Raw genomic sequence first — 122598 nt, 5'->3', positions numbered from 1 at the left:
CCCTATCGGTGATTTGTTGAAGTTACAAGGGCTATTTCATTACAGGTTACGCTAGTGTATACTTCGCAGATTTCAGGCTAGTACCTGTGCAACACGTCCACGTTATAATTCATATTCAAACCTATTTTTTCGTTAGAATGTTTTATATTGTAGATACCTACCAGTAATTGTAGTCTGCAAACATATGCAGAATATTGGGGACCCAAAGATGTCACGTTTATTAATCCTTGGGAGGTACTTTCGAAATTTTGTATGTTGGGTAAATAAATTTCGCACAATTTATAAATTTGGGTAATTAGTGATGGTAAGGCATTTAGCGATTCCGAGTGCTGATGGTACAGTCCTAAGCTGCCGCAGAACTAGAAAGCGTTGAGATGGACTCCGATTTACCTTTTGAGGCTGTCATCCTGGCTTGCTGTGAGAAGACATCGATGATGCACTGACGGTGTGGCGTGAAGACTGCTTGCTCAGTGTGCTTAGTGCGAGTTTTGTAACGCTCTCACTAGCGAGCCAGTTTGCTCAAATTTGTATGCAATTGGAACAGCGCCCCTAGCGGCAAACGTACCCGGTGTTATTTTGTGAGTGCGAGTTCATATTAACGTTGTGATCTCGTAACCGAGTAATTTTACCGAAAGGAGTACCACGAATGACATTTGTGCGAGTGCGTGTTACAAATTAGTGGGTTTTAACGTTTCGATCGAGTATTTCTTTAGTAGTTCTATTTTTCCAACTAGAGAGGCAAAAGTATCATGCCATAAAGCCTAATCTTTTTTTATGAAAAATGATAATATGGAGTGAAATGGATTTGATTAATTTGAAGCATTAATTAATTGGCATGGAATGAAATGAAATGAGATCAGATATATGGGATAAAATATAATCTCTGCAAAATGCTGATTATATACTGAGATTTTTTTCAGTGGACCTTTTCGAAGACTTCGAGAAGCTACGTCCAGCGGTTTTGTTTAATTTTTTTAAATTTTCGCACTTTCACAGATACTAAACAGTTAATAAACCCACGTTACTTTGTTATTGCATAGATGGGTGCACGAGCTCCCGGCCCACCTAATCTTAAGTGGTTACCGGAGCCCATAGACATCTACAACGCAAATGCCGCCTCCCACCTTGAGATATTAGTTCTAAGGTCTCAGTATAGTTACAACGGTTGTCCCACCCTTCAAACCGAAACGCATTACTGCTTCACGGCAAAAATAGGCAGGGTGGTGATATCTACCCGTGCGGACTCACAAGACGTCCTACCACCAGTAATTACGCAAATTAATTTTGCGGGTTTGATTTTTATGACATGATGCTATTCCTTTACAGTGAAAGTCAATCGTAAACATTTAATAAGTACGTATTTCATTAGAAAAATTGATTGAAATTAGAACACCGGTGCATTGCAAGATACGAATACACCGGACGCCTTAACCTTTAGGCCAGGACGGTCTCAAAATTACACTTATACACGAAGAAATATTAAATACGCATTAACTAAGAAACATTAAATAGACAAAATAAAACAATTCACACAATTTAGCTCCTCGCGGTCCCTCCAAAATGTCTTTTCATCTTTTTTTCCTAGTTGTTCAATTGTAAATGAATAAATCAAAATCAAATCGAGTTTACGTTCTATACGGTGAAAAATGAAGAATTGTGAGTGTGAGTTGAGATATGCTACTCGCTTCGCAGGGCGTTTATTCACCGAGAGCAGCAATAATATTATTTCTCGTATATTGGTAGCACGTGATGTTTTGGCATTAGACCGTCTAAATGAAATACAACGCATTTTAACAGCATTTTAATGGGAACCTACTACTTTCAAAATTATTCGGGTAATGTCACGTGTTCAATACTATTTTGTACCTTTAGAATTAAAGTGGCTCAACCCAAAATTCTTAGTTTCTGGCAAACTTCAATATTTTAATACAATAATTGTATTTTTTTAGTTTTTCGGTTTAAACACTTTAAGGCATGCCATTTTATTTGAAAAAGACAGAAAGAGTACTTTGTCCTTTTCTAGACTAAAAGAGACTGTTTAATTTTATAAGCTGATAGAATAATATAGAAAAGAATAATAGGATACCCTCTAATCGTCACATTGGAAAAAGGTATGGCTTTATCATTTTATCATTTAAATTATTTTTTATTGCACTTATAAAACTATTTTAATTTACAATATGTAACTACATATATCTATAACTAATCCGTACTTGTCAAATTCCTCATAAATTGTCAATATTCTTAATAAAATTCCTATTAATAATATACAAGTGCAAATGTTGAGCTGCTTGCCAGAAATGATATAATAGTGCTTTGTTTTTTTGTTGTTTCCGTGTAGGCTGCCTGTAATAATCTAAATCTGTGTGAAAGGCAATAAATGATTTTATTATTATCTACTAATGGTAGTCCAGTGGTCGAAATTTGACCATAATTTATTTAAATTTTAAGTTTGAACATTATTATAGTTCTATTGTCACCTTTCTATTATCATCATTTCTATAATAATAATTGCTCCATGTCGCCAAGGCTACATTATAGAAAAATAATATTAAAGACAAAAAATATTAATCTATTCTCAATTTGACCACAGATTGATAAATCAATAAACAAAAAAATGCATGTGTGTGTGTGTGTGTGTCAAATACATGGTAATGTGTGTAAGGTTTTTTTATTCATTTAGTTTATTTTTTTATTGTTTATGCACAATTTAAAAAAAAATATTAGCAATCTGCACTACTTCTCTATATTCTCTATAAGTGTGGGAAATTTCATACTTCTCCGTTAGCGCAATTTTCGTAAAAAGGAGAACAACATTTTTGCTTCACGTATTACCTACTTAAAATGTAGGTTCTTAATAATAATACATAAGTGTTTTGAAATATAAAACTAATCTTAAATTTTTTAGTTATACCACTTCCATTCTAAGGGTGCAATTTCGTAAACAAACTTTGCCGTAATGGCGTAACCTTTAAAATACACGAAAACTGCCCAGCATAAACATATTTTTTTAGTAACTTTAATAGAAGTATTAGAATTAGAAGTTTATTATAGAATTTATTTAATTGTAATTACATATTTAGACATACTTAACATAATTAATCTTGGAATAGGTAATTATTTCAGCTTTTTTTAATTAAAGAAATTATGTTTTACATAGGTTTAATCATTTACCCGTTGAACGTTTATAAAATGATTGTATTTACGGTAATAGTGTTGATGATCTTCAGTAGGTGGCCCAAATATACTAAAATTATTACGAGCATCCATCCTTATTTATAAATGTGTAAAGAAGCAAAATTATTATTACATTGTTCAAATTTCTATATAATTTATAAATATAAATCTGTACGTATGTACCTGTAAATATGTATATTGCGCGCGCGTGTGTGTGTGTTAATGTGCGCGTGTGTATATATTTCTATAATAGATAGGTACACAGTGTGCAATTCATTTCGAAATTATTCTTGCCCATCTAATGATTGTCTGGAAGAGATCACTCTTAGCGATAAGACCAAGAAAGAATGTTTCACAATATTTATTCATTTTGTGTACAATAAAGAATACTCTTTCACTGGTGGTAGGACCTCTTGGGAGTCCACACGGGTAGGTACCACCACCCCGCCTATTTCCGCCGTGAAGCAGTAATGCGTTTCGGTTCGAAGGGTGGGGTAGCCGTTGTAACTATACTAAGACCTTAGAACTTATATCTCGAGGTGGCGCATTTACGTTGTAGATGTCTATGGGCTCCAGTAACCACTTAACATCAGGTGGGCTGTGAGCTCGTCCATCCATCTAAGCAATAAAAAAAAAAACAACTCTATCTCACTCTCTCTCTCTCATCAAACAACTCTTTAAAAAAAAGCAATGATTTAATAAGAATTAAATGAAAAAGCAAAGAATTAATATGTATTTGCAACTAGCTAGAAGTTTATAAAATTTTCTAACCGAAAAAATATATGTGTATAAACCATTAGAATAGATAAAACCTTAAAAAACAACGTTATTATTAAAAACGAAAGAAAAAATCTTGATATTGTATTGGTTTCACGGCAAAATTTTTAGTGACTACTTAACTTGCTTGAAAGTGAAGAAATACTCTCAAAATCCATTAATTTGCAACTCGCACTCGCACATACAATAATCGAGAGGCTCACTTCGGTAAAGCTATTCGATACATGAGACAGCAACATAAACAAACCTTCTCTCTCCCACAAAATGAGATTCATAAGCTTACCACTAGGTGGCACTGATACAACCTCACACAAATTAAACATATCATTAACATCGACTGAGTAAATAAAAAAACTCGCACTAAGCACAGGTACATTACCCATTACTCGAATAATTATAAATATCGTTAGAAAGCTTGGCATTTCAATTAAACGCCTTAAAAAAACCCTTGCGTGCTACCAACATAAAAGAAAAAAAATATCGCTTCTCAAGATGAATAAACGTCCTGCAAATCCAGTAACTCGCACTCAGAGCTCCGCACGTTTCACCGTGAAGAGCGTACACTCGATGCGAGTCAATCGATTCCATTTTTGAAACTCGCACTAAGCCTACAGAGGTTTATAGAAAGCGTGACTGATTATTTCGTATTAGGTACTATTTACCATCGGGCCTGTTCGGTAGACTGACAGTTCGAATATTGTCTTAAAATATGTACTCGGGTTTTAAAAAGATTATTTTTATTAGACGTTATATATTTTTTTTTCCTACCTATGCTGATAGCCTTGAGAGGCTATTTCACCTTCTCCTTGGCGTGTAGGTGAGCTCACGGGGCTCAAACCGGAGGTGTTGCTAACACTGGCCCTAGCAAGAGCAATGCTTCGCAGAATCTACCACCGGATCGGAAACGCGACCCACTGAGAAGATCCGGCAAGAAACTCAATGGGCAATTCGCGCTCAAAACAGCTCAAAGTATAGTGATGTCTCTACCGGGATTCATTTGAACTCGAATTCCCTGAGTCTACAGATGTCGCCACAGACAAAAACTGCTATCAAACCAGTTTTCCCTACAAGCTCCTAGTGCTCTTTAGGAAACCATTTACACAAAATATCGGACTAGACATAAATAAAGATCATAATTTTACGTCTGTGTGCTTAGTGCGAGCTCTTTAACGTTCTCGATAGCGTAAAAGTTAGCCCTATTTTGTATGCAGTTGGAACAGCGCCCCTAGCGGCCAACATAGGCAAGCGTTCCCAATCCATACAAATATGAGCTAACTTTTACGCTATCGAGAACGTTAAAAAACTCGCAATAAGCACACTGACATCAATCTTGATTTATTTACAATATACTTATTACTCAAATACAAAGGACGTCAATTTCATTGCTTTAACTTTCAAACTGTTAAAACCTCAAAAGAAGGTATTAAAAGTTTGGATGCTGTGCATGATTTTGTATTTTAATTTTTTATTTTGGATGGTAGGATTACTTGGTGCCTTAAGGCCTTTCTAATTTCATCTCATCATAATCTGCAGATTAATGGATTCCTATGACAGCCTATATCCGCTTTCGTGTAATTTTCGAAGTCTTCAGTTCTGACATTAAATACGTGTTCTCAGTACAGAAGGGCTAGTTGCTAAACAGTAAATACTAAATTATGGCCAAACTTTATATCGGTTGATGAAGTATTTTTCCAACCAATTAAAATGCAAAAAATGACAACTTTTTCGGCGAAGAAACAAATACGTAAGCAATAAAATTATCGGGTTCCTAAATTTAGGGAGTTTTTAAGAATTTAGTTATTTATTAACCTAGTTTTTTTGACAGGGGCTTCTTAAAGGGGGGTAAAGGGATAACAATCATTAATACATTATTGATTAAAGTTAATGTAAGTCTCTTGAAAAGTTATGGCTTGTTATGTTTATTAAAATTACACTATGTACTATTATACATATGGTGCACTGGAACTGCCTCCGAAAACGCAGAATTTAAAAATAATATCAGTTTAAAACTGATGTATTGTATGGTATCTGTGGGACAAGTAAAATTTATTCATTGGTATGAATCAAATGATACTAAAGTAATGCTGCAAGTTATATATGTTTATTAACATATCTCTATGTACAATCATTAAATTTGAAAATAGAAACATTTCATAGAAACTCACGTAAATCTAATAAAAATGTGATAAACAATAAAAATTATGCATTAGGCTTGGTGTTACGTAATTGTTAGTTGTTGCAACAGACAGACCCAAACATTCCTTTGACTCTATGGCAAGTGACCCCTGCCACGAAACAATCAATTCAGCAAAGAATATATCCACATTTTTTTATTCAAAGATTTCTCTAATATATTATCACAATCAATCCACTTATTCATAAATAAATTATAAAATTGTCAACTGAGTGTCTCATTTTAATATCTTATGTATAAAACAATGTCAAAAACAATTCACTATTCAATGTGATCACATGGTCCACTGTTGTGCATTAATAGTAAACTATATACTTTTACTTAGTCTCATATCCACGTTTGACACAATCATCACCAATTCATTGTCAATAGAAAATGACACATTTGTTTATGTTATGTCTTCTAACGAAAGTACATAAGTTTATTTTGAAGTGTACACTTTACGTGCTAATACCTAAGCATTCACGTTTTTTATTATGAGTGATTGACACTGTATCTGCGATTCACCTTTAATACATAATGATATTCACTCACTCAATGATTTTAATTAATTAATTTTGAGTCTACGAAACGAGCCATAACAGGCTAAACATATATCATAGTGGTTCACAAGTTTCACTAGTTTGTTTTAATAGAACGTGTTGAAATATCGAACACTAGAATCCTGGGCTACTCCGCGTCGCCATTTGCGACCGTAAGGGGTTCTTCTTCTTCGTTATATTCTAGGGACAGCACCGATCCTCGTCTCCTTTTACCGACGGGAGTGTCGCTACACTCACTGCCTGAATAAGTCCTTTTGTCAGCGGGAGACGGTCGGTTACCGTTCACGGTCGCATGGGACGCGCGTAATTCTTGTTGTAGAAAAAAAACTGTACTCTGCATGCCTTCCACATCCTCATCTAACTCTTGTAGAAACTCATCCAATTCTGTAAATTTTACAATTGTTGTTAAGCTAAATATGTTTGCAATGTTTTTTTTTTCTCTCTCTAATATCATAATAATGTTATGAAATTCTAGGATGAAATATTTGAAATGCAAAATTTTAATAATTCTAGATAATTCAAATATAATTCTAACTGTTAGTAATACCTGATTGTGATTTCTTGACTTCTTCACTAAAGCTCTTTTGCAGTGCTAGATCACCTTCCAACTTTGCTATCCGGCCACTAGATGTCATTCGTCCTAAGTCTTCATTCTCTTGGTGTAACAGTCTGCACTTTGCCATTAATTTCTTCCCTGTATTTGAATCAGGAGTAAACTTCCATGCGGAAAGTTCATTTTGCGTTTCTTCCAACCGAGCTTTTGTTGAAGTTAGTTCTTGTTTGAGTCTTAAAATAAGTACATTGACAGCTGGATCAAGAAGAGTTGATCGACCATTTAGACTTGCATGCGAAGATTTCAATTCCGTTATTTGACTCTAAAACAGTTTTTATTTTATTTTTACAGACATAATCTCATTTTGTGTTAAATTTAAATAATATTACAGATTATGGTTACAAGACTGGGTAAATATAGGGCAACAAGTCGACTTTATCAGATGTTTTTCCCAAATAGTTATATTCTACTCTTCATTTCTAAAGTCCACTTAAATGTGTTTTGTTAACTGTTTGGTATAAGAGCCTATGGACATCTTAAACAGATATCATTGACACTCGCAAAAGTCAATGCAAGTTGCGTCATAAGCTATTCTCATTCTGCATGCTAACAAACTATATGGTGGGCACATTGACTATTTGTAGAATTATTATCTTTTGACACAGACACAAGGTTATATGATATTGTTATTAAAGGTAATAGAAAAGCGGTTCATTGGTAGTCCCAGACTGAAATTAAAGTGATCTGTAAATTCATTTTGATAGTATTAGATAACATGGAATCAAAGTTCCAACAAAACGAAATAGTAAACAATTTACAGTTACAAAAAGTGCACTTTTCAGATAATATGCAAGACAAAAATTTAGATAAATGTTCGCAAACTTGTAAAATGTTTAATAGCAATCATGCAGTTGCTTTCATCTAAATGAAAGCAGTTAAATCCTTAAATCATATTAGCTGGAACAGCCAAAGCACAATCTGGTAAGTTCTAACTGGACCTATAGATAGCAGTAGAATAATGAGATTTGATGTTTTTTTTGCTTACAATTTGATAGCAGTTTCGAGGGGCTATTCTGGTTGCATGTTAAAAGATAGGTAAGCTCATGGGAACCATCCCGAGAGAATATTCAAATATATTTTTTGTTGTTCTCAGGTAAATATACCATTGGAATTGGAATCACGATCACCCAATGAGAAGATCCGGAGAGAAACTCAGTGGGTTGGGTGTCATTGGTCTATACCTTCTTTAAGTAATCATATCCAATTTCTCATGAGCTAAGGTAGAACTTACAACATAATCCTGAATTTCTTGCTCCTTGGCAGCGAGCCTCCGAACAAGTACTTTCTCTCTGTGTTGTGACTCTGCATATTGCTGTTTTATTTTATCCTCTATCTCTTTCGCCTTTTCCAAGCCTCCTGCACATAATGGAACATTACTGAAGTCTGATATGGATATTCAGTATTACTACAAATATACATTGTGTTCATTCATTGGTATTACAAAATACTGAAATCTACAATACTATACATTTAGTTACTTTATTTTGTTATTTAACAATAAAACCGTAACAGTAAAAACATTTCAATATTAAATGATGATAAATAATTATTTTAACAATTTGTAAAATCGACAACACCTTAACTAAATTATAAAAATTGTGGATTTTGTTTTTATTATATATTAGAAAAACATTGTGAGATGAATGTGCAACAATGAATTATGATAAATTATAAATGTATGGGAACACTTCTGATCTAACTTTAAGGAGTAAAACGTGGCAATCATACATTCATAAAGCATTGGTTTTTAATTAAGTATGTGTATTTTATTAGTGACAATTATAATTAAAAACAAAGGCTTTTAAAATATTGGTGTTAAGCATGTGCATGTGCTATATCGTAAATGCATTTTTTTTATAAATCTAATATTTAATGTTTAAGATTATGTAAATCAAATGGCTTCTTGTAGATTTTTCTTAAAGTTACTAGTAAAAAATTGTGTATATTATTAGTGTTAATTTCATGTTATTTGTATGTATTCATTTTGTAACAGTTCTAGGCCTTTAAATGTATTTTTCAAATAAAAAATGTCACATTCTAATTTTTTATTTTTTTGTATGCCAAACTTTAAAAATTATATGTATTATGTGCAATGTTGCTTATTTATTTTCTTGTGAAATAGACGAAAATAAAAATTTTACTTTTCACCTTTTCAGTTAGTATTTTATGATTTTGTGAGTACAAAAAATATTGATGAACATGTGTAGACAGTAAATATGCTTTTCAGTATTCATTTACTTGGTTTTTTAATTTGCTTTTCTTAAACAGCATAGCATATTATACAATTACATTAAATATTTCCTTTATTTAATTTCTGGTTGTTTATTTTAAAGTGCATAACGCACAGTAAAAAAAACCATACATAACCAAAATACAAGCAAATTTACATTCTGAACTCATTACTACCAGTGATTAGGTTGTGAGCACTATAGATGAAACTTTGTTCACCCATTAGTTTAAAAAAGTATAAATGCCTTAATTTCAGTTACATTCAATAATGATGCCCAAACATAATTCATATTTATTTATACACTTGAAAATATAATTAACTGTAAATAATACATAAATACTTAATGAAGCAAAACAATTACTTATTTAGGAAGTAAAATCAAATTGGTATATTTTTTATCGGTATGTAGGTTGATTATGTGATTTTTGTTATTATTAACCTAAGTCCATTCCAATAAGGTTAATAGTAAGGCTTGATTTCTAAATATCAAGTCTACAAATACCTTACTTTATATTTTTACATTTTACGTTATTTGATTTCACTTTCAATAACCTATACTTATGCAGAATTTATAGTAATGATGTATGTACCTAAATGTACAAAAAAAGGGTAGATAAATATAGATTAAGATGATAGATAACAAAGCTGCACAAACAAACCTTATCTAATATGGCAAAACAATTGAAAATATATTTACTTTTTCATTTGCAAAAAACTGGACTGCGTTGCTTTCTGGATTTACCGAAGTTGTGTATGTAACAACACTGAACATCACTCCAGGACAAACTGGAGATAACACTTCCACTAAACACTCCACTGGCTCACCACCAAACACCATATCTTGATCTTCACCTTTACCAAACACCTAAATACACCTTCTACACGTTTACGAACTAAACAATTTCAACATCACAGAACATTTTCATTAGATCACTAATTTTAGTTAAAGTATTGTCGATATACAGATACATGAGAACTCGCGGTATGACCGAGCGCCGACCGATGCGGCTTAGCTCGTTATTCTCTTATATACCTTCCAACTGTTTATTCAACTTTTCGAGGTGATCAATGTACGAGTCCTGGGATTTCCACGCGGAGCGGAGCGCATCGGCAGAAGCAGCGTCTAGCTGCTGCGGGGTCAATAACACTCGGATGGAGTTCGTGTCACCACCACCGGTGCTGCCTTCACACGCTGCCTCACCATGGCGCTCTGTCTCCTCGGACATTGCACTCATACACGTTTAGAGATATTTCGACTGTAAGCAAAGGAGCAATGTTAACATCCTAGCACGGGTTATTTGCATTTTTCAACCGTTACGGGAGACCTATTGCAGGATATGGATTGACAAGTGAATTAGTTTGTAACTTACATTTGTTTAATAAGAATTTTACTTATTCGTTAATGATATATCAATAAATACTTTTACTGATTTTGTTTACTATTCGTTATAAATAAATGCTACGTAACGCTAATGTAACGAGCACGAAAAATAATCTACGAGGTCATCAAACGATACACGAACGACGCCATTTTATAGCGTATTTTAGATAGTGCCACACGAATACGAACCTTTAAGCCTAAGATTTTTAAATTAGCTGGAAACAAGACCATTGGCCGCTTAATGATATTTATATTTTTTAGTTTCATCAGGTTAAATTTTTTTACATGCAGTACGCTCCTGGAAATAAGAATTAAAAAACAACTCAAAATATAATGTCGAAGAATATAGTGTCGAATAATTAACTTATTATGTAGGTAGCCAATAGGCATGATGACAGTAGTCAAGTATCGCCAAAATATTAACTGATCTAATGAAACAGGATTCACGGATTTTGAAAATTGTATTTATTCTCATATTAATGACGAGATTGATGATTTATTTGTTAAAATAAATCTACAAAATACAACAATCAGCCATGATAGCTTAAACACCAATCAGAGTGAATTACGTCACAACTTAATAAACGTCATCTTGTTTCGTTTGAGCTTGCTCGCGATCACTGCAATCTTAACAAAAAAACTATTGTTTTCGCATTACCTGTCGCTAAAATACATTTTATAATCGTTGTTTATCATTTTCACAAAATACATCAGCCATGGAACAAGGATTTAACAAGGCAAATTCCGCTAATTTGCCTAGAGTTGATTCATTGATGGTCGGAGAGTTCCTAGCTTCAAATAAAGACTTCTGTTCAGCAGAATTTAGAAGCATCAAAACTTCTATGTAAGTACATTAAATCTTCATAACTTAATCACTATTTTTAGCGTTTAAAATGTCTACCTACATAGGTATATGTGCCGTTTGGGTATTAGGTTTAGGTTATGTTATAAAATGTATTGTTTTTATTATGTTATAAAAAAATAGTTTTAAACAACTATACCATATTATATGATATTGCTTACATATAAATTTCTTTGTTTTAGATCCTCAAGGCCATCTTATGGCGATGACGCTGTAAGTTATGTGCAGCTGAAACGCGAAGGAAGTCTGTGCACCGTCAAGGCAAAACTTTGCCCTGAGCATAAGGTCCACGCAAAATTGTACTTAGTAACACTTATAGTCGACGAAGAGGATGAAGTAGTGAAATCTGTGCAATGCCATGGCTGTGTTGCTTCGCAAGGAGGCTGCAAACATGCTGTAGCTTTTCTCATGTGGGTCCATCGCCGAAGTGAGGAGCCTTCCTGTACATCTGTGGAGTGCTACTGGAGAAAATCAAAGCTATCAGGTGTTGGTACCACAATAAAATATATAACTTCTAAACAATTATATAATGGCAAACCAAGCTTACCATCAAATAGTGGTGTGTTTACAAAATTTATAGAAGAAGGGAAGAAACGTAAGCTTAGTGACTGTGAGGTACTTAAGTATCAAGCAGACTATTTTCCTGATACATTAGAAAGATTATCAATGCATAAACTGGTACAGAAATACAAAGAAAAATCCTGTGACACCTTTTTTGAAAAAGTTGTGTTAACTAATGAAGATATTATAAAAGTTGAGGAAGCAACTAGAGAACAACATAAAAGCTCGCTTTGGTATGAATTGAGGTATGGCAGAGTGACAGCTTCACGAGCTTTTGAATTCAGTAGGTGCAAAACCACTGATGGCACCTTGATTTCATTGATAATGGGAGGGAAAATTCCAGATACATGGGCCATGAAACGCGGTAGAATGTTGGAGAATGAAGTGAGGCAAACAGTAAGCAGCATACTGGGAAAAAAAATAAAAAAATGTGGGCTAATGCTTTGTAAAAAATATCCAATTATAGCAGCATCACCTGATGGGATCTGTGATGACAATATAATTGAAATTAAGTGCCCAACGAGTGAAAAGACATATAAAAATTATGTTATTAATGGGAAACCCACAAAAAAATACTATGTGCAGATGCAGCTACAAATGCTTTTGACAGGCTGTAAAAATGGTTATTATTGTGTAGCTGATTACAAATATAATGAAAATAAAAATGTTGATATAATAGAGGTGAAATTTAATGAACAATATGTATCTGATTTTGTCAAAGTGTTAATTTCTTTATGGAAAGATAACATGTATCCTATCTTATGTCAAAGTGCAATTTAATTATTGGTACTTTAAAATAAAACAGCTTTAAATTAATCTATAGTTTTATTTAATCAAAGAATCTTGTAAATTAATTAAACCACAGGCAATGGTAATAACATCATCAAGTACTTTGATAAGATTGTGATTTAGACATGCATGTGGCTTTAACATGTTAAATTCTCTCAATCGCCGAATCACTCGCTCTACATGGATCCGCAAACTAGCAATTTGTTTGGTTTCCCTTGCTTCAGCTCTAGAAAGTTTTTCCCCTGTTGTAACACTTGGAGGTCTTACTAGTTGCACTCTCTCTCTGTGTAAATATTGCTCCACATGCTTAAAACCTCTGTCAGCCATCACACGCATGCCTGATTGCAAGCACTTTACAAAGTCACAAGATTCCACTAAACATGTGTCTGTGATTCGACCTCCAAAACCATGTGAAATATAATTAACTAAACCATTGGGAGTGCAGGATACAAGATACTTAATAGTATTGGCCTTTTTATATTCTGACCATGTCAGCGACTGATGCAAGGCCTTTGAAGGCTTTTGTACCTCTATTTCTAAGCAGTCTATGATACAACTGACATTATGATATTTATGCCTAAAAGCCATAGGTAAATTACTTTTTATGGAATGTTTATTTAAATTAACAAGGAAAGGACGCATGACACTTGCTAATAAAGGTATATTTTTAAAAAATATTTTGCTAGCATGACTTGGAGTCATTGTAAAGTCATCAGCAAGCTCTCTAAATGGGTTATTTAATCTAATTTTCTTTAGACACATGAGTATATTGTTAGCAGGAATCTTTGTATGTTTTTCTATTAAGTCAATTAAGTAGTAACAGCTTTTAGGAACCCCAATGTAAGAACGCGGGCTCTTTGTAATTTTAAACAAGGTACATTGCAGAATTTTAGATTCCTCCTGTTTTTTATCATCTTGTATCATCTCACTGCAGTCTGATATAGATTTCATTTGGAGAGATACTGTTGATGTTGATGATTCTCTGTGCATTACAGATGATGTAAAAGAAGTATCACTATCAGATTGATCTTCGGGGGGATATATTTGCCTTGAAGGTTTATGTAATTTGGATGTCCATGGCGATGTGAAATTTCCTCTTATAACTTTAAATGGTGACGTAGAAACAGAATGGGTATGAGGTTTCAAGGGTGATGTCATCTGATTTTTTAATTTATTTTCTGTTTGAACGGCTTTACTTCTAAACTTGTGAGTAATAAATACTTGAATAGACTTATCAGCAGTTCTCGAGGCAATGTTTTCTGTTAAATTTTCTTCTTTGTTGTCATGCAAAACTAAAAAGTAAAAATAGCAAATTATTAGACACAAATAAAATGCAGGACTTAAGAACATACCTAGGTAAATACAATCTGCACTTTTTTACAAACAATGAATCAAACAATGTTGACAAAGTATTTAGTAGTTATTTTATAATTTACTTTTTCCTTAAATGAATGTTTTAGTGGGTTAAAATATTAGATATATATATGACAACAGACAATTATTTTAATGGTTATTGTCTGTATTGATAAATTATGGTAAATAGTAAATAAAATTAATCTTTAATATATTGAAATCTAAACACATAAGTAGGTACCTGAACTGCTGGATGAAGCTTCTCCAAGCTCTAAATGTTTATTAGTAATGCTTTTTTTCTCCAAACTTTTTTCAAATTCTTCAATTAGTGCCAGTCTTTGTTTCTTGACAATGTACGGTCGTTCTTTCGTATTAGCTGTTCGTTTTCTTCTATCTATCTGGCATTCAAATTTTGTGGGAATACAGTCTGGTTTCATGCGAATTTGCGACACCGAACCCATTACATGATATTCCATATAATTGTCCATATCATGTGGTAACTGGAAAATGAATAAAGCATTCATTGAAACAAAGATTACTCGTTATTCAAGAAATATATTGTACTCACAGAAAATATTGATCTTATGAAATTTTAGACCTCAATTAAGGTCACGCAGCATTGTAAAATTTACGAAATATGTACAAACTTACATCAAAATGATCTTCACAGAAATAAATTGAAGAATTTACACTTAAACCTTTTGGATCTCGCCGTGCAAGAGTCAACCATTTATATCTCATTGTTTTGTTATTTGGGACGTAAACAAATAACTTTTTCGGGGTTTTTATAGATGTATTAGTGCACCGAGGGACCACACAACACTTATACACTTTTGAATTCATATTTATTACGCAAAATAACTTGATTTAATAAACAAGCATCTAATGTTTACTATTGACGTACTGAAGTTTATCGAGCTGTGACGTAATGACAGACGCCATGACACTGAACAGCGTTTTTGCGCGAAATAGAAACTTTAAATTTAAATTTCATTTTATTGCATGAAAACCTTTATTTTCTGCAGAAATATGATATATTTTTGATTTAATAGATACTTCTGAATATCATAGAATAGATTTTGAAAATTAGTCATCATGCCTATTTATATTCACATATATATGATACTACTTATATTGATAGTTCCAGTTTTTGACATTGAAATCGGAACGTAGATTACTACGCGCAAGGCAACTTCTAAATAATCAAGACACTCGTATCTACAAGTGCGGGTATGCAAATTATGCAATACGCCTTGCCAATACTACTTTAATACTCAAGAATACTCTGGTGAATTACTTAGTTGCCATTTTTGACCCTAACCGGAAGAGACGGATGGTAGTTCTATGCTAGAACTACTAGACATCCCACAACTAATTCATGTTAAGTATTTGTTTGTTTTAAAATTTTGTCTTTTTTGGCACAGTAGCGCCATTTTAATGTTTAGTTTTTGAAAATATTTTTTGACCCACATACTTCTGTTGGTCCATTTTTCCCTTTGATATCATTATCAATGATTACATTCATATTCTTTTGATTATCGTGAATTTGCACTGATGCTAGTAACAGCATTTGACTAAAACTTGAGTTCTGGCGTTGACTAATATTAATATGATGTTATCGATTGAGAGGAAGTGGCCACAAATTCGTATGGAAATAATGATTTGCAGAAAAGAATAGTTTGTCACGTTAAAAATACATAAACTCAAAACATATGTGATGTTATCTAAATCGCGTTTCGTTTAAGAGAATCGAAGGGAAATTCCCCTTCCTGCCCTTCTGACCATCAATGAACATTCTTAATTTTAATAGACGTTTTACATAATAGTTTTAAAGCGAGAAGACCGTTTGTGGGAAATACGAAGTACAAGGGAGTAGTAAAATTCGGATACCTTGGCTGCTCTGTAATAGACACTAATAACAGGAAAGACGAGATTGAAATACGTGCATCAATTACACTGCGATGCAGTGCGGCCCTATATTCGGTTCTTTTTGCGAAGTTGTTAAGCAGACGTACCAAGATTCGGATAAACAAACCCATAGGCAGACCAATCTTTATGGTTGCGAAGCACGCACGCTTCCACAGAAAAAACCATTTAGTTCCACAGTAAATTTAATTTAATATGAAAACAATTAGTTTTCCCACCATTATTATATAATTTCGTTTGAAAAAATAGCTTTAGGCATTAAAAAAGTGACTGTATGGGTTATGTTCCATTTGACAGATTGAATAAAAACAATTTTTTTGGCGGGAATACAAACAAACAATACGAACTTGAGGATTTATAACGGGAACGCAGGAACGAAGTTGTCTGAATTGTTTTACAATGTTAATTTAATGTTTCTTCAATTTTAATATCACTATAATAATAGTGGTTTATTAATTACTCAGTATCTGTGAAAGTGCAAAAATGTGGGACAAAGAACAAAGCCGCTGGACATAGCTTCTTCGGATCTTCCAAAGTCTCAGTAAAAACCATCATTTTACTGAGACTATATTTTATCCCATATCATCTCGTTTTCTTTTAATTTCATCCCAATTGATTTTTACTTTATTTCATTTCGCTCCATAACAGTCTTCATAAAACAGCTTAGACAAAGGATTAGGCTGTTATTTTTTTACAAAGTATATTATTTAATTAGATGTATCACTCGTAATTTTAAAACATTAAATAATAAATGTTGGTTTCAAAGAATAGGCAACGTTATCAATTTAAAAATAAAGAAAGGATTATTGTTTATTTTGTCGATTGTAGTCAGGATTTTGGATTATAGGATTAAAATTATTTTATTGTCATCGATCCTTCATACTTCTGAACTTTTAAACTAAACCGGATGCCTTGAAGTTTGTGAAAATTAAGTTCAAAGATTTTGTTCCAAAGATAGGATAAGCTAATAAAATCGTGTTAAATAGAAGTTAGTAGACAGAGGTGAATAGAGGACACCACCCTGCCTTTTTCTGTCGTGAACCGGTAATGCGTTTCGGCTTGAAGGGTAGGTCAGTCGTTGCACTGTAAAAACTGAGACCTTAGAACTCATATCTCAAGAGAGGTGGCGGCATTTACGTTGTAGATGTCTATGGGATCCGGTAACCATTTAATATCAGATGGACCGTGAGCTCCTGCACCAATTTAAGGAATACATAAATAAAACAATTGCCGCTGGATGTAGAAAAATTCAAACAACTTTAAATATTTATTTTTGACATTTTTAATATCATTTCTGTTTCTACAAAATCTATGGATGCATTTTGAACCCTGGCACGTACCTATAGCATATTCTTCAGTTTTCGCAAGTATTAGAAATCATTAAAATTATCTTTATGGTTTAATTTTGCGTTAATTTTTTTAATTTTTTGATCTTCCACATTTACAGTTAATGTGCTCCACATTGCGGATGTCAAGATTAACTGAATACACATGTTTGTTGTAAAAAAAATTGTCGTGCCTCAAATCAAATTTCTATAGGTACCTATACCTACTCAGTTACGGACCTTGTGAACGACTATTTAAAATGCTTAATATAGCGGACTATGATTCCGTGGGCTGGCTAGTCTGGATCTGGAAACCAACTTCTTGCGATTCGAAATAGTCGTGGGTTTTATTTTCCTTTTTTGATGTTTTGGCCTTGAGAGGCTATTTTAGCTTCTCCTTAACGTGTAGGTGAGCTCACGGGGCTCAAATCGAAAGTGTTGCTAACACTGTCTTTAGTAAGAGCAGTGCTTCGCAGAATCTACCACCGGATCGGAAACCCGACCCACTGAGAAGATCTGGCGAGAAATTCAGTGGTTTTTGTCTATGGGTGGATATACTCGGCGAGCCCTTCGTCGCAAGCGACGGGTTCGGTGAAGACAGTGACCGGTGCTTGATGTACCTAAAAGCCCCGTTAATGGATCGGTAGGATCCGTAATGGCGTGGTCGCGGCTATTGATTAACTAAAAACTAAGAAAGCACCAGGACAAGAACATATCACAGCTGAAATACTCAAGGACCTGGGGAAACACTAGGTAGACGCATTGCACCACAAATAGCGAAATGGCGAGTTATCCACAGCAAACTCTTGTTCCGAGGAAGTGGTCACGACCCTCAGTATTGAGGAAACCGAAGCGAGGAGAAGGAGAAGATCAGTTACGGTAACGACCCTAGCAGCATTAAAACCTGGAATTCTCGTTAATTTCCAGTAACAATTCACATAGCACCTGATAAATAGGAAGTCAAAACAAAAAAATTATCTAACATCTAAATTTAAACGCAAATGCAAAGTTTGCGAAAATTCAAATGCGAAACATTTGCATTAATAATGAATGCAAAATTATGTAAAAATTATTGAGATTCGAAGAAATATTTCATAACCCTTTTGACTTATTTTCTTATGTTTATGGCCAGTACGCATGATAATAACAATAGAAAAATGTTTTTTTTTACTTACTTTAAGTTTGACTATGAGTATAAGGGCTTCCTATACGATTGTAGGTTTCCCCGTTTTAGTACCCACTCTTTATTTTTATAAAAAATAATATATAATTTTTGGTACAAAGAGAACACTCAGAAAGAGAAGTAGAAAGTTATTTTCTCATTTAATTTATTTCTTAAATTGTTAACAATTAAAATCTAATTAATGTTTAACATTAATTTAAAACATCTTTACATTAATAACCTACAACATGGAAATTTACATTTTACCTATATCACAATATGTACAACGGAATGTTTTTGTTGAGGATTAACGAACCGTCAATATGGTCTCCAAACTTCTTGACTTCCTGCGCCGTACATTCCGTGTTTCACTTCATCGTTGGCTTCGCAAGTTTGGACTATACCACTCGGCTCCCCTGTACCCTGAAGCTCTGTCGTTATAGATATACCCCCGTCTATATCACTTATTTTAATCTCACTTGGGATACACTGCTCTAAGTTATATTTATCTGAGGAACTGTGTAAGTGTACGTGAATTTGATTTTGGTTGACAGTTGAATAAAGATTCGGTAGTATCATTTGCGGATTGGGATTGATGTATGGCGCGTGAGATTGTATGCACGCGGGATTGTTATTGATGTTATTGTATTGGTAATTGTTGTAATTGTACGAATTTGCTGGCCATGAGTTGTAGTAGTTGGAGTCGTAGCGCTGCGTAGTAACAGGCGTTGTTGGGTTTAGTTCGGTTAGTGATGAACTCGTTCCACTGGGGCTGCCTTTGTAGCTAGTTGTACTTGACTGGAACCCACTATAGTCAGCGTGCCCAAGAGGTAATTCGGGTAATACTGGAAACGAAACGATATTAACTTTTAATTACAAAAACAAATTATGTATTAGTCGCGAATTAGAATATGTTTTTTTTCCCGACCTATTCGCTGGTAGCCTCAGAGGCTATTCCAGCTACGCTCGGACTGGTAGATGAGCTGACGGGCTCAACGTGAGATAATTTGCTAACACTAGCCCCGGCAAGAGCAGTGCTTCGCAGAATCTACCACCGGATCGGAATCGCGACCCATTGAGAAGATCCGGCGAGAAACTCAGTGGGCTGTGTCTATGGGTTAGTCGCTCTTCGTCCGGATCGACGAGTTCGAAAAGATTATAGCCGGATTAGAACATGAAAGTTAGTTTCACCAATACCATGTAAAAAGGGCGTAAACGATACGCCTTATTCTTCTGCAGTCGAATTTTTTTCACAACTGAAATAGCCTCTTTTAATTAGTAGTTTATATCACGAAAATTGATTATATGTATTTTCTAAATTTTATTATTATAATGTCGCTTCAAGTAAAATGGCTGATGTATATGAATAAACAGAAAGTAGAATGATCGGGACGGGAATCGGGTATTAATAAGTACTAAAACATCATTATGTTATATAAAAAAGCGTGATGGTAAAATTTCAAACATTAGTAGTTTAGTCAAATATTAACGTAGGCGTAATTGAAGACTCATAAAACCTTTTTAGTCTAATCTGCCTTACGGTAAGCTTGAACGGAAAATCTAAATATTGTTTATCTCAATTTTTTATTCAATATTTAGGTGTAATTTATTCAATTAAATTAGAAATTGACCTTAGTCGTAATTTTCTCTATCACTAGTACTGTAAGATGAATGGTCAATTCATTGTTTCGAAGTAGTAGTTTAGTTATGATGTGGTAAACCGCTTCATTTCCGTGGTTATGCTCGTTATGATTTAAGGAAATATGCCTCAACAATTAAATAGGTGCATATTTAGGATGACGTCGATTCTCGGTACGTAGCTACCAATTATATCAATTATAACAAAGCACAATTTAATTACGTCGCGTTCGTTATTACTTTATAATTTCCTCGTACACTGATGTGCGTGTGTTATTTTATTAGGAAAAATTACTAAAATAATGTTATGGAAATAAAAAAGAAGAATGCATTTAGTTGACTTTTAAATTATCAGCAAAAATCATAAATAAAAATCAGACAAGACACTAATCGTATACACGTGAGGATGTTAAATTTTTTGTTCTAGTTCTTGAATCTCAGTATAGTCTGTAAACATTTGATGAACTGCAAAAATAATGAATTGAATTCAATAACGTTGTTTATAGAAATTACTTCAAATTAGAGATTTGCTAGTTTCCGGAAGATTCCCGGATAATCGCTAGACATTTTACGGTGAATATACGTATGTAAATTGAAAGGAAACAAGTGTTGAAATGACCTGGAGCAAAAAATATATTACATTTAACTTATGTGACCTCCGTCACGAAGAGTGCTAATAAAAACACGGTTTAAAAAATATGATATTTTGTTTACTTTTCGTGTTAGCGATGTCCCCTTCTTGGTCTAATTAGGACGGTTTAATTGAACAGACTTTAAAATTACCGATCCTTGAAAATTATCGACAACCATGTTTTCTTAATTACTGTTACTTTGGTTCTAAAAAGTTGTTTTACTAATTACGGGCCTCGCTTTTCTTTTTTCTTTTACCATACGGTTTAATTTTCTACAAAAAAAAAGGGATTGCAAATATTAAACAGCACTAAGACTTCCTATTTCTAGAATAGAGTCGCTATAATTATAATTATTTAAGTCGGGAGTTCGGCTGTTTCTCGGTGAGTGGCAGGTCATCTGGTAAACGCTTAATGTTCTCTATTATGTCCCTGCCATTGCCGTTAGTCCGATTATAAAAAAATGCCATTTTAGCAGAAGGCAAAGACAAAGTAAACGGTGGGTGCATGGCAATTTTTTTTTTTTTTTTTTTTATTGCTTAGATGTGTGGACGAGCTCACAGCCCACCTGGTGTTAAGTGGTTACTGGAGCCCATAGACACCTACAACGTAAATGCGCCACACACCTTGAGATATAGTTCTAAGGTCTCAGTATAGTCACAACGGCTGCCCCACCCTTCAAACCGAAACGCATTACTGCTTCACGGCAGAAATAGGCGGGGCGGTGGTACCTACCCGTGCGGACTCACAAGAGGTCCTACCACCAGTAATTACGCAAATTATAATTTTGCGGGTTTGATTTTTATTGCACGATGTTATTCCTTCACCGTGGAAGTCAATCGTGAACATTTGCTGAGTACGTATTTCATTAGAAAAATTGGTACCCGCCAGCGGGATTCGAACACCGGTGCATCGCTCGATACGAATGCACCGGACGTCTTATCCTTTAGGCCACGACGACTTCAATGGTGGACTTCAATGGCAATGGTTTCTATTAAAAATATGCTTAAAAACTTACTCGCAGGTATGTGTATAGCTGGTTCAGGCTTGTAATATGCAGGCTGAAGGGTGCTATACGAAGGGTACATGGACGTAGTAGAAGAATAGCCGGTATTCCATTCACTCGCTCCTAGTATGCTGCCGCTGCTTTCTGAAAGTTATTGTAAATTATTTTTGGATTGTACTAGTTGGTTTAAATATTTTAAAATATGTTATTTTGCTTCAATACGCTTAAAGTTGTAAATTCACAAACATTATAAATAATGTATAGCTTTAAGATTAGTCAAAAAATAATTTGAATAAGTTAATAAACGTGCTAAGCGTTCATATTGGTACAGTAATATTGTCTTAAAAGTATATAACCTAAATACTGGAAGGTCGCTTCTTGAGAATTCATGATAAAAGATCAGAAATGCAACAGTGTAGATTAAATTCAAAGAAAAGAGTGACATGCGTCATTAAATTTGCAATCGTTTTCCTTTAGGAGATGGAAATAAATTTAACATATTGTGGCAACCCAACTGTCAATTTTTAGAAAATTCAACCAAGTTCATTGTTATTATTCAATAAATAATAACGTGCAATGAAAGTTTCATTAAAAACACTTAACTAGTATAGTGAAAATAGCGGAATCTAATTGAAACTATTTTTGTCGTTATAATCTTTTGTAAATATTTAGATCTGGGTCTAAAGAAAAGTTTTTAAACCATACAAGAAACCGAGCCAGCACTTAAGATCTCTTAGTGTAACTAGGACTGTGAGTGTGGGCTCTTATAGATAAGACCCAGACGAAGGAACACCTTTTGGTAATAGTTAAGAAGCACATTTCAGATGTCAAGAATAATCGAGTACCCAAGTCTGAAGTTTGCAAACATGCTGTGAATGTTGGTGCCAACAATAATGTACGATTTAACAGAATCCAAATACTTGTTAATGAAACAAATTAACTCCTCATAGCCGAGGAGACGGTTGGCGTTTCAATTCGGACGCTTTTAAAGATGAAAACGTGAAATAAAATGTCAGACGTCAAAATATTATTAGTTCTTTCTATGTGCAAAAAAAGTAAATGTCAATAAATCATTTCATGTTAAATTTGCCTATAGTCAGCACAATATTCAAATGTCGACAACGCTTAGCTTAACGCTGATCACGAAAACATTGAAATATTCGAAATTTCGGAAATAAAATCATTATAATAAACGAGAGATTAAACAGCAAAAATATGTATGTAAGTATTTACGTGTGTATGTACGTATTACTTATATTCACACAGAGAAAAACTTTTAGATTTTAGACAAATATTAAAAAAGAGTGTCTAATCAGATAAATAACTACTCAACAAACGGGAAATCTCCCATTTCTAGGGAAACTGTAAAAAGTGGCATGACCAAATTGCAAAACTCAAGGTCGACGAAGCAGCCTGATTTTTTTGATACTTTAGAAAATAAATAAAAAATAATTTTATCTTTAAATCTAAGTTTGTATATGATAGGTAACTGTTTGAGGAGTTCAATTCAGAGAAAATAATAATTTTATACAGAGTAAAACCTTAAGTATCTGGCTGACTATCGTAGTTCAAAAACATTTTTATCGGAATAATCGACTTAAATGAGTTTTTAAATTATTTTTAATTGATAGTCATGTAATTACGAAAAATTGAACTAAAGTATAGGCCGTGTGATTTAATGGACATTGTAGACCATCGGTACTTAGTATGTATGTCGCACGTACGGAAGTTGAGGTGTATGGCGGGATTGCCAGCTGATTCACACAATTGTAGTTATGTTTTGACGAAAGTAAGGTCAGTGTCCAAAACAATGACTTGAATAACTTCTAATGTTTGGTATTAGACATTTGTTTTTTTTTTAATTCAATCAGCCTATGATTAGTTTGTTAAGAGCCAAAGCAGAGCTTTTTTTATTGCTTAGATGGGTGTACGAGCTCACAGCCCACCTGGTGTTAAGTGATCCTACCACCACTAATTACGCAAATTATAATTTTGCGGGTTTGATTTTTATTATACGATGTTATTCCTTCACCGTGGAAGTCAATCATGAACATTTGTTGAGTACGTATTTCATTAAAAAAATTGGTACCCGCCTGAGATTCGAACACTGGTGCATCGCTCAACTCAAATGCACCGGACGTCTTATCCTTTAGGCCACGACGACCTTAATTGGAAGCGTGTAGTAATTTTTTTTTTATTGTCCTTGTAGGCTGACGAGCACCCGGCCTACCTGATGGTGAGTGGTTACCGTCGCCCGTGGACTTCAGCAATGCCAGGGACAGAGCCAAACCGCTGCCTACCACTTAATACTCTACACAAGCCTCGTTTGAAGAAGGACACGTCATAGCGCTCAGGGAAACACCGTAGAGGGGAGCTCATTCCATAGCCGGATGGTACGTGGCAAAAAAGACCTCTGGAAACGCACTGTGGATGACCGCAGTGGCTCCAGGTAGTATGGATGAACTCTACTCCGGTGGCGGGAGGTGCGATGGTAAAAACGAGATGTCGGCATCATCTCGAACAATTCCTCAGAGCACTCCCCATGGAACATACGGTACAAAATACAGAGGGAACCGAAGTTCCTCCGCAGACCCAGAGGTTCCAAACGATCCGTGAGAATGGGATTATCGATAATTCGAACGGCCCTCTTCTGTATGGAGTCAAATGGAAGGGAAATATAGGGAGATTACCCATTTCTTTGGTAATTGTTTTATTTGTTTGGTCAAGTTGTTGTTTTTATCAAGATGTTAAATATTTTCTCACATTTATATAGTAGAATTGAAAGAATTTTCATAAACATGACCCACGTTTAAAATATTCGATGTTAACGTATCACTTACGGTTGAATTTAAATCATTTATATCTTTTAAGAAACAAGAATTTAATTTTTTTATAAAATTTCCCTGTACTTAGCGCCTGCCTCGAAATCCGTTAGGAAAAAAACTTTATTATTCGTGATTGTTAGTAAATACGTTGTGGTGTCTTTACACTATGTATATATATGATCATATTGGATTAAGTATTGTGCCGCTTTTTTGCAAGTACAAAGTGTTAATCATGGTCCCTATTACTATCAAAATAATGTCTGTATATACTACATCTGTGTGTAATCTAGTAAAGTCTAGTCTAACGAGAAAAATGCCAACAAAAGTATTATTTATCATCCCTCACAAGTAGTTACAAGTTAGGAAGTCGATGACCCCGTTGCGTTACAATAAAAATCCGATGAAAATTAAGAAATGAACATCGCCACATCGTTGGCATAATCCCAAACGTATTGCAAGTCAGATATTATGGCGTGAGTAATCTCGAAAGAAAGTTTATACGTTTTCGCAATTTAACCTTGTTCGTTATTCATGTGTTATAAATTAGGTATAACAAACAAGGATATAGGTATGCAGTAGAACCCACTGCTTTTTTTGGGATTCAAAATAGAGAAAATGATAAATTAATGAAATCCGACCTAACAACAGTGACCATCGCAAAATAATGTGAAAAACTCCTATTTAAATTAGTTGGGTAATTTGTATTTCGAGGGTGTGCTTAATTTTCCTGAAATCCCTAACAACTGGACAATGACGAGCATACCAAAACAATTTATTATTATTAAAGAGAATCGTCGTAACATTAATTTAATTTGTTTTTTTAGTTAAATTTCCAGTTACGATGACTAATCCGGGTTTGTATTATTTGCTAATTCACATGAACTATTGGTAATTTTATACCTTCTACATCGAATTATGATGCGTCAAACAAGTTACAATATTTTTACACAGTAACAGTTTCAAAAATTAATTGTATTTTATGTAAATACATAGTATCATATGTTTCTAACTAAATAATATTTGATACTAACTTTTTTATTTCTTTCATATGACAGCATTATTTCATTGGTTTTAAATATTTTTTAATATTACCATAATATGAGAAGTCAGTGGCACTATGAGTTGTTTACGGAAACGGTTCAGTTACGGTCTAATGGTTTCGGAAACCATTGCACACCAGCTGAGGCTTGAGATTTTCGAGTAAAAAAAAAATAATTACTTAAAGGTCTATTTTCCCTCTCCCTGTAAACAATTCTGTGTAGTCATAGTGAGATTAGTTACTATGTACAATGCACACTCGTACAGTCATAAAGAGGGTGTTTCCGAAACGTGAGTCGTTTACGTATTAAGTCGTCCTCGCAATAAAACTTAACCATTTCCAACGATACTTGTCACGGCACAGTGTTTTAGTGCTTAGGGTTCTTTTTACGTTGGCATTTTGAATTTACTACTGAGTCAATGTGTTGCCAGTGAAATAAATCATTATAATGCTAATTCGTTCGTCAGTAAATCTTTGTGTGCATATTATCGGTACACGCGACTTGTGGCACGTATACCAAGGTACAATATTCGCAAATCGAACGTTTTTCTGTCTTGTAGAATTTTATATTTTTTTTTTATAATTTTCCTCTGGTTTGTAGTTGTATGGACATACTGTTTACCTATTTTTTATTCGCTATTAATTATTCGAAACGAAAATTCTGTGAGAGCAAATTTGATGCAGTATCAAACTAAAATTGTATCATTTGCAAATTGTGTTTATTGAACCTGGTCGCTATGATTAGATTGCAACAAGTTAATTAATTATTACCTGCACTCTTGTAACGGCCACAAACCACAAGTACTTACGTCCAAAGCAGTAATGCTGCATAGTATGAGCATTTTTATTAATTTTATTATATTAACAAAAATACATTATAAAATTTTGACAAGTATTGCAATATTGACATTTACTATTTTTTAATAATATCCATCCCTGTTATTTATATTGAATTTTAATGGATTAGATGGGTGGATCCAGTTTTCAGTGGTAACCGGAATTCATATACATCAGTAGGCTTAGTGCGAGTTTCAAAAATCGAATCGAATGACTCGCATCGAGTGTACGCTCTTTACGGTGAAACGTGCGGAGCTCTGAGTGTGAGTTACTCGATTTGCAGGACGTTTATTCATCTTGAGAAGCGATAATTTTTTCTCTTATATTGGTAGCACGCAAGGTTGTTTTTTAAGGCGTTTAATTGAAATGCCAAGCTTTCTAACGATATTTATAGTTAGTCGGGTAATGGGTAATGTACCTGTGTTTAGTGCGAGGTTTTTTAATTACTCAGTCGATGTTAATGTTATGTTTAATTTGTGTGAGGTTGTATTAGTGCCACCTAGTGGTAAACTTATGAATCCCATTTTGTGGGAGAGAGAAGGTTTGTTTATGTTGCTGTCTCATGTATCGAATAGCTTTACCGAAGTGAGCCTCTCGATTATTGTATGTGCGAGTGCGAGTTACAAATTAATGGATTTTGAGAGTATTTCTTCACTTTCAAGCAAGTTACGTAGTCACTAAAATTTTTGCCGTGAAACCAATACAATTTCAAGATTTTTTCTTTCGTTTTTAATAATAATATTGTTTTTTAAGGTTTTATCTATTCTAATGGTTTATACACATATATTTTTTCGTTTAGAAAATTTTATAGACGTCTAGCTAGTTGTAAATACATATGAATTCTTTGCATTTTCATTTAATTCTTATTAAATCATTGCTTTTTTTTAAAGAATTGTTTGATGAGAGAAAGAGAGAGTGAGATAGAGTATTCTTTATTGTACACAAAATGAATAAATATTGCGAAACAACATTAACAAAAAAAAAGAGTACAATTCTTGGTCTTATCACTAAGAGTGATCTCTTCCAGACAACCATTAGATGGGCAAGAATAATTTCGAAATGAATTGCACACTGTGTACCTATCTATTGAAATATATATACACACAAACACACACACACACACGCGCGCGCACACACGCATATATACATATTTACACATACATATATACAGATATAAATTTATAAATTATGTAGAAATTTGAATAATGTAATAATAATTTTGTTTCTTTACACATTTATAAGTAAGGATGGATGCTCGTAATAATTTTAGTATATTTGGGCCACCTAATGAAGATCATTAACACTATTACCGTAAATACAATCATTTTATAAACGTTCAACGGGTAAATGATTAAACCTATATAAAACATAATTTCTTTAATTAAAAAAAGCTGAAATAATTACCTATTCCAGGATTAATTATGTTAAGTATGTCTAAATATGTAATTACAATTAAATAAATTCTATAATAAACTTCTAATTCTAATACTTCTATTAAAGTTACTAAAAAATTATGTTTATGCTGGGCAGTTTCCGTGTATTTTAAAGGTTACGCCATTACGGCAAAGTTTGTTTACGAAATAGCACCCTTAGAATGGAAGTGGTATAACTAAAAAATTTAAGATTAGTTTTATATTTCAAAACACTTATGTATTATTATTAAGAACCTACATTTTAAATAATACGTGAAGCAAAAATGTTGTACCCCTTTTTACGAAAATTGCGCGGACGGAGAAGTATGAAATTTCCCACACTTATAGAGAATATAGAGAAGTAGCGCAGATTGCTAATATCTTTTTTTTAATAGTGCATAAACAATAAAAAAATTAACTAAATCAATAAAAAAACCTTACACACGATACCATATATTTGACACACACACACACACACACATGCATTTATACTTTTTTTGTTTATTGATTTATCAATCTGTGGTCAAATTGAGAATAGATTAATATTTTTTGTCTTTAATATTATTTTTCTATAATGTAGCTTTAGTGACATAGATAGCAATTATTATTATAGTAATGATGATAATAGAAAGGTGACAATAGAACTATAATAATGTTCAAACTTAAAATTTAAATAAATTATGGTCTAATTTCGACCACTGGACTACCATTAGTAGATAATAATAAAATCATTTATTGCCTTTCACACAGATTTAGATAATTACAGGCAGCCTACAAGGAAACAACAAAAAAACAAAGCACTATTATATCATTTCTGGCAAGCAGCTCAACATTTGCACTTGTATATTATTAAATTAGTATAGATATAGTTACATATTATTATTGTAAATTAAATTAGTTTTATAAGTGCAATAAAAAATAATTTAAATGATAAAATGATAAAGCCATACCTTTTTCCAATGTGACGATTAGATGGTATCCTATTATTCTTTTCTATATTATTCTATCAGCTTATAAAATTAAACAGTCTCTTTTAGTCTAGAAAAGGACAAAGTACTCTTGCTGCCTTTTTCAAATAAAATGGCATGTCTTAAAGTGTTTAAACCGAAAAACTAAAAAAATACAATTATTGTATTACAATATTGAAGTTTACCAGAAAATAAGAATTTTGGGTTGAGCCACTTTAATTCTAAAGGTACAAAATAGTATTGAACACGTGACATTACCCGAATAATTTGAAAGTAGTTGGTTCCCATTAAAATACTGTTACAATTCGTTGTATTTGATTTAGACGGTCTAATGCCAAAACACCACGTGCTACCAATATACGAGAAATAATATTATTGCTGCTCTCGGTGAATAAACGCCCTGCGCATCGAGTAGCATATCTCAACTCGCACTCACAATTCTTCATTTTTCACCGTATAGAACGTAAACTCGATTTGATTTTGATTTATTTATTTACAATTGAACAACTAGGAAAAAAAGATGAAAAGACAACTTGGAGGGACCGTGAGGAACTAAATTGTGTGAATTGTTTTATTTTGTCTATTTAATGTTTCTTAGTTAATGCGTATTTAATATTTCTTCGTGTATAAGTGTAATTTTGAGATCGTCCTGGCCTAAAGGTTAAGGCGTCCGGTGTATTCGTATCTTGCGATGCACCGGTGTTCTAATCCCGCCGGCGGGTATCAATTTTTCTAATGAAATACGTACTTATCAAATGTTTACGATTGACTTTCACTGTAAAGGAATAGCATCATGTAATAAAAATCAAACCCGCAAAATTAATTTGCGTAATTACTGGTGGTAGGACGTCTTGTGAGTCCGCACGGGTAGGTATCACCACCCTGCCTATTTTTGCCGTGAAGCAGTAATGCGTTTCGGTTTGAAGGGTGGGACAACCGTTGTAACTATACTGAGACCTTAGAACTAATATCTCAAGGCGGGAGGCGGCATTTGCGTTGTAGATGTCTATGGGCTCCGGTAACCACTTAAGATTAGGTGGGCCGGGAGCTCGTCCACCCATCTATGCAATAACAAAATAAAGTTGGTTTATTAACTGTTTAGTATCTGTGAAAGTGCGAAAATGTAAAAAAATTTAACAAAACCGCTGGACGTAGCTTCCCGAAGTCTTCGAAAAACTCCACTGAAAAAAATCTCAGTAAATAATCAGCATTTTACTGATATTATATTTTATCCCATATTATCTAATCTCATTTCATTTCATTCCATGCCAATTGATTAATGTTTCAAATTAATCAAATCCATTTCACTCCATATTATCATTTTTCATAAAAAAAGATTAGGCTCTATGGCATGATACTTTTGCCTCTCTAGCTGGAAAAATAAAACTACTAAAGAAATACTCGATCGAAACGTTAAAATCCACTAATTTGTAACACGCACTCGCACAAATGTCATTCGTAGTACTCATTTCGGTAAAATTACTCGGTTACGAGATCACAACGTTAATATGAACTCGCACTCACAAAATAACACCGAGTACGTTTGCCGCTAGGGGCGCTGTTCCAATTGCATACAAATTTGAGCAAACTGGCTCGCTAGTGAGAACGTTACAAAACTCGCACTAAGCACACAGAACATGAATGCCGGCACCGATCTTGCGACATGAGGTCGTAGTCTCAATTGTTTGGTATAACGACTGTCTTTCAGAGCCCATGGCATAAAATATTAAAGTTTACAAAACTTCACTAAACAGCGTACCAACCATAGATCATACAGTAAAACGATTAGCCACATATAACATCCCCTATTGTGATGTGTGACTTAAAATATTTTCTTTATTATTTCACTAAATAGTGACTGATCATCATCTGGAACGGTTTCGAATGCAATATCGCATCAATCAAAAGAAAAAGAAAAACTATTCTATAACCGTGTCACTTCAAGACAATAGATTTCTTATTAGTCTACCTAAGCTTAAAAATCCATGTTACTATAAGTGCCTTAACAGGTGTATCATCGTCATCATCAGCCCACACTGCTGGACATAGGCTCAATTTACACTAGGAGCCCGATCTCCGACTCTCATCCGATTCTTGCCGCCCAGCCTTCGCCAATCATCGCTTGACCTGACCAGAGTGGTCCCTGCGTTACGTTCGCCAGTGGGTTGTCACCTCAAGAACCCTTCTACTTTAGCGTTCGTCGGTTCTACGATGTATACACAGAATCATATAATATTTTTTTGGATTATGTTTTTAAGTATGGAAAATGAGTGTGTTTCAACACAACAAAGTGTTTTAATTTTCATTGGACTTCACTTTTCCTGTTTGTGATTAATTCTGTTATAATTCATAATTCTAATGTGATTAATCAATTTTAATTACGTCCGAAATTAAAATATAGGAACCACATGAATATCAAAGTTTTTGGGTACAGTAAAGTGCTTTGGTCATTGGTCATTTGGTCATTTGGTGTTTGGGTCAGTGAATGTATAAAATGTTGTGTGAGACTCAACCTGTATTTTTGTGTTTAATTACGAATATTGTAAAGAGTCAATGCCTTTTAATTTCTCAAGAAATTCCTAATTGCAACGCAGGCTTACTATTCTACTATTCTGGAGCAAAGCAACAGTGCCGTCTGAAGTACTGCCGTTTATCTCTTTTTTAAGCCTTATCGTGGCTACCGCTAACTACAGACCGACCCAGGTGACGGGGCAAAGCAAAGCCACCGTCGCCCAAAACATGTCTTGTCGGATCCCCCGGATCTACTCTCGGTGCTTTTAGGCTCTACAAGAACCGGTCACCGTCCTCGTCGAACTCGTCGAACCCGACAAAGAGTTTCACGTGCGAACTAGCCCATAGACACAGCCCACTGAGTTTCTCGCCGGATCTTCTCAGTGGGTCACGGTTCCGATCCCATAGTAGATCCAGCGAAGCACTGCTCTTGCTAGTGCTAGTTTTAGCAATTCTTTCAGGTTGAGCCCGTGGGCTCACCGACCGGTCCGCGCGAAGTTGGAATAGCCCCTTAGGGTACTAACGAAGAAAATCTCTTTTTATAGGTCCATCCATATCAGTGGTGATCCTGGTCAAGTTTTCAAATAGTAGTATATATGAAGAAAAGCAAATTTAAAACAAGGGGTTTGATTAAAAAGCAACAGTATGTCTTCATAGAAGACAATGGTACGCTTGCTTGTAAGTAAAAATTACTTTGAAGAAAAAAAACTGCATGGTTACAAGCTTAGAAAAATAGCGTGAATTAGGCTCACACCGGACGTCTTACTCTTTAACGATTACAATATAATTGTGTTCCTTTTTTATTGTGAAATTATCTGAGTAAAATTGGCAAATAATGTCGGCAAGCATATCATAACGTTTGCTAATTGGAGATTGGAGACTAATCTATCGGGATTTTTCACTCTTCGTTTGTAATTTCCTTTTTGTTATGGCAAATGGACAGGCACTATTACTATACTTGAGACCTTAGAACTTGTATCTCAAGGTGGGTGGCGCATTTTAAGTTGTGTATGTCTATGGGCTCCAGTAACCACTTAACATCAGGTGGGCTGTGAGCTCGTCCACCCATCTAAGCAATAAAAAAAAAAAAAAAAGGCACCCATCAGATGTGGGGAGATTGCGAAAGTCTATATAAATAACCCTGATTTACAACCGAGTCTTATTGTATTATGATTAACTGAACTTCAAGCCGAAATGCTGCCAGAATATTATTGTGTTGCCAGTATATTTAAAATACACCGCTATCACGCCTATTATAAAAAAAGTATGTTAATACGATTGTTTGTATAACAATGGGATCTGTTTACTGAAAGTGTATTCGATAATGATTTTCCGTACCGCCGGACCCTGCATATGAGTATATGAAGCCGGCCGCGTCCAATGAATCCACTTCATTTTGCGGTCCGATCGTTCACTGTTCCTAATTTTGCTCGCTCGTACATGAAATTAAAATCGGTTTAACGTATAAATGAGATATGCACTTAATAAATAATTAATTAGGTGCCTAAATAAAAGCTTGTTGCGGTGCTCCATATAGTGACGTGTAAAATATTATATCATAGGGAACCATCGCAGGGAGCGTCGCAGTTTATGTCTCATATAATTAAGTAAATAGAAGTATAATATTAATCCAACATTCCTTTAAAAAAAAAAACTAAAAACAAAAAAATAAGGCAATTCTTCCTTGTGAATCGTATTTGTCTATATCGTATTGCCGTTTTTTCTATACTTAAATATGTACAGGCTAATAATCGTGCTAAAATATGATAGGTAGACCTTATTGAAATTATATGATGGAATATTTAGTCTGCTAACAATTAGGGTAAACTATGAGTTAAAATGACCGAAACGACCCATTTCTCAAATCAAACTACTTAATCGATTGAAAATTGCTTTGTGGTTTTTCGTATTTCATCTAACGAACACGTGTTCATCATCAAGTTTAACGGGGTTTTTAATTAAAAATAATAATATTTAATGTTATCGTAATATCAGTTTGGCTTATAAAGTTATGCTAGAACAGATTTAAGAAAAAGGCGAGACGAGAGGCGATTGAGTAAGTGTATGAATAGTTGCGAAAATTAAGACCTATTAAATGAAAAAAAAGAGCTGGTTATTAGGACTTTTTAAGAATTTTTGTATTGAGCTCGTTTATTAAGATGTTTTAATTAGCTTGTTATATAACTGCTTGTGTGTTGCTTTATAAGATACTAGGTGACCCGGCGAACTTTGTTCCGCCTTAGAGGCAATAGGTATCTAAATGAGCAGACTTTAGATTCTATCATGGTCAATTTTTTTTTCAGTTAACCACAGACAACATTACGTTTAGGTGTCAGTTGCATTTTGTTATTCCATATCAGTTGCGTTTTGTTATACCACGTTTTATGTCAGGTCCCACGGGAACGTGATAAAAAGTATCCTATGTCCTTCTCCTGGTTCTAAGCTACCTCCTCACCAATTTTCTGCCAAATCAGTTCAGCCGTTCTTGGGTTATAAATAGTGTAACTAACACGACGATCTTTTATATATATAGATTTTCTAGTGTGTTTACTTTTACCAATGTCGGTAAATAAAGTATTTAAAATAATAGAGATTTAGCAGCCCACACATCTGTTAAGGTTTTTTTGTATCGATTAGATAGGTGGACGAGCTCACAGTCCACCTGGTGTTAAGTGGTTACTGGAGCCCATAGACATCTACAACGCAAATGCCGCCACCCACCCTGAGGCATGGCTTCTAAGGTCTCAGTATAGCTACATGGTAAGGTTTTTTTTTCAATCACATTATCATTATGTTTAAGTTATAAATAAATAAATAAATAATGATATCTGGAAAGGAATCACGCACAGTCATCAGACCTCAAATTAGGACTCGTCGTGCTATGGGTACCAGAAAAACATAGATCTTTGTTGACTTTTACTACAACATTTGTTTTATATTTTTTGTTTTTTGTTTTATTGCCCTTGAAGGCAGACGAGCATACGGCTCACCTGATGGTGAGTGGGTACCGTCGCCCATGGACTTCAGCAATGCCAGGGGCATAGCCAAGCCGCTGCCTACCGATTTCAGTTGAATTTTCTATAAAAGCGTGTTTTTAGTTATTAAACTCTTATTTGTATTACATATTAACGGGATAACAAGATTTATATGATAAATAAATTGCAGTTTTTGTTTTCATATAAATAATAAAAGTGACCCGTAAAACCGTCTAAATGCTCATTCATACTTTAGTATTTTTTCCACTTTTCCCACTTTGCAATTTAAACTACAGTTGTATCTGTATTGTTATGAAGGCTGCTTGTTAACATCGCATCGTAGGCACGGACAGGGCGCCTAGGCCTGCTGGTGACGTGGGATAATTACCGGCGCCTCTCACTACCTTCCCGTCCCCTCCGCCCCCGATGGTAATGTCACATTAACACCCTTACCTCGGTTCGCGCGGCAAACTGTCAAAACATCGCGCCGAAACTGTTTAACGAATATGAAGCGAATCAAAATATGGCCGCGGAAATTCAAGTGACATTTGTTTTTTTTTTTAAAGGACTGGTTGGTTATTTTTTTTATGAAAATTAATGTTTTAAATCATTCACTAAAAATTCGTTGCATAAATGAGTTTAACTGAATATAAAATGTACATACTTATGTTCATATTTTTAGAAATAATAAGTAAAATGTTGTTGTCTTTAATCCAAGTATACATTTTTGTTATTTTACCCGATAACTCACAGCTAAATCTCAAATATGATCTACTAATAAATATGAAAATACTATGCATTAAAAACATTGAAATCTTTTCAATCTTTTCTGATTGTGCACATTAAAAACTTTTTCTCATAGTCTTCAAGTGACAATCAAGCCTGTCGTGTACATTGAACCAATCAACGTAGATTGGAGAGGGGGTATAATTAGGCTCCTTTGATCAAGCTCCTGTCCTTGTTACACACACGTTTCACGTGTGTTAAGCTCGTAATTAGCATTATAATTAACAGGCTTTATACTATTATGGCCTAGAATTATGTCAGTAAGTTATTTTGTTGAGATGCCCTTGTTTTAATTTGGCAATGTGTTGCTATTGAATTATGTCAAATATTCGAATACATTACTTATTCATAGGTTTTAGTTCTTAATTCACTGCGTTTAGACTTTCGTAAATGGAAAATACGTTTTCTGAGTCACATTCATAGTAGATGATTTCTCAATAGCATTAATAAAATGCATGACTAATCTATCTACGTCTGTATTAGTGATTAAAAAGCTAAGAGAAGGTATAGCGTTAGTGGTATAATATAATGTGAGATTTTAATGATGAATTAGGCCTAGGTTATTAAGCTAATAGAATTTGTCCGGAAATTGAGTCAGAGGTATTTATATATCCTCCAAAATATTACAAAGCCTATTACAAAATCTTTCGTGACAACCATTATATTAGTAACCAACGCGCGTTCATGCTGTTTTTCGTGTTTTCACAATACCTTACTGTGAAATGGATTTTATATAGGTACATATGTGGTTGAAATTGAATCAGTCAGTTCGTCTGATACTTTAAACTGCATTCTGAAGTCGTCGTGGCCTAAAGGATAAGACGTGTGCATTCGTGTTGAGCGATGCACCAGTGTTCGAATCCCAGGAGGGTACCAATTTTTCTAATGAAATACGCACTCAACAAATGTTCTCGATTGACTTCCACGGTAAAGGAACAGCATCGTGTAATAAAAATCAAATCTGCAAATTTTAATTTACTGGTGGTAGGACCTCTTGTGAGTCCACGCGGGTAGGTACCACCACCCCGCCTATTTCTGCCGTGAAGCAGTAATGCGTTTCGGTTTGAAGGGTGGGGCAGCCGTTGTAACTATACTGAGACCTTAGAACTTATATCTCAAGGTGGGTTGCGCATTTACGTTGAGGATGTCTATGGGCTCCAGTAACCACTTAACACCAGGTGGGCTGTGAGCTCGTCCACCCACATAAGCAAAAAAAAAAACTACAGCTCGTTTCACTTTGAACTCGTTTTGTTTACGCGCCTCAAGCATATTTATCTGAAGCTTTATAAATCCCGTGGACTTGCCTCAGAATATTCTCACCCCTCGGCCGGCGCGTTGTTTTGTTTTTATTTCGGTGATCACTTACATTATGAGTAGAAGTAATTCGATACATCCTGTGCAGCGAAGCCTACGGTGAGAAAGGATCTCGTCATCTTTTACTAAAGAGTATAGTTTTTTTTTTGTAATGTTATTTGTCAAAATATTTTATAGTTAGTTATAAGGGCGCCTTGAAGTTTATTAGATGTATTGTAATCGCGTAGTGGGATCGCTCTGTTAATTCATAGGGTGAAATTAAAACTTGTTCGTGTCAGCGAAGAGCAGTGCTTTCCGTGGCTGTTTTTCATCATGATACAAGAAAGAATTGACCAATGTTCACGAGTCAATAAGTTTGTAGAATTGATTACCTTCTAATCTTGGTAGTTATTAGGAGAGATTTATTATTATATTTGTAGGGTAAGGTATGTTGCAAAACCGTACTTGTAGGTACCATCATCACCCTAGTCATTTTTGTCACGAACCTGCCGTGGGTTCCAGTTTGAAGGGTTATGTAGTCTTTATTGCAATTAAAAACTTTGCGTCACAAAGAAGGTCTATGCATTAAAAAAGTGCTCATACAACCACTTGGTGAATAATTTATTACGGATTAATTTCGTAGATATGAATAAAATAACGACTGAAAAGTTTTCTTCACACCATGTTCGTCGTGATTCTCACTAACAACAATCAAATTTAAAACAATGCGCCCGGAACCTATTAGCTTGATATAGAATAGCTTGAAGGTACCCTATTAATGGTTGACGTTGAATATATTATCGTGGCATAATATCACTGTCGCAGTTTTGTGAGATATTCGTTAAAGTTTAAAGTGAGGAACTGTATTACTGGTTGTAGAACGTCTTGGGAGTCCTCACAGGTAGGTACCGCTCAGCCTAGTTCTGCCGTGAAGCAGTAATGGGTTTGAAACCGTTGTACTATTAAAAAACGGAGACTTTAGAAACTCATGTATCAAGGTGGATGGTACTATTAACTTGGTTAACGTGGTTACTGAAGCCCATAGACAGACATCTACGACATAAATGCACCACCCATCGTGAGATATAAATTCTAAGACCTCAAGTATTGTTACAACGGCTGCCCCACCCTTCAAACCGAAACGCATTACAGCTTTAGGGCAGAAATAGGCGGGGTGGTAGTACCTACCCGCGCGGACTCACAAGAGGTCCTACCACTAGTAACAACGTCCACCCATCAAAGAATAAATAAATAAAGGAACGAGGTGATTCGACAAAGAACCAAGCTTATCGATATACCGCCGCGGATTAGTAAGCTGAAGTGGCAATGAGCTGACCACATTACCGTTTTAAGCGGAAAACCGATAACCGTTGGGCTAAACGTGCTTTTGAGTGGAGACCGCGTATTGGTAAACGTATCTGAAGGACAGCTCTTGCTAAGGCTAGTAGCCCCGTGAGCTCACTTACTTGCTCGGTTACTCTGGCATAATCCTCTAAAGTTACCAGCTTAGGTAGGAAAAAAAGAAGAAAAGGTAAAGTTAGTGCAAGACGCCTTCAGGCTCAGTGGAGTGACGATCGACGCAGAGTGGCTGGCCAAGGGCTGGATGAGAGAAGCCGAGCATCGTGTTCAGTGCGTGCAATTGGAGAGGTCTATGCTCAGCAGTGAATTCTATAGGCTGATGACGATGATGAAGTGCTATTGGTTTTGTTGCTGCATTTTTGAATATTATTTCATTTATGTATAAGTATTAAAATTTGAATCGCTACAGACATACCGAACAGGTTGTCGGTAGGCAGCGGCTTGGATCTGCCCCTGGCATTGCTGAAGTCCATGAGCGACGGTAACCACTCATGTTCGCGCGAAAAGCCTTAGACCCCAATAAATAACTTTATATTTTTTATCCATGACTAATGTCATTGTGTCACTGTCTTGAAAAATTGTCTTTACTTATTACACTTTCTAAGGAAAACGCAAGCGTATTTTAATTTACTCGATCCATTCAAGAAAATCAATAAGGAATAAGGAAATGGAACCCATTTGCCGATCAGGTGGCCCGTATGCTCTCGTCTGCCTACAAGGGCAATAAAAAAAAGTTCAAAATTAACTTAAGACTCAGTTTTTTTGTTGCATACTCCAAAAAAAAAAGAATTTACCTTAAAAAGTAACAATGGAATATATATTTTTTTGTATTTCAAACGCAGCTGGTTGCAAATTTCCTGAAATTTCATGTTTCTAATCTAGCAAATTATTATCCGTGAAAAATATTTATTCTGCTCAATTTATAATTGAAAGTGGCTAAATCAAAAAATACAAAAGGGATTACAATTATCAATATACATATATTTAACTTAGATAACTCTATTCACGCATCATTTATTAATCAATGTATGGAAAATATGTTTGTAAAATAACTATTAAAATATGATATGACGAATTACAAACGGTAACATTGTCCAGTTCAGTGCGTTCTTAAGACACGTTCACCGTGTGTAATGTAAGTTACTAAGATTAGAGGTTCGGCCAGTAGAATAGCGGGTTATTAATATTTAGTTATTTTCTGTTTTTTATTTTCTTCAAAAGCAGATGACCTGAGGGTGGGTGATCACGGTCAATTGTGAATCTGAGCAATTCCAGGCGATACAAGCCGCAGCTCGGTAGCTGAGGGATATTTTCAGACCATTATAATAAAGTTTTTATTATACATGTACTAGTTAACCCGGTAGACTTCGTAGAGCCTCAATCTATAAATAAAAGCCCTATACTTTTGTATGAAATAATCTTAAAACTAACAAAAGGAATCCGTCCTACGGGGGACACATCAAAGAAAAAACAAAATTGTTGTTTTTATTTAATTCTAATTTATCTACCTTTTAAACCTTCTCTGGACTTCCACAAATAATTCAAGACCAAAATTAGCCAAATCGTCGTCCAGCCGTTCTCAAGTTTTAGCGAGACTAACAAACAACGATTCATTTTTATATATATAGATTTTAATCTTAGTGGCAGTGCCCACAGTGTTGCTGACGTCAATGAGAGACGGTCACCACTCGGCTTCAGATGAGCCGTCTGCTTGTCTATAAAGGTAATAAAAAACACAGGAGGATAACTAGTCATACAGGCGGTCATCATAGTAAGTCAAATCTAATTGAATATGCAATTTCGAAAAGGGCACATGTCGCATATTTTGTCAAATACGTTTTTTCATATACATGTAGTTTTGAGGCTTACCTACACCCATTTTATAATAGTTCCATTAATTTTCAAATGCTAAATAACACTAAAATATATTTCAAATGTTAATATTTTAAATTTTACACTGCTTTAGAAAATAATCAGTTTTTTTCATTTCCTGAACATTTTACATTTTCAGAGATGTGCCCTTTTCGAAATTGCATATTCAATTATATAACGTCTTACCGGATAAGGACAACACACAATAAAAAAAACGTTAAATAAAAACAAAATATCGCTTTGTATTAAACATAGTAACTTGTAACTTAACTATTAAGCTTTAGGAAAGCAAACGCGTCATTATCACAGCTCAATGTAATTCCGCTATCGCTTCAGCTCAGCAACACGCTGCCGTAGTGGCTCCACCGAAGGTATTGTTACACGGAATGAATCCGGCCGATTGACGATCGTTGATACAGCCGGCTGATCGCGTAACATTATCTGGCGTACACGCGATACCAGAGCTAGCGTTACCTATCACATCTCGACACATACCTACCGATACACCGCGTACTAGAGCGACACTTTGTTTATGCTCTGTATTAAGAATTACATATTAATTGAATTAATGTTGAAAATCATTTTGTTCATAAACAACCTTAATTGAATTTACCAAAAAAATTTACCTTTTTATTCATTGTGCACGATGTGTTTGTTTACCACGACCTACATAATAATATATGTATTATTATGTACATAAAACAAAAGATTTGTATAATACGCTAGAACTTGATTGTGTATATATGTATGTAATACTTTTTTTTGTGTATGTATTTGTAACTTAATATAAATTTCATTGCACCTACCACTATTCACTCTGCACTACCTTTGGTTGACTGGTAGAGAATGCCTTAGGCATTAAGTCCGCCAATGTAAATTTTACATGAAGTGTAATATATAAATAAATAAAACTTGGTTTTTGAACATCAATAATCATCACATTCTAATCTTTAAGGAATTATTTCTGTTCTTATTATAAAGCGGATAAATTTAGTCGAATTAAAACGATAAGAAGTTAGTGTAGTAATTAATGCAGAGTCAAGCTTTGTGCAATGTCCATGCTCTTTCAGTAGAATAATCAAATCAGATTCGCATGAGGGAGCACCACTTCACTTAGTTCTAAATTTCAATAAAGTAAAGTGTCCTTCAAATAGTCTACGTTCATGCTGTATGTATGTAGCTATCGACTAAACTAGTGTTTTTTTTAAATACTATTTATTATAACTAAAATTTCACCATATTTATTTTACACGTACCTATATATCATTGATTTGCTTAATCGTCAGATTTCATTTTACGATATGAAACTTTATGATTAAAAATAAAAAACAAAACTTTAACTTACAAACGTACAATAATAATTTTGGCTTAATAATACTACATACTACTAAAACTTCACCGACAAAAGCCGTGCAACACGTAGAATTATAATTGATTGTATTCGAAACAGACAAGACTTCAAAATATCAAATATGCATCCCTTACTATCGTATGAGCAAAGAGTGAGAGGTCAATGTGGTGCTATACGATACGCTTTTTCCTCTGAAGGATATTGGTACGTGATTCAGTTTTTTTCGTGGGTTAAAATTATTTGTAGGGCTTCTTTATGTGTTGCTCATTACAGTACAAGCTCGTATCCTGCCTGCAGCGACCGCAAATGCGAGACATTACGTTGGTACCACCTGATCTTCGATACGGAGCCTGACTGCCTTTAATTTTTCATTCGTGGTACGTGCTAGCGATTCCCACAACGTATGCTCTTGCGTTTCGTGTGTACGATGATTATTACTTTAAAAAAACAAAAATTATTTAATATTCTACTTTAAATTCCCGGGTCGCTTGAAAAACTAAGCAAAGAAAGGACGTGTAAATGCGTTTTAGTTCATCGAATTTTAAAAAGCATTACCTGGTTTCAGCATTATTTTGTCTAGCGTTGATATCTTGCGGTCAGCGTGTTTTACCGTGCACTCTACGCTCATTGCGAATGCTAGAAATTAGTGGCATCGGAAAATACGAACTAGCCGATTGTAATCAGTTAGGGGATGAGAATGATAGACGAAATTAGTTGAATAATTTACAGGTTAGCGTGGTTAGAAAACGATTTGCAGTTTTCGTTTTTGAACGGACACTGTCCAGCTATTGTCAAAGTTTAATAGTTCGTTATGTTTGTTGTGTTTCATTGATATTATCCAGACATTTCATTACATTAAAAATTCTATACTAATATATAAATCTACAGTGGTTTTTACGGATGTTCCGTTATAACTACTGAACCGTGCATCCGATTGACTTGAAAGTTGGTATCCATGTAGAAAATAAATGTACTTAATGGATAGGCTAATATTGGACTCCCTACACCGGTTGCGGGGGCGTTAATGATGAGAATCTTTGTAGGGGTGAGAAATAATAATGTTAATTCTAAATGCCCAGCGAAGCGGACGGGTACAACTAGTACTCTTATAATAATAGTATATGGATAGTATAATAAACTTCACTTAACGTACATAATAAGATTGCTTAAAATTCCGAAACGATATATGTAAATAGCATATAAAATACGATCAGAATATAACAATGATCAATCTAGTAAAATTTAGATTGTTCGATGCGGCATAAAGAAGTTCAATGTAATTATAATATTGATGGTTCGCTAATAGTGGCCACGTACGAGGCTAACAGTCCCAATCGTCCAGGAGCTGTGGTTTGCGGCCACTGAGCTCCATTCCAGCCACAGCTCCGCCCACCATGCGTTTTAATAGTTTTAATGCCCCGTGAATGCCATCTTCAGTAGTTTGATTGTTTCCTCTCGATTCTATGAGTTTCCAATAGATAGTGACGTTTTTTGTTGAGCTTTTTTTTTCTAGTTTCTTTGTTTCATTTTCAAAATGATTGTATGGATAGAGTTATTTTATTTCAAACTAGCTGACCCGGCAGACTTCGTAGTGCCTCAATCGATAAATAAAAGACACATCAAGGGGACACATCAAAGGAAAAACAAAATTATTTGTTTTTATATAATTCCGAGCTTTTTTTTATATTTTCTCACCTTTTAAGCCTTCCCTGGACTTCCACGAATAATTCAAGACCAATTTTAGCCAAATCGGTCCAGCCATTCTCGAGTTTTAGCGAGACTAACGAACAGCAATTCATTTTTATATATAGAGATTAGATTATTTTACATTCTTATGATCAGGTATATCCACATTTACTGTGTCATAGTTATAGTTTTAAGAAGAAATTTACTTTATTCATCACCGCCTCAAGATTTATTGTAGTTGTCGCATGTACCACTATCATTATAGATCATGATAAAAAATGTATTAGGTATTTCAAGTAGAAATTGCCTAGCATCTAACAGCAAATAGTTACTCTTTAAATTTTCGTACAGACACAAAAACATTTTACTGAGTTAACGGCGAGTGATAAAGAGTTTGATGAACTTATAAGAGCATCACCGTCCGCTGTTATATTTTCAAATAAATGTTGCTCACTCAGTCAAAGTGACGACGTGTACAGTTGTTTTTAGTGAAGTGAGCGGCCGTAAAGTATTCTTTAACAGACTAATCTCAAGCGCCTATTAACATCCCACAGTAGCACAGTGACCGAAACCACAGATATAGGCGCGTGATTTCTGCAGTCCCATCGATTCATAGTTACGTTATCAAATTTTCACACGGACCCTCCCGCGCCAAGATTGACTTTATTTGTGTAAGTTTAACCGCAGGCCTACGCGCAGCTTCGGTTGATCTTGAAATTGCTGAATTCTACTCCACTTATCGGTTCAAAGCCTCGATGTTTCTACATCTCGACAGCTCCCGTAGTGAATTAAGGTCAGCGTAATGTAAAATAGTGAAAAATAAAATCGATATAATGCGATAGGTAGCCAGTCGGTAGCCAATCGCGGCGCCCGAGAATATTGATCATCGAAATTGATCAATCAAATCGAAAACGCTGTACCGGAAATAAGAATCGATATAATGTTACGTTGTCCGTTGAATTGAATGTTTTTGAAAATGGGTTTTTTGTTCTTGTAGGTAATTTAGTAAAGCTGTCAATGAGTTCATTGCCTATAGAGTTGTTCTTCAATTCGATCATTAGGTCTAATTCTCTTTTTTATTCTGTTTTTTTTAAAATGCAAAAATAGCCTTAAATTCATAACGTTATTGACGCCAGCCTTCGACCAATAACCTCGTCTTAACACAAATATATAAGTAGTTTTTCGAGTGCAGAAAAAAAATACAGCCATATTAGATTATTACGAACAACGTGGCTTTACCATTACGGCGCCGTTATTTTTATAACAAACTTTTTACTGTAATTTTATAGCATCTCATTGTAGATAATCATTTGAATTTCACCTACTACCACCAAATACTACTACTGTAGTTCCTTATAGCTTATTTCAATGATTTCGATAGAACAATTTCTAAAAAATTTTAACGGCCGTCTGGTGTAGTGGTAAGTGACATGGGCACTACACAAGGGGGTCGCGGGTTCGAATCCCGCCAAGGGAAGATATTTGTATGATAAATATAAATGTCTTTTCCAGGGTTATAAATGTATATTAAATATATGTATGTGTATAATAAAAATCTTACATTTATATCCGTTATCTGGTACCTGTAACACAAGTTCTTTACGAACTTATCACGGGACCAGTTAACGTGGCGTGATTGTTAGTAAATATTTATTTATTATTTTATTTGTAAATTACGAATATCCCTGCATTGTGAAACTCCTAATGTCGATGGTGGAGTGATGTAAATTCGTCTATGCAGTAATTAGGATAGTAAATGTAAATGCATGCACACACATTATAGAATGTTAGTGACGGGTCGAGTCGGCCGACGCTCTGATTACCTCGGATTCAAATGGTGATAGACAAACGCTGTACGCGCATCTAATGATCGAACAGAAGCGTCTGAACTAAATTAATTGACGGCAAATTCACCGCGACTTCATAGAGTATTGATTACAAAGGACATCATGTTCGATATTTAATTACATAGTTTACAAGACTTATACACCTTATTTGCTTATTAACTTCTTTTATACAAAACCTACGTTTGATAAAGATCTATCAGATTATCCGTGACTTTAGTGAAACAGCGAGAACGACCCTAGATTTGTGTATTTTGATTTCTTGTATTTTGATGACAGTGTGGTGAGGTAGGCGTTAGAATTTCAAGAGGGATAAGACATGTTTGCGCCCATAGTGCTGCGCATTTATACGAACTTCGATACCGGTCCGCGTGTAGTTGTAATTAGCCCCTTAGGTTACCATCGCTTAGTTAGGAAAAAAGCGGTAGTAATCTCTTTTCATTACTTTGGCAATAAAAAAAATATTTGTTTTGTTCAAGGCGTACATATTACGTAATACATTACCAAGCTTTTTACGAGTATATTTTAAGGTTTCCGAGTGTCGTTACCACACGTACGTACACTTTTTACAATTAAATTTATTTCAACTCTATTTTCAATATCTATACATAATACTGTGGATGACCAACTATTACAAAGATTTATAAACAAGTTCGGTCCCTTGCGTTTTTTTTAAATTGGTAGCTTAAGATATTATTGTAAAAACCTTATTAGTGAATATCTTTGACTTTGTATAGTCTGTGGCGCACGATGTTACGCGCCGTGCCGTAATGACATTGTGCCAGCACGGGTTTTTTCTCAGATCGCGTTTGATGTTATTGTTATTATTTTTCTCTCATAGTCTATGCAGAGGTTAACAAACTCGCAGCATCTTTGCATTTTCATTGAATATTTGTACAAAGATTTCGTCTTACGTATGGATTTTCATGAAAAATCGTAGCTAATAGTATCAATTTTTTATCGTAATTTTTAATTAGATTAATTTAAAGCTATAATTAAATTATTTTTATTTTATAACTAGCTGACCCGGCAGACTTCGTAGTGGCTCAATCGATAAATAAAAGACCTAAACTTTTGTATAAAATAAGCTTAAAACAACCAAAAGGAATCCGTCCGACGGGGGACACATCAAAGGAAAAACAAAATTGTTATTATTATTTAATTTCGAGCATTATTATATTTATCTACACTTTTAAACCTTTTCTGGACTTCCACAAATAATTCAAGACCAAAATTAGCCAAATCGGTCCAGCCATTCTCGAGTTTTAGCGCGACTAACGAACAGCAATTCATTTTTAAATTAATCTTTCAATAGGGATTTTTCAGTACGAAATAGTTAGGTAGGTGCACTTGAGTAGGCTATGTTTCTACACGTAAAGTTTCTAAGCGGTGAATGCCTTGGGACATGACGTCACAAATTAGTTTTCAATACCCGGCTTGTGTGTAGGAGGCGCGCGTGCCGAGCTCGCAAGGTGTTCCATCAGGCCACATAATTGGACCCTTCCGATTGTGCAAGCCCTCGCCATATTGGCGTATTCATTGTTCATACACTGTCCGTTTCTATTTGTTCTTAGCTCTATTTATATGTTATATACCTAAGATATCAGAGAATGTGATGGCGGAGAATTATTTGCTGTAATTTTCTAAGTACTTGAACTTTTCGAAATAATTATCGGCTTATTATGTAGTGTATGTAGTTAAGTTACACATAAAAGCGGCTATAGAACTTACTCAATTGTAAAATCGTTTGGAGAATACAGTAAAAGCTCCTTTTTAGCGCTTCCCTCATTCGCGTTTTCTCTATTGGTTGGGATAAAAAAACAACTCAATTCATATATTAGCGGCAAAAAAATCATTACACGCACACATTGATAAAAGGCATTCCAAAATTTTGGTATCAAACCGAATATCCTTTGTAAACGCGTCGTCAAATCGATTAATAAAAAGTAAAAAGCCTCTTATTACAACTTTGCCTAAGGTATGTTATTAATTTGCGGAACATATACGTGGCGAATAAAGAGCATTTACTGTTTAAAAAAAAAAGGTATGTTTCACTTTTATTTTATCTAACAAAATTTCCTAATTGGCGGTTATGTTAGCGAACAATAATCATAGTAACGTTACGGCAGATGAATTCCGTGTGAAGTTAGCTCGGTGCGTTATATTATTTATTAATTTCTGAGCTCATTACCGCCGGGGTAGGCAGGATTGCCGTTTACAATCACGAAGAACCTCTAACTGACTGCCGCCTTATTTACGGAGTTTGCAAACGCGGCGGCTAAGAATCTCATAGACAAGGCAATCGAGAAAAATAAGCATATCGACTGTGCTTGATATATAATTAGAGCTTCCGTTTTTGACATTATAATTAATTTTAATATTTAATCCAAATAAAGATACGAATTGAATAATTTAAATAAAACAAATTCGAAAGTATAATACCATGTTCGTTTTTCAATTTAGGCAAACGTATTTTTTTTAATTTCTTAGGCTGTGTTTCGATTTACAAAGCAATTTAGATAAAGTTTTCTTAAAACCTGTTTGGCTGACTTTGAAATTTCCATTTTAATCTTGATATTGAGTTTCGTACTTAAATTCACATTAGAGAAACAAATACTGGCTGTATTTCTATATTGTCATTAACGAATCTTTTTTATTTACGTCTTAAACAGGCAAACGGCCTCACTGTTTTCTTGGTGTTTAGTTATAGCCCAAAGACATCAACAAGGTAGAGGCCGTGACCGACCTTGTAGTTCTAAGTCTCTATAGCACAACGGCTGCCCTACCGTTCAAACCAGAACACATTGCTGCTTCGTGGTCCAAAAATAGGCAAGAAATATTTTTATATAAGTCATGTCTATGTTTTTCTAAAGTAGTCGGTATAAACTCAGGGGCGTTTACAAGGCAATCCCAGCAGCGACTTTCATCAGCGCGACCGGCAATCTGCGCGCGCGCCGCCTAATGACGACTCAACCATTACGCACGTTATTAACCTCTGCACGGCTCCTGTCAACGCGTGTTGCCAGCTCTTTTTACTGAAAGTGCTTCACAAACATTCCCACGACAACGAATATAAATCAATTTTTGTTACGAATTCTATCTGATTAATTCAGTATTCTGTGGAAAGGATTCCACGTTCAAAACCTTAACTCTTTCTGAATTAATTACCCTTCTTTTTTTTTCAAATTATTTTAAATTTACAGTTCACATTTATTGTATCGTAAAGCGACGCATCAATTACATCTCAGTAATGTTGGTACGTAAATAGGACCTAAATCCTTTCTATTTTAAATTTATAGGATAATTTCGTGATTTTATTAATTGAAGAGACTAGAATTGAAATTTTCTGAAAATAATTGTGATATTGTTTTTCTTAAGTGCGTAAGGTAATCGCTTCTAGCGACAAGACGGCTCGTTGTATTTTAGTATCGTGTTGTGTTTCTAATATTTAAAGCTAACTACTACTTTTTTGGTCTGAAATAAAGTGTACCTGCTCTAGGTAGGTACACTTTTGTGGCAAAAAAATCAATTTGTAGCGATTAAATAACTCGAAAAAAAACTTACCACCAGTAGGCAGGTTTGCGTTTGTCTTATAATCACGTTCTTCGTGCGATAGTGATCTGAATGTTCTAGAAGTAGACGTCTTATATTCCATATCTCGAAGGGCGATGGAAGCACTATCACAGGTAATGAGTGGCCGCTGGAATCCGAACGTTCTAATCGGATGTGTTGTGGTATTTGTACCTGGAGATTAATTTGATAGTCAGAATATCTCGAATCGATAATTCATCGATCATTGTGCTATCGATTACTCAAATCGATCACTCGATCTTAATGTCGCCGTATTTTTTTCGTTACCGCTCCGACTTCGCAGTAATGAATTACTTTTTAACATAACCCGAAAGTAATATTCGTTTACTCTTCATTTTAGGTGATAAATATTTTACGAATAGACAATAAATGTTAACAACATGACACTTAAAAATCAGAGAGAAGCACATAATAAATTGTATTAATAAATAACATATCAAATAAAATAAATATTTTATAATTCGAATTTTTGTAGATATTTTAAGAAAAAAATAGATATTTCCGGCATAGGGTCTTCAATTAAATTGCAATATGTCAATCACCTCATTAGCCAGGTAGAAACTGATCCTTGTGTATATTATACCGGCCTATGTCGGCTTTAAAACGAACCCCGCAATTATTCGTGTCGGAAAAATTATAAAACATAATTGGTTTATGAGTTTACACAATGCAACATAATATATCGATGCGGCAATTATGTCGTGAAATCGACGCAAACAAAATGCAGGCGGTTAATTATTTTCGGAATAGGGAACACGGAATAGTGCGGGGCGGCTAGTTTCGATTATTCGTTTATATCGCGAAAATCGATAGTTAATTATTTTTTTAAGTTTCCTATTTATATTTTTGGCTTGAGTGTGGTAGGCTACTTGTCTAAATAAGTGTTTTTTTTTCTGAACAAAAAATTAAATTAATTTAATTGATTTCCAATCCCATCATGTAGGGCCACTAGTTTATCATTCAGTATGGTATTTTAAATAAGAAAGAGAGAAACTTAAATAAATAAGAAAGAAAGAACTAAGTGAAGGAGCATTTGAAACAGGAACTTCATAATTCACTTATTACTTGCTATATACAAGCAAAAATATACAAATTGAAGGTTTTTAATCAATTATTAAATATCGATATCCGATATTACATTCTCGGGCACAACACAATTAGCGAGGGTCACTGCGAAGCGGCTTACGGCGGGCCACCTACAAATTAAGTCTATTAACTCAAACTTTTAAGTCCCCGCTCACGCGAGATCTTCCTTTCTTGTCCCCCGGAGTTTGGGGGCTTATTCGTTAAGTACTTGTCTTTTGTATTCCCTTTCCACTCTTTGTTACGTGCTTCTGTGTACCGGGATTTGTGAACTGTGCGCAACTTATGCTAGTTTTATTGTCACGATTTTCTAAATATTAATCAAAGATGTTATTAACATAGCACATTTAAGTTTATTTATAGAGACTACTGGTTCCCGAGTAATCGAAAAACGACTATAATAAATTGAAATTATAAGTTTGAACACTATTATGATTCTATTCTCAAATACTATTATACTTCCATAATCATAGATTTTGCCAAGACTACACTATAGAAAAATAATATTAAAGACAAACAATATAATTCTATTCTTAATTTGACCACAGACTTTTTTTTAATTTTATGTATTTTTTATGCATAATATAAAAAAAAAGATAAAGACATTCTGCGCTCCTTCTCTATATTCTCTATAAGTGTGAGAAATTTCATATTCCTCCGTCCGCACGTCATAATAAATTGAAATTATAAGTTTGAACACTATTATGATTCTATTCTCAAATACTATTATACTTCCATAATCATAGATTTTGCCAAGACTACACTATAGAAAAATAATATTAAAGACAAATAATATAATTCTATTCTTAATTTGACCACAGACTTTTTTTTAATTTTATGTATTTTTTATGCATAATATAAAAAAAAAGATAAATACATTCTGCGCTCCTTCTCTATATTCTCTATAAGTGTGAGAAATTTCATATTCCTCCGTCCGCACAATTTTCGTAAAAATGGGTATATGGCGTTTTTGCTTGATGTATTAATAAAATATAGATAGAACATACGAGCCATTGCTGTCGATAATGATAATTATATATTTGCGAATTAGTTAAAGACAATGTATCCTTCTATGAACTATAAGTACGTCTGTTTACCCCTGAAATGTTATAACGTGAGGTTATCGGTGTTCATTAAAACAGACATAAGTTTATTTTTTATTACTAAGAATGCGTAGTTTTTATTTTTAATGAATATTGTCAGTTTTTTTAATATTATACAACGAAAATACAAAGAGAAGTATTTTTCAATTTATGTTATATGTACAATAAATTTTCCAGACCGATTAAGGTTCTATCTAAGTTATAGCTGAAAGGAACTTATCAATGGAGCTTCTCAATACAATGCTTAATTAATAACTGTTTCTTGACTTCTGTAATCAATTAAATTTTACTGAACATTATTACGCTTCAGTAACTTTAACCAACTGTAATTGTATTACAAATATTATATTATTAAGGTGCAAATTAGACGTATAGGTAATAAATAAGACGCACTAGCCAAACCCGGCCTCTTTTTCTAACCTACTATTAATTTCAATTTAATCGGATCGCTATATCAAACTTCTGCTTGTGTTAACAATAAAAACACTTTTCCAAAACAAATTTTAAGCGAGTCAAACCTCGTCGGCATTAAAAACTCACATTGGATATGGAGCTAATAAAAGTCTATACGAAGGTATCTCTTTGAAAATCCCAATAAGATGAATTGCGCTTAATATTTCAATAGTGGTTGTTTACAATATTATTGTTCTTAAAAGTCTCTTTCACAATTCTGGAACGTACAAGGATACGTCGAGCGCAGTTGTGAGCCGTGCGTGAGTGCAACTTATTACTGATATAATTTCACTATTGTTTGCCGCCGGCATCACTCCATATGGCGTAACGTGTGTTCCTTAGTGTTCCGTATTAAAAGGATCTCGCTTGTTATTTTTTTTAAACGGTAAAAGGACAGCGGGCGTACAGCCAAATGTATACAGCCAACAATTTACGAATCTTTGGAGGTAACGGCAAAAGGAAGATCTTCCACTGAGCGGGTGAAATTGCTCGGTGGATCGACAGTCCGAATGTTGATGTTCGGTACCTACCTGTACATATGTAAGCTTATCTTGAAAATGTCGCTAGCGAGATTAAGGCGTCTGTTAAATATCATGTGTTCTATTATAGATCTTAAAAAATATTTTAAATGGACACAAATCTTTAAAATTAATTATTGTAATTTTAACAACGATTAATTTCCAAAAAATATATAAAATTCATGGATCAAAGACTATTATCTATATTTGAAATGATTTATGAATCAGGCATTTACTACTTAATAAAAATCAAACTTAAAAATGTTATTATGAGAAGGAATATAACATACGGAACATCGCATATCGCTCTTATATTCCTTTTTGTTTTTGCCCTACATTGAATTTCGTCAATAGAATGAGTTTCTTTTGAACAAGGCTTTAGTTTCGCGTGACTTCCTGAACGCAGTGGCGGAAGACGATATTTTATGATATTAATTAGCTATCCGTAATTTACGTGGGGTCTCGAATTTTATTATTTTGAAGATATGTATTTTTCAACGTGAAAGTTTATTGATGCTTACATTATACAAATTTATATGGTGAAATTTGTTTAGTGAGATTCTTTTAGACTAAATAAATAGCTTGTAAAAGATTTGCCACAACTAATTCAGACTTTGAGACTGTAGATTCAAGAAGAAGAATGAACATTATAATCGAATAACAGGCGTCTTAATTTTTGAAGCCGAGACTTATTTGCTATTTTCCAATACGCGCAGTTTTAGGAGTAATAGTTTTTGCGAGTTCACAATAACAAACCACGAATGAACTCGAGATAGGAAGATTTATTTTAATGCATAAAACCAGCTTTCTCACTTAGTATTAAGTGTTTGTCGGAGCTTATAGACATCAAAAAGTGAATACCCATAGAAGACATGACCTGAAGTCACTTAAGCATTGTAAGAATCTTTCTATTTTTTTTTAATCGCACGAATGCTTAGTAGTAGGAACGTGCAGAATATTGATTGTAGGTTTATTTGATTGTCACGTCAGTTGGACATCAGCAATGTCTGGGCAACAGTTAAGTCATTGCTTATCGCTGAGGATCCCAAACCGTGTGAAAAAGAATACCGTTGTGAAAAAGAAAGAAAGATGGATGATACGTGAAGATATATCTGGAAATGCGCTAAAAGTTTGGTGGGTTATAGTCACGTATTACCACTAGTAGCCCTGAATTAGGGGTGGAAAGAATTTGGTAAGGAAAAGAAATTTTAAGACAGGATAGTTCAGTAGGTATCTATCGGTCCGGTCAGAAGGGAAGCGTCTCGGTTATGCCATTGGAAATACCACCTCATTTGTCAAGGTGAAGGGCGGAATTCATTATGTGTGTGGACTCCGGCGGCCACTTAACACAAGAATCATGAGCAATGCTTGCATTGCTTGCATGCATGTATGAGCTAGTGCAATTTAAAAGACCAAGTATGTACTGAAACCTACTATCCACGCCCCCTTAAGGGAACGCGGGGACCCAATTGCATTGTCGTATCTAGTGATGTTAATGAATTTCCGACTGACTACTATCAGTGTAGGATCCTCTGAGTTTTGGCCGCAAAAGTACGTATTGTACCTGTAGTTGTGACTGACGGACGAAGGGAAAGTGGCTCCATAGTAGTAGCTCAAAGAGGCCGAGGTCGCAGATTCATGCCTTTTGATTAACATTTAACCAACTGATGACGAGTTTTATAATTAAACACCTCTGCGAGCATCGTCTTCATTTTAGCTAAGCTTACGAAAAATATTTTATTATAGAATAAAAAATCTGTATAATTTAGGTGTATTTTAGTAATTGTTGTATTTTAATAATTTAAATTATTTTTTGTTAATTTCTTAGACCGGATACCTATAGACATTGTTATAACCATCGCCCATACACATGGATGCCATACTGCTTCACGAGAGAAATACCAGCAGTGATTACGACTATTTTTATTACACGATGTTATTCTTTCATCATGGAAGTCGTTGTTTGGTACCTGCCTGCGGGATTCTAGCATTGGCACAGTCAAGTCACTCGATACGAATGCACCGGGCGCCTTAATCTTTAGGCCACGGCTTCTTCCAATAAATACCATTACATTAATATTATTATATAGCGACCCGCCCTCGCTTCGCTTCGGAAACATTATAACACACATGAAACCAAAAAAAAACAGGGACAATGTCGGCTTCTAATGGAAAAAGAATTTTTCAAATCGGTCCAGTAGTTTCGGAGCCTATTCGAAACAAACAAACAAATCTTTCCTCTTTATAATATTAGTATAGATTAATATCATATTTCTTAAAATTACTCATTGTATTTTTACTTTTCTAACTTCATGATGTTGTCAACTATTGCACTGTCCATTGCAACTATAATTGAGGTGACATCTGCCATGTACTTATTGTCAATTTGTCAATGTTTTTTGTATTGATGATCACTTGTTGATGCACGTAAAACAAAAATAAATAAATATAAACATCTATATTGTACGTATTAAGTTTTATTTTATTATGTACTAGCGACCCACCCTCGCTTCGCTTCGGAAACATTAAATTTTATTATTGATAGTTGAATCCCGCGATCTTACCCGCGGTTATTGTTCTACCGCGGGTGACGTCGCGAGGCGAAGCTAGTCTAAAAAAAGTTAAAAGTAGCCTAAGTTACTCCTTATATCATCAGCTACCTATCAGTGAAAGTCTCGTCAAAATCGGTCCAGCCGTTCCAGAGATTAGCCGGAACAAACAGACAGACAGACAAAAATTGTAAAAAATGTCATTTTGGTGTATGTACCGTATATATATTCATATGCATGTAGTAAAAAGCGGTTATTTCAATATTACAAACAGACACTCCAATTTTATTTATATGTATGTATAGATGTATAGATTATAACATAAACATCTCTTTATATACAGCATTGCTTAGTGCAAGCACCATAGTTGTTAGACACATTCAAATTTAATATTGGTAATAAATTATTACCATATTGTTCTAATTACTGGGGGTAGGACCTCTTGTGAGTCCGTGCGGGTAGGTACCACTACCCCCGCCTATTTCTGCCGAGAAGCAGTAATGCGTTTCGGTTTGTAGGTTGGGGCAGCCGTTGTAACTACTTATATACTTGAGACCTTAGAACTTATATCTCAAGGTGGATGGCGCATTTACTTTGTAGATGTCTATCGGCTTCAGTAACCATTTAACACATGGTGGGCTGTGAGGTCTTCCACGCATAGAAGCATTTAAAAAAAAATTACATTTTCAACGTAATCATTAAAACATTTACAAAACCGACACACACTTCGTTGGCTCACAGTAACATTGCCATATCGCACGTAGTCCCGTGGGAAGAAAATATTTATCAGGCGTCGATACGACCGCGGTCGCTACACCGTATCGCACATTATTAAAAATTCTATATTATGATAATGATAAAACGTAACAATAAATAATTTCGTAGTCCATACTATGTAGTGCGGTCAGCGCGGCCCGCTATCCCATAATAACGAATTGGCTTTGTTTGTGCGGGCCTCGTTGAAATTATCTCTTAAATTAGAGACGGTTAATTAATTTATCAGTTTTATGATATTATTTTGCAGTCGTGCATCATTGGTTGCTCATTATCGTCTCTGATGGAAAGCCCGATATTAAATTAATGAAATTTTGTTTAATAGATTTTGAACGTTTTAGATTTTCGATTCGAGTTTGTTTATCGATTTTTGCTCGTGCATTCACGAGCCTCATTAGACAAAGTCCGTTTGATAGTTAATTAAAATTTTAGGTTAAAAATTTGCTGCTAATTGTAACAGCTAAACATGAGTTCCTTCGCTTTTTTTCTATGTTAATATGTATGAATAGTTTGAATAAATCCAAAACGTGTTGTGTAGTGTTGAATCTAGATATATCCAGCGATTAAAGCAAGCACCACAATTAAAATTACCATCAAGCGTATTTAAAAAAAAAGATGCTATACGATACCTATTTTGGTGTTGAAAATGTATACTGTCAAGCTTATTTCTTTTGATGTTCGATTTTCAAGTAAGTAGACTAGATGATGATTCACTTTTTTATTAACGGAGCCACTTGTCAACATAAAGTCCACATCGCTACCCAATTTTCAAAATGAGGTCGAAATTTCAATATAATCAGTGCCAAAAAATCTAATAATAGACTCTTGTACAGTACACTCTTGTACAGACTCTTGTACAGTACCTTCTTCTATGTGAAACTTATCAATCTCTTTTTATTTTACTCAAACAGGCGATGATATATATGCATACTTAATATTATGTATTATTGTAAATGAGAAAGTTTTGTATGTTTGTTAATCGATCTCACCAAAATGGATTTGAAATTGGATGAAATTTTGTACAAAGATATGGATGTATACACAAGACACTTTTGATCATGGTACATGACATGACCCGGCAACGCCCGCTATTTCGGTTGTAATAAATACAAGGGTGTCTAATTTGGTTCGTGATTTTTCGTACCAATGGCTTACAAGCTGGCTGGTTTGGTTTATGGATCGGCGTGATACAAGGAACTCTTTATCCCCGGTAAATGCAACGTCTTTCTGTATTTCAAAATTAAAGCGGTCAAAACCGCCGGACATGTTCAGTGTTATCATACATTAACGCTATTAATTATATCCATAAATTAAAAATTAAAACTAGAATACGTACTGGTTTTAGATCTAGGTTCCCGAGGTCCGTCGACAGTGACTTTTATGGCTTTTTGATATGTTGCCACTTGAGGCGGGTTCGTCGATATCGTGATGGTCAACGAGAAGCTCTTCCCTGGAACAAAATACTTAAATTATAAGTAGATGAAATTGCTTTACCCTGGTACGGGACTTTAATAAATTTGAACAATTTTATTAATGAAATAAAATTGTACTTATGTAGGTACTCTAACTAAAGCTATATTGATGATACAAAGAAATTATTTAGTTTTAAGTAACACATATTTTTCAAGAATAAAGATATATGCCGTAGAATTGACGATCGCTGGAGCAGACGGGTTCTCGAGTGGAGACGGCGCAACGGAAAATGTAATGTGGGACGCCCCCTAGGTGGTGCGATTATTTTTTTCCTACCTATGCTGATAGCCTTGAGAGGCTATTTCAGTTTCGCCCTAACGTGTAGGTGAGCTTACGGGACTCAAACCAGAGTGTTGCTAACACTGGCCCTAGCAAGAGCAGTGCTTCGTAGAATCCGGATCGGAAACGCGACCCACTGAGAAGATCCGGCGAGAAACTCAGTGGGCTGTGTCTATGGGTTAATACGGTCGTCGAGCCCTTCGTCGTAAGAGACGGGTTCGATGAGGAGGGTGACCGGCGTGGTGCGATGACCTCCGAACAGTGGCCGGCAGGATGAGGAGAGCCCAAGACCAGGCTCAGTGGTTTGGATTGGGAGAGGCATATGTCCAGCCGTGGACGACTGTGGGCTGATGATGTGATATAAAGCTTTTCAAATAAAATTGTAAAAGGTACGCATACCTATTATGTATATGTGTACTTTGTATACATTTAAAATGTATAAGAACTAATTTGAGATCAATACATAAACATTTTTGTTTATCTCATAATGGTGTGAGTATCGTTTAAATATTGAATATTCAAATTAATAACCAAACCATACGCAGTTAATCATGTTGTAAATCAATTGAAATTTTAATGTAGATGATCATTATCGTAGATGCGTGGCATGTGTTGAATAAAACTATCCCTAACAACCCGACTGGTGTAACGTGACCTATAAATCGTGTTAAACATTTCCGCATGCGAGATCTTCGAAAATTTGTTTTGTACTGTAGACCGTATGGTCGGAAAATAGCGAGCTTTTTGGGTGCCCGATTTGCGGTGACCAGTAATGAATGCACCGATAAATACCGAATAAAATTACTGTTAAAATGAGTGGATTAACATGTCTAATGCAGATAATTCGTGTGCGGTGCACTCGATTCGGGATAAATGACTGATTTCGAGTTCGCTTTGCGAATGCTCGTGCGGTATGCTCGAGTATTCCTTTTGCATTCTGAATTTACCTCTATTATCTCACGTACGTACGACATTGAACCTACACAGCAAATAAAAGTAAAGAACTACCAAAATGCTTAGATCCAGAAAAAATATTTATTGTTTCAAAGTATTTTTTGTAATAAGAACCAGATAAAGCCGTTAATGTTATTTCAGCCTGTTTAAAACGTAAAAAAATGAAGTTTATTTTTTTTGTTGCTTAGACGGGTGAATGAACTCACGGCTCACCTTGTATTAAGTAGTAGTTGTCGGTTCCCATAGATATCAACAAAGATAAATAACGAAACCCACCTTGAAAGTCTTGAAACATGGATTCTAAGGCTTGGTTCAAAGGCATATTGTAATTGGTAGGTTAGTTACCTGTGCGGGCTCACAAGACGCGCTAAACGTTAAAATGTTAGAAGATTCTATAGCCTTCAGAAGAACTAACTAAGCCGCACATTACAATGTATATGAGATCTTAATATCCGACTTGTTTTATGAAACCATTTTTAAAAGCGCATTTCAATAAGGAAACAAATCATCATAAAACATTGGTCGCTAAACATTAAAGGGGTGTCCAAAACGATGTGAAATATTGCTTTTAAACTTGCTATTAAACTTAATAATGTATTTCTCATGATCAGTCATCTACAGTTTAGGGCCTAAACACAATGAGAGCGAAGTAATAAAATATAACATTGTATCCGATGGTCATCTCGTGAGGTGTTGAGAGGGGCGCGTGAAATATTCAATTATTGTGCGCAGACGCAGGTTGTGAGGATCGAGGGTGAGGGGAGAACGCCGCCATTTTGATTTACGATCGAACGTAAATCCTCAGCGACATTTGCAGTCACTTGAGCTGACGCCATTTTATGTACAATATTTTCCGGGAAACGTCGGGCGGTCGCATTGAGAATGCTCGTCGAGTACAGTCACACATTGGTCGGCTTAGTCGCGAATGAGTAATGAATAGTATACGGAGAGTACATGTCGTTTCAGAGCTACGGTCGGTACATGGGTACTAAATACAATGTTGGTACTTTGGTACGCCCATTGCGCATAAATTTAAAATGTTATGTGAGCGTTGAGTCTTCTTACTTATCTCAAATTGTTGTGTAGCAATTTTAGTCATGATAGCATTTATTTATTTACGGTATGTTTTCTGATTGTAATGAGAAAACGAATTTCGAAAGGTATTTTTTCTGAAAAGTCCGATCGCGCCGCCATCTTAACCGACATTGTTGTTGATATGGTGGTAGGACCTCTTGTGAGTCCGCGCGGGTAGGTACCACCACCTGAGATACTTCAGATATTTCAGAACAATATACTTCAGATATACGTATAACATAAGAAAAGTTTTTCCTGCCACCAGTAAAAAATTACGTACGTACCTATATAAGTAATTGAGACTACTTGTACGGTTAATAACATGTTTCTTTAGTGTCGTTATATCGAGAGGTGAAAGGCTATTAAGCGACATTTTTGCAACTTTAAAAAAAGGATAAAATTCGGAAAAAATATTATCAATAAAAAAAAACTTCTTTAGCTATTTGAATGGGGTAAGCTCAATTAAAGTTCAATTATAAACTTCGTATTATTGATGCTAATATGAAATAAAACGGACATTTCATTACAAAAACAAATGTCGCTTAAGCCGAATAGCCTTTAACCGTTCAATATTATTATGGAGGTTTGGAAAACTTTAGCGTTTTCGTTGTAGTAGACGACACGGATGGTAATGGATACAAGAGCTGATTGCCCAACTGGTGTTAAGCTTTTCATGGAGTCAAAAGAGCCAATGCCCAGCATGGGACTATGTGTGGCAGAACTGGCAGGGCGTATTGCAAGCCCGATCGATATCACCATCCTGCCTATTTCAGTTACGTTAAGACTTTTGAACTCATTTCTATCTGGGCTCGAACCTACCAGCATTTTGATGGTATAATTTTTATTACACGGTGTTAATTCATCATTGAATAGGTATGCAACGGCTTGGTTTTGCCCCTAGCATTGCTGAAGTCCATGGGCGACGGTAACCACTCACCATCAAGTGGGCCGTACGCTTCGTCTGCCTACAAGGGCAATAAAAAACAAAATGTGTGCAATTCACACGTGGTAGAAGTGAAACCTTCCAAAATTAAAATACAATTATCCTAAACGTCTTAAGTGTATATGTAAAATTTTGTCATTAGTAAATAATTGTAAGGTAGCGCCCTCTGTGAATTGATATTTTAATTTCACGTATAATCCTAAATTAAAATTCACTACAAGAGCTTTCATACACACGTTAGTATTAAAAAATCTCACAGATGGCGCTGTATTAAATAGTATGTATATTTCTGTCTCACTCTTTGCTGGCTTCATCCTACACATTTTTGTATTTGTGTCTCTTACCTGTCGTTTTTTCCGTTGCATCCGGTTTGAAATCACAACGATTCTAAAGAAGTTTTCACTTCAAAAATTGTAATCGTTCATTAGTGAACCCGTGCTAAGTACCTACGTATTTGTAAAATATTTAATCCTGACGAGTTTTGACTCTGGCACAGTTGTATCTCTAAAACGAATACGCCAGGCATCCTATCCTTTAGGCGAACGTTTTGAACTTAGATATTATAAATGTACATACATATGTACATATATGCAATGTGCACGTAACGATCTCAAAGATTTTACTACTTCTTAGATATTGTTCATGTGGGCCGGAATCAGGAGTTATCAAACCATAAAAATATCTGGATTTGACTGTTTAAATATATAAAAAATCACTATTTTGTTACTTTCATAGTTTAGCAAGCTTTAAATGTAAGCTGTCAACCGTAAATTACAAATATATTGGAATAAATTTTTTTCCTACCTATGCTGATAGCCTTGAAAGGCTATATCACCGTTACCCTATTATGTAGGTGAGCTCTCGAGGCTCAAACAGGAGTGTTGCTAACACTGGCCCTAGCAAGAGCTGTGCTTCGCAGAATCTACCACCGGAATTGGTATCAGTGCGTCAATCTTGAATAGCAAATTTTATTGCACATTTGCAATGCTCCAACCTTCAAGCCTTCTGTTGATGAGCTCATAATATGTCCTACTACTACTACTACTACCTGTAAATGAAATCACGTGATACCACTGTTTCTCGATCGTGATTATCATACACCAAGCTCAACTGCGTTTACTATGAACACAAAGAAGTCTTGATCAATTTTAAATAAATTTAATGCGCTGTGTTTTACATTTCTATTTACACTTTTATAAAACATTATATTAACCATTTACAAATTTACATGACATCTTAGTTGCTTTCATTTACATATAAAGTTATATATTCTATTTATATACTGTCTCCTCAAAACCCCCTTATCATATATTATTTTACCTCTAATTATAATAATTATATTACAATGGACCGGTCGCACTGGAAATCTATTGGAGAGGCCTATGTTCAGCAGTGGACGGCGATAGGCTGAAATAATGATGATGATGATTTAAATACCTATGCATCTTGTTAAATTTCGAAGTAGTCAATAGCGTCGAAATTTAATAAAAGTATCTATAAAAAAAAAAAACGTATACGCAAAAATTTTTTTCTGACTACGTGCCAGTGTCCAGTAGATGTGGGTCCATAATGCCGAGAGCAACGGAACACAATGGAACTGTAAAGTGCGAACGACGTTCACAGCCGACTGCGGTTTGGAAATTAAAATCTGACTTGTTCTGATATGAGGTCGAGACGCTTAAGGTTTTTCATGATCGTCTTTCGACTAGTCGAAATTAGTGAGCGTGTGTGTCTTTCAGTCAAAATGTAATTTTTTGCAGACGTATGCATTTAAGTAGAAAATGAAATGTGTCGTAAATTTATTGTCAAGGATAAAGTTGAAAGTTTTCAAGAAATGCAATTTTTCCTTAGACTTAGTTAACACAATAATTTTGAATAACAAGTCGTTACAGTAATAACTCGTTATGCACGTATCGTATTCATTCGCGTTTTCATAATTCGCGAATTAAAAAAATGCGATCCAATTCCTATATTTGCGGCTAAAGATGTCTATATTCGCGAATCTTATTGGCACATCGGTACATACATATTGATAAAAAGGTTTCCAATATGTAGGTATCCAGCCGAATATTTGGGCATTTTCGGTGTGTCATTTATGCTAATTATGATTTCGTTGAAAATGATCAATTTGTGACGGTCTTATGACGCAATATAGAAATAAGATTAAACGTAAATGAATGACTTTTATTGGTGGCAGGACCTCTTGTGAGTCCGCACAGGTAGGTACCACCACCCTGCATATTTCTGCCGTGAAGTAGTAATGCGTTTCGGTTTGAAGGATGGGGCAGCCGTTATAACTATACTGAGACCTTAGAACTCGGATCTCAAGGTGGGTGGCGGCATTTACGTTGTGGATGTCTATGGGCTCCAGTAACCACTTAACACCAAGTGGGCTGTGAGATCGTCCACCCATATAAGCAATAAAAAAAAACGAACTATATTATTATAGTAATAGTTTCCCTAAACGAGTAAACTGGAAATTAGTCTTCATTTAAATTTAATACAGACAAATCTAAAACAGATTTTTGCTTTTCTGTTTGCGCATTTAGGCATGTAGACATTCATGATAACTTATTTAATGTTAATTTAGTTTTTATTACATTAAAATATGTCATTGAAAATGTTAACAATTGGGTTAAATTAATATGAAATTAAGTGTACCACGTTTCGGAAATTCTTAATTTACGTATAAATTTAAGAAACATAAATAGGCACTGCTACTTAAAAAAAAGAGAAATATTAAAGAGCAGACCAAAATTTGAAATTTTGACGGGCAGACATAGGAAAAAAATACTACTGTTACTCGTACGTACATAACCCACACAATAATTTTATTTTCTTTATAAGATTTTTCATGATATCTCTTAGACCATTTAATTAATAGATATACCTTATATTATATTGTAATATGTCCCCGCTCTTTAAAAGTACTAACTGCTTCTATATAATGCTATACAGAAAAGAGTACTTGGCTTATCAACAATCCCGTTAGACTTGTGCTGTAACGCTGTTTATTTTCTATACTAATCTATACTAATATTATAAAGAGGAAAGATTTGTTTGTTTGTATTGAATAGGCTCCAAAACTACTGAACCGATTTGAAAAATTCTTTCACTTTTTGGAAACTACACTATTCCCGAGAGGCTATAATCTTTTAAAAAAAAAATTAGGGATCCTTACTAAAACTCCAGTAATGTAACCCAAGGTGTAAAAGAATTACCTAAAATATTCTTTACATAGCGTGCCATGCGAAAACTATTGATGATATAATAAAACAATGTACTACGACTTTGTAGAACACATTATTATTTACAAAAAGTGTCGGGACAGAATATGTCACACTATTATAGCTATGCCGTAATAAGTGTTCTTTTATTTAAAAAATTCAACAACGTTAAATATCATTGAAATTTTTGTTGACCCGAGCGGAGCCGGAGCGGGCCGCTAGTAAAATAATAAAACTGCGGCGGATAGCTATCATACTTTACTGGTGTTAGGACCTCTTGTGAGTACGCATGGGCAGGTACCACCACGCTGCATATTTCTGCCGTGAAGCAGTAATGCGTTTCGGTTTGAAGAGTGGGGCAGCCGTTGTAACTAGGTATACTGAGACCTTAGAACTTGTATCCCAAGAGGGGTGGCGGCATTTACGTTGTGGATGTCTATGGGCTCCATTAACCACTTAACAGCAGGTGGGCTGTTAGCTCGTCCGCCCATCTATGCAATAATCTATCTATCTTAATATATATAAATCTCGTGTCACAATGTTTGTCCTCAATGGACTCCTAAACCACTTAACCGATTATAATAAAATTCGCACACCATGTGCAGTTTGATCCAACTTAAAAGATAGGATGCTTTTTATTTCGATTAATGGTCGTAATATTTATTAATTATCAATAAAATGATTTCTTATGTTGATTTTTGTTATTAATTGTAAGTTTCCTAAGTCTAAAACAGATGGCGCCTTAAATCAGTTTTTACAGACAATTGTAATCCTGTCTGACATTAATATCTCATAGATGGCGCTGTGTTAAAAATACCAACGTTTCACATAAGCTACAATTTAAGGGCATAAACACCACGTTTTGCTGAGGCTAAAGTATAAGTGAAATTTATTTCGTAGTAAACGCAATACAGTGAATCCAATTGTTCTTACTTTGTCAATTTTTGGTATTAGCATAGCCGGCCGCGTGTTATTTAGAAACAAAAACCTTAGCCACAGCAACGTGTGGCCGGGTCTGCTAGTATAATTATATAAAAATGAATTGCTGTTCGTTAGTCTCGCTAAAACTCGAGAACGGCTGGACCGATTTGGCTAATTTTGATCTTGAATTATTTGTGGAAGTCCAGAGAAGGTTTAAAAGGTAGATAAATATGAAAATGCTCGGAATTAAATAAAAATAGCAATTTTGTTTTTCCTTTGATATGTCCCCCGTCGGACGGATTTCTTTTATTTGTTTTAAGTTTATTTTATACAAAAGTTTAGGTCTTTTATTTATGGATTGAGGCACTACGAAGTCTGCCGGGTCAGCTAGTAATAATAATAAAAACATAGTACCATGTGTTGATTCGGTACTACTAAAGAGCTGTAAGGCCGTATCGAAAATTGCATTTCGATATTGCTTTAGTGAGTGTTGTAAAATTCGTCATTGACTAGAGTAGACTGCTTTAAGTTTTCCTAGAGACTAGTTCATTAGTACCGCATTTGCCATAGACGGTGCTCTTGGTGTACTAATTGAAATAATCACGGGGATTGGAAACACTAAGCTTATCAGCATTGCGTTTCAGGAGATTTTCGGCCCCATGTACCATATGGCTCAGGAATACATTCTCGGTCGTGATGCGATATACGCGCCTTTCTATGAGACTTTGTTGGATGACGCAGTGGTTTGTTTGTACCTCAGATTGTCGACGAGCGATCCCGATGATGGAATTATCATCTCCTGGGTCGGATGCCCGACTTTTTTTAAATTTTTACTATCTATATACAGATAGAAAAGCGTACAGCCAAACCGATGGTGAATGCTCATCGTCATTCATGGACATTAGCAATGCCAATAGCATTACCTATCTGTTATTGAAGGTAAAAACGGTATCTACATTTCTAAATGGTAACGGAAAACGGTAGTCTTAATTTTAGAGATATGAATGTGTGTTCTTTTTTTGTTGTTTCTTTGGTAAATTAACATTGCAATTACCACGATAATTGATAGTTTTTTTTTTCACGAGGGAAGTGGTGAATATAGGTTACTATTGTTTTTCCTTATTATTTTTGTCAGCACTTTCGTATCACTATGTGTGGTTTCCGCTCGGTTAAATGTATATCAATTTATTTTTGAACAAAAAAAAATGTATACTTTATTTATATGTACATATATCGTAATTTTTTATTAATATCATTTTATAGTTATTTTATTTGGTGTTTAACGTATTTTTCGCGTTTAATTAACTCATTGAACCGATAAATTTGTTTGCGTCAAAACATATTTATCTAACGTAACATGTATTTTGCGAATTACACAAATATGTACATTGCTTGAGTTTGTTTTTTGTGGGAGACGTAACATACAAAGCCGCTTACCGTTAAACGGCTGTTATGTCAGTAATGGAATCCAATAGACAGACGACGTGAACGTTGTATAACCTTGAAGTGAGAGTGAAATTTTTGAATGCCAGCATCGCGGTGCAATCAGATAGAACGCTTATCTCATCTGCTCATTCAAATGCTTCCAAGATCTCATCCGTAAGTGTCATCACCAGTACACGCTCGTACGTGTATTTAACCTTTTAAGGGCCGGGTAGGTCACCGGTGTCCTACGTGGCGCACTGGAGTAACTAGATCGATTTCTGTCACTAAACGCCCGGGTTGCCTAGCTTTGCCTTCTTTTGTTTTACGTATTAATCTTTTAGGTCTTTTAGAAATAGATTTCTGGAATGCTTAACGACGAAGGGAAGATCGTCCACCGAGTGGGTGATATTGCTCAGTAGACCGACGCCGACGGTCCAAATTATGTTGTTCGGTACTTGTATATATGTAAGCTTATCTTGAAAATGTCGTAAGCGAGATTCACAAGATATTGGACTCATTCTTGGTGACGGATTCAGTCTTAGGATTCGTCTTTTCCAGGGCCTACTAGATGTTCCGACGCCTTAGTAAGAATATCGGGAAGAGAAATCAACATAACTACTTTAGTGCGCCACGTAGGGTACCGGTGACTTACATGGCAGTCAAAGGGTTGAACGGTCTGTCAAAATAGCCCGTAGCAAAATTTCATCTTGATCTCATGTACTCTGTTGATTTCTGTTGAGTTTACTGGTGGTAGGGCCTCTTGTGAGTACGCGCGGGTAGGTACCGCCACCCTGCCTATTTGTGCCGTGAAGCAGTAATGCGTTTCGGTTTGAAGGGTGGAGCAGCCGTCGTAACTATACTGAGACCTTAGAACTGATGTCTCAAGGTGGGTGGCGCATTTACGTCATAGATGTCTATGGGCTCCAGTAACCACTTAACTCCAGGTGGGCTGCGAGCTCGTCCACCCATCTAAGCAATACAAAAAAAAAGTTCAAAGAAAGTTTTTCGTCGCGCACCCGATGGTGGATGGTCGCATCGGAGATAGAGTCAAGCCACGTATTAAATAACACAGTAATTTACAATAAATAAGTCGTGAATTAACACGTAATAATGCGACGGCACGGTCGCGTAGCTGTTAACGGTGTCGCAAATGGAAGTTTTCACATTCGTGATTTAGTAACTCTCCCTCACCGCAAACGATCGTTTCCTTCATGAAGGGGAATCTCGCTAATGGCTGCAACATTTAGTTTTCTTTTATTTCATAAACGCGATGCTTATTTTGCCGTTAAATTAAATTCTAAGGCGATTAGCGTTTGATTGGTTCGTGTTTTTTTTTTCAACGTTTTTAACATCTTTTTTTCATTATTGTATGGTAAAATGGTTAGCGTAACCAAGATTCATCACAACACAAAGTCGGTATGTGTATTCGAAGTTTTTTTTATGATTGCTGATGTACCGCTGACTTCCGAATTCGACGAGTATGGTTACTGGGGCCCTAAGCCTGCTCCTAGTGTTAGAACTGAAGGCGTCTAATTCAAGCCTTATTGGATCTGATGGATTCGTAAGGACGTGTCTAACGCATAATTAAAGTCTCTACATATACAAACCCTTCGAAAAAGAACGAATGACTACTTCGCAGTCGATATAAGCAGCATAGTGATGACCACCCGTGAGGCGTCTACAATACTTTTAGTAACCCTAACATATTTGTTTTTGGGCCGGTGGCCGAACCTCTTACGATATCCCCGCACTTAGGGGGCACCCGGGGTATGTGGGACTTGACGATCTGCAGGAGTTGGGAACAGACCCCGGGCCTAAAGAACTTTAGGGCCTTACCGCACTAAACGACTCCCCTGCGCTCTTACACCCGACGTCAAGAAAATGTAACAATTCTCATTTCTAACGTATTGTCTGCCAAGACGTTTAGAATATTTATTATTATTAATTTTTAAATCTTCCAAATTATCACCTCTCTTTCTGCCGATGTGCCCAAAGAACTCGAAACTTCTCCACGCGCTTATAGTACTGAGGCGGATCGGAAATAGTATTATTATCATTTAATCATCCGCTTTGGTAAGCCACGTTGAAAAACTGCCTGAAAAGCTTGAGTGTTAGTACATTTTCATTCCACGATCAATCAATATCTTCTATAATCGAACAGTAAAAACAAGAGTGGTTCCAAAATAAAAACTAATATTAGCTTACTTTTTTTCGTTATTTCTGGGTTATGGGTAATTCCCTATCAAATAATGATCGGATAAACCTGTCTATAATAATAAATTGAATATAAGAAACGACGACGTAAAATACGTTTAATACATCACTAAATACGCAATCGATTTCATAATCAAGTCGTAATGACGTCACAACGCGGACATAGTGAATAAACATGACAGTACTGCGACATCGTTAGTAATGCGACTTCAAAATCTAAATTTTTTTTGCATATTTTTAAAGTTATTAGACCATTATGTTCAATGCATTTATATGTTGATAAGAACTATTGTTGCAATAAAGAGAAATACTGAAATATTTCATAGAAATATGATAATAAGAAAAATATTTTGTTGAAATTTGTTACTTCATTCCATTTTGCGTTGTTCTCAATGCCCTTTGATTATTAGACAGGTTTACTTTTTTATGAATCATTTAAATTTGTACCAGTTGTCGCACTGTTATATTTCCAACTATGTAGCCTTAATTCTGTTTGTAATGATTGTGAATGAAAACCGGTTTGTGCTGAATGGCGACGGACCAAGCTACGTCATCATCATAACGTCTTCGCCTTTATAAAAGTCAGCTATGACGTGTGCGGGTTTTCGCATTGCTTTGTATTTCTCATATCTATGTTTTTTAAAAAAACACTGTTATTTGAATGTCTCGAAGATCTGTGACTAAAATAACAGGTGCCTGTTTTGTCTCCAGTAGCGGTTGCGTGGGATCTTTCAATGATAATACTGTTAGTATAATCTTTTCTTGTTTCTAATTTTTTACACATCTACATTTGATGGAATTTTCTTGTTGTTACTTTAATAGCTTTTATGAACTCATGCCATTTGTATATCGCATCCGTTTATACATATGCATATGAGTTGTTTTGAATTGAATGAATCTAAAGCATGCCTTGGATAGGATACCCTCTATGGCGCAGAGGAGTCAACGCAGCATCAATAGGGCTTTAGTGGCAACCGCGTGGCAGGAGAAGACCTGATTGATATGTATGGGGATCTGAATCCACCTTGTAGGTAGCGAACTGCATCTACACATCTAGCATAATGAATAATTACCTACGCATTTACACAGTTAAAAAATCTTATATTCAGTCTTTAGATTCGTCAAGACCAACCTAACAGCTTTCTCTGACAAGCGAACGAACAAACAAACAAGCAAACAGGCGGTTACGGTACGAAACATATAATGTTGTTTCACAACGTGTCACCAACACTAATAGAAAGAGGAGTTTATTTTACAATTACTGAATAGCGCTGGTGGAACTAAGTTTTAGTTTGAAAAAGAAATCTATATATAAAAATGAATTGCTGTTCGTTAGTCTCGCTAAAACTCGAGAACGGCTGGACCGATTTAGCTAATTTTGGTCTTGAATTATTTGTGGAAGTCCATAGAAAGTTTAAAAGGTAGATAAATATGAAAATGCTCGGAATTAAATAAAAATAACAATTCTGTTTTTCCTTTGATGTGTCCCCCGTCGGACGGATTGCTTTTGTTTGTTTTAAGTTTATTTTATGCAAACATTTAGTTCTTTTATTTATCGATTGAGGCACTACGAAGTCTAGTGTCCGGTCAGCTAGTATTCAATAAAAATTCGTCATAATTTTGATCATAACGTATGTATCTTAAAACACCAATGAGGACTGATCGTTGCTAAACTATTTGTTTTAAACATACACGGTTCATTACCGGGTAGTTGTTTACCAAAAAAAAAATTGATTTTCATTCATCAATAATTTATCTTTTGATGGTATCGGAAATATATACAGTACAGAATCTGTCGTTATTACTGCCCGATTACCCGGTTATAGGCAATTGGTTCCCGGACAACATACGGTTAATACCGCACGATCCAGTCGATCGTGATTTGTATTCGGTTTTGTATGTCGACGAGATTGCTCTAATGACTGCCTAATTCAAACAGTCGAGGTCTTTGAGGTTGAAAAAATCGTGGCTCAAGTCGTAATAAATTTCGTTTAAATAATATTGACAAAATTAAATGATTCAACATTGACTTTTATTTAGATGTTCTTTGAAGTCATAGTTTCGTAGACGGCCGTGTAATAAGCACTCGAAATACGGAAATTCTCGGTCAATATTAGCTGAGGGGAAGTACAATCAATGGCTAATACGGTGCGCTAGAGATGTCCGTGATAATACGTGCCGTATTTCCCATTACAACACGACGGAGGTGCAAATTTTTAGATTCCCATTAAATATTTACTGAGCGGAGACATTCACATCGTGATATATACGCTTACTGTAATAATCTATATATATATTTCTTCTGTACGTGTGTTTGTCACTGAACTCCTCCTTAACGGCTGGACCGATTTTAATTAAATTGTGTACCTCCAGGTGGATTCGAGAATGGTTTAGATTTACAAATCAGCCCGGCAGATGGCGCTGCAGTTGGTGTCTAGGCTATTTGTCGTTCCTAGAAATAATTTATATGGCAAAACAATATCAGATGGGACGTTATCTTTTTTTTTTGGTAAGTTAAAATCCCTACCATGAGATCTGTAGTTTGCTTTAAGCAGGCTTTAAAATAGTTGGCAATAATTCCGAGCTTACATTTCTTCGTGAGCGACGATACACTTATTCTGGATCAGTGATCAGGATCAAATGATCATTTATAGAATGGCTGTGAGTAAAGTACCTAATTATAATTTTAAAAATATCTTCCAACGACATCCTGTATTTTTTACAAATTGTACAAGTAGATAGACCTTAACCGTAATGTTATTACAAAATTAAATTAAATAAATTAATAATACGCTTCTCACCTCTACCGCTTCTGCCGACGAACCTCAGGTCATTGAACTTGGCAACCCTATTTTTCATAACGGCAGAGTTGTTCCTCAATTCCGCGGAACAGTTTTCATCGTTGCCAGCTCTGACCGTCACCAGGGTTCCGTCCAGAACGTCTCCAAGGGCGACCACTTTGAAACCACCGGGCAGAGTTTTATTTGAACGCCAGTGCTGTGGTAATATAGAGCACATGTAGTCAGGACTGCCAGTTTTAACTGCAAACAAGAAATGTACTGTTCAAAGAATGAAATCCTTGGTGTTCCCAGCGATGCAACAATGCTGGAGCTCAATTTTGTAAGTCGTCGTGGCCTAAAGGATAACACGTCCGGTGCATTCGTATCGAGCGATGCAACGGTGTTCGAATCCCGCAGGCGGGCACCAATTATTCTAATGAAATACGTACTTAACAAATGTTCACGATTGACTTCCACGGTGAAGGAATAACATCGTGTAATAAAAATCAAAACCCGCAAAATTATAATTTGCGTAATTACTGGTGGTAGGACCTCTTGTGAGTCCGCACGGGTAGGTGCCACCGCCCCGCCTATTTCTGCCGTGAAGCAGTAATGCGTTTCGGTTTGAAGGGGAAGCCGTTGTAACTATACTGAGACCTTAGAACTTATATCTCAAGGTGTGTGGCGTACTTACGTTGTAGATGTCTATGGGTTCCAGTAACCACTTAACACCAGGTGGGCTGTGAGCTCGTCCACACATCTAGGCAGTAAAAAAAAAAGCTCAAAACACATCGATTACTATTAAAGTAAACACGTAAGCACTAACAGAGGTTCACAGACGACTTCCACAATGAAAGTTATCAAATACAGTCGCAAAAGCTTTTACATTTGCGTAATCAGAGCTGGTATTGTGATCCAGTGCGGCTTGGTACAAGCAATTCGACTATTTTCAGCCTATTCCAGTTTGAAGATTAGTACAGCGGTTAGGCAATGAAAATGAGACTACGACCTTCAAAATAGGTGAAATTTTCGTTGTAATATATAAGGACTATAGATTTTCGGTAACACTTAAACACCAGATAGGCCGAGAATTTGTCTATCCAATTGTAGAAATAAAAAATAGACAATCAACTTCAAATAAAATAAAGTTAAAATTCCCTTGTACTATGTGGTTACGCCAATTTTTGTCAAGTGGAGTGCAAATAACAAATTTTAAACTATTGACTAAATAAAACTATTGACTTAGTTCAATTCTGGCAGCTGTTCAACCGGGATTCACCGTTTCTGTTACCAAACAAATATTAGGTGGATACTTTACTATAACACTTACAATATCTACTACATTTAGGTACTACCAGAGCCTTGAAACTGCGATACTTGAAAACATTTTTTTTTTTTGTATGGAAACTATCGACATCTTTTAGCGAATGCCCATGAACTTATATGTTATTAAATTAAAGGCATTTAATTATTGTATATGTCGGCGCAAATATGACTATTTACCTACTGATCATCAACTAATTACTCTGTGATAAGAAATTGATGTTAAACAGTTCCTTTTATTGTAATTTCAATACTTTAAAACGTGTTTGAAAAACGTGTAAACCCGCTCACGTGTTTGAAAAACGTGTAAACACGCTCACGTGTTTAAAACGTGTCAACACGCTCACGGGTACGAAGCCCCATAAATACGGCCGTGCTGTCTAGCACTGACTGATTCGTGTCCAAGCCGTTGTACTGTACGGATATCTCTGTAACGTTGTTATGCTTCTCGTGCAATATACGAAGTTTTCGTGAAGTTTTGTTTCGGAAACCCAAACATGAGTCATTCGTCAAGAAAGTGATGACCGCGACGTCAGCGGTGCTGACGTCACACTTTTTACAAACAATACGGACGTCCCTACTCCGTCATCAGAAGCGGGATCACACGCCGCCTCCGCTCAGCAACAACCTGGTGACCAGATAACCGTATCGGCGGATAATGACTACCCTCCAGCATCAGCCGATAAGCCTGTACCGTCTGCTTCACAAATCAGCATGGTCGAGCGACGGAATCAACAATCAACTGATCAATGAATACAAAAGATAAGTTTTTATTTTTGATTACTAAAATTTCACCACAAAATTCATCTGAAGACCATGATATCCTTACACAACGAACAACACCTTACACATTCTTATCCCACCTTCAATAAATCTACGAGAACCTCCGAGAAATCTACGAGAACCTCCGAGAAATCTACGAAAACCTCCGAGAACCCTACAATAAAATCGCATTAATAGTCTCAAACTTACATAGTTACAAGTAACGCAAGTATAACAGATGCGCTACTCAGAGAAACTTTTTATTCCTGCAGATCAATGGGAATCAAAGAAAACCTACGAGAATCAACGAGGCTGGTGCAGAGCGCGCACCGCCCAAGTGGGATCACATGCCGCCTCCGCTGAGCAACAACCTGGAGACCAGATAACCGTATCGGCGGAAGAAGACTACCCACCAGCATCAGCCGATGAACCTCTACCATCTACTTCACAAACCAGGATGGTCGAACAACAAAATCAACAATCGGCATAAGGATAAGTTTTTATTTTTGATTAATAAAATTACGCCACCACATGAGTACCACAGTGTACGCCACCACATGAGTACCACAGTGTACGCCACCACATGAGTACCACAGTATACGCCACCACATGAGTACCACAGTGTACGCCCACTACATAAGTACCACAGTGTACGCCCACTGCATAAGTACCACAGTGTACGTCCACTACATAAGTACCACAGTGTACGCCCACTGCATAAGTACCACAGTGTACGTCCACTACATAAGTACCACAGTGTACGTCCACTACATACAGTCGTGGTCAACTAATTAGGGACATTTAAGATAGTGAAGGGCTATAACCGGTTATGTACATTTAAATATAAAGCCCTATTGATTTCTCAGCACCTATTATTTGCATAATGTGGTCCGATTATTATGCTATAAATGGCTGTAAATAAAAGATTTAATAAATAGAGAAAGCATTTAATATCAAAGATTAAACATGTATTAAATATTAAGGTACAATTATGTAGTGGACATTTAATTAAGGACAGTAAAGTATAATGAAAAATACAGTAAAGTTACACAAAACTTATAATCTTCAGTGTTATAATATCTTTAACAGCTCTATTTTATTAGGTACGTGTAAAATCAGTACCCAGTAGCAAAACCTTTGTTAGTAATTACCGCTTGACACCGATGTGGCATAGACATTATCAGTTTCTGACATGTTTCGACAGGAATGTTTGCCCATGCCTCACAAAAAGCTTCATGAAGTTCATCCAAATTTGTATTACGATAAGTGGCAACTTTTTTCTTGATTTCGTGCCAAAGGTGCTCAATTGGGTTGAGGTCCGGGCTATTTTCTGGCTAATCTAGCACCGATACAAACTGACTGGTAAGAAACGACTTGACTGAATGGGCAGTATGTTTCGGGTCATTATCCTGCTGAAACGTCCATATAATAGGGAGATGCTCCTCAGCATAGGGAAGCATAGTTTCTTCCAATATTAACTTTCCTCACAGGTCCCACTCCACGTCCAGAAAATGAACCCCATATTTTAATGTTTCCACCGCCATGTTTCACCTGTTTTTTTGTGAAACTTGGATTCATTTCCGCTTTTACAGGACGTCATACATATTGCCTTCCATCTGAAGAAATCAAATTAACCTTGGTCTCGTCAGAGAAAAGTACATGTTGCCATTGGGCGTAGGTCCAATGTCCATATTTACGTGCAAATGCCAAACGAGCATTTCTATGTTCTTTCTTCAACAACGGTACTTTGCGAGCCACTCTTCCGAACAACCCTGCTTCTACCAAACGTCGTCGAACGGTCCTCGCAGATACACCGGCTCTTTCGTTGGCCCCAAACACTTCGTGTTTAATTAAAAAAGGGTCTAGAAACGGATCTTTCTTAACTAGCCTGGTTATCATTCTATCTTCTTGCGGAGTCGTTTTTCTCGATCTTTTTGTTCTAGACACATTTAAAGCTGGGTTATAGCGCTTGAAATGCTGCACTGCATTGCATACCATAGTTTTTGAACAATTTAAATGTTGTGCTATCCTTCGGTATGACCAACCACGCTCGACAAACTTCATGATAATTTTTCGTAGTGTTGGATTGCAACTTTTATTTTTGCCCATTTTTCTTCAAAATAATTCTCAAAACTTAAAATAAAAAATCTGGATGCCGCCAAAACGACAACTAAACAATAAGAAAAGAAACAAAAAAGTATTAAAATTCCAATTTTGAAATTAGAACGCAATACCTCAGTGTCCCTAATTAAATGGCCAGCCAGCATTCTTTGAACCAATAGCACTATGATATTGTATCAGCTATACTGTAAAGAGGTTTAATGTTTAAGAAGTTGTTATTGTTTGTATAATCGCGCACATAAATGACTAATTACACTTACATGTAAAAGATATGGCATATTGCTAAGACTCGTTGGAAAATAAAAAAAAAATCACAATTTAGCTTAACTAGAGATTGTCCCTAATTAGTTGGCCACGACTGTAAGTACCACAGTGTACGTCCACTACATAAGTACCACAGTGTACGTCCACTACATAAGTACCACAGTGTACGTCCACTACATAAGTACCACAGTGTACGTCCACTACATAAGTACCACAGTGTACGTCCACTACATAAGTACTACAGTGTACGTCCACTACATAAGTACCACAGTGTACGTCCACTATATAAGTACCACAGTGTGCGTCCACTACATAAGTACCACAGTGTGCGTCCACTACATAAGTACCACAGTGTGCGTCCACTACATAAGTACCACAGTGTACGTCCACTACATAGTACCACAGTGTACGTCCACTACATAGTACCACAGTGTACGTTCACTACATAAGTACCACAGTGTGCGTCCACTACATAAGTACCACAGTGTACGTCACAATATAAAACTACACAAAATAAGTTACTTTCAAAGTAACATAAACAGGTACACAGATACCAATCTCAGAAACAGACATTCCATTGTTTCAGATGGACTCCAAGAACTCTCTGGTGATACACCATACATGGGCGGCTGGTGCAGAGCGCGCACCGCCTGTCAGTATGGCCGTGTCGGCGCAAATATGACTATTTACCTACTGATCATCAACTAATTACTCTGTGATAATAAATTGATGTTAAACAGTTCCTTTTATTGTAATTTCAATACTTTAAAACGTGTTTGAAAAACGTGTAAACCCGCTCACGTGTTTGAAAAACGTGTAAACACGCTCACGTGTTTAAAACGTGTCAACACGCTCACGGGTACGAAGCCCCATAAATACGGCCGTGCTGTCTAGCACTGACTGATTCGTGTCCAAGCCGTTGTACTGTACGGATATCTCTGTAACGTTGTTATGCTTCTCGTGCAATATACGAAGTTTTCGTGAAGTTTTGTTTCGGAAACCCAAACATGAGTCATTCGTCAAGAAAGTGATGACCGCGACGTCAGCGGTGCTGACGTCACACTTTTTACAAACAATACGGATGTCCCTACTCCGTCATATAACAAAACACAGAAAAAAATAATAATAAACCATACAAGTCTTTATTTGTTATAGACAAAATGATTAAATTTTATCAATTAGTGGTTTCGATAATTTACTAAATCTTTCATTAAAAATAAAATATAGGATAGGTAATTTGTTACTGCTATCAACTGGAGCAATGAGAAACTAATCGAAGCGAAGCCATCTAGTGGCCGAGGCCCGTAAACATTTTTGTTGAGTGCTAGAGTTGCTTATCTATAACTAATTTATGTGTGTTATCTATGGTTACTACTGCTTTAAATGATATCAAACAGGGCCGAAACCAAATGTTTTATTGACAAATTGAGTAAAGTAGAGTAAAGAATCAATCACGATCTAGCTTCAGTTGATTGGTGAAAAAAAAAACATTTGGACTTTTTAGAAACAGAACATTAAACGTTGGACTACAATAAAGTGCCAAAGAAAACGATTAAAAACATGGATTAGATAACTTCCATAACTGATTATGAATGTTGACATTCATGTCACTAACCGGAAAAGACCCGTAAAAACATCACGCTACTAGTAGAGGTGCTAATTGTAAAGCAACACATAAATTGTAATTTGGTCACACGCTTCAGATTGCCTTACGATGCTGGAAAAACGCTGTTAGCAAACAACCGCCTACTAATGCGATCACTGGTATTTTAAACAGCTGATATTTTAGGCATCGTGGCGCGAAGGCCCACCCACCTTGAGACATTAGCTCGAAGTCCCTTTTGTATGGTCTAACTGCTATCACACCTAACAAATCGAAACATATAATTGATTTGCGGCAAAAAAAGGTAAGATGGCAGTATATATACTTTTATATCCGCGTTAGATCGTGACATACTCAATAATAATATAGATTCATTCATTTTACGGGTTGTGATTTTTATTATCTATATATTAAATAGGTGAAGCAAAATCTTTGTATGCCTTTTTACGAAAATTGCGGAATATGGCAGAGGAGTATGAACTTTCTCATACTTATAGAAAATATAGAGAAGGAGTGCACAATGCTAATATGTTTTAAAATAATGCATAAAAAATACATTAAACCAATAAAGAAAACATTACACACACTAACATGTATTTGACACACACACGCATACCTACTATTTTGTTTATTGTTAAAGTCTGAGGTCAAGTTGAGAATAGATTAAAATTGTTTTTCTTTAATATTATTTGTCTATAGTGTAGGTAGCCTTAGCGAAATCTGTGATTATAGAAGTAAAGTATTTGACAATAGAACCATACTAATGTTCAAACTTATAATTTAAATTAATAAATAGCCGTAGCATTTGAACCTTACAATATATACCTATATCTAAGTGAATATGCCGTCAATACTATGCTTATGATATCTATGTGTGTATGTATGTGTATATGTATCTGTACATATATGTATATGTATTTCACTGAAATGGTACACCGCGCGTAGTTTCGTTTCCAAATGATTCTTGTCCACCTGATAGTTGTCTGGAAGAGATCGCTCTTAGCGATAAGACCGCCAATTGTACTTTTTTGTGTTTAATGTATCGCACCGTTTATTTGTTTTTTGGTGTACTATAAAGAAGACTCTCTCTCTCTCTCTCTCTCTCTCTTATGTATGTTATGTGGATTTTTCGAGCAGTAAGACTTGCACCAGTCAATTGCATCAAATATTCTGATGTACGTTGTCACGCGTTATAATATTGACTTTGGATGCTGTTGTAGCCCTTATTTCAATATACCTAAAATTTTGAAGGCTTGATTCAAGGTGACAATTATTTTAGATTCAAGGTGACAATTTTTTTAATTATTTCTAGAACAGTGCAATCAATCTAAGTGACTGAGACTGTTTCAATATTGTTAAATACCGCGACGCCTATTCGAAATAGAGTTGAAACAGAATTCACATCAAGGACACAATAAATTTATTAAAAGGAACAAAAAGATCATCAGTTACTTGTGTAGGTGTTTAGATATATTTAAAAAAACTATGCAGTAACAAATGAAATACTGGTGAAATACTGGTGGTAGGACCTCTTGTGAGTCCGCACGGGTAGGTATCACCACCCTACCTATTTCTGCCGTGAAGCAGTAATGCGTTTCGGTTTGAAGGGTTTAGCAGCCGTTGTAACTATACTTGAGACCTTAGAACTTATATCTCAAGGGTGGTGCATTTACATTGTAGATGTCTATGGGCTCCAGTAACCGTTTAACACCAGGTGGGCTGTGAGCTCGTCCACCCGTGTAAGCAATAAAAAAAACGTACTTAACAAATAATCACGAATAACTTCCATGGTGAAGGAATAACATCGTGCAATATAGTCCGCAAAAATTTTAATTTTATGTAATTACTGATTGTAGAGCTTCTTGTGAACCCGCATGGGTAGGTACCACCACCCTGCCTATTTCTGCGGTGAAGTAGTAATTCGGCTTGAAGTGTGATGCAGCCTTTAATTTGTATAAAAAAATAAGACTTAAAACTCATGTCTCAAGATAGGCGAAGACATTGTGTTAATTGATGTCTGGACTCCGCTGACCACTAAATACCAAGTAGGGTCGTCCTCCCATATTAGGAATAAAAAAAAACAAATAAGAAAACATAATATAGGTAGCTACGTAAATAACTCATAAAAATTCGTGTATGCTGATTACATAATGTAGTGTAAATGATTATTCTTGAGGCAAGTTATTAGCTTCCGAGCATTAAGATTATATTTATTGTTGGTTGAAGAGTACTTCATTGTATTTTTAAGGCAATTTATGTTTGTCGGAATTATCTTCATTATTTTTAGTAATTAGTCACTTTTTTGCAATATTATGGTTGCTCATCTGCGACTTAGAAATTAGTGTAACAAAAACTAATGTTATAATTACCGGTTGTAGCGTATATCGCTAGCACGCGACTACTATACTACCTATAAGTATTAGAATGCTACTATTTTAGTTGCCGCTCTTCGCAGGCGAGCATATGATGGTGAGTGATTACCGTCGCCTATGAATGTTGATTATACCAAGGCCAAAGCCAAGTCGTTGGCTACGGCAGCGTGCTTTCCGCAAAGCTTATTTGCAGATCTGTGGATACCGTCTCCTTCGAGGCAGGGTTTGTTCTCGCCGGGACGCCTTCCTGGGACTTGAAGGCGGAGGCGCTCGCCACTGATTATACTACCTCCACAGGAGCCACGTCCCGATGAAGAAGCGATTAGAGCGTGGAGGCTCCAGTCTCGGCGGTCCATCATGAAGGTATGGTCGAGGCGGTGCGCACGGTCCTCACAAACTGGTTTAATTGCGACTGAGGGCATTTCACGTTCCGGTTGATGCAAGTGCTCACCGGCCATGGTTTTTTGAGCCAGTACCTTTTTTTTTTAATGCTGGGAAATCCATTTACGGATACCCGGTCGAGGTGGTACCTGCCTGTGCCGGTACTTACATTGCGTCGCCCGAAGGGAACCGACGTTGGAGTCACGATGGTGCCATCAGTGTGCTTTTAACGAGGACACGGCCGAGCTCATACTTAATGTCCGTCCGTCGCTGTGATGAAAGGCGATGCTCGACTTTTGCTCGACCTCGACTTTTGCTCGTCTCTCTCCGCACTTATCCGTCTTCGCCGAGCCGGGGACTGAAGGCCACGCTTTTTTTTATATAATAAATTTATTTTCTATTTTTTATACAGATTTTCTATAAAAGCGTGTTTTTTAGTTGTTTTTTTTAAACTATTCTTTATTTCATGTATAGAGAGCCCTAACCGACTGATTGCAATTTCGCATAGTGGTTGAAATTTCACAAAAATCATGGACGCCTTAGAATTTTGATTGGTATGTATCGCTTTTTTTTTTTGACTTTGTGGAGTCAGTGCAGCGTGTCCTATCTTTCCATTCAAGCCTGTCATTCGTAATCTCTGTAGTCACACTCTACCCTCACATATTCTCTACCACACAGTTAATCCAAGTATTTTTAGGACGTTTTTCCTCACGGATCTCACTCATTATCGTTAATGAATGAATGATGTTGACTAATATAGAAAATTAAAATATGTTCAACAAAACAAGGAGAAAAGTAAACCGTTTTTGTTTGTACATATTTATATACATACTAGCGACCCGCCCTCGCTTCGCTTCGGAAACATTAAAACAAACATGAAACCAAAAAAAAAAAAAAAATTAAAAAAAGTAGCCTATGTTCATCAGGGACAATGTCGGCTTCTAATGGAAAAATAATTTTTCAAATCGGTCCAGTAGTTTTGGAGCCTATTCGAAACAAACAAACAAACAAATCTTTCCTCTTTATAATATTAGTATAGAAGTATAGATTTCTATGATGGCGAGCGATGTAAAACACATTTTTCAAACAGATTGCGCGCAATTTCGTCACAAGCGCTACTGCGATGTGTTTTCATGAACGGTTACATTTTGTATTTTAAGACAGCGTTTTTTTTCTTTCAAGAAGAAACGCCCCGTTGAAGTCTTTTCCTCCGTTCATATTCCGTTAAAAAGAAACACAAGTAGTGTTAATTGAGTGTTACAAAGATGCAGTGATTTTTAAAATAAGTAGAAATTGGCGTTTGGCATGATAGGTCTCCATAGGTCTCCAACTAAATGACCTTGTCGCTCTGGCGTAAGAACGTAATATTCAATTAACGACTGTCATTTTGTTCGATTTAAGGAGGACAGAAATAGAATTGTCTGTCATTAAAAATCTTTTAACATACTCGGAAAATATTTTCCAGAGTATGTTTCTCGTTTAGATATAAAAGTTGATCTTTTATATATTAGTGTCATAGCTTTAGGGCTTGGCAGCAGATTACCCATTTCTCAAACAAAGCTTTTTTCATTGCACACAGAGAATTAATGTTTTTATTTATTTATTGCTTACATGAGCTCACAGCCCATCTGGTGTTAAGTGGTTACTGGAGCCCATAGACATCTATAACGTAAATACGCCACCCACCTTGAGCTATAAGTTCTAGTATAGTTACAACGGCTGCCCCACCCTTCAAACCGAAACGCATTACTGTTTCACGGCAGAAAAAGACAGAGTAGTGGTGTACCTACCCGTGCGGGCTCACAAGAGGTCTACCACTAGTAAAGAGAGTAACAGATATTTAGACATACATACATGTCTAAATATGAAATTCAAAAAACCTCTTTATATTTACTTTGATGGACATATAACTGTCTTATGTTTAGCGTTAACCGAAGTGCGCTATCCTTCTCAATTATATTGCCTCAATAGTGATTTGTATCACGTCACAACTCGGCAGGCTGTAGCCAGTGCAATCTCAACCAGCACTCCTAATGTTTCGAAGTTTTTAGTCTAAGCGATAAAATGACCCGTGTATTATACGTATCGAGTGAAGCGACAGTCCACTGAGTTTCTCGCCGGATCTTCTCAGTGGGTCGCGTTTCCGATCCGGTGGTAGATTCTACGAAGCACTGCTCTTGCTAGGGCTAGTGTTGACAACGTCATCAGGTTAGAGCCCCGTGAGCTCACCTATTTGTTCGGTTATACTAGTATCGCCTCTAAAGGCTACCTACCAGCTTAGGTAGAAAAAAAAAAGTGAAGCGACGGTGCCGGTGTTCAAATCCCGAAGGAAACATTTCTTCGAACTGACGAAGGACTAAAATCGTGGAATAAAAATTAAACCCGAAAATTTTATAATTATTCGCGACGGGACGCACAGGGGACTAAGAACTTTAAAAAAATACAGCAATTGGAGAATGGTGAAAAAATAAATTAAAAATTTCTAATAAATTAAACATTATTGTATGTATAAAATTATTGTATAAAAATGAGTTCATTTACTTATACTATAGTGTATACTTTTATATACAACATGCTAATAAATGAAAAAATTCATTCAATAGTCCACAGCTCGGAATTTGGTTTCTTTTATGAGCAGAAATAATATATTTTTATTCCCTGTTCTTTTTTTTTATAATTCCATTGAGCTAGTTTGGATTCATGATCACCTCAAAAGTGGGTAATGAAAGCCCTGATTAATAAAATGATCGAATCTGGTCCTATTACCTTTATCTTAACAAGTCCCTATTCTTTACGTAGGTTTTTGAAGGATAGGTATTCGGACATCGATTCAAAACAAACTAAAAATCCGTTATAATGGATCTCAATTATGTTAGAACTCAATCACTATTTTTGTGAATTAAAAATAATTGTTATTTAATTCATTAAATAGCATCTAACAACGTTTTTTCTCAACCAATCACAATCTATGATATTATTTTTGACTGATCGTTGTGTATTAATATGATCTGTGGTTAGCCTGTCGTACGTTTTGGCCCCAAATGACGTCACACGAGATAAACGTTCGGCCGTGCCTTAAAATTTTACGCTGCTCTGTTTCATATCAATAATTTTTAATGTAAGCGTTTAATAATCCCGTTAGTGTTTATTTGTTTACTAAATGTCAAATCACGTAACGTCGCACTTTAGTTTACTTTCACGGTAGCCCGTCTGCAGATTCTCGTCGCATTTTCCTTAAACTTTCACCGTTTTTTTTAGTTGCATCGATTAGATTTAACTTCATAGGTGTGTTGTATTGGTTACGCGAGTGTTACAGTCATTCGTATATTCCGATGATACTCCGGCACGACCTTGTTTTGACGTAGGAATGAAATTGAATGTTTTTTACGTACATTCTTTCAAGTTATACGGATGCAAATAAGATTTCGGTTCTTCTTATACGAGTTAGGATGCTTTGCTCTGTTTTCGTTGTTGATGCTACCGATGTACCGGGTATCATAGAAATCGTATCGTAAAAACGCAACTGGCTGTCCTCATATAGCATCTTCAAGTCTCAATTGTATTGATGAAAACTGACGAAGATTTTTTTCAGTAGTTATCCAGATTAGAATTTTTACTTGTTTTTGTTTTAATTTAATTCTTCTTCTTTTCTCCACCTTATCCTACTAGGTGCAGTCGGCACAAAAAAAAATTCTCTTCCGTTTTTTTCTGTCAGTCGTCATCTCAACACTCACTCCTCTCTCTCTCATATCGTTATTCACACACTTCATCCATGTCTTCTTCGGTCAAACTCTCTTCCACCTCTAATTTGCACTTTATTATATTCATTGTTTTAATATACTATATGTTGTAATACGCGATAATTGAAAACATAATTCACACGCTTTATCGATTACTGTATTACAAAAAATTTAGCAACGAAAATACTTTAAAATGTATTAACATTGCACAATTAACGTAATTTTTTATTGCTATTTAATTGCAATTGTAATTTAGAAGTAACAAAAACCGTTTAGTTTGGAAATAAATGGGATTGAAAATATGGAAAAAAAATAGTTTGAGGTTAGCTTAGGAAAAAGTTAGTAAATGCTATGTAATAAGAATGTAATGAAAGCCCATACCTAGATCGGGGTATTCAGAGAGAGTCTCTTCGATGATAGACTGCAGCCACCAGGGCTCTAGGTCTGCCATCTCACGGCGGCGTCGGCCCCGCGACTCATACGGCAAATGCATCCTTTAGCGGCTCATCACACGATCACACGCTGGGCCTTTACAAGCGTCTCTACACACTAAACCCACAAAACAGGCGATGTATACGTCACTTATGGAATTGTCGCCCGTGTCAAGGTCACCATTTATTATTCCAATTTCGTTACGTTACGATTTAATCGTAAATTCAAGTGTCCTAAGTTTAAGGTGCTGGCGCTGTTCCAATTTTAGTCTCTGCAAGTTCACGATAACGCAGACCTTTTGATGCCTTTAGTTGTCTAGGCGAAAGTTTACTACACTGAGTGTTCACTTAGCACGGGCAAGTTGATTCCTTTAAATTCTGTCCTTCTTTGGATTCTTAAACTGTATCAGTCTCTTCTTTTCTAATTGGTTTAATTTAAATGTATTCTTTCTTAAATAACAACTCGTGTGTGCGGTCACTTTGGCGTCCTGGTTTATATCGCACACGAATATTTATGTCGTTATTTCCTCAATGGGTCGATGAGGCAGGCAATATGCTCCAGTTTACGTTAGAACGAACCTTGGTGATTTCTTAAACTTTACTTTCGACATTTTAGATGAGTCACGATCCTCCCGGGTTATTGCGAGAGCCCAAATCACGGCGATCATTAAGTTCCGGTCGGATATTCTCAGAAGAATTTTCAAGTTACCGGCGTCTCAAGGTGTTCAAAGTTGTCAACGTAAAAAGTCAGTGATTTTTGAATATTTTTTCCCGCGCTTCGTGGTCGATTGATAAGAGCATTTCTAATTTGTCTTGTTATTGGAATTGTTTACGTGTTGTCGGCTGACAGGTGTCTATCGCGCGCGTCGCGTAGTGAGTTCGGTCGGATGAGTCAGCGTGCGCGCTCGACGGAGTCTGGACGCGTGCTCGCTGCCCGCGCGACTCTCCACTACTGAACCGCCGCCATTCTGTCACTCGCTGCCTCCATTCTCTGCGGTCAATCTGCGGTTTGGCCACGCTTCATTTGTCGGGAAAACGCGCGTCGTTGGCTTCCCGCTCGCGCTTGTGACTCGACGATGTTGTCCGAGCGAGACGGAATCAAGTTTTGTATCATTAAATATTTTTGTTTAGTTCCATTGTCGAAAGGGAAATATTATGAGCTTTTTCATTTCGAGGCGCGGTTGCGTATCTCCCTCTTTCCGTTCGCTGGCTGCGGTTAATGTGGAAAGAGAAGTCGATAACCATTCACGAAATTCGAAGCTACTTCGAAGTTACGTGAAACAGCTCAAAGCTTAGCTTTACGTTTTGATAGAACGTTTAGATAGGTTTATAAAAAATAGATTAGTTATGATGACATAAGTGTGAATTTTTCCATTTAATTCGCGTAAAAGCTTACAGCAATCAAAGCATCTGTTCTCAGGTCAATGAACTGATAACGGAGTTAGGTTTTCAGTGGGTTCTTAAGATAGAGAGGGGGCGTGCGCGCGTCTGGGCGTGGCGACCCCGCCTTCTGTCGCGAAGATGAGCTGCTCGCGGGCGGAAAAACGCAACTACACAACCGAGCGACCGCAAAGATTGCCGCAGGATTCGAACGCCCGCGAACTCACTTCACACGAGCACTTGTTGCTTATTCCACGTGACGATCTACGAGTATTACGTGATTCCCGATTGCAAACTAATTGCATTCGTCAATATTGAGTCCAGTTATGATGAGACGTTATAAGCATATGCATTCACGAAGATTTTAGCAATGTAACCCTGGTCTATTTTTTGCTTTAATAGTTAAATTTTTTTATTGCATATATGGGTGGAGTAGCTCACAGCTCACCTGGCGTTAAGTGGTTACCAAAGCCGATAGACATCTACAACGTAAATGCCGCCAACCACCTTGCGATATGCGTTCTAAGGTCTCAGTATAGTTACAACGGCTGCCCCACCCCTTAAGCCGACGACTTCCTACAACCAGTTTGTTGAATCTGTCTGAGTTTTAAGGATTTTACTGTTTTCTTTTGTTGGTTTGTTTTGTTTCCAGGTTCACCATTATATGTGAACGCACTCCGGCTCAGCTAGGAGGAGTAAAGTTTTGTAACAGCTGCCCGGGTGTCTTAAGGGCGATTACTTCGCGAGAACAATGCTATACATATTTGTTTTCTATAATATAAGAACTTAATTATGAAACTGGATAACGATTAACTATCGTAATCTATATATTAATACCTGAAGCAAAAACTTTGTAGCCCTATTTATGTAAATTGCGCGGAAGGAGGAGTATGAAATTTCCCACATTTATAGAAAATTAGTCGAATTTCGTCTACTAGGGGACCACTAATAAATTGTGAATAGATAAACTGTATTATAATTGTGTACCCTATTCGGAATGATAATAAGAAATTAGTTGATGTTAAAGGTGAATTTCATTTCTTTCGAATCTTAATTATCTTCAAAAAATTTCATTATCTATAGGTATATTAATACGTGAAGCAAAAACTTTGTATCCCTTTTTAAGAAAATTGCGCGGACGAAGGAGTATGAAATTTTCCACACTTATAGAGAATATAGAGAAGAAGTGCACAATGCTAATTTTTTTTTTAAATAATGCGTAAATGATACATTAAATCAACAAAAAAAATATTACACACACTACATACCATGTATTTGACGCACACACGCATGCATACTATTTATTGTCAAACTTTTGTTCTTGACGTCTGTGGTCAAATTGAGAATAGATTAAATATTGTTTGTCTTTATTAATATTTTTTTATAGTGTAGCCTTGGCGAAATTTGTGATCATAGAAGTATAAGTCTTTGAAAATAGAATCTTAATAGTGTACAAACATAAAATTTCAATTAATTTATAGTCGAATTTCGACTACCGGACGACCACTAGTATTATTTAGTTGCCCCAACAAATTATTTAATTAAAGGACTACTTGGTAACAATTACCGTTATGCAATAAACAAGTTATTTGTTGTTGAAATGTCGTTAAACAACACCTCATAACGATAACGATCAGGTATTAATGATAGCTCGTCATTGCCTTCATTAATAACGCTGTGTCAAATGATAATCGAACTTTAGTCAATCTATTGCTAAGAGATAAATTCATTTTATATTTAGTCAACAAAAAAGCACTGAGCATGCCTTTACAATAAAAAAATTTAATGGAAATAAAACGGTATTGTATTTTTATATTAGTTCTTTACTTATAAAGCTGTTACCCATAAAGTTTTACAATACTGGCTGGTTGAAAAGTAATTTCTAAATATCTGACAATAAATTTCAAATATTCTTTTATTTTAAAAATTTCAAAATGTGGAACTCTATTTTAAAATTCACTCATTTATTAATTAATTAATGTTTGGTTTTCACAACGTTTGCATCTTCTTTATCAATATGGACACGATAAAAGTACCTGTAAAGAAAAACCTTCATAGTCTAAAACTCTTTAGTTTTTTAATAACTATTTTTCTTATAGGCATTTCATTCAGTGAAGTTTGACATTCAGTAAAAAGTAAGTTCAGTTTGTTTAAAAATATTAATTTTATTAGATTAATGGCTTTAAATGTTGTTTTGTGATTATGAATACAACAGAAAACGCAATTAAGTATTTTATTGTTTATTTATTCTGGAGTACCCAATATAATTCGTTATATACCATTAGATATGGAGTACGATTTCCGTGGCAGTAATGCCGCATAATCGGCTCCCAACATTAAGCGGAGTGCACATTACAAACGAACGCACGACTCGGTAATAGGTTTGAACGTTTTTGACGTAAAAATTTTGATCTTAAATTGAACCCACGTGGTTGCCCGAAAACTTAAACCTGCAAAATTATAATTTGCGTAATTACTGGTGGTAGGACCTCTTGTGAGTCCGCACGAGTAGATACCGCCACCCTGCCTATTTATACCGTGAAGCAGTAATGCGTTTCGGTTTGAAGGGTGGGGCAGTCGTTCTAACTGTACTTGAGACCTTAGAACTTATATCTCAAGGTGCGTGGCGCATTTACGTTGTAGATGTCTATGAGCTCCAGTAACCACGTAACACCAGGTGGGCTGTGGTGAGCTCGTCCACCCATCTAATCAATAAATAAAATAAAAACTAAAGTCAACAACGACGAATTAAAGCCGTTAGTAGAAGCTGACGATACTAAATCTACCGCTCAGTTAGCAGCAACTATCAACGTTAGCATCAAAACAATATTGGTCTATTTGCGTTAAATTGGCATAGTACAAAACACCATACAACTTGTTAAGTGTGCCGCTTCAACTGAACGATTTTTTTTTTCCTACCTAAGCTGATGATAGCCTTGAGAGGCTATTTCAGCGTAACCTTAACTAGCAGGTGAGCTCACGGGGCTCAAACCGGAGTGATGCTAACACTGGCCCTAGCAAGAGCAGTGCTTCGCAGAATCTACCACCGGATCGGAAACGCGACCCACTGAGAAGATCCGGCGAGAAACTCAGTGGGCTAAGCGCAACTAAGAAACGTGCAATGTTTACAAAAAGGTGTTATCGTTCGGTCGTGCTCCCTGTCTGCGGGGAAACCTCAATGTGGGTTTGAGGTTTTAATTGGTAGACTCCCGGCAGACGGCGTACAAAGGAGTGAATGTAATTATAAAACGGCTGTCCCATCCGCGGCTGATAACCGCAATGCTGTCAATTTTTGTGGCAAGAAACGCTTACACTCAGATCTCGGTGAAGCGTCGAAATTGTGGCGAGATAACCATTTAATTATTTATGTAAGTAGGTAGTTCTAAGTGCTCGCCGGTCAAATCAATATAAAGCCGCAACTGGCGTTTCTGTGTATTATACAAATTAATTAATGATCTTCTGAACGGATTTGATGCGGTTTTCCGATCAATTATCTGATGTATAATATTGAAATATATTATTGTTAACCTATCTACACGCCACAAGACGCCCTATCAGTAGTAGTACTCAGTCAGCGATTGCACCATTCTCCAGGTATTGTTGATGTCCATGAGCTTATTTATTTTTTGTACAGAGGAGTGAAAGGGTGAACCCACCTGATGGCCAGTGGTCAAAAGCCAATAGAGATGAAGGTCATTTTCAGTCATGAGTTAGAGGCCTGCTTTGGATTGTTAGCACCGTAACAGTATAGTGTAACACCAGTATGTTCTGTGTTTAATGATTATTAATAAAAAAGTATTGGTTGTTTGTAGAGTCGGTTTTCGGACTATTCGAGCTCTGACGTCACGCGAGAAGAGATGCGTCACAAGCCAGCGCTTGGGCCGATCGTGCGTCTCTATCACTTGTTCCGCGCTCTCGCTTGCACGCTCAGGTTCATGCGGAACGTGACACTTTTTCGTGCTGGCAGCCGGTGTTCATCTATTTATAACACGTTACCACGTCAAAAAAACAATGCGTTCAAATTAAAAATAGATATGTAAGACAATTTCAGTAATAAAATTGTTATTGAATTGTAAATAAAATTCAACGCAGAAAAGGATCGAAAGAATGATGAACTATTTTCAAAACTAAAATATTCTAGGGTATTACTTGTTTCCTTCAATACTCATTCATGACGAATACAAAATAAGGATAATTGTAACAAAATACAATGTTTTTGCGGATTGTTCAAATCCCACAAAAACAAGTGTAACACATAATATACATGACTGATAGCTCATTTAACTGTTTCATTTTTCCATTGTAAAACCAAATCTATTCAACAATACGTTAGTTGTTAAGAGTAGACAAGCTTGATTAATTTGAAATTGGGCATCTCATGATATCATAAAGAATCGTGCCACATACATGACGGAAAGCAATGGAGAAAAACAAACGGTTGCAAACGTCCAGAGACGGCGAGATACATTGATTTCGAATTTTAAATGACTGCACAAATCGACCAACAAAAAAAGGAGAAAACCGACTTCAACCAGCTAAAAACAGCTAAGCACAAATACTTGAAATTTATAACATACTCGAAAAATATTTTCCGGAGTATGTTTCTCGTTTGGATTTTTTTTTATTGCTTAGATGGGTGGACGAGCTCACAGCCACCCTGGTGTTAAGTGGTTACTGGAGCCCACAAACATCTACAACGTAAATGCGCCACCCACCTTGAGATATAAGTTCTAAGGTCTCAAGTATAGTAACAAGTTAAAGTCCAATGGTCCAGTCTTTGATGTTATTTTATGTGCTTATAATCGATTAAAATCGATTGATTAATAATTAATACTTAAAATGATTTATTTATATGTTTTTTTTTATATAATTAAAAAGTTTACTTAATACGTAAAAGGTTTTGATGCTGGCAATATTTTTCCCGCAAAAATAAAAATCTTTTTTTTTTCAACAGAGTTACTTTTTTTAAACTACTTATTGTAAACTGTAGTGGCGCTTATTTGGAAGAAAGTAAATGCATATTTATTTATGACAAAATTCATGCACTAAGTATTTTTTCTCTAATCTATTGTCCGCTTTGGGCCTGAAATGGGCATTCTCCTTTAACTAAGTTGAAATTGAACTAAGTTCATATTTTGTGCAACTGCAATGTTGTTTTGAAATCCGAACTTATTCGCTGGTAGCCTAAGGGGCTATTCCAATTAGGCCCGAACGAGTAGGTGAGCTAATGGACTTAACCTGAGAGAATTTGTAATACTAGCCCTACTAGCAACAGCAGTGCTTCGCAGAATCTACTACCGGATCGAAATCGCGACCCGTTGAGAAGATCCGGCGAGAAACTCAGTGCGCTGTGTCTATAGCGAAAAACTTATAATGGTCTGTATTTGTTCCATCGCGTTTTTATTAAATAACAGCGTAGCAGTAGTAGTTCTAGCACCCTCATTTTCAAATACATCCGTACATTCGTCAGACTGTGACTTTATGAATACTGCTCTCAGCATTCATGTTAGAAGAATAGAATAATAATTGACATTCTTATTGTCGATACTTGTTCAATTACGAGAGAAATGATGTCATTTTAATTGTTTGCGTAACCACAATAACAAAATTAGGTTACGATTAAACACAATCGAATGTGTTAATTTGTTTTATGCAGCTTTTGTTTTTTTGTTTAGAAATTTTCTCAATTATCTTTTATGTATTATTAAATTAATTACAAATAAAAAAATTTTTTTTCTCCAATTGTTTGTCTCTATTTATTGAATCGGTTCCTGTGGACAATAAATGTAGGACGATAATAAATCAGCTATGTGACTAATACAGATTTTTGGAATTTTTGTAAATTGTTATAATTGTATTTACTCAAATTTCAAATTTTTAAGACCCACTTGAAAATTCAATTGATTTTATCCCCCGGAATACTCCGCTGGGTCAGGACCAGGAGGCGTAGGTTGAGGATAGCCCGCCTTTCATCACCCGGACGTTCTTGCGTAAAACGCGTGCAGAGCAGCTTGCACGTCGTCTTCTTAGGCCCCCTTCGATGGTCTCCAGACTGACATGTGAGGGGGACTCGAAACACTTAGAGGGCCAGAAAGTGTGTGAGCCAGAAAGAGAGGCGTCCTCTGACCCGCCACGCCCCGGGCACAAAGGTCAGCCCGCTACTGATAGTTAGCGGCGAGCGCCTCGGCCTCCAGGACCCAATGCGGCGTCTTAGCCAGTACCCACACCGCCTCGAAGGAGATAGTGCGATTATCACAGATGACCCTGACCCGTTGCAGCAGCAGAGTCAAGTAGAAGTAGCTAGTATTTGGGAGCCTCGGCCCAGAGAATGCAGTAGTATTCCACGCGAGGCCGAACTTGTGCTTTGTAAGACACCAATAACGCAAAATTGGAGAGATGACTGCTTATGTTGCTCGAGGGTTTTCAAGGAAAGCTGTTCTTTTCGTCGCGTTCTCTGGAATTTAATATAAACAAAGACATACGCGTATTTTCGTGTGAGTCATAGATTTAACTTAAATGAATAGCTTTAACGCCTTCTTTGTATTGTTTCATGGTTTGAATAAATTATTGTGAATCACTTTTCGTGTGTACTCGCAAGTATCTTTGTTGACTTTCTGTATAGTCATTGCGAGGGATTACCAGTTGAATTGAATAAACCCATCTGACTATATTACAAACGTTTAAAATTGCCGACAATCTCTATATTATATAAAAATGAATTGCTGTTCGTTAGTCTCGCTAAAACTCCAGAACGGCTGAACCGATTTGGCTAATTTTGGTCTTGACTTATTCGTGGAAGTCCAGGGAAGGTTTAAAAGGTGAGAAAATATAAAAAAGCTCGGAATTATATAAAAACAAACAATTTTGTTTTTCCTTTTATGTGTCTTTTATTTATCGATTGAGGCACTACGAAGTCTGCCGGGTCAGCTAGTACTAAATAAAATACGCTAACTCGTTTTCGTAAACGTCACTTTTAACCTCTAGAAGTTTTAACGCTTAACACTTCGCCTAATTTAAAGAAAACATCTTTCGTCACATTAAATTCACCATTAAAATGAGTCATAAAACATACATTATTTAAAATTACTTTTAAGGTTTGTGATAAAACCGTAAATATTGTAATTTTTAAGTAGATCTTTTTTATAAACTTAGTTTAAATTATATCTGGGACACGCGAAAACCAAAGAAATTATAGAAAATACACAATAACATATTGATTCCCGTCTCACTCATTAAAACTAGGAAACGGCACATTGTACTATTATACTAAAATTCATTAAGCATACTAAATGATCCTCCTTTTTCTTATCATCAAAGAGCAGAAGACAGAAACTGTTCATGTTTTACTTGACTTCAACTACACCCAGACGTGTTATTGAAGTAATTAAAAAATTATCTAGTACCTAGTAAAATATCAGAAAATGATTTTAGGTTCTGATGTTGATGTTGATGAGTGAATGAGTTTTGCAAGCGATAACAAAAGACAACAAATACCTGAGTTGAATCTACTCGTGCGCCACCTGTCGTGCTTTTATGGTACTACACCCGAAACTTTCTCCCTAATGTAAAAAACGCGTGTGGCACTCGGGGACTGCAGCGGTAAAGCTATTGCATAGCATTTTTTTTATCAACATATGCAATTATAATTAGACAATAATAATTTAATATTAAAACAATAAAAAATACGACCACGCTATATTTATAAACATTAACAAAAGCAAAACATTAACTGTCCCCTTCACACTCATAAGCTAGACCGCGCGAGAGAGAGATAGACAGACCTTTCATGAAGCGCATGCAGTGCGACGTCACGCCGCGCGCTTATTAACAAACACTACACAAGTGCAACGTGTGAATATGTTGAACGCGAGCTACATGGCAGGCGGAGTGGGGGGTGTTAGGTTTTATTTTCGTTACGGAATTTCTTGATTCGGTTGCTGCGCTCAAAGCGCAGATAAAAGCTATGCAATACCTTAAAAACAATTGAATAAAAACTTATCCATTTAAACTGACAACACACTACTGCGTAGATATACTGCAAAATAAACCGTTTTATAATAATAAAGCACACACATTAGGTACGGGTAAGTGTTTTTTTATATTTTACTTATAGATTTTATGTTGCATTGTTGTTTTCTGGATTCATTAATTCAAATGAATGTAAAAGTCTAAATTGAAATTACTTGAATTCCTATGATTATTTGAGTGACGTTTTAAGCTTAGCTACCTACCTCCTTACTCAGCTACCTATATCAAAAGTACAATAGCCACGTATGCCCGTGACACATACTCGTAATTCAGTATTAATTGTTTGACTGAACTTAATATATAAGTGACGTATACGTAGAAGTTATAGTTAAATAAGTACTTTATATTTTGAAAAAAAAAAAAAAAAGTAGGTAACTATTAACCAAAAAATAACAAGACAACAAATATGTTTCACAGCCCTTATTCCGCTTAATCATTTTACAAAAGGGCTCTTACGTACGTAGCTACTTAATGGCACGTGTCGTTGTCTAATAGATTTAAATGCAGCGTTAATTAAGTAAAAAGAGGGACTAAATATACTGTGCCGGGCACAAAACTTTTGTTTAGGCTAATTCTGTATCAAAAGGATATTTAATACCATTTTGACAGAAACTGAATCCTATTGATGTTGATCAAAACTTAATTGGGCTTTATAGCGCTGAACCGCATCAGTAGTCGTCGTGGCCTAAAGGATATGACGTCCGGTGCATTCGTGTTAAGCGATGCACCGGTGTTCGAATCCCAGGCTGGTACCAATTTTTCTAATGAAATACGTACTCAACAAATGTTCCCGATTGACTTCCACGGTGAAGGAATAACATCGTGTAATAAAAATCAAACCCGCAAAATTATAATTTGCGTAATTACTGGTGGTAGGACCTCTTGTGAGTACGCACGGGTAAGTACCACCACCCTGGATATTTCTGCCGTGAAGCAGTAATGCATTTCAGTTTAGATATACTCAAGGTGGGTGGCGCATTTACATTGTAGATTTTTATGGGCTCCAGTAACCACTTAACACCAGGTGGGCTATGAGCTCGTCCACCCATATAAGCAATAAAAAAAGAACCATGAAAAGTATCTCTTCGTTCAGCAAATTAAGCCGCTCATTAGCTTAGTTAGGCGTTATGGCTCTAAGACTAGGCGATTACCAAAGTTCAAAGACATCACGACCTGGAATCCGTCACACGCCTTGAGTAACGTTAGAGAGATTGTTATTATTTTAATTGAAAGGTAGGTAATCATTTATTTTTTCACATTATCACATTTGAGTCGACTATTATCAAAGCCGGCAATGTGACTTTTGGATAATTATTGATAAATCAGAAAAACGAATTATTGACTTTATATTCCATTGGCAGTCACAAAACACTTCTGAACGACATCTTAGATAAATAACAGGTTAAGTATTAATCTTTATTTAATGCAGGTTTTGAACCGTATTCTTTGAAGGAGACGATTATATTCAAATCAATCTGTATTGAAATATCAATAATTTTTTTTTGTCCAAATGCACTTGATAATAGACGACTCATTTATCACATTATTTTTGTTAAGGAAAAACATAGGGCTATGTCATCCTTTTAGTTATTTAAAATAGTGCCGACTATAGTGTTCTTGAACAATATGGGTAACTGCTATTGACAAGTATGTAACCTATACACATTACACGGAAAAAATATTACTATTTTTCATCATAATTTTTGTAAGTAATTGTATGTTAAGTTAAAAAATTTATTTGCTATTTTTAAAACAGCGCCATCTATACATAACATAAAGTTAAATTGAAATACCTCGGTGCGCCATCTATCAATTATTAGGAAAAACAATCACGTATTTTCATATTACCTTTAACGCTTACCACTAGATGTCGTACTTTTAATTTTATGTATAGTTAATAGATGGCGTACACAAGTCAATTTTAAAATGGATATCTTTAGGTATTTACCTATAAAGGCTTTCACAAGTTGCGAAAAGGAGAGAAACTCATAACTAATTTCTGAACAATATGAGGATTTGAATTGAATTTTTTTCTTATAGTGGACTAGCGACCCGCCCTCGCTTCGCTTCGGAAACATTAAAACAAACATGAAACCAAAAAAATAAAATAAAAAAAATAAAAAAAAAGTAGCCTATGTTCATCAGGGACAATGTCGGCTTCTAATGGAAAAATAATTTTTCAAATCGGTCCAGTAGTTTCGGAGCCTATTCGAAACAAACAAACAAACAAATCTTTCCTCTTTATAATATTAGTATAGATGTTAAAATATTGAAAAATTCCATTGTGTGGTTAGTAATTGGTTTCGATTAATTTAGGTAATTAAAATTTAGGTAGACGCTCTAAAGGCTTAAAAACGGTGTGTTCAAAAGCTTTTTTGCCGAAACTCTAATGGACAGACAAGCTTTTCACCCACCCAGTGTTCAGGGACTAAATCCCACTGCTCACATTGAGAAACAAGATCCAAATCCCAAATGGTGGAGTCCTACTATTCGAAAAAAGTTGCCTACACACCGTGCTGGCTCGAAATAAACTCTACGGCGATCTGCTTAAGAACGATAATGCTGTTATAGAGGTCAGTCAAAAGTATTAATGGTACAGTATCTCGAGAAGGCAATGCTGTATGAGCTGTATCTTTTGATTAAAGCATTTATGTTACAAAATTAGATAAATAAATAATAAATAATAAATAAATAAATATTTACTAACAATCACGCCACGTTAACTGGTCCCGTGATAAGTTCGTAAAGAACTTGTGTTACAGGTACCAGATAACGGAAATAAATGTAAGATTTTTATTATACACATACATATATTTAATATACATTCATAACCCTGGAAAAACATTTATATTTATCATACAAATATCTTCCCTTGGCGGGATTCGAACCCGCGACCCCCTTGTGTAGTGACCATGTCACTTACCACTACACCAGACGGCCGATATATACAGCATATATATATAGCAGAACGGTGCACAGGAGGTACATATGGTCCCATCACGTGTGAAGTGACAGAGTCATACAGAGAGGAAAGGATTCGTTTGTCCTCTTCTGGACTGAAAAATACTGTTTAAGTCTAATGAACTGATAGAGTACATGTTCATAGGTAGTACGAAGTATAAAACCTCATTTTCGTAAAAAAATTAGTTAAGCCACGTCAATTTTAAAGTTGCGATATCATTTACATTATTATTTCAATAATCAGGCTTCTAAGGTTGAAATACGATCTCATAGATGAGCGTGAACTATTGGTAAGGCATATAACCAGAATTATATTCAGAGTGTAAAGCAATAAATCACATGATAACAGAAGACAACAATCCCGTTCAGAGAAGATCCAATATTTTTTATAAATAATGATATATTGTAAGAGTAAATATTTGGATGCCGAGTTTCATAGCAAGCTTATAAATTTATCTAGGGACGAGATGCGGTCACGCCCTCTGATGGACAACAAAGAAAAGGTTGCAACTTCACCAAACTGCAAATTGTTATTTCCACGCCATAAAATTCTAAAAAGTACACATTTGATAGTCCAAAGAATGTGTGTTGTTTGTTTAGGTAACTATTAATCTTTGCCTTATGAATGAATTTTATCGACATCAAAAGTTACATCTAACTTGTGACATTTTTTTTTGCAATAAGAAAAAATCTTCGTAAAGGAAAAAAATAATTTTTTACACCAATGAAGGAAGACCTTTCCACCTAATGCCTAAAATATTGCTAGGGGATTATTCGCTGATTTTTCTAAAATACTTCTTGTTTTTCTTCTCAATCGTGTCGCTCTTGACAGAGTGGTTGTGATCGTCATGTAGTGCTGATGGAGGCAGACTTGATGCGTCTCACGATGTCCTGCTAGCTCTTCCTGCTCGAGGCCTTCTTACTGCAGTTATTTAGGAGACCTCTTACTGTAGTTTTAATTTGGTCGGTCTACCAGATTGGCGAACTCCCTGTTTAATACTATCTATGCTTAACATCAAGTAAGTAAAAACTTTGGCCATTTCAAAAATGTATATGAAATATTAAATTTACTTTATCGTAGGGTAGGGTAGGTATGGTAGAGTACTTAATAGTAGACAGCGGCATGCCTCTACCCCTGGCATTGCTGACGTCCATGTGCGACGGTGACCACTTACCATCAGGTGGGCCGTATGTTCGTCTACCTACAAAGGCAATAAAAAAATTTGCTTGTGTGGTGTCTAGGCCTATCCCATTCTCTTCTTTCCCCATCGGTTTCCTAAAAAACGAGCCAGTAATTCACTGGAAATTGGCCAGTGTTATTTGGGGGTTTTGCTAGCATGCTGCAATGGCTAACCCGCATGATGTTAAGGCGTATTGTAAGCCCACACGAGTCATGTGTTTCGTAGACAGCCGTTCTTCAATAGAAACTTCGACTGCAACTCTTCAAAGTCGGCGATGGCATCGACGTTGTCGTATGTGCACTAAGAACTGCTTTACGAGACAGTTCCGGTCTGTGTGGGCTCATTTCTCGATCTAATTAATAAAATTGGCATAATAATACAAAACATTTATATTTAATATTGACATGGATCATTATATTTACAATCAAATTTTACAAAAAATTGTCCACTGACCCTGATTGTTTTTGGTAATTTTAATATTTTATTTTATTTACCTTACGGTTAGCGTAGCATGGACATGTGATGCGTAGAGCGAAGATGCATGTGACTAAAAGATGTATAGAAATGGTAGTGCAAGGTAGAGGGGAAGAGATCGACCGAAGAAGACATGGATAGATTGCGTGAATGACGATATGAGAGAGAGAGGAGTGAGTGTTGAGATGACGGCGGAAAGAAGAGAATGGAAGATAAAAATTAGCTGTGCCGACCCTACCTAGTGTGATAAGGTTTACCTTACATTTACAGATCACATTTATATTTATTATCACATTAATTCATGATTGAATTGGCTAGAGATCTATTCTCAAAATTTCTCGCCAAAAAGGAAACTAAAATCAGTTTATCATACGTCATTGTCCCAGCGAGGCGTTCTATTATCAGTACTCGCCATTTAATCATAATAATATCAGAATGGCTTGTCGCGTCGCGCCCAAACAATACTTTCTGAGGTAGCACACAACCAAACTAAGCTGAGCCTTGCGAAAAATTATATCCTGTCGTGTTTACGAGCGCGAGATAGTTCAGCTTAAATCTGTTGCGATATTATAATGCATTTAATGGCCTGTAATGAATGGAGTTACATCCATAAAGCTTCAATAAGGCCACTCGAACGTAGCCTTTTATATTAATACTTGATTTATAGATGTACACCGCGGAAAGAACTTTGTTTTGCACGTGTTGGGAACGAAACGCCTCCGGCAGACAAGTCGACGACAATGTGCCTGGATCATAAGTCAAACTGTGAAAGAAAATAGATATGACCGACGAAATATTTCGCAGTCGTGAAAATAAAAATTGAAGAATGATTCGTTTGAGGCGTGCTGGTGAGAGAATAAAATAAGCTGGTTAAAAATAGATGATAGAATTTAAAACTGAACATTTGTATCTTTGTTTGTTTGCTCGTATGTGTTCGGGGGTCTCTAGCAGTTCGAGTTGAAATTTGCTACAGTCTTAATCGACAATTTAGGGTAGGTATAGCAGTATCATTGTTGTTGTATTTCATATTAGCTGGTCATTGTGAGTCTACATGGGTAGATACCACCGCCCAGCCTGTTTCTGCTAGGAAACTAATGTTTTCTGCTTTGAACTTTGCTATCGAATTTACTTTATAAAATTAAGACTTAATTTTTTTTCCCGGCCAGTGGCCTAGCCTCCTACGAGGTCCCCGCGCCTAAGGGGGCGCGCGGGGTATGTGGCACTTGACGATCTGCTGATGTTGGGAGCAAACCGCGGGACCAAGGAGTTTTAGGGCCCTACCGCACTAAACGACTACCCTGCACTCTTACACCCGACGTCCGATCTCCATCCGGGGTCAGAACCCGGTCAGAGTAGGGGGGTTCCCGCGGTCAACACTACAACCAGACACGCGGCGCTACTCCGAGGACGCCCGACCGACGGGTCGTCGGGCGATAGTGGACGACCAACGACGCCGGTCTCCGCGCTACCAGCCCTACCAGGCAGCCCGGGCGATTAAGATTTAGACCTCATGTCTCAACGTTGGCGACATTCTTATAGTAACATCTTAGTAATATCGAGTGGGCCGTGACTTCAATTACATCACAGTGGTTTCACATTGTGTTCGAAAGAAAAACAGCTTTGAAAAACAATGTATCATAAATAAACGTATTAAGCAATGTGTAATTGGCCGATGTATAAGTAATATGAACACAAGATTTACCTCTATCAATAAGAGTTATAATACTTAAATCCTAGGTTTCAGCAATGAGCACACAAAGTGAATCTGATGTAAATTAGATATTGAAGCCCTTGCGCATTAAATAATGCACGGAGAATGTCAACATGGTGGCTGGAAAACCTACGCCAATAGCCTAACAAAAGCAATCGTTCTTTGTTTAGAATTATTCTTATTTCGATTTAACCTCCGACCTAAAGACAAATCAATTATTTTCCAAATTGTTGTTCAACTAGGCTGAAGACAAATCACTTTTGCAACACGCTAATCGCTATAAACAAAACTTTATTTTTTATTTTATTTTATTTTATTTTATTTTATTTTATTAGGCTCACAATACACATCACAAGCTAAAGATACATAAAAAACACAAATAAAAAGAAACAAAATCTGGCTTGCAACATAAGTTATGTGCGCACGACAAAACAAGACATACCTATAGTGCTGAATTTGTATAACAATGTTCCTTACAATTATGACAAAACAACACAATAACAAAAACTAATCTAACGAATAATGTAAGGAAAAAAAAAATATTCACAATATAATACATTAAACAATTACATTAACCTACCTATTAATAAATTGGAGGATGCCCTTGAACATTTTTCTAAACGAAACTAACCTGCAAGTAAAAATATCTAACTCAGGTGACGACCTTGCCAGTTCGTTATAGGTACGACACATTCGGGTAATGGGATTATACATAGTAAGATATATTGTTTTTGTAAATTAGCAATGCAAACAAATTGTTTTGGTTGACCCTCCGAGCACTAAATTTAATGTTTAGTGAAATCTGAGATAACAGTTCAGGCGAATCCAACAGAGAGTGAATTATCTTATATAAGTATATGAGATCAGTGCATGTACGTCGATCTTCTAGTGACTGCATGTTATAGTTTAATAGTCTTTGCTCGTATTTAAGTTCAGAGCACTTTAGATTTACTTTCCTCTTAAAACCGATTAAAAGCTACCGTGACATCTGTATTAAGATTAAACTATAAAGGTTGCCGTTTTTTACATCTCAAGAGACAACAATCCCTTTTGGCCGCGCGGAATCCACAAAGCAAACAGACAGATGTCGAAATTTTTATCGCACTTTTTAAACCTCCTTCAAGGGTACGAGATAAAAACTAAGGTATTCGTTGCATTCATAGAACACCTATGTAACGAGCTGCTATTGTGTCATAGACAAAAACGGGATAAATGTTACGTGAAATCTCTTTTCTTGTTGTAGGCGTAATCCACTTAGAGGCATGTCGTTGCTTTTTGACAGAATACAAAGACACGGCTCATTGATTTGAAAAAAAATATTCGCCGCGGGACACCTTGTGTGCAAACACAGGCTAGTTATTGAGGGTGAAGTACTGATTGCTGAATGCACTGTGAACGCGGCGTAGCTGTTAGTGTGTTTTACGAAAAACAGATGGCGCTACTACTGCAATGTGTAGACTTTTAAGGAAAGCTTGAATATAATTATTGTAAAAAAAGCGTGGGGTGCATGGTATCAGTAGTTATAAATATTTTATGAACAGATATGAGTAGAAGGGTTATTTTGATAATATCCTGAAAAGCACCCCACGCTTTTTTACAACAAAATCATTTTTTCTTATACTATTTTTAATTCAAATTTATTATAATTAATTTTCTATTTTTTAGTTGGATATTCTATAAAAGCGTTTTTTTTTTGTTTTTTTAAACTATTATTAAATTTTTTAATTATATTTAAAAAAATCAATTTTTTTTTTAATTTCGAGTTAATCCGACGTTTTGAAGGGGTCAAAATCATGTTCAAAGATTCCGTTACAAACATACATACGTCTGAAGCTAATAAAAGCGTATTAAAATAGGAGTAACCATCCAAAATTACTAAACAAACAATTAGTTTGCCATTTTCAGATATAGAACGAACATGTAATGGAGTTCTTAATTGTATAGAGCGCTTCACCGCCTTTCTGCTGTGGTCATTTGTATCCTACATAGTCATTGGTAGCCTGTGGGGCTATTTCTACTACACGCGGACGAATAAGTGAGCTCACGGAGCTGAATCTAGCAGAACTTGCTAACACTAGCGTTAGCAAGAGCAGTGTTTCGCTGTATCTACCATAGGATCGGAATCGCGACTTTCTTAGTAGATCCCACGAGAAACTCAGTGGGTTGTGTATATTGGCTAGCAGGTAGAACGGTGATCAGTGCTTGGAGTGAATAAAAGCACCGCGAGTGGATCAGGAGGATTCGATAAGACATATTGAGGGCACTGACTCTACATTCTAAGCTATTGTAGGGTACCAATTTTTTAGCTGTAAATATGTATGGACATATTTACGACATGTAAATTTACGACATGTAAATATGTCAGTAGGCAGCGACTTGATTTTGTCCCTGTTATTGCTGAAGTCCATGGGCGACGGTAGCCACTCACCATCAGGTGGGCTGTATGTTCGTTTACCTACAAGGGCAATTAAAAAAAACATATCGATTTTACTTTTCAGCTCAAACTACAGCTTTCATATTTTTGCTCTGTTTTATGAAAAACAGTTTAAGGTTTATTAGTGGTGCTTTAATCTTTATTATAAATTTCTCGAACTACCAAAGTCGCTTTCTGAGGCAGTTGACTCGGGCCAGCTGGAACAGTTGGGACATTTTCCCCTACTTATCCGCTGGTAGCCTACAGGTCTGTTCCAGTTTCTCATGGACGGTTAGATATGCTCACGGGCTCAATCTGAGAGAGTGCTAGCACTAGCTTCGGCAAGAGCCGTGCTTCGCAGAATCTACCACCGGGTCGGAATCGCGATACGCTGAGAAGATCCGGCGAGAAACTCAGTGTATCTATGGGTCAGTTCGCTCGTCAAACTTACACATAGAAAGTACAGTTGGTATAGTAAGATACCTCGCACCCACACACACAATAAATAGGAACAGCAATTTAGTGACATAGATTTACGAAGAAATGTTCGTTTATTGCATTATATCTTTGTTAGTACGAGTACTTCTATAAATATACTAGCCGTACTCGCCCGCTTCGCAGGGCCTTTAAAATTAACATTATTATTTATTGTCATTGTTATTAGGGAGTCCAACACTCGTATAAATATTAGCTTATCCATTAAGTACATGTATTTTTTACATGGATACCAAGTTTCAAGTCAATCGGATGCACGGTTCAGTAGTTATAACGGAACATCCGTAAAAACCACTGTAGATTTATATATTAGTATATACTAGTGGTCCCGCAGTAGTCGAAATTTGACTATAATGAATTGAAATTATAAATTTCAACATTATTATGGTCCTATTGTTACGGATTTTGCCAAGAGTACACTATAGACAAATACTCGTAATACTAAAGATAAACAATACTAACTTATTCTCAATTTGACTACAGACTTTATGCAATAACAAAAATTTGACAATAAACAAAGAGTATATGTGTGTGTGTAAACCAAATACTTGCTAGCGTGTGTAATATTTTCTTTATTGATTTAATGTACATTTTATGCATTATTTAAAAAAAAAATTTGCATTGTGCACTTCTTCTCTGTATTCTCTATAAGTGTGGAAAATTTCATACTCCTCCGTCCGCGCAATTTTCGTAAAAAGGGATACAAAGTTTTTGCTTCACGTATTAATATATAGATTATCTAACAAAATATACCTTATAAACTTTTCATTAATTTACGGTACAGGGACCAAGCTAATCCACACGTCGCGGCGTTGGTTACGATGCGAACTAAATGTCAGTAGTGACACGAATTAGTCTGCGTGGTTAGTAAAGGCCTAGCTTATGGTAACATATTGTATATTTGAATTTAGAAAAAAAAAGAAACCTACTTTTTCACGACTAAAGTATATTCTATGACTTTTTTTAAAAATTACGATTAACACTAGGACGTACTATTAAATATTCTTTTAATCTGTGGTACGTGAGCCAGTGAAAGTGCAATTATGCATTTCGGTTTTAATGGCTATATATCTCATGTTAGCAATGACTCGCATTGCTGCTGACTGTTTCAAATTTAACGTCTAAATTGTTATGCATAATCTTTTATAAGGATTAAAAGAACCAATGAACTTAGAATAAAAGCTCTCTATACCCAGGGTATAATATGTTCGGTATGTATTCTGCGAATACAGAAACCTTGAACATTCGATGCTTAGTTACAAATAAGGGATATAGGTAATATAGGGATTATAGGGATTATAGGGATTATAGGGATTATACGTTTCTATGTGTAACAAATAAATAAATAAACAAGTATATAAAAATATTTAATTGAAGTTTTTGACCATATTGATTAATTATTAAAGGGTATTATTCATTTAAATACCTACATATTTGAATATTTTTTTTTTAATGCGTATGTACCGGTGTCCCGATTATATCCGCGAATAAAGAAACCTTTACCCGCAAATAACGGAATTGGGTAGCATTTTTTAAATCCGCGAATAGTGAAAACGCGAACGAAGGAAGCAGGAATAAGGAGCTTTTGCTGTATTGATAAGATGGTCGATTTACACTCTGCCCCGGTCAAGCGAGGGTACAGTGAAAAAAAGTGAAAATAAATAATTATTTTAAATCATTTTGCTTCTGAATATTACGGTTTACTATTGATCAGAACGTGTCTGTATAATACGATTGTTATTTCTGCCGTGAAGCATTGACGTGTGCCGGTTTGAACCATTAAGCTTTGGTATGATTACGAATCAGATTGATGATTTTAAAAGAAGTGCCAATGCCTTTTTTTATTGCTTAGATGGGTGGACGAGCTCACAGCCCACCTGGTGTTAAGTGGTTACTGGAGCCCATAGACATCTACAGCGTAAATGAGCCACCCACCTTGAGATATAAGTTCTAAAGTCTCAGTATAGTTACAACAGCTGCCCCACCCTTCAAACCGAAATTACTGCTTAACGTAGAAATAGGCAGGGTGGTAGTACCTACCCGTGAAGACTCACAAGAGGCCCTACCAGCAGTAATACGCCTATTTACATACGTCGATTCCGAATAACGCATTTCACTTCAATTATCATTGAATATGTCTCTAGTAATTTTACGTAAATGTAGTTTGTAAGTAGCCTTTTATTTCGTTAAAGTATTTTTTATAGGCCTTCACTTTTTAGGTGAACTGTAGTCTGATTTCCAGTGCCAGCCCGCAAAGGACGGACAACCACAAACTCAGTGGCCAACGCCATTCAAACCAACTACAATAGTTTTTGTCACCTCGACCATTTACGAGCTTAACTATACCTACTAGTACAGTTACATACAAAAACTTTGTGAATTTTAATATTCAAATTTGCTGCTTCAAATTTTTACGTGTGCATTTGTTTTCTAAACCACTTATTAAGTTGTTTGCGTGAAACAAGTACTTGAAAATAAATTCTAAACTAGCAAACCATAGTCGATGTTAGCCGATTATAAAGTTTTTTTTACGCGCTGGGAAAACCAGTTTCTTGTTTTTCGGCTTTAAGTAGTAACCAGAGTCTATCATTCATCTTTTATAAGCACTGAGCGCTGACTTACTACTGGTGGTAGGACCTCTTGTGAGTCCGCGCGGGTCGGTACCACCGCCCTGCCTATTTCTGCCCTGAAGCAGTAATGCGTTTCGGTTTGAAGGGTGGGACAGCCGTTGTAACTATATTGAGATCTTAGAACCTATATCTCAAGGTGGGTGGGGATTTACGTTGTAGATGTCCATGGGCTCCAATAACCACTTAACACCAGGTGGGCTGTGAGCTCGTCCGTCTATCTAAGCAATAAATAAATAAAAACTTAACAGTTATGTTTATTTTATATATTACAATACTTCAATTTTGTCGGTCAGTGTACAGCCTCACTGAACAAGCAAAACTTTGATTTATGTGAAGTCACATTAGAAACGTTTGATACACTTTTGTTAACAACTTACTCGGAAATCTTACGGAATATTGTGCGAACATTCAGAATTGAATTTCACGGTCCTTTCAATAAGTGGATTGCGGGCATTTATGGGGCTATTTAAGTGTGTTTAATGATTAATGGCGTGTTTTGCTTGTGCTACGTGTCGAGGCAATACAAAAATTGATTAACGACCGTATCTTGGCTCGATATTATTTATATAAAGCCAAAAAAGCACTCGGAGACGATAATTGGCAGACGCGATTAGCCGCTACCTTTTCCTAGTAGAGGCATTATTCATTGCGATTTCAATATACTCAACATTAACCATTTAAGCGACATTTCCCCGTATAACGGCATAATAAACTTCGCTTTTATCTAACCAAACTCCGTATCCATTGGCAAACAAATCCGATACAAATCTGGCCCGCCAATAAACTCCCGTCTAACTTTATGTCGCGTGGAATATCAGTTTTCCGACTTTGCCCAATAAAGGGTAACCCTTGATCCGTTAAGTAAACAGAAAAAAGGAAGGTTGGCGGGCCGCGGCGCGACGTAAAGAGTAAATCACTGGTAAGCTCCAATACGCGCCGCTTCGCCCGCCGGCATTCGGCTAAGCCCCGTAACCCCTTAAGTTCACCTTCGTATCCGGGAATGTGTCGAATAAACGAGACGTTCACTTTGTCGCTTTTCTTTAGGTTATGGTCGCGCGTCTTTTCTTTTTTTTGTTTGCGGATACGCGTCTTTTTGTCCGATCCGACGTGACCTACACTTGCGAATGTCTGATTGGTTATTTATCGGCTCTTTGTTAATAGCAGATAATCTGTGGTCTTGTAAAAGATATTTACTACTAAAGTATTTTGTCTTAAAAATAATAATAATAAAATAGTATTTTGTCTTACAAACATATTATTATGTGTTCCATCCCCTAGATTTATCTATGTTCTCGCGTTTATTAATCAAAGATATTTGGCGAATTATTAGAAAGAATTAGAAAAAAATCAACAGGAATAAGTGACACCACTAATAATAAGTTGATAAGGTCAACTGGAAACCCTATATAAAACTTTTTCAAAACAACAAGTTACTTTGTAAATGTATGTTTGAAATTCGACTTCTTGTAGTTGATGTATAGGCTGATTTTTAAATGACAGCAATGATGTTGTTCATACTGAGGAGTTTTGTAAGTTAAATCTATAAAACGCTCTCCACATGTTTTTTGTTGTTTCAGATTGGCAGACGAGACGAGTGAAAATAGAAAAACTTGGACAATAGCAATTGATAAAACCCCAAAACATATTTATAATTGCAATTGTCTATCCATGAAGTCGGAAAGTACGCTTGTTCCATAGCGGTTATATATAAGATGATATATTTCTGACTTTCTCCTGTGTTTACTTACATGCGTGAAAAATTACACATAAGATATAATAACTAGTACTAGCAAAATCCAGTTGTCAACTCTCATTAACATATTTACTGAATACCAACTCGGGATATTAAAGAATCAGACCAACAAAGCAATCGATTTCTATGTTGCTTTAAGTTTCATATCAGAAATACGGATTGAATTATTGTTCTTGTACGTAAAGAGACTTAGATTTCAATTACGTAGCTTTGTCGATCGATTCTTTTCTTATTTAGTACGATAAAGTAACAAAAACGAAATAAGAGACGACGATTGGGCGCGTGTGACCCGCCGCGCCCGCACTGACCCGACCCAACTACTTTCTACTAACACCCTTTACACAAATTGATTTTAAATGGCGATTTATTTCCGCCTCATATCGCCGATCCGATCTTCCTATGAGTTTTACGGGCGGCTTTATACGGGGTTAAGGAAGTCGATGTTATAAAACGGTTTATTTCTTTTTCAGGACGCGGCAGTTAACCGCCTCCTAATTATGCCGGATTAGCCCACTGAACGTAGGCTTCGTTATCTGTAATTTATACGAAGGGAATAAAAAAGTGGATAAAAAATTGACGATAGCTGAGTTCGTATTGGCGTCGAGTAGTTTGTGAGAGGACAAAGACGTGGAATTACATTGAAACGAGTTACGTAACTAAAAATCTAAGTTTCACAATTGTTTTTTTTTATTTTTATTTGCGCTCATAACGGATGTTTGAAACAAAAGCTTAACTACGTTATAATAGAATGTTCACCCTTTTGCGAATTTGCGCAAATTACTTTATGAGCGTTTTTTTTTTTTTTGGCAACGCCTTTCTTGTCTCTTTGATGTCTTTCGAATTCGCATTCGAATAACTCGAAAACCCAACCATATTAGGATGCAAGCTTATTTTTATGAGCACCGTAGACCGACGTGTCATTCCCGAAGTCGTCGTTTAATCATTCCGATTTGAGCAACCGACGCGCGTGGACGTGCTCATTGTTTTGTCGGAAGTGACTACCGGTGATAATAGATCATTGTTCGTGGCACATCTGTGGCCCAAGTGTTTCTCGGAATTTGTACCTGCGCCTAATTGCAAGGCATTGCCGCCCGGGAACTGTGCAGTAGTTCTATTCACTCTAATTCTATTCTACTTGTTCTATTCACTAAAATTTCTAAAATTCCTAGAATCGCTTCGGCCAATTTAGTGTTACCGACGCAGGGGCCTCGCCGCAAGGCGAGCGCGTGTTTAAGTCCCGGGGCCGCCCCCCCCGGGCGAAAATCACGTAAAGATGGAGGAAAAACTTTTCATCGACTTCATTCGGGAAAAATATCCGTCAATCGCGCCCGAATTCGAAGCCTATAGGGCCTCATTTGGTAATTATTCTCCCCCCGCATCTCTCGCCGCCGTCGCCAAACATGCCTCGCAGGCATGCCTCGCGTGCCCCGCCGCCGGTCCGTGTTCAAGCGCACGTACGCACGCCGCCGTCGTAGCGTCTAACGCCCCCGCCCCCGCTACCCCCGCGCCCGCGTCAATCACGTCAGTTTCGTCCGTCGCGACCTCAATAGCGTCTAGTTCAGGCTCCGATACCGAATCGGAGATGGACTTCGAGTCCGCGACTAGCCCTCAACCCGGAACCTCGGATGGGTTCCAAACTGTAACGCGCGGTAAAAAGCGTACTCGCGTCGTGGAGTCCCGGAGCTCCATGACGAAGCAAACCAAGTCCGCGACCGCCTCCCGACCGCAGGTAGTCGTAACGCCAGAGTCGGACTCCGCCCGCCGCGTAATCCCACCGCCGCGCCCAAAAACCGCGCCCGCGCCTAAAACAGTTGTCCCACCCCCGCTGATACTCCAGGAGAAGTCAGCGTGGAATCGCGTATCCCAGGCCCTTCAGGCCAACAAAATTAATTATACCCATGCGCGTAACGTCGCGCATGGGATTCAGATTAAGGTCGCAACGCCGGGCGACCATAGGGCCCTCTCTGCTTACCTCCGAAAGGAGAACATAGGTTATCACACCTATGCTCTTCAGGAGGACCGCGAACTCCGCGTAGTGATACGTGGAGTCCCCAAGGAACTCGACATAGACTACGTAAAGGAGGATCTGATCGGTCAGTCCCTCCCAATAATTAGTGTGCACCGGATGCACAGCGGACGCGGCAGACAGCCGTACAATATGATTCTCGTCGCGCTAGAATCAACCCCGGAGGCAAAGAAAAGAATCTCATGTCTCAAAACGATATGCGGCCTCTCCGGGGTCACCATCGAAGCCCCCCATAAACGTGGTACTCCCGGGCAGTGCCACAGGTGCCAGCTCTATGGCCACTCAGCGCGTAATTGCCACGCGCGCCCCCGCTGCGTGAAATGCCTCGGCGATCACGCAACCACAGAATGTTCGCGTGTTAGGGAAACCGCGACGGAACCCCCAAGCTGTGTCCTATGCCTTAAGCAAGGGCACCCGGCAAACTACCGCGGATGTCCTAGGGCTCCGCGTAAACGCCTGAACCACCCAGCCCCCGAACCGTCGACCCAAAGACTTCGGCGCCTTCAGTGCCGAAACCAGCCTTCGTACCGGCTGCGGTTCCCACCGTCTCGGCGTGGAAAAAACCGCTGCCGTATACGAAGGAGGGAACACAAAACGTACCCCAGCTCCCGCCTGCGACACGTCACGCGCCTCAGCCCCTGCTGGCACCTCGCCCCGCGCCCGCGTACCGCCCCCGCAACCCTCAGTCGTCAACGACTTCGCGCTCGTGCGCGACTTCGTCACCGCGGTAAACTTTGACCGTCTGCGATCGTTCGCAGATGCTATCCGTAGGTCGGTAACCCCCGAACAGCGGCTCGCGGCCGCTTTCGATCACATGGACGTCTACGAGTCCGTGTCTCGCACGTTATAAAAATTCTTTACCGGTAATCAATGGCGCAAAAGGTAGAGAAAAACCGTATTCCCTTACGTTAGCATTCTACAATGCTAACGGACTCGCGCGGCAACGCGATCAAATTTTCGAATTCCTCCGCGATAATCTTGTAGATATTTTGTTAGTGCAGGAGACCTGTCTGAAGCCCTCGCGTCGTGACCCGAAAGTCGCGAATTACGTCATGGTTAGGAATGACAGACTCACCGCCTCCAAAGGCGGAACTGCCATTTACTATAGGCGGGCTCTGCACGTTGTTCCTCTCGATACTCCCTCGCTCTTACATATCGAGGCGTCAGTGTGCCGTATCTCGCTGACGGGACACCAGCCGATCGTCATCGCATCCGTTTATCTCCCCCCGGACAAGCCCCTCCTGAGCAGTGACATCGAGTCACTGTTTGGCATGGGAGACTCCGTCATCCTGGCAGGCGATTTAAATTGCCACCACACTAGGTGGAACTGCCATCGTACGAACGTTAACGGTAGGCGTCTCGACGCGTTTATAGACGACCTCACTTTTGAAGTAGTCGGTCCCCCAACTCCAACATGTTATCCGTATAACATCGCGCTCCGTCCGAGCACTATAGACCTGGCATTGCTTAGGAACGTAACTCTGCGCTTACGTTCCATCGAAGCACTGTCAGAGCTCGACTCAGACCACCGACCTGTCCTTATGCAGCTCGGTCGCCCTCACAACCCAGCCACTGTTACGAGGACCATGGTGGATTGGAATAAGCTGGGCACGTGCCTAGCCGAAGCCGCTCCGCCAATCCTCCCTTACGGCCCGGATTCGAATCTATCCCCGAGGACACCGTCGAATCCATAAACATCATTACCGATCACATCTCTTCCGCGATCATTAGATCTTCAAAAGAAGTCGATGTGGAGGACAGCTTCCACCGCATCAGACTGTCCTCCGAACTTAGGAATCTCTTAAGAGTTAGGAACGCGGCAATCCGGGCCTACGATCGTCTTCCCACGCATTCAAACCGGATTCGGATGCGTCGTCTACAACGCGAAGTCCACTCCCGCCTAAGTGACGCGCGTAACGATAATTGGCATAGTTATTTAGAACAACTCGCGCCCTCCCACCAAGCATACTGGCGACTAGCTAGGACTCTCAAATCCGAAACTACCGCTACTATGCCTCCCCTCGTACGCCCTTCAGGCCAACCACCGGCATTCGATGACGATGACAAGGCTGAGCTGCTGGCCGATGCACTGCAAGAGCAGTGCACCACCAGCACTCAACACGCGGACCCCGAACACACCGAGTTAGTCGACAGGGAGGTCGAGCGCAGAGCTTCCCTGCCGCCCTCGGACGCGTTACCCCCCATTACCACTGACGAAGTTAGAGACGCGATCCACAACCTCCAACCTAGGAAGGCACCCGGCTCCGACGGCATCCGCAACCGCGCGCTAAAACTCTTGCCAGTCCAACTGATAGCAATGTTGGCTACAATTTTAAATGCCGCTATGACGCACTGCATCTTTCCCGCGGTGTGGAAAGAAGCGGACGTTATCGGTATACATAAGCCGGGCAAACCGACAAACGAAACTTCTAGTTACCGTCCGATTAGTCTCCTCCCGACGATAGGAAAAATTTACGAACGGCTCCTTAGGAAACGCCTCTGGGATTTTGTTACCGCGAACAAAATTCTCATAGACGAACAGTTCGGATTCCGCTCTAAACACTCGTGCGTACAACAAGTGCACCGCCTCACGGAGCACATCCTGATAGGACTAAATAGGCGTAAACAAATCCCGACCGGCGCCCTCTTCTTCGACATCGCGAAGGCGTTCGACAAAGTCTGGCACAACGGTTTAATTTACAAACTGTACAACATGGGAGTGCCAGACAGACTCGTGCTCATCATACGAGACTTCTTGTCGAACCGTTCGTTTCGATATCGAGTAGAGGGAACTCGTTCTCGTCCCCGTCAACTGACTGCCGGAGTCCCGCAAGGCTCCGCGCTCTCCCCGTTATTATTTAGTTTGTATATCAATGATATACCCCGGTCTCCGGAGACCCATCTAGCGCTCTTCGCCGATGACACGGCTATCTACTACTCGTGTAGGAAGATGTCGCTGCTTCATCGGCGACTCCAGATCGCAGTAGCCACCATGGGACAGTGGTTCCGGAAGTGGCGCATCGACATCAACCCCACGAAAAGCACAGCGGTGCTCTTCAAAAGGGGTCGCCCTCCGAATACCACTTCGAGCATCCCACTCCCTAATAGGCGCGCAAACACCTCCGCCGTTAGCCCCGTCACTCTCTTTGGCCAGCCCATACCGTGGGCCTCGCAGGTCAAATACCTAGGCGTCACCCTCGACAGAGGGATGACATTCCGTCCCCATATTAAAACGGTACGCGACCGTGCCGCCTTCATATTAGGACGTCTCTACCCTATGCTTTGCAAGCGAAGCAAACTGTCCCTCCGTAATAAGGTAACTCTCTACAAAACTTGCATACGCCCCGTTATGACGTATGCAAGCGTAGTGTTCGCTCACGCAGCCCGCACCAACTTGAAGCCCCTTCAGGTTATTCAATCCCGATTCTGCAGGATAGCCGTCGGAGCACCATGGTTCCTGAGGAACGTGGATCTCCACGATGACCTGGAGCTTGACTCTGTCAGTAAGTATCTACAGTCGGCATCGCTGCGCCATTTTGAGAAGGCAGCACGACATGAGAACCCTCTCATCGTAGCCGCTGGAAATTACATACCCGACCCAGTAGACCGAATGGTAAACCGTCGACGTCGCCCAAAGCACGTCATTACGGATCCTCCTGATCCATTAACGGTGCTCTTAGGCACCACAAGCACCGGTCACCGTCCTTGTCGAACCCGTCGCTTGCGACGAAGGGCTCGACGAGCGAACTAACCCATAGACACAGCCCACTGAGTTTCTCGCCGGATCTTCTCAGTGGGTCGCGTTTCCGATCCGGTGGTAGATTCTGCGAAGCACTGCTCTTGCTAGGGTCAGTGTTAGCAACTCTCCGGTTGAGCCCCGCGAGCTCACCTACAAACGTTAGGGTGAAGCTGAAATAGCCTCTCAAGGCTATCAGCATAGGTAGGATAAAAAAAGTCGTTTAATAGAAATAAACGGTAACCCTTAGGCGTTGCGTTCGCTGCCGAAAGGTTTAGTTTTATTGCAGTCGACTTTCTTTTACTGTGTACCCTTTTATAATTGCGAGGGTTGCGAAATACAAAAAAAAAAAAAAGAAACAGCAAAAGAGAAATTGGCATTTTTGCGAACGATTCTCATTGTCAAGAACTTTTTTAACGGCTAAAACAAGAAAGCTATAAAAATTGCAACGGTACCACGTATTTCTGCCGTGAAGCAGTAATGCGTTTCGGTTTGAAGGGTTGGGCAGCCGTCGTTACTATACTTGAGACCTTAGAACTTGTATCTCAAGGTGGATGGCGCATTTACGTTGTGGATGTCAATGGGCTCCAGTAACCACTTAACATCAGGTGGGCTGTGAGCTCGTCCACCCATCTAAGCAATAAAAAAAAAAAAAAAAAAAAAAACGTAAATGTTATCTAAGAAGAGCTTCGGTATCGATTCTAATTAATGTTTTACGTGACAAAAAAAATTATAATGTGTTTCTGTATATTTATTTGCACAGCGGGCGTCGTACCTGCCCCATTATGGAACGGCGCAACGCCAAAGAGATCCGAGTGATATAAATATTCCGTTTTTGCTTTAATAGTTGCTTCCAGATTGAGACATTTGTGACCGCAAAGCTTTTTCAGCGGGGGGTGACACCGACGGCTTTTTTTTATTTTCCCCGTAACATGTCCGTTGAAACGACAATGCATCGTTAAGTGTCAAGAGTAATGTCTCCAAAATAAGATTTGTACCTGTTTTTTTACTGCCTTTGATGGCATCTGAAACTGTCTATGGGTGTGGTGAGTGGTCACCATCGCTTACGGACATTAGCAATGTCTGGGACACAGCCAAACGGATGCCAACCGCTGAGAACTTTCTTTTCGCACCAATTATAGGTAAATGTATCCTGAACAGTATATTTAGATTAGTTTATAAGTAGCTACCATTGAGAGTGCAGAGCTGCAACTGGTTCAAAATTCCCATCACTGGTAAACATATGTCGAACATATCAAGCCTCGTTTGAGAAATACGTGGGATTTGTTAATTTTTTCCAACCACAGAGAAGAACACCAAGAAATACTAAATACGAAGAGGCAGTACTAGATTTTTTAAGAAACTATTAACTTATTTAACTAATATTTGTGCCTATTGTGCATCTCTGAACATAAATAGCTCGGTAAAATGGCCTATTTAAAATATCCAAAATCCGAAAAAGACACAGATACTCCCCAATATTAAGGACAATAACAATAACATTTTATGGTTAAATATTATTGTTTTTTTGTAAAAAGATGACCATTAATTTGTATTTCGATTAGTTTTATGGATTGCGGAAGATATATAATAATATGTAGATCTAAGCCCTTTTAGACCATCATGAATATGAATGGCATCATGAATTAAAATTCAAAACTATTTAGGTATTCTTAAATATAAATATATATTGTATAACATATGATTATGTACTTATTACTTGTCAAAGTAAATTTAGCCGATTGTAAAAATAGCCTCAAGAAATTATTATAGATTTTTTTTTAATTCAGAATATTATTTTATTGTATTGCAAAAATAGCAGCTTTTATTTAGCAGTTTTTTAATAATGTGAAATTGAAAATAATTATCATAGACATTGCTCATTGAGAAGCTCAGGTTATATTTAGGGTCCGGAAAGTGTGATGTGTACATACATAGTAATATTATGTACAAGTATATTGTATCGTTGGCTCCTGCCATTTTCGTGTAGTGCTCGAAGGAACAACTTATACTACCTACTCGTAAATCGTGATTGAACTTGTCAAATGAATCCGGACACCAATACAAATTCATTTTGTTTTTATTTTTGTCAGTATTTACGACGTATAAAGCTTTTGTTGTAGTTTAATATTATTGTTCCGTATATCACAATTTTAGATTTAAAAATTTTTTTTAAGCTACCTTAATCGTATAACGTAATACGTTAATGACATTAAATTTAATGTCAAACGTTAAACGTTAATGTCACGTAGATCACATTAGGTCTTTTTCGCGTGGGGATCACAATTTTTACCAATTCGAGGTTTAGTTTTACGGGTAACCACCCGTACGGACCTACCGATACTCTGCTTATTTCTGTGGTGAAACGCGTTTCGGTTTGAAGGGTTGGACAGCCGTTGTACTGTAAAACGGAGTCTTAGAACTCATGTCTCAAGGTGGAGTTTAAGTTAAAAAAAATGAAACTTAAATTGCCGAGAGCGATTTGCGACCGATTATTATCGCATAGGCGAGCTAGCGAATAGAAGTCGCATACAAGTTACAAATTTCCATAAATCACGAAACATGTGAAATTAATTTTAAATGCATTAAAATGTTGAACATACTTTAGTTTAATTTCAAATGGATCGCTACAGCTATTTTGGAAATAGTCACCTCCTAAACACAGTACGGAATTTCACAGAAATGACTGGCTTACATGATTTCATGTGATTTAAATTTAACGTAAATTTAATAGATGGGTTCGATTCGGTGCTTGTCAAATTGTAGGTTTCTATTGTATTGATGTCTATGATCCGAACACACTTAAGTTGAGGAAGCGGTGAGATTGTCTATCAATAATCCAAAAAATTGTATTTCTAACACGTCTTTATTAGCTTGACCCATGTGTCTGGGTAACGCAACATTTCACCTAATTTTCATTATTTTAAAAGATTCGTTTTATTTGGAAATTTGTACACGTGTCAAGGACCGATAACAGTACAATAAATTTATTACATTGATTAAGACCATGTGAATACCCTTTGTACTGGTGGTAGGACCTCTTGTGGGTCCGCACGGGTAGGTACCACCCCCCTACCTATTTCTGCCGTGAAGCAGTAATGCGTTTCGGTTTGTAGGGCAGGGCAGCCGTTGTAACTATACTGAGATCTTAGAACTTATATCTCAAGGTGGGTGGCGCATTTACGTTGTAGATGTCTATAGGCTACCACTTAACGTCAGGTGGGCTGTGAGCTCGTCCACCCATCTCAGCAATAAAAAAAATAAGAATAAAAAAAATGTTATCATTTTCATTTTTAGTCTTATCTATATCTATATCTATACTAATATTATAAAGAGGAAAGATTTGTTTGTTTGTTTGTTTCGAATAGGCTCCGAAACTACTGGACCGATTTGAAAATATTTTTTTCCATTAGAAGCCGACATTGTCCCTGATGAACATAGGCTACTTTTTAAAAAAAAAAAAAAAAATTTTATTTTTTTGTTTCATGTGTGTTTTAATGTTTCCGAAGCGAAGCGAGGGCGGGTCGCTAGTAATAATATTATAAAGAGGAAAGATTTGTTTGTTTGTTTGTTTCGAATAGGCTCCGAAACTACTGGACCGATTTGAAAAATTCTTTTTCCATTAGAAGCCGACATTGTCCCTGATGAACATAGGCTACTTTTTTTAATTTTTTTTTTTTGGTTTCATGTGTGTTTTAATGTTTCCGAAGCGAAGCGAGGGCGGGTCGCTATTACCTATAAAATCGTATTTTCCTAACCTTTGAAACTAAATTTTATCTATATTCTACTTCTTAATCATGATATTAATCTTCTGTCACTAGTTCCGATAGTCAATTCGAGAGCTACGATTTTGTTAGGTCGGTCTAAATGGACCTCAAGTCATAAGTAGTGGCAGTGGCGTTTAAGCTGTGGTTACCGATTAACCCTAGCAAGATAATGCTATTTAAAAAAAAATCTCTTAATTTTTTTAAAATTTTTTTTTTATAAATGTTGTAGATGAACATGTAAACCGACTGCATATTTCTCACTAACGTCGCTTTACGGCGACACCGACACAATTCAACTCAGAAAGTAGCCAGGAATCGTAAAATTTTATCGCCTCTAATGGGTAGGAGAACTGATTTGTTGGGGATAATACCCATGATAGAACCGTGTTTACCTATTATTATAAATGATTATGTCTGCAATTAATTTTTGTGTTTTCCGCTATTGGAAGAATACTTTTAAACAATTGCTAAAGCGGAGTCGTGAATTATTTGTTTAATTTATTTTTTTGTTTTAAAATTAACAGGGCACGGAAAACAATATGTAAAGATCAGTCTGACTGGGTGCATTATTGTAACTCTTAAAAGTTAATGGTTTAGATATTCCGCCGAGCACTTGTATTATTGATATTGACGGTCAAGTATTTGTTACCTACGACTTATTTATTGAAGTTGTCGTGGCCTAAAGGATAAGACGGCTGGTGCATTAGTATCGTGCGACTGTGCTGGTGTTTGATTCCCGCAGGCGGGTACGAATTTTTCAAATGAAATACGTAGTTAAGAAATGGTTACGAATGACTTACGTGGTGAAGGAATAACATCGTGCATTAAAAATCAAATCCGAAAATATTAGCGTAACTATTTAGTAAATAAAATTAGCGTAACTATTGATGGTAGGACGTCTTGTAAGCCGTGACGTGTGACGTGGTTGATGTTTATAGGTTCCGGGTGAAACTTGGCAATAAGAGAAAAAATATTTCAAACTTATCTTGAGAATGTCATCATCGCGATTCAGGTTCTATCAAATGTCTTCTAATCTATGATCACATAATCATAGCCACTACCATCATCTTCCCGGTTGAGACAGTAGCTTAGCGTTATCCGTGCTGGGACCAGATTGCAAGTGCCAAGTCGAAGTCTGCTGTGTCAGTGCTATCAGTAGCCCAGCTAGTGCACAGCTGTCGTGACGGTGTTCTGTGATCCTTAATGTTGATGATCCAGTCGTGGGCTGTCAAGATTGATGGCGCGCTGATTATAAAAGCATATGTTGTACCGTTTTGGGTCCCTTGCTTAGGGAAACGACAAAGGGAAAATCTTCCATCGAGGCGATAATTGCTCGGTAAATAGTCAGTCGTTAACAAAGTTACAAATTAGCAAATTGCTAAACTTGTCTTAAAAACGTCATTAACGCGATACATGTTTTTCTTAAATATCTGCTGTTCTATGATAACTATCGCTGTTGCACTTGTATCAAGTTATGAGGCATGTAATGGTTCGAATCTGTGCAGTTAATTGTAATTTTTTTTTTTTTTTTTATTGCTTAGATGGGTGGACGAGCTCACAGCCTATTTGATGTTAAGTGGTTACTGGAGCCCATAGACATCTACAACGTAAATGCGCCACCCACTTTGAGATATAAGTTGTAAGGTCTCAGTATAGTTACAACGGCTGCCCCACCCTTCAAACCGAAACGCATTACTGCTTCACGGCAGAAATAGGCAGGGCGGTGGTACCTATCCGCGCGGACTCACAACAGGTCCTACCACCAGTAAAATCCAGTGTAATCTAAAAACGTGCAAGTCTGTTGAGAGTGCAAAGGGAAAACCCTTTGAAAGTCTGGTGGTACACCCATGCAGTTAGCAACCGCTATACGCTTTATTTTAAAAATCATAATTGAGACTTTCATCTCAAGTATCAAGATTGGTCTACCGTTTTATCCTAGTAAATTTTGTAAGTATTTTATAACGAAACAAATATGTTTTTAAATTAACCAGTTTGGAGGCAAGTTTTGTTCAAGCGTTTTTTTTTGCGTCACACTTTTTCAGTCAGATTTGTAATATTTATACGTAAAATATCATTGTTGAAATGGAGCCAAATTTCCGGTACGCGCTTTCAACGGAATTTATAAAAAGAGCCATAAATTGGCAAATAATCCCCCGCATAACGCAACCTTTGTTTGGCCACACGTGCTTTTAATATCTGGTATCGCTCACACAACAAAAACTGGATTTGGTCATTGTCTGAAGTAAACAGACGTAAAAACTTCCTAAGCGCGATACGAGACGCGAAAAATATAGTTGTTAATAAATTTTATTAAATAACGTCGAGCACACAAAGATCTGGCGATTCAATTGTCAGGTCTACAATCGGTGTATCGAATTTGTCATGAAACTGTATGCTATTGTTTGGGTGTATGAATGCCGTGAGAAGGAAGAGTTTCCGGCGCTGGCGGCTCATGTCGGGAGCGCGCCCGCAGCGATATCTTGCCATCCACATCCGACATTGTTGTTTTTTCCACGTATACGCATCGACCGGCTTCGATTGCACTATCCTGTTTCTAAAGTTATAATCTATCATTAGTCAGGTAATCTGTAAATCGTACGTCATATGTCGGTTTGGACACTGAGTTCCTTTCCGGTGCTGAAATTACATTCGGTGGTGCAATCTATTGAAAGCACTTGTTAATTTCTCCGAAAAGGCTAAGCCTGTTCTGGTGAGACTGCAATATATATATATCATCAGCCTGTATCTCTCCACTGCTGGTTGTAGGCCTCTCCCATAGTCCGCCACAATGAACGATCCTCCGCCTTCCGCATCCAATCTCTCCCAGCATATCGCCGCAAGTCATCGGTCCAACGGGCTGGGGAACGCCCAACGCTGCGCTTACTGAGACTGCTAAGACTGCAGTAAATTTCTCAGATACTACTAAGGCATATTTTGCAAAAGCTATTCAAGTATGAGTTACCTATATCTAGTTGAATTTCTAATGGCACTTTAGTAGGTATACTTCAAAACATAAGCAACTTATTATTCGAGATATATTTAGGGATGCTGAATTTATTCAACGCATGGTCATGCGAAGTGGCGGAGCTCGGTGGGGCTTAGTTGTTGGTTTTGGTAGTTGGTTTTGCGAGTCGGGTCTTGCGTGGCTGACCCCGCACAGCGCCTCACGCGCCTTGCTTAAAGTGTAGTCTCCCGACGGGAATTGAAAGACCTCGGTCTTCCTCTACTCCCTCTTCTTCTCTGGAAGCGCCAGAGTCCGACATAACCCGGTCTGTTACCCCCTTGACCGGGTATCTGAGCGTTAAAAAAGGGTCACGTGAAGTCCTCGAAAGTTTTGTGAAAATTACATATGCTTGCTATACCTATTATCGAAAGAATTTTCTCCATCATGACAAAGGTTAATCTAGTTAATCTTGAAGTTTCTTGGACAGCTTCCTCTTAAATATAAACAAGTATAAAATCGACTAGATAAATGAATTTCGTCCGGCGCGCTTTCATCAGAAAAATGCGGAACAAGTTTCCACGAAAAACAAGGCAGAGGCACGCGCGTCACAGGTTTCAAAAAACTGGCACTAAAATGAGCGCAAATAGATAGCCTGAAAAACTTTATACGTCAGTTACTTTCCATCGAAATGTAAATAATGTATTTTTATATATTATAAAGCTTGATATTAAAGTGAAATGACGTCGCTAACGCGCAGCCGAGCACGCGTCGTGTTAATTGACCGATAGTAACAGTGCAACAAACATTCCGTTTTCTGTGACCGGGGAAAAGCCGTGCACACGTCGATTTCCATTGAGTGTTCGCCATATGATACTGGCCAAAAAAAAAAAAATCGGCCCGGAACAATCGAAGCTAACTTATAAAATATGTATCCCGTTGGCTTTTCAAACTTGCAGTCGGTGCTATTTCGACCGCGATCGGAATTTTTCCCGACAAGAGAATGGAAAATCGCAAAGCTGTCGACGATATTTCAATGTTTGGTTTTCGCTTTAACGGTTTGTCCGTATCGGCGTATTGTGTTGATGAAGTCGCACTGAATTGTTTGCGATGTGTCTTGTGTTGCTTTTTGGTTTATGACGCAGTCGCCAATTAGGCTTCAATTAACACAAATGTATGCTTATGCGTGGCCTTAACCTGAATTTGTAATAACCTTTGCATGATTTAAAGAAATCGCTTGGCTACGTCAGGCTTTATTCAAATAGCTTAAATTACTTTTTTTCCTACTTATGCTGATAGCCTTGAGAGGCTATTTCAGCTTCAGCCAAACGTGTAGGTGAGCTCAAGGGGCTCAAACCGGAGTGGTGCTAACACTGGCCCTAGCGAGAGCAGTGCTTCGCAGAATCTACCACTGGATCGGAAACGCGACCCACTGAGAAGATCTGACGAGAAACTCAGTGGGCTGTGTCGGTGGATTAAATTACATTGAAGACTGAGTGATGTACAAAATAACCTAGGGACTAAAATTGGTCGTAAGGTAAATTTTGGGGCCGTCCTGCGGAATGTTACGGCTGAAATGTGGTATAACCTACGCCTTAAAATATCCATAGATTACTAGTTAGAGTATCAGGCAGTTTATGAGTTAAGATCACATTATGGCCAAACAAGAAAGTATATTAGGCATAAGTTAGTTAACTATTTACCATCCAGTAAGCCGTGATGTTATAGGAAAAATGCCTTAAGTTCTAGTTTTCTAAAACCGCTACTAAATTCTCGAACGAAATGCTCGATTTTGGAGATTTTTATCTACGACTAACCTTATATATCTCTCATGAATGAGCTATATACTCTATTGTGATGTAGGTATTGAAGGTTAATAATATAAATTGCAAAACAAAGAATCTATGCACCAATCACATTTGTTCACAGACGCACACGCAGATATAAACTATTGATATATAACCAACGTTCAATTGCCAAATTTTTACTATAAAAAATTAGAATTTCCGAAAGAAAAAAAACGAAACAATCAAAACGTATGCTTCCGTGCACGGTAGATGACAGCGGACATCAATAAAATGTCGCATCTTGATGGCTGTTCTCCGCCAAAAAACTCGCCATTATGCGATGGTCATTAATTAAGTGACCGTATCTGTTGCCTAACGTGGTTTTCTTGTATTTGCTTTATTCCTGTGCATTATAAAAACAGAAATTTTGAAACCGATTTTTTACCTTGTGTTTGGACTGCAAAACTAATGAAGGTGTTGACTTGAAATTGGTTAGCTGTAGCCGGATAGAAGGTAACTCAGCAATGCCTACACAATATATAAAGTAATGCGATTTTGGATTGCTGTTATTGTAATGCAATCGCCACACTTCAACCATACGCCTTGAGGTCGGTAGTGATGTTATAATGCCTCTATCCGGTAAAGGCTGGACAATTCTGCAACGACACCATTTGCCAATTTACGTTAATATAAAAAAAAAAACTTATTAAATGACATCTTTACAGAAGTCAATATGAAAAGTCTGTTACTTAATCTTTTTTCGATTCGCATTCGATTTTCGACTATTTGAAATTTCGGTATTGTTTCCCTATTTTTTTTATGTTACATTTATTATGTTTCGTAAAATCGATGGCAAAAATATACCGGGTTTTTTAAATGTCATTTTGACAAGTGACGTGCTGTCAACTGTTTTAAATTAATAATCGAACGCAGCCGCCGTCCCGTCGCCGGGCTCTGACGTACATTTATAACCGCCTCGACCAATACGAACGTCATTTTTATCCGCCCTCGCTAATTTGCCATTGTTTCGCCCGCTGACGCCACATTTTTTGACCGTAAACCATAAAATAGATAACACTTTTTGTTGCTTGGGCACCCTTAATTGATTATAGGCCTGTATTTGATCTCGAGCGGGAAGATTTGGTCATTAACACGTGGCTGACACTTTTGGAGGTTTTAGATAACTCAATGTTACATAGTTAGCAACAATTCTTTATTGTACCCTTCATTATTGAAGTGGTTAATGCAAAAGCTTGTTGTTTCGCAATGAGTTTTCAAGATACAGTTATATCGAGGTTTAAATTTAAGTACGTTGATAGGAAATCAAAATAATAATTATTCAACTGAACTTTTCCGTTTACTTAACTTCTAAGGCAGATCTAAGTTAGACTTATAAAAGCAGTTTTACTAGTGGTAGGACCTCTTGTGAGTCCGCACGAGTAGGTACCATCACGCCGCCTATTTCTGCCGTGAAGCAGTAATGCGTTTCGGTTTGAAGGGTGGGGCAGCCGTTGTAAGTATACTTGAGACCTTATATCTTAAGGTGGGTGGCGCATTTACGTTGTAGATGTCTATGGGCTCCGGTAACCACTTGACACCAGGTGGACTGTGAGCTCGTCCACCCATATAGGAAATTAAAAAATAAAACAAAATGTTGCTCATCTTCGAAATTGGTATACATTACTATGGCAGTACGCTGTGTTGTAATATTAAACTATCTTTCATTTCAAGTCACAGTCTCATTTTGGAACGCACTACGTTCTAAATTAATATTGTGAAATATGCACATTCAGTTAGTTCAGTGTACGTTTGCACAGGTCAAAGTCTGTACTACAAAGTACTTGTGCTCACGTTGGAATACAACGGCAATACGTTAGCCGCCTCTGCGTCGAGGCATCAAGGCGACACGGCCGCCTCGTCTGCTATAAAGCACGGGGCAATAAAGAGAATGGATGCCGCCCATCGGCAGCCGCCGCCCGTATCCAGGATTACCCGAATCGCCACTATTTATCGCTCGAGCCTTGCGCCCAGGTG

The 122598-nt window shown here is 36.8% G+C and overlaps 4 protein-coding genes across 5 annotated transcripts; 1 reads left to right on the top strand and 3 right to left on the bottom strand.

Annotated features, from left to right (window-relative positions):
• Nucleotides 1-6036: 6036 nt before the first annotated feature.
• fl(2)d (Pre-mRNA-splicing regulator female-lethal(2)D) lies at nucleotides 6037-11096 on the bottom strand. Its single transcript, XM_028175863.2, has 5 exons — nucleotides 10904-11096; nucleotides 10567-10789; nucleotides 8535-8659; nucleotides 7238-7565; nucleotides 6037-7074 (listed from the first exon to the last, which is right to left on the bottom strand). The coding sequence occupies exons 2-5, from the start codon at nucleotides 10766-10768 to the stop codon at nucleotides 6818-6820; spliced, it is 912 nt and encodes a 303-aa protein (XP_028031664.1). The 5' UTR covers nucleotides 10769-10789; nucleotides 10904-11096; the 3' UTR covers nucleotides 6037-6817.
• Nucleotides 11097-11300: 204 nt separating this feature from the next.
• LOC149503296 (uncharacterized) lies at nucleotides 11301-13153 on the top strand. The gene is made up of 2 exons (XM_089740086.1): nucleotides 11301-11758; nucleotides 11959-13153. Exons 1-2 carry the CDS (start codon nucleotides 11631-11633, stop codon nucleotides 13115-13117), a joined length of 1287 nt encoding a protein of 428 aa, XP_089596212.1. The 5' UTR covers nucleotides 11301-11630; the 3' UTR covers nucleotides 13118-13153.
• On the bottom strand, nucleotides 13144-15583 carry LOC149503295 (uncharacterized). Its single transcript, XM_089740085.1, has 3 exons — nucleotides 15131-15583; nucleotides 14721-14979; nucleotides 13144-14418 (listed from the first exon to the last, which is right to left on the bottom strand). Exons 1-3 carry the CDS (start codon nucleotides 15320-15322, stop codon nucleotides 13163-13165), a joined length of 1707 nt encoding a protein of 568 aa, XP_089596211.1. The 5' UTR covers nucleotides 15323-15583; the 3' UTR covers nucleotides 13144-13162.
• A 3458-nt stretch (nucleotides 15584-19041) lies between these two features.
• On the bottom strand, nucleotides 19042-84242 carry LOC114244140 (uncharacterized). Of its 2 annotated transcripts, XM_028175859.2 has the most exons (6): nucleotides 83232-84242; nucleotides 70306-70545; nucleotides 56331-56444; nucleotides 48488-48667; nucleotides 22178-22309; nucleotides 19042-19737 (listed from the first exon to the last, which is right to left on the bottom strand). In XM_028175859.2, exons 1-6 carry the CDS (start codon nucleotides 83341-83343, stop codon nucleotides 19211-19213), a joined length of 1305 nt encoding a protein of 434 aa, XP_028031660.1. In that variant the 5' UTR covers nucleotides 83344-84242; the 3' UTR covers nucleotides 19042-19210. The 2 variants fall into 2 exon arrangements, with proteins under 2 accessions (XP_028031660.1, XP_089596210.1); XM_089740084.1 differs by lacking the exon at nucleotides 48488-48667 and having other exon boundaries at nucleotides 83232-84233.
• Nucleotides 84243-122598: the final 38356 nt, after the last annotated feature.

Source organism: Bombyx mandarina, chromosome 03, assembly GCF_030267445.1.
Source record: "Bombyx mandarina strain Sakado chromosome 03, ASM3026744v2".
Lineage (NCBI taxonomy): Eukaryota > Metazoa > Arthropoda > Insecta > Lepidoptera > Bombycidae > Bombyx > Bombyx mandarina.
This window is presented reverse-complemented; position numbering and strand designations above follow the sequence as displayed.

Bases quoted from the DNA above. Each gene is read 5' to 3' on its own strand.
- LOC114244140 (XM_028175859.2), bottom strand. From the start codon at position 83,343: ATGCATTTGCCGTATGAGTCGCGGGGCCGACGCCGCCGTGAGATGGCA. The intron at 56,445-70,305 runs GTGAGAAGCGTA...ATTTTGTTCCAG, and splicing joins CGTCGGCAGAAGCGGTAGAG to GGAAGAGCTTCTCGTTGACC. The intron at 22,310-48,487 runs GTAAGTTTTTTT...AATAACTTTCAG, and splicing joins CGCAAACCTGCCTACTGGTG to AAAGCAGCGGCAGCATACTA.
- LOC149503296 (XM_089740086.1), top strand. From the start codon at position 11,631: ATGGAACAAGGATTTAACAAGGCAAATTCCGCTAATTTGCCTAGAGTT. The intron at 11,759-11,958 runs GTAAGTACATTA...TCTTTGTTTTAG, and splicing joins AGAAGCATCAAAACTTCTAT to ATCCTCAAGGCCATCTTATG.
- LOC149503295 (XM_089740085.1), bottom strand. From the start codon at position 15,322: ATGAATTCAAAAGTGTATAAGTGTTGTGTGGTCCCTCGGTGCACTAAT. The intron at 14,980-15,130 runs GTAAGTTTGTAC...TTCATTTTCCAG, and splicing joins TCTGTGAAGATCATTTTGAT to TTACCACATGATATGGACAA. The intron at 14,419-14,720 runs GTACCTACTTAT...TTTACTTTTTAG, and splicing joins AGCTTCATCCAGCAGTTCAG to TTTTGCATGACAACAAAGAA.